The 121,896-nt window shown below is 38.9% G+C and overlaps 5 protein-coding genes across 12 annotated transcripts; 2 read left to right on the top strand and 3 right to left on the bottom strand.

Moving 5' to 3' along the window:
- The first annotated feature begins 306 nt into the window (after positions 1 to 306).
- Positions 307 to 14,664, top strand: LOC116313678. The gene is made up of 7 exons (XM_039612858.1): positions 307 to 536; positions 825 to 896; positions 1,918 to 2,002; positions 5,453 to 5,533; positions 12,966 to 13,065; positions 13,174 to 13,303; positions 13,973 to 14,664. Exons 1-7 carry the CDS (start codon positions 339 to 341, stop codon positions 14,144 to 14,146), a joined length of 840 nt encoding a protein of 279 aa, XP_039468792.1. The 5' UTR covers positions 307 to 338; the 3' UTR covers positions 14,147 to 14,664.
- Positions 14,351 to 20,228, bottom strand: mrto4 (MRT4 homolog, ribosome maturation factor). The gene is made up of 8 exons (XM_031731384.2): positions 20,073 to 20,228; positions 19,759 to 19,817; positions 19,539 to 19,642; positions 16,897 to 16,978; positions 16,741 to 16,808; positions 16,506 to 16,657; positions 14,923 to 14,999; positions 14,351 to 14,841 (listed from the first exon to the last, which is right to left on the bottom strand). The coding sequence occupies exons 1-8, from the start codon at positions 20,098 to 20,100 to the stop codon at positions 14,692 to 14,694; spliced, it is 720 nt and encodes a 239-aa protein (XP_031587244.1). The 5' UTR covers positions 20,101 to 20,228; the 3' UTR covers positions 14,351 to 14,691.
- Positions 20,229 to 25,040: 4,812 nt separating this feature from the next.
- On the top strand, positions 25,041 to 54,685 carry iffo2b (intermediate filament family orphan 2b). The gene is made up of 8 exons (XM_031731385.2): positions 25,041 to 26,349; positions 45,787 to 45,847; positions 47,219 to 47,314; positions 48,234 to 48,404; positions 49,285 to 49,433; positions 49,883 to 50,054; positions 50,196 to 50,294; positions 51,389 to 54,685. Exons 1-8 carry the CDS (start codon positions 25,847 to 25,849, stop codon positions 51,620 to 51,622), a joined length of 1,485 nt encoding a protein of 494 aa, XP_031587245.1. The 5' UTR covers positions 25,041 to 25,846; the 3' UTR covers positions 51,623 to 54,685.
- A 936-nt stretch (positions 54,686 to 55,621) lies between these two features.
- On the bottom strand, positions 55,622 to 65,191 carry LOC116313636 (telomeric repeat binding factor 2, interacting protein). Of its 4 annotated transcripts, none has more exons than XM_031731390.2 (10): positions 65,110 to 65,191; positions 61,496 to 61,733; positions 61,108 to 61,253; positions 60,694 to 60,926; positions 58,623 to 58,697; positions 58,469 to 58,534; positions 57,931 to 58,396; positions 57,749 to 57,849; positions 56,504 to 56,947; positions 55,622 to 56,368 (listed from the first exon to the last, which is right to left on the bottom strand). In XM_031731390.2, the coding sequence occupies exons 2-10, from the start codon at positions 61,723 to 61,725 to the stop codon at positions 56,147 to 56,149; spliced, it is 1,983 nt and encodes a 660-aa protein (XP_031587250.1). In that variant the 5' UTR covers positions 61,726 to 61,733; positions 65,110 to 65,191; the 3' UTR covers positions 55,622 to 56,146. The 4 variants fall into 4 exon arrangements, with proteins under 4 accessions (XP_031587250.1, XP_031587251.1, XP_031587247.1 ...); XM_031731391.2 differs by having other exon boundaries at positions 57,931 to 58,360; XM_031731387.2 differs by having other exon boundaries at positions 57,931 to 58,534.
- Positions 65,192 to 77,661: 12,470 nt separating this feature from the next.
- pparg (peroxisome proliferator-activated receptor gamma) lies at positions 77,662 to 117,873 on the bottom strand. Of its 5 annotated transcripts, none has more exons than XM_031731392.2 (9): positions 117,081 to 117,197; positions 97,347 to 97,643; positions 96,911 to 97,077; positions 93,978 to 94,116; positions 87,658 to 87,857; positions 84,544 to 84,673; positions 83,675 to 83,868; positions 83,169 to 83,412; positions 77,662 to 80,500 (listed from the first exon to the last, which is right to left on the bottom strand). In XM_031731392.2, exons 1-9 carry the CDS (start codon positions 117,130 to 117,132, stop codon positions 80,253 to 80,255), a joined length of 1,671 nt encoding a protein of 556 aa, XP_031587252.1. In that variant the 5' UTR covers positions 117,133 to 117,197; the 3' UTR covers positions 77,662 to 80,252. The 5 variants fall into 5 exon arrangements, with proteins under 5 accessions (XP_031587252.1, XP_039467711.1, XP_031587253.1 ...); XM_039611777.1 differs by lacking the exon at positions 117,081 to 117,197 and adding an exon at positions 117,781 to 117,873 and having other exon boundaries at positions 80,253 to 80,500; XM_031731393.2 differs by lacking the exon at positions 117,081 to 117,197 and adding an exon at positions 117,635 to 117,830 and having other exon boundaries at positions 80,253 to 80,500.
- Positions 117,874 to 121,896: the final 4,023 nt, after the last annotated feature.

The following is a 121,896-nucleotide window of genomic DNA, read 5'->3' as shown; positions in this document are numbered from 1 at the left end:
TTGTCCTATTTGACTGAACGGACATGTCTCATGAAACTCTTTGTGTGTGTGTGTGTGTCTGTGTGTAATTTCAGAATGGCTTCATCAAAACCCTATCATAATACCGGTGAGCCGTACAGGAGGCTGCCATCCCTAACTGTGAAAGTAATGTGTCTTAAAGAAACCTCAAAAGTAAGTGATTGGCATTTCTCTGATAGACATGCAAGGCCCAAAGCTGTCCATAATAATACACCCTCGCAGCAGTATGTGACAGGACCAATCTGTTTAGATTTGTCATATTTCAAAGCTTGGCCTCCCAAATTAAAGCGGGTAAAACGTACACAATTAGAAAATTCGGAATGAGCAAATTTGGAAGCACAAGATCATTGCTTTCCAGTAAGGACACAGCAATCTATGTCAGCGCGCCCATCCAGGTCAGTCAGCAGCTGGAGGATGAGGCAAGGGTACTTCTGGGACCACCCATCACCTTGATCTCACTGACCAACATCGACCAATCCCAGATGATTTACGTGACAGTGAAGGGATGGGTCACAGCTGTGAGTTTCCCCACATTTATTTACTACTAACACATTTAGATGTAGCTTAAGGTTTTAAATGTTTCATTTTTACTGTCCCAAGTTAAAGCCAATACACCTAGCAATAGGTTTTTTTTTCAGGCACTTGCAAAACAAAAATCAAATAACTGAAAATCAGAGAATGACAAAAGAAAGAGGATGGTTCATTTGGGATTTACAGCATGGAGAGCCAAATCTTAACCATGTACGAGTTAAAGTACGATACAGTTATCTATTTTTACAATAAATGTCCTTCTCTGTCACATTTAGATGGAACCCTTGAAAAAAATTGAAAAGGGACGGGGGCCAGCAGTCCCTTTGCAGATTATAAATCTCAAAGAGGTAAGGAATATATCTATAACTATATATATCTATATTTATCTAGCAACTCTTCCGTTTTTACTCAAAGGGGGCGGAGCTAAGTTCAAAGACATCAAGGACATCACAGACTTAAAAGGATTTAAGTTAAGACCGAGGTCTTATATACCCCTCTGTTACAATGGATTTTTGAAAGCCAGTTTTAACAAAGAGAGAACAAATTATCAGCAAACAAATACACTAATCTTTTTACAATGGGCAGTAAAACATCTAAGGATAATCCAGAAAATGTCAGGGGTGACGCTAGCTCCGAGAAAAAATGCCAAGACGCCCCTGGCACTAGCACGAAAACAGAGGCCCCAAAGAAAACAGTGCCAGCTCCTGAATGTGACGCTAGCTCCAGGAAAAAACGCCAGGACACTCCTGGCACTAGCACAAAATTAGACACCCCAGAGAAAATAGGCTTATGTCACATCGCAATACATAACGTGGGTAATTTAAGAATGTGTGTCACTAATGTTGATAAAAGTAATAGTAGGAAAACTGAAGTTAACATTCTGAACTCTCATTTGCTACCTAGTAGCAAATATCAATAGCCTTAAATCGTATGAAAAAGTTTGTAGAAAACAAATTGTAGACTTTAAATTGGCTAGTTTTAAAATTGTAATGGCTCTTTTTAATTGATGAAGTTACTTTTCAGAACCCATTCACCAGTTGCGGCAGATTGCTGTCCCATCACTGAGCCTGGTTCTGCTGGAAGTTTCTTCCTCTTAAAAGGGAGTTTTTCTTCCCCACTGTTGCCTAGTGCTTGCTCAGAGGGGTTTGTCTGTTTGGGTTTTCTTTTTAATAACTGAAAAAAAGTTAACATCAATTAAAGAGTTTAAATTTTACACTCTTCTTTCTGTTTGTTTTTTCATTGTCTGTAAGTTGAATAAATACACGTGTTATTTCTTATTTAATTCAAACTGTGGGTAGAAAATGCAGAGAGAATGCTGTGCTGTCATGTGACCACAACATAAAGATATACTGTACTGGCATTACAAAGGTTGGAACCTTTCAGAGCCTATCAGAGCACTGGGAACAGGAAATTGCTTACCACTGCAGGAAGTCACGCCTACTCACCTCACCAGGTAAAGATCTTGGGTGGTCTTTAACACCACATTTATGTATTGTTGTGATACAGTTAAAACAAGCAATTTAAGTTGTTTGAAGAAAGCATGGGTACATTAAGACAATAGTTATCACTCTTGCATAGTGTGTTTTGTGTAACACAGTGCATGATAACAGGTTTCTGTTTTTTCATAATAATTAGTTGTTTTATAGTAAAAAAAAAAAGAAAAAAAAAGAAGGACCTTTTGAGTTCCATCATCATTATGCAAATTCTCATGAATTGGTAGCTCAGTAGGTACAAGTTGGGGCACCAGACCTTGTTTAAATAACGTATACGCTAATTTTCAGCAAAGATAAAACAAGACAATAAAATATTTAAATGTTTAGATTATTTTGACTATCCGAATAACCACACAGTGTTGTATGTTGAACTTTAGTGAGAATGTTTTTTTTTAAGCATTTAAAATTTTTAAATGGCAGCACATAATCACACCTGTGGTCCTCAGGGTACAAAAATGTCCCCACTTCATTTGAGTGTTTTGTAAAGTATAAATTGTCAATCACATCAGTGTTACACTTTAGTTTTACTTAAGACCAACACATTACAACAAAATTTACCCTACATTTTACAATTTAGGGGCACCAGACCTTGTTTAAATAACGTATACGCTATTTTTCAGCTAAAATAAAACAAGACAATAAAATATTTAAATGTTTAGATTATTTTGACTATCCGAATAACCACAGAGTGTTGTATGTTGAACTTTAGTGAGAATGGTTTTTTTTTGAAGCATTTAAAATTTTTAAATGGCAGCACATAATCACACCTGTGGTCCTCAGGGTACAAAAATGTCCCCACTTCATTTGAGTGTTTTGTAAAGTATAAATTGTCAATCACATCAGTGTTACACTTTAGTTTTACTTAAGACCACCACATTACAACAAAATTTACCCTACATTTTACAATTTAGGGGCACCAGACCTTGTTTAAATAACATATACGCTAATTTTCAGCAAAAATAACACAAGACAATAAAATATTTAAATGTTTAGATTATTTTGACTATCCGAATAACCACAGAGTGTTGTATGTTGAACTTTAGTGAGAATGTTTTTTTTGAAGCATTTAAAATTTTTAAATGGCAGCACATAATCACACCTGTGGTCCTCAGGGTACAAAAATGTCCCCACTTCATTTGAGTGTTTTGTAAAGTATAAATTGTCAATCACATCAGTGTTACACTTTAGTTTTACTTAAGACAACCACATTACAGCAAAATGTACCCTACATTTTATAATTTAGGGGCACCAGACCTTGTTTAAATAACGTATACGCTAATTTTCAGCTAAAATAAAACAAGACAATAAAATATTTAAATGTTTAGATTATTTTGACTATCTGAATAACCACAGAGTGTTGTATGTTGGACTTTATTTAGAATGTTTTTTGAAGCATTTAAAATTTTTTAAATGGCAGCACATAATCACACCTGTGGTCCTCAGGGTACAAAAATGTCCCCACTTCATTCGAGTGTTTTTTAAAGTATAAAGTATAAATCGTCAATCAATTCAGTGTTAGACCTTAGTTTTACTTAAGACCAACATATTACCACAAATTATACCTTTCATTTTGCAATTTAGGGCCACCAGGCCTTGTTTAAATAAAGTATACTCTATTTTTGAGCTAAAATAAAACAAGACAATAAAATATTTAAATGTTTAGATTATTTTGACTATCTGAATAACCACAGAGTGTTGTACGTTGAACTTTAGTGAGAATATACGGTGGCCACTAGAGACGTACAAACTCCAAACCATGTAAAAACTCCGAAGCACGTACAAACTCCAAAACACGCACAAATTCCAAAACACGTACAAATTCCAAAGCATGTGAAAGCTCCAGAACATGTACAAACTCCAAAACACAACGGAAGTGCTCCAGGATCCTAGTGGCTACACAAGCTAGGAAGTACCAACGACTGGATTTGGTGTGTGGTAGTATGAGTATATGTTGTATATGTTTGTGCTTCGGAGTTTGTACGTGCTACGGAGTTTGTACTGCTTTGTCTCTAAGGGCCACCGTAAATATACTTTTATTTATTCACTCCACATAAAATGTAATAAATAAATTATAAAATACGAAAACCAACTATTTACATTTCAACTTTGAACTATTTAAATTTTCAGCTTTTTCCTTTTAAACAAATTTAAAGTGAAACAACACAAAACACTGCAAACAACAACACAATAAAATATAAATTAAAATATGCAAAACAAAAAGAAGATGCACATTCTCTGTTATATAGGCCTGGGATGATTTTTTGGGAGAGTGTTTTCCTGCTTGGAATTGCATACATTGGATTAACTGCATGAATAAACTTTCTGAATCCTTTATCATCCCCACCTGAAAATAGTTGTGGATGATTACTGTACCTTTCTAATGTGACGATGTTGTCTCTTGCTGTTGTCCTTGGCTCTCTTTCTCTCTCTACTTTATCTCTAGGGGCCACTGTATATATTTATATATAAACATATATAAATAAAACCACGTTAATTTTTTACATTAGTTATTCCTTTTGTGCATAATTTTATATTGTTGTTCATAATAAATTTATTAAAGCAACAAAACAACCTGAAGAGCCAGTTGGGAGTCGAAAGAGCCAGCTCTTTTTAGTGAGGCAAGTCGAAAGAGCCGGTTCACTAAAAAGATCCGGAATTCCCATCCCTAATCCCAAGCTCTCCCTCCTATCACACCCAAACCTTGCGGGCTGCGTGTCAGGAGACTGTAAGGTAATTGACCGGGATGGCCCGATCACATTGACGGTCGTCTGACTCCTTCTTGACCCGCGGGTGTGCGGACAACAAGGCCGTTTTCCGTAATCTCATGGTAATTTTCTTTGTTGTAAAAGTAGCTCTAAAAAATGAAGAAAATCTCTTTCCCTCACTTAACCTCAGTCTAAGAGGGGGCTGCACAAAACCAAAATACCTCATTAGGGGTGAAATTGTTTTAATAAAATTATTTGCGACGCTAAATAGGACCGAATTCTGAATATGTGCGCGGTGCTTTTTTTTACTCAGGGTTATATTATTTTACACGTACAAGGAGTTGAGTCGGTGGCGTGTGTTTAAGATAATCTTAAAGGTTCAAATCTCGTGCGATGACAAAGTTCATTTTATTGTGTCTGTAACAAGGTTATTATAAGAAAGTAAAATAAATTTAAATCCACTATTGTAAAAAAGAAAGAAATAGCCCTTAGTCTTTACCCCAAAAAATGGTTACATTTGTTGGTGAAAATGGTTATCAAGATCTCTACTCACCATCTTTGTCATAATATAGATACTAATAATAGAGACTGAAACATTTAAACTCTGTACTAAACAGAATTCAAACTATGAGTTCAACTCTCGTCTGTACAAAAACAGGTGGGTGAAAACTAACTGCTGCGATCATGCTGTCTCTCTCTATACAGCCGAATGCGCTCTGATCTTCCCTGACTCATCAGCGTTATCTGCTGTGTTACCCCTGAACTTTCCTCAACCATGTGCCCCAGGTACGAGCCCCTCCCTCTCTGGACAAACATACATTTTTTTTTCCCCACTGGATGCATCTAGATCAAATTCGTCATGCTTCTCACTTCCGGCGCACTCCCGGACGCAATTCATCATGCATTTGAATTTGATTAGTCACACACCTGGGGGGTGTCATAATTCATGAGCTGTGTCCCAAAACATCAGCTGCATCCTTCGGAGGACCCGGCCTTCGCGGTCTATGTGGGCCGGGTCCTTCGAAGACCGAGAAGGCCGGAAGTGCGAGGCTGTGAAATGGGACGGTCTAGCCTTCAGATCTGCGTCACCGCTGTCTCGGTGGAGTTTAATAAACTCGGCCGTCTGCTTCTTGCTATCTAAAATATAACAGGACACTGGCGTAAATTCTCGACCGTCTCACACTTCTGTTTAATCAGTTTTCTGTTTGACGTTTATTCAGCTGTGTGAAAATCCTGGAAGAACCCACCTGATGGATTAATAAAGTTTTATTTAATCTAATAATCTAATAACTTTGATCTCAGCCAACCCGATTTACTCCGGAACAAATAAAACACCGAAAAAAGGCAAACAATTACATTTTTAAGTTATCCGAGTGACTTATATATCATGTTTAACCTGAGTAGCGAAAGAGCGGGGGTCTGAAAACGATGAAGCCGGAAGTCCGCTGCTCTCGCCAGCTCGAGTGACCATTGAACGGCTTGCTATTGAGCGGGTGGGTAACAGACGTCTCCGAAAACGTCGGCGCACTTTTGCAAATATGCGATGTCTTGATAAACCAAGCAGATATTTGAAATTTACACAGCTACTTTCTCGCCTGAAAATATGTTAAAAGTTTATTTTGTGACCCAGAAAGATTAATAAGACTAATTTTAAAACTTAGTAGCGGCTGCCATTGTTGGCAGCTGAAATTTGGCTGGGCTGCGCTATGGTCGTGTCCAAATTCATGGGCTGCATCCTCCTGAGGACCCGGCCTTCGCGGTCTACGTGGGCCGGGTCCTCAGGAGGTCGGGTAGGCCGGAAGTAAACAGCTGTGAAATTGGACGGTCTAGCCTTCTCGATCTACTCCCGCCCTTAATTCAGAGTATTTCCAGTCGTCAGTGCCACAGCGCGAAAAGCGAAAATGGACCCCGAAATATTGCTCCGTTTCTTATGTACATTTTTAATTATCGACGAGCTAAAAAAAACTGTGTCGCCATCGTCATCGCCGGCATGTTTTGTACTCCAGGCTCATCAGAGAAAATCATATCCAGGTAAAACTATTAATCTAGACGCATTTACTTAGCTAGTTTTATGGATAATTTCAGTGACTGAATGACGGCAGTCATTCAAAATATATGAACAAAATCTCTTAGAAAATGTTCTTCTCTAAGTTTAAATTTATTTTCAATTATTCATATGATCCTGTTACTTATTTGTGTACATAAAATTGCAGTAAAATTTTCAGAAAGCTGAAAACAGGGTTATTTATGAGTTCACAAAAAAGCTTAGCTACACAGATGAAATGTATAAAATGTTATTTCTCAGTGTTAGTCTATTTTACTCAAGCTTAGCAATCAGAATAATGCTTTGATGTCATAAAATAAATGAAGTCATACCTTTCTATTAAAACTGTTTATGCTGTTCTCCACCTTTTCCTTAACCAGACAAGGCCATTGTACTGCAGGATTAACCAAAGTGTACCAGTCCTGGACCGTTTTTTTAGCCAGGAGGATCCAAGCCCTGATTTTCGGCTAAGCAGGGAGTCTCTGGCAGTGTTGCTAAATCTCCTGAACCAGGATCGGCGGCATGGATGGGGTGCCACAATTGAGATCCTGGTGTTTCTTTTCTGGTTGGCAAGTGGAGCATCCTACAGGGTGGTCTCAAGAGTGTTTGGGATGCCTCGTTCTACTGTCCACTACATCGTCCACCGAGTCACAAAAGAGGTGTTGGCCATTCGCTACCAGGTCATCCACCTCCCAACAACCCCAGAGGACCTAGAAGTAGTGTCCCGTGGGTTTGCAGGGCTGGCACGCCACAGAGCCTTTATGAAAGCGGTGGGTGCAATCGACGGCTGCCACATACGCATCAAGTGTCCAAGTGGCCCTGATGGTCAGTGCTATAGGAACAGAAAACTGTTTCCATCCATCATCTTGCAGGCTGTTTGTGACCATCGGGGCCACTTCATCGACACATACGTGGGCTGGCCTGGGTCGGTGCATGATTCCAGGGTGCTCCGCCACAGCCCACTGTACAGTCAGTCAGTCTACCCTCCTCCAGGGCATTTCATCCTCGCAGATGGAGGGTGCCCATGCCTCCAGCGTCCACTCCCCCTCATCACACCCTACAAGAGGCCAGTCCAAGGTGTGGGAGCCCAATGTTTCAACAGCCATCATTCCAGGGCACGCTCCATAATAGAGCGTGCTTTTGGGATGATGAAGAACAGGTTCAGGGCCATCTTCCTGCAAGCGCTGGAGGTGCACCACACCTTTGTACCTCATGTAAGTGACCACCCAATTTCAAATTAATTGTATATAATTGTGTGTGTGTGTGTGTGTGTGTGTATATATATATATATATATATATATATATATATATATGTATGTGTGTGTGTGTGTGTGTGTATATATATGTGAAAGAATAATGTGTGTATGTATATCACTACAAGTAATAACAGCATGTGCCGTCCTCCACAACATTTGCCTCAGTGCTGGCGACATTGTGGCTCCTGAGGATGAACCTGAGGGAGATGGAGCAGAGGATGATGAGGGGGAGGCTGGATTGGAGGCAGTCAGTGGTGCTCTGTGGCGGGACCAGCTGTCTGCCGAGGTGTCTGCCCTGGAGGAGGTACCACCAGACCATGACTACTGTTAACAGGCAAGTAAACATTTATCTAAGCATCTTTTTTAATACCACTTTTTCAAACTGTTGTCTGCTACAGAGTCACGAGTATTATACTAGTAGTGAATCCACTTTCTCTGGTTTGCATATTTCTGAAAAACCTCTTAGTGGTGTGGCAGCCGTCGATTGAGTCAGCCCTGCAAACCCGTGGATGGACAATGCAGTGGACAAGGGGAGGAAGCATCCTAAAACTCTCTTTGCAGACCACCCTGTGCGATTCTCCACTTTCCGACCAGAAAAGACAAACCACGGGTCACAGTCGCAGCACCCCATCCATGTCTGATCTACCTTCGGCAAATCCAGCAACACTGCCAGAGATTTTCTGTGTGTGTGATCTTTCAAAGTATATTAAAAAAAACGGTCCAGGAACAGGTCACTTTGGTTAATCCTGTGTGAAAAATTTTAAATATTTGTATATATTTTTTCCTTCTCTGACTAAAATTCATGTTTTAGAAATATTCTTGTTTTATTGTTATTTACCTTTAAATATCAATTTAAAACTCTTCAAAGTTTGATTATGTTCATACATGTTAAAAACATCTGTAAATAAAATGAGTTCAGTGAAATTTGTTTTCATCAATTTATTCATAATGAAAAACTTTTAAAATAACACAGAAAAAAGTAAGAAATGTATTCAAAAAAAGAATATCTGAAGGCACAACCAATTTGGGAACTAATTTTCATTAATCAAAAACTTTTAGAATGACATAACAAATAGAACAAAGTAAGAACATTATTTGAATATATTTTTAACTTATTTAGGAACTAATCTTTCCAATATAGAAAAAAGTCTGTCCATCCTGTCCCTGCTCTCCTGTTCTCTCCTCTCCTCAGCCTCCCTTTGGTACTGCATGTCCTCTTTGATGAGCTCAAGGAGCTCATCCCCCCATCCCTTCTCCTCTTCCTTCCCGTTGTTGCTGGCTGACCTCCTTCCTCATCTGTCTCCTCTTCCCTCTCGCTTTGGTCACCCACTGCTGTACTTGGCCCTGGAGTGTCCTCAGGGAGAGAGGAAATAAGGACAGGGGGCCTAATGGAAGGCCTCTGTCCCATCACCTCATCCATGAGGCCAAACCAGGGCCAAGTAGCAGCAGTGGGCTTCCCACTGACTCCCTCTCCTGACCCTGGACACTTGCAATCCTAAAGGCAGAGGAAATCAGAAATGACAGACAAATATAAACAATACAACGTTTAGTAAATGTACATTTATTAAATTTCATTCTTAAAAAATATCTTCTTGACAACACACATACTTTGTATCTTTTCTTTAAGTTGTCCCACTTCTTTTTGGCCTGCAAGGGGGTGACTTTCCCTTGCAGGCCCATCTTCTCGAGAATAGTCCTGATTGCACACAAAAAAATAAGAGAGAAAACCATAACAACTATGATAATCCCTAAATCCAAAAGTTTTCACAGCAGAACACGAGCAATATCGTCTGGACATCACAGGTTCTGTACAGAATGAGGGTTATTGAAACCGTACTCAGATTAATATGATGTGTAAATTGATTTATTCGTGTACCTCCATCCCACAGTCGCTGAATTTTTTACCCCGGTGAAGAGGTGATCGTTTTCTCCTCTAGTTTTAATGAAGTCTGCCGTTTGCTCTTTGGTCCCTATAAACATATCACAAAGAAGTTGATTGGGAAAAATGTAAGCGGCAATGAAAAACCGCGGGACCCACCATACAAGCTAGTTTACGGACACTTTTTATAAAGATCGTTTAAATAAATATTACAAGTCTATGCAAATTCACAACCCTAACAACATAACCGCTATAAAAATTTAACTTTTGTACCACCAGATTTTCATATACTTACATTTAAAAGTGTATTCATCTCCCGGTTGATCTTTTTGTGCCGCCGTCGTTACGTGAATGAAGTTCTGTGCAATGAATTCTGGGCCGGCTAGCTATTGAGTTGGTGGGGTAACAGACGTCTCCGAAAACGTCGAAGCACTTTTGCAAATATGCGATATCTTGATAAACCGAGCAGATATTTGAAGTTTACACACCCACATTCTCGCCTGAAAATATGTTAAAAGTTTATTTTGTGACCCAGAAAAATTAATAAGAGTAATTTTAAAACTTAGTAGCGGCTGCCATTGCCGGAAACTAGAGTTTGGCTGGGCCGCGCTATGAATTCTGGGATATGGTGGGCCACGAAGGACACACCCGACCCATCCTTCAAATTCGGGGAAAAGGAGGACGCATTTGTTGGCTGCATTCGGAGGAGTTTACGAATTTGGACAGCCTTTGGCGCGTCGCTGTGACGTAATCGGTCTACAAATGCGGCCTCCGGAGGATGCAGCCAAGGTTTTGGGACACAGCTATGGGCTGGATCCTCCGAATGCAGCCGACAAATGCGTCCTCCTTTTCCCCGAATTCGAAGGATGGGTCAGGTGTATGCTTCATCGCCCACCATATCCCAGAATTCATAGCGCGGCCCAGCCAATTCCAGTTTCCAACAATGGCGGCCGCTACTCAGTTTTAATATTATTGTTTTTACTCTTTCTGGGTCACAAAATAAACTTTTAACATATTTTCAGGCAAGAATGTAGCTGTGTAAACTTCAAATATCTGCTCAGTTTATCAAGACATCAGATATTTGCAAAAGCGCTCCAACGTTTTCAGAGACGTCTGTTACCCACCAGCTCGGTAGCTAGCCGGGAGCCCGAGGTTCACTAGAGCCGCCGAGAACGGCAAACTCCCGGCACATCATTTTCAGATCACCGCGGTCTTTTGCTACTCAGGTTAAACGTGATTTAAAAGTCACTTGGATAACTTAAAAATTTTATTGTTTGGCTTTTTTCAGTGTTTTATTTGTTTGTGAGTAAGTCGGTTTGGCTGAGATTAAAGTTGTTAGATTAGATTAGATAAAATAACTTTATTAATCCCTCGGGTGGGTTCCCCCGGGGTTTTCACACAGCTGAATAAACGTCAAACAGAAAACTGATTAAAGAGAAGCGTGAGATGGTCGAGAATTTACACCAGTGTCCTGTTATATTTTAGATAGCAAGGAGAAGACGGCTGAGTTTATTAAACTCCACCAAGACAGCGGTGACGCAAATCTGAAGGCTAGACCGTCCAATTTCACAGCCGTTTACTTCCAGCCTACCCGACCTTCTGGGGACCTGGCCCACGTAGACCGCGAAGGACAGGTCCTCAGGAGGATGCAGCCTATGAATTTGGACACCCCTCTGGATTTGATTAGTCACGCTTCTCACTTCCGGAGTACTTCCGGAAAGGTCAAAAGGTCAAGTCAAAGGTCATCAATCAAACTCGGGCCCTTTCTCAATTCTTGAAGTTAAATTAAGAGGGACGGCTGTAAAAACTAAGGACCTTTGACATCATGACGTACGCTGGTGTTCCAATTGTACAAATTGCGAGTCCGTACTTGCCGAGAACGCACGGCAGTATGGACTTGCCGAGAACGCAAGCTACATTCTTAGCTACATGTTAGCTAACAACCCGAACTAGCAGATTCAACTTGTAATTGGCTAAAAATAACTTAGCCTACCGGTGAGAGGGACGTTGCTAGCTGGCAGTTTTTTCAAACGATGTTGAAATTTCGACATTCCAACACTTCAAATGCTTCAGGAGCTGTCCGCTCAGCGCAGCATCAGCACCACGTAAATACATGGATACATCCGTAGACTCGAGACAGAATTCACAATGTGTTTTCAGGACTTTCAGGTGTATGGACCAATGTTTTCTTTTCTGATCAAGCCAGAAAGCTTTAATGAGCAGCTGGATTTGTCTCGCATTAACTGGCTGAGTTAATGCCAGTTAATGTGACATCGAAATGCAGCCGATTGAACTGAAAAGCTCGACTCCGTGGGGGTCAAAGTTTGCAGAACTACGAACGCAGCTGGAATCCATAGCTGTGCGTGTTCATGGAGCTTGCATTTTCACCTGCTGGACATCACTACCTGACAAGTTTAACTGTCTTCAGAACATTGCAGAGGCATTATTGACAGTATTTGGCTCTACATATCTGTGTGAGCAGATTTTCTCTCACATGAAGAGTGTCCTCAGGTAGCCGTCTGAATGCTGGACACTCTGACACCTGTGTCTCTGAGTGGGAGACCAGAGATCACATTAACATGTGTATCACTGTATCAACAAACATGCCATATTGGACCAGTTTATTTTTCTTATCATTGTTGTGAGGAGACCATAAATAACATTTGCATTTTATGTTGTACAGTTCATTTGGTGTTATGGATAAAAAGTGGGGGGGGGGTTTTTGTTTAAAAATAGCTGATAACTATTCGCTGATAGCTGCCAACATCTGCAAACAAATATAATTCTATAAAGTTGTTATATATAGTGTGTAACTGTTCATATAGAGCGTTATTAAATTTATTGCTAATGCAATCATATGGCACATTGACTTCTGAGGAAATTTTAGATGGCACTCATCATCAGAAAGGTTGCCAACCCCTGCTTTAGTTAGTATTTTTTGCCTTGTTAACATTACCTGTGAGCTAAAATGTGTCCTGGGTGAGTTACAGCATTAAGTACATACTGTACTGAGTTCTGACATTAGTCCTCCTCTGCCAGGTGGCCTTCTGACAGGGAAGTATCACTATGAAGATAAAGATGGCTCCCAGCCTGCAGGACGATTCTTTGGCAACAGCTGGGCTGGAGCATACAGAGACAGGTGAAGATCAGCTGACTGCTATTGAAATATTTACCAACAAATTGTTTTATGTTGTTGAATGAGATTTTTGTTAACCATAACCTTGATTGTGCTCCTGTTCTGTGGAAGATACTGGAAGAAAAGTCATTTCCAGGCCACAGAGGTGGTTCTGCAGGCTTTGGAAACAGCGTACGGATCAGAGAAACCCTCGCTGACTTCTGCTGCTATGCGCTGGATGTATCATCACTCTCAGCTTAAGATACCCACATGGACAGGTGCAGTGACAAAAAATGTTATGCTCATGGTAATCTATGTATTTACCAGGTAAAGATTAGCCCTATGGTTAAAGTAAAAAACGGAACATTTGAAATTGCTAGTATTGGAAACCTGAAAATTAAGAACTTTGAGTTACCACTGAAACACTGCTTTGTGGTGTACCAGTAAGCCTGAAATGAAGTCTCTTATTTTCTGAAAACTATCCCAAGAGTCAGTAGTTACACAGCCTTTGAGGTTTTTCACTGAAAGATTTTAACTAGTTTTTAAATTACTGTAATTATGTTTTAGTGCAGTGGAAATGCCCCTACTGGAGGTAGAACAAAACACGAGTGTTTTTCATATTGTCTGCAGGTTTGTAATATTTGAAATGGATTCTTTTAGAAAGAAAATACCACAAAATACCAAGTTAATATGAGATGCTGCATGTAAACTACATATTCTCTACTGACCAAGATTTTGTTCCTATTTTTATTTTTAAATTGTAACAAATCCTCCACATATAAAAATCTTAATTAACAGACTCCAGCTGTGCAATTCCTGTTTTGCGTGTTTATATTAAATTGTCAGCTACAGCTGCTCATAACCTTACTACGAGCTATAATCTCAAACCCCTTGCCATAGCAGTGTCGTTTTCTCCAACTCGTGGGTCCAGGGTGATCTTGGAGATGGAGTCATTATTGGCATGTTGAGCATGGAGCAGCTTCAGCAAAATATGGCTGCTGCGGAAGAGGGTCCTCTGGATCAGAGAGTGGTCGATGCCTTCAAAGAAGTCTGGAATCTCGTAGCCCACGAGTGTCCAAACTACTTCAGATTAGGACCTTCTTGATTTAATTTTACAGAAAAATGTTTTTCAAAATTACACTTAATTAGGCTTTTTGAATTCTCCCCTGAAATGTACATTTTCTATCCTTTGAATAGATCAGTACACTTTTTGCATTTTTAATCAAAGAGCACTTCATTGTCATGTCTATATTAAAAAAAAAAACATTAACACGCTTTCATGGAAAAATAACTTTCTGAAGACTCTGGATTAAATTTGTCACATCAACAAAATGTGTATATTATTCATGAGTGTTGGTTTAACATGAACAGTGAAAGGAAAGGGAATTCTACACAATATCAGTCCCTTATTGTGCTGAGGGAACTTGGCAGAACAATGACATCCCAAACGATTTAATCCTTTGAATACAGTCCACATTGTCCAAAACTAAAATTCAAGATGAAGGACAGAAGTTCATGTTTTGTAGGTATAAAAAGACCAGAAAGACTACAGAGTGCAACACTGGCTGTCAGGATGAAAGCTAAATTAAATGTCCGCCTGCTTTTGAAAGCAGGATTTTTTTTTTTAAATTCTCCTGCCTTGCAGAAGTTTCATTCTGCATCATCTTCATCATCATTATCATCTTCCTCATCTTGCATAGACTCTTCCTCGCCAGCGAAGTTCTCAAACTCGCCTGTTTCTGAGTTCCACATACATTTGATCTGCACCTTGAATTCTGCCATCTCAATACCAAAGAGTTTCTGTGGACAAAAAACAACCCTCAGTCAACTGAAATACATTTAGTGTGTGACAGTCAACATCAAGTAAAATGAAGAACTCACCAGAATACGAGCCTGCTCTGGAGTGAGCGTGTCCCCCTCTTTACAAACTTCATAGTCCTTCAGCAGTGTTACCACTCCTGTAGCACAAGATAAAAGAAGTTGGTTTTATATTTAAAGCAGTGAATTCACACATTTCATGAACACACTAATACCGACTCGGACCTGATTTGAAGCAGCTTACATGCTTACATAGACTGTATATACTGTCTAGACTGTAGCTATAATACATCTCCCAGTTATAGTGAAGCCTCAACCTGCTGTTGTCATCTTTCAGCATTGAAATAAGATGTGAGGGGTGGAACTAACAAACAAATGACTGACACAGCACGCTCACGCAATGGCCACTTGTCAGTCACAGGTTTGGTCTGCCCTATTCTGTTTCATTGTCCTTTTTCACCATACATGCATCTTATTTACAAGCTGAACATCATTTGACAGAGGCTATAAACTCACCTATACTACGGAAAAACGACTTGGGGCTTATTAAGCCAACTTTCAGTTTTTACATTACAAAGGTTGTTCATGTCTTACTACGGTAGATCGCCATGGTAACATCAGCCCTAACCTGCTTTGTAGCAGATCATGTTTAAGATAAGAGATCAACACACAAAACCAGTGACCAATCAGTACTCTAGAATATAGCACAGATGCAAATATCAAGTCTGTCCTTCCATGAAGGTCCAAAAAAATTCCTAGGAGCAACTTTATTCATCCATTTTTTCTCTCCTGCTTTCTACTAACAGTTTTATACAGGCAAGTAATTTGACATTTTCTACAATTATTAATACAGCAATATCCTAAACCTTGAACTTGTTGACTTCAGAAAAATGAGTCCACTTACTAGTTTGAAGTACGATTTTATTTGTTTTATGCATGCATACAGCCTGTTTCAAACCACTGGGGTTGCAGCTAAACCACTGGGGAAAACTACTTCCACTTAGGCAACACTTTAATTTAACTGTAATTACAGTCAGAGCTTGCCATGTTTAATGACAGGGCAGTTGTACTGATAGGTCTTTGCCACTTTTCCCCTCCTGGGAAAATAAATAGACCCTATTTAGCACTTTTACAATCTTGCTAACCACACCACCTAACGCACAGATATATTCCTACAGTGCTTTTGAACCTTTTTTGATCTAACATATTTTATTTTTCATTTGTAAAGTATGCCAGTCTGCTGTCACAATACCCGTCCATGTTTGTAAGTGATCATATGCTGCAAACATTGCCTTTTTTGGGGACTGATTGGGGAAACTCTGGGCTAACTTTACTGAGCTGATAATCACCTTTGTGTGACTTCCCATCAGTAAAAGCTCTGTAGTACAGGGAAGGATTTACTTGGACTTCTGTACAGTCTTTTTTTTAAACCAGATGCCACATGCTGATCATTATAAAGAATGTCAGTTTAAGCCACTTCCACATTGGTTACACTTTTCAGTCCTGGAAGCTACAACGATTTTTTATATACAGATTGTGATTTGTCAAGTCACAGACCTCCATTGCTTCAATACCAATTTTAAAAAGTTAAAATCCATTGAGTCACGGTGTTGTAGTGGGTGACAAGAACAGTCCTTTAATCTCACCTTTCTTTAGAGCAGTGGGAAGCCCTAATTGCCTCAGTTGGGGTTCCATTGAGTGAGTAAACTGTTCAAGGGGTCCTTCATCCAGAGTCACATCCATCTGAGCCTGGTTTCCTGCGCGAGCATAATCCACCTCTTTGAAATGACTGAAATATCTGTGGGTAAAGAACATCGCTTAGTGATTCAATGAAGACATTGGAGGATCACTGCAACAAAGATGAATTTAGCATAGCCTTACTCTTGTACTTCCTCCTTTGTTTTATTTGTGAATAGTACACCCACTTCTCCACGCAGATGCTTGCCGACCTGAACATTATCAAAATGAATAAACATATTCAGTGACGGCAGTAAACCACAGCAGTAACTTTTCAAGTTTGTCTGAGATCTTGCTTACCTTGTGCAAATTATCTTTGTATTCATCTGTATCTCTTTTCCCCAAAGCAACAATCATGACTTTATTTTTGCCGAAGAAGAATCTGTGGAACAGAGATGAGATCATTTACACTGTTGAATAAATATAGGCTCTTTCCAAATACGTGTTTAACATTCTTACGAACTTTGGTGGTTCACATCAACATGCTGCAAGATAGAATTCAAGTGTATCCCATATAAATACAAACATGAATCATAATGATGCTGACTTCTTAAAAATGATTGATATTTAAGCTGATTACTGACCAATAACAATCAATAGACAAGATGTTTAACTATGAGATAATATGGTTACTTTTCTTCTAGAAAAAAATCCACACCTATTGTACCCATTCAGTAATATTCCTTATCCTATAGTCAACGTAGAGCTGGGCGATATAAGATTTTTTCATATCACGATATGTTTTTTTCATTTCAGGCGATAACGATATATATCACGATATAAGCCAAATAACTACATTTATAAGATTTAAATGTGCCGTTGCTCACAAGTAAAATGTGAAATAATTAGCAGCTTGTTTTAATTTAAATATTTATTTCCCATAATAAGTTCAACAGGGCAGATGTACTTAAGGAACATGAGACTTCAGTTTCAGATAAATAAAGGCAAATATTGCAAACTACAAAAACTGCAGCCGCTAAAGCGTTTAAGTTTCAAAATAAAACAAACAAAACAGACTACTAAATTGTCAATTCCACTTAGAAACAAAATTTTAATTCTAAAAATAAATCTTAGGTCGTTTTACAGAAGAACAGACAAAATTGACTAACTTTTGTCAATATCAAATAAACAGAACTAAAAGGAAATTCTCAATCTCTCCTTGTTGTATAGCTTAGCTTTTCAAACAGTTTTAACAGTTACTTTAGTCTGACAAAAGCCGAATGACGAATTAGCGCTTTCAGTCAGAGATTGAGCATGCACCGCTTTATTGTCTTTCCAGACTTGCTTTCGGCACAATTTACAGTGCGCGCTACTCTGTTTTTTGTCAGACTTGAAATAGCCGAAATATCTTCACACTACGGAACTTCTATGGCCCTTCCGTTCGACAATCTCTCCGGCATTGGAACCATCATCGTTTTTTTCTTCGGTAACCTTCGGTCACGCTCTCGGTTGATTTTTCTCTAGTCGGCACACTCACTTCCTTCATTACCTGGGCAGCCCGGCTAGCTGCTTCCCAAACAAATACACATGTGCGCCTTGACACTTGTGCTGCACATAACAAGTCATGTGACGTGACGCTGTGGCTGTGATTGGTTCGGCTCTGCGCTACTTAATTTGGATTGGCTGTTCTTTTTTTTCTTTTTTTTTTTTTAAGAGGACAAGAGAGATGAGGCCTAACGCAATAGTTTAATTTTTCTATCGAGAAAAAGTTATTTCGCAATACATATCGTTATATCGCCCAGCTCTAAGTCAACGTGTATATTAATTGTACTATTTTACCAAAAACTTTAATTTCCATACTTAAAAAGGAGTTATAAGCAAGAAACCATCCAAAATAGTATCTTTTCTACACACAAAAGACCAACATATAGAAAATTTCTAAACTCTGTTTCATGCCTTTAATTCAATTTCTCCTCCTCTTCTCTTTATGTAATTTTACCTCCACTTGACTGTAACTGCAGACGTGCATCCTACTTACTGGCTCTGTTAAAATAATCAAGCCAACTAACAGGCAACTTAAGATGAGGGAAAAAAATGTAGTTAGAGACTGTAACTGATGCCTCATACTATACCACAGTGGAAAACCGACACCTAAAGAAGAACACATGCAATCTGGAGGAAATTAACCTACATAATCTGAATTTTTTAGCGCTTCTATGAACTTGCCATATACCTGCTCGCACTACTGCACTCAAATAAAATGAAGACAGGGGAAAACATAAAGCGAAATTTTACAAATTTCATGGTAAATGGACTCCTTTTTGAGCATTCAAAGTGCTTTATACAACACATATCATTCAAATAAACGTTCATACATGCACTGTTTTCTATCTCTAAGTGTTTTCTATCTAATGTTCACACATTGTTTGTCATATTTTTCATGCCAAATGCTTTCAGTTGCTCATCGGTCTACATATTAGACAGTCTACTTCAGCGCCCAGACTCTTCTACTTAGAAGTCATGCTGTTGTAATAGATGCATTAGCATTTTCTTGCTGAAACATGGATGGATGGGATTATATCTTTCTCTAAAACCTGTATATACCTTTTAGTACTTTCCAAATGTGTAGACACTGATCCAGGTTTTTACCCAAGTTCTGATAACAAGTTCTTTAGTCTGGAATATGTTGCTGTTATCAAATGCAAAATAAGCTAGATTTTTACCTTTTTTCAGTTCAAAAATTTGATACGTTTTCTAAGTTCTATTGTGGATATGGGTTTAGGTGATTTACAGATGTCTTCTATATTTTACACAGCATCCCAACATTTTACGAATTGGTGTTGTCCATGTAATTATTTCTTTCTCGAAGGGCTCCAACAAGACTAGAGGTGGCAATGTCACCGAGAGAACCAAGTGCAACCCAATTCTTAATACGCACTCACACGTACCTTAGTGCAGTACTAGGACTGAGCCTTGAAATCAGAACCCTAAGATGTCATTACCTGCTGTGTTTCCACGCTGTCCGGATGTCTTTCAGCTTGTTATTCCTCATATTAGCCACCGAGAATATGAACAGGTTTCTGTAGGTGTCCACACATTCCCGCAACTAAAGAAAAAAAGATTAGGTTTAGGTACTTCAGGTGTTTTGGAACAGACCTAGCCTAGCTGAACTTAACATGTCAACGTTACAAAGATGGTGACTGCAGCACTGAAAACACTCACCTCCTGAATTAACTTCTGTTTTGACTCCAGCCCCTTCTTGGCTGTTTTCGTTAAAGAAACTGAAGGGAAAAAATGCGAAAACTCACGATGAACAAATGTCAGCCTGCAGTTTGCGTATACACGTGTATGTATCAATGAGCAGCCAGGAGTACAACCATGCTGAGGCAGTTAAGCTAACGCTAGCTTTAGTTAGCCTCTCTTTTGGTAGCTTTCACTAGTCAAAAAGAAGTTTTACAAATACAAGATCACTTAAAACACTTCACCGACGCCCATATGCTTTTACACTTGAAAAAAATGTACTATACTTTACTCACTCTTCTTATCCCTCTTTGATTTCGGCATGATTCCTCCTCACGATGCCACAGCAGCAGACGCACACGTGAAGTAGAAGGACCCCAAGTGTTTCTGTTTGGGATGGCTGACTATGTACTGCCTGACATAAAAACAAAAAAGCGTTATATATGTATTAATAACTACGGTGGCCCCTAGAGACAAAGCACGTACAAACTCCAAAGCACATGCAAACTCCAAAACACTTGCAAACTCCAAAACACTTGCAAAATCCAAAACACTTGCAAAATCCAAAACACTTGCAAACTCCAAAACACTTGCAAACTCCAAAACACTTGCAAAATCCAAAACACTTGCAAACTCCAAAACACTTGCAAACTCCAAAACACTTGCAAAATCCAAAACACTTGCAAACTCCAAAACACTTGCAAAATCCAAAACACTTGCAAACTCCAAAACACTTGCAAACTCCAAAACACTTGCAAAATCCAAAACACATGCAAACTCCAAATCACAACGGAAGTGCTCCAGGACGCTAGGGGCAGTGTTGAGCTCAATTTGCAAAATAAACGGCAAGTTTGTCTGTATGGGACGGTCTAGTCTCCGTCGCGCTTCCCAGGTTGCCTAGCAACCATGATACTAACCGCTGGAAACGTGTCATACAACTTTGTTTGACAGAAATGAAGGAGAACATATTTTGTTCATTTGTTTGTTTGTTTCTACAAGAGCTTTGTGTGATTTGATAAGTATCTGAGGCTGAGACCACAGGACTGTAAAACATGATTTTTGGGCTTCATTTCTGTAATGAACAGTCATTTAAGATTAGTTAGTAAATAACAATTAGCTAATGTTGTTCATGAGACTAAAGTAATATCACTTTGGTAATGTAAATATAATATGGCCAATATTATAGTTATTATATTAATCATTATTAGCTATTACAGCAGTGAACATGAACTCTGTGTCAAATACTGAGCCTCAGTACAGATTCAAGTTGCAGTTATCTATATGTCTTATCACCTTAAATCTTCACTCAAAGAGAAGTATCTTTGACAGTGCATATATAGGTGTATCATATATAAGAGACAAATGTTGTTCCTTCAGTATGTTGGCATTGCTAAATTTGGCTCATTGCTTACATATATTTATAAAAAGAAAATGTACAAACTGTGATAACTGTTTCTGATAAAATGAAGAGTAGACTGATATATTAAATATTCCTTTATTGGGTGAGAAAATCAGACCATGTCATAACTGCTTTAAGTCATACAGAATAGATATCAGAGCCTTAAACAGGCTGACTTCTGCTAAATGGGTCAAACTGGGCAGAAAGTACACAAACACATAACATCCTTATAGAATATGATGTAACACTATAGATCAACTTACCTCAGAATATATAAAGCATATAAACAATTACAGCAATATGATGCAACAAACACAGCAGTGCTACTAATCCAAAATACTCAAAGCTTCATAGAACTGAAACAAACATGTATTTTTAGCTCCATTCTGCTGCTGATACATACTTTAGGTTTCTGAATATTAAACTTGTTGCTGCCTTTCATAGTGTGTAACTTGAAGGCCCTGAGTACTTTCTCCCACACTGAAAACACTGGGATGATAACATTATTTGAACATTACCTAATAAGACTGATTCAGGACAGACAATTAGTTATGTTAAACTTTCCTAGCAGTCCTTCACAAACAGGGAACAGTCTGTCTATTCTCTCCATCTGTCAGCTGCTGCTGGCTCTTCCTCCTCCTCTTCCTCACACACTGCTGAGTTTGTCCTGGTGGATCATCAGGGTGCAAAGCCTCACAGATGATGTGCAGCAGTGGGTCCCTCAGTCTGTCCTCACTCTGGACACTTGCAGTTGTCACACATGGAAATCAAATGTGTGATAAGCTGCAGGATTCAAACACAAGTGTAACTTATAAATACATGTTCATACTTTTATTCCACAATCAGAGAGAAAGAAACAGAGAGAGAGTGCAGGACAGACAGACAGGTGACAGTCTCAGGTGTACACACTGCTACAAAACAGCACAAGAGAAGGAGGATTTAGTGTTTGTGTTATTACGAGTGCTAAACAAGAAGAGTTCCCAGATGGTCCAGTGGACACATGTGTGACTCCTGTGATTAAAGCATCTTTCTTTCAGCTTAACGAGTGAACCGTCAGCTCGTTCAAACACACGTTAAAGTCCGTTTGGCTCGACACCACCGAACAGAGGCAGCAATATAACATAGCTAACATTAACAGTGCAGTGAATCCTGCTTGTGCCGTCATATTCAGGACTGCAAACCGAGCAGCATCACTGACTTTCAGCTTGTTGTGTTTGTGGATATATGACTGACTTTAATTATCCATAAAATCATCACATTCTCTGTAAGATTAAAGTCAACTATTGAACGGCATATATTTTGAAGTAAAGGCTTTAAAACCAAGTTAGTACAAACATCGCTAATGTCACTTAACTTTGCTGACATGTGGCCAACAGTAATGTTTTAATGTTCTTCATTATAAAAACATTTGCGCATAAATAAGTGACATAATATTCAGTACTTACTTCTGAAAGTTTACTGTTTGGCGGCTCCGCTTCCGCCGTTTTTTTCGGCAAAATTATCCACACCACGGCCGCGCTATGAAATCTGGGATATGTTGGGCCATGAAGGCTACACCGACCCATCCTTAAAATTCAGGGAAATTAAGGACGCATTTGAGGGCCGCATTTCGAGCAGCCTTTGAATTGGGACAGCCTTCGTCGTGTCGCTGTGACATAATCGTCCTTAAAATGTGGCCTTTAAGGCTGCAGACCCTGAATTGGGATAGAGCCCAAATCCGGTCATTGGTACTTCTTGGCTTGTGTAGTTACTAGGTAACAAAAGCTCAACACTGCCCCTAGCGTCCTGGAGCACTTCCGTTGTGTTTTGGAATTTGCAAGTGTTTTGGAGTTTGCATGTGTTTTGGAGTTTGCAAGTGTTTTGGATTTTGCAAGTGTTTTGGAGTTTGCATGTGTTTTGGAGTTTGCAAGTGTTTTGGATTTTGCAAGTGTTTTGGAGTTTGCAAGTGTTTTGGAGTTTGCAAGTGTTTTGGAGTTTGCATGTGTTTTGGAGTTTGCAAGTGTTTTGGATTTTGCAAGTGTTTTGGAGTTTGCATGTGTTTTGGAGTTTGCATGTGCTTTGGAGTTTGTACGTGCTTTGTCTCTAGGGGCCACCGTAAATAACAAATAAATGTTTGAATTCTATAATTTTTGTCACCTTAGTAATTGTGATTTGCCGCTATATAAATAACACTGAATCGAACTGAATTACACATTAAGACTAAATGATACGGGCAGCACGGTATATAAATAACACTGAATCGAACTGAATTACACATTAAGACTAAATGATACGGGCAGCACGGTGGCTAGCCCTGTTGCTTTACAGCAAGAAGGTCCTGAGTTCAATTCCACCATCAGGCTGGGGTCTTTCTGTGTGTTTGCATGTTCTTCCCGTGTTTGCCTGGGTTGTCTCTTGCATCAAACTAGGCACTCTAGTGATAGTGCTTGATAACATATTATACATGCAGTGATTGTTTATTTATAATTTTTCTTTTTATTTATTTAATTATTTTATTTCATTTAAATATTTTTTTCTGTTCTCTTGTGATCATCATCATTATTATTTCATTCATTTTAGCCACTTATTATTACGTTTTTATTTATTTATTTATGTATTTTTACATTTAATTCAGTTTTATTTATACAGCGCCAAATCACAACAGCTGTTGCCTCAAGTCCCCCCCCCACGCATAGTGAGTGAAAAAGGTGGCTGAAGAAGAAAATTCAGTGCATCATCTGAATCCCCAGCAGCTTATGCCTATTGCAGCAACTTCATCATCTATTTTGTTATGTGCTATTGAATAACATTTGGAATAAATAAAGTATATCATGGAATACATTAATTAAATTAATTGCTAAAGATCTAACACCAGTGTTCATAGCAGTTTATAAAGCACGACATTCTTCTACTCTAGAAATACATGAAATTTGGCAGCACACTTATTTAAGATATGTTACTTTAAATGGCTTACATTGTAGCAAAAATAATAAGCCAATAGAAGGAAAATTAATGAGGAACTTGGTCTGTTTGCATCACTTATTTCTGAACTAAAATATCTTTGGACTTGGATGAAGATACCAAGTTAATTCTAAGATAATAAGGACAATGGACGGATTAACCCGCTAGGGGGCGCATGAGCAAAACAACTTCATTAATGTAGTAGCCGAATGTGACAAATGTATGAAATGCTCAAAGGTGCATACTTGCTTGAGCCACTTGCTCTTATAACTGTGTCTGTAAGTCTTTGTTTTATTTGCAAAAGATTTCCACTTGTTCAAGTCTGGGCCTTTATGAGTTGTTTGGGCACGAGGGGCATTTTGTCAGCTTCGGAAATGATAATCATAGATTTATCCACTGTGATATCACCCTTTCACATAATGACCCTGATAATCCTACAGACTATAGGTGTATACTGCATAACGTAATAATAAAGAGGTAACATCAAAAAGGCATAAGACATGTTAAGACAAGACAAAACCTTATTGATTCCTCTGGGAGGGAAGAAAGGAAATCAAAACGAAAGCATATATATGTATATGTATATATAAATATATATCAGTAAACGATAAACGTAAAAAAAAAAAATAGTGTTCGAATTATTCCTTCATAACGACATAATAGCCCTCTCTTATTTCTCTTCTTTGCACCGATGCTGTAAATGCAGGTCCTGTGTGTGTGTTTTTATACAATGTTATACAATTATTATTATAATACAATATTTTGGAAATACTGTATACTGCAGGCCTATGGAATTCGGAAAAAAACAACCAATCAGACTGTGACTAGACTAAAACTCAAACATATCACATACAGAGTAATACAGTAATACAGTACAGACAGAAACTGCCACATTGTGTGTCCCTACAAAAATATACATGTTTATTATTGTGGTAAAGGTTTCATATTGATACTTGTTTACATAAAAGAAACGATTCATTATTCTAATAACCGCACAAAACGTCAGGCCTGACTTTAACGCGGATAAGAAAAGAAATTAAGTTATAGTCCACTTTATCCTATTAATTAGACTTAAGCCTTCCTCAGCCCGTCTATCCCTCTCGTCAGTGTGCGTGTGAGAGAGAGCTAGGGGTAGGGAGGTGGGAGGGGCTCCTAGAGGTGATAGTGCCTAGTTTAGCACTTTGCAACATGATCCGCGGAGAGGCCGGGCTTTGCGGCGCTGCATCCTGCCACACCGCGCCACATGGAGACCGGATAGAGCCGCGGTAAACTGGGCATGATAAAGAAAGAAGGTGGAACATTTTCCTCCTCTGTCGGCTGGCTATATGAACTCGCACAGCATCAGCAGCTCCTGACAAAGCAAAGGCAGACGGAGACATGAGGGTGACGGGAAGTGCTGCTGCTGCTGCTGGAGCTTCTTGCGGTCTGCGTCAAACCTCTCGGTCCTTCAGAAGATGATGCTCACTGTGCCTCTTAAGGGACTTTACTGGTTCGTTGTGTGAACCCACACCACGGTGGTTAACATATTTGTTAATATCTCGGGTTTAAACGTCCAGCAGCAGCAGCGGGGATAGTGATGGTCAACCCTTCTCCAGTTGCTCAATCACTGTCTGCATCTGCATTATAAAGAGAAACTCACCCCGAGGGAGTGAGGGATTTTCAAGGAATATGCAGCGATAAAGAAACCACAAGTGTTGCTGTTTTATTTAGACAAGACAGAGTCATAGGTGGATGAACGGAGTTTTGTTATTTACCAACATGAGCTCGCTGTTTTTCTCCGATACTCCGCTCGGTCCGGTCTGCAACGTTCCCACCGGGTCGGGCGCGGTGACCAGCGCCCTGCGAAACGACCTGGGCTCCAACATCCACGTGCTGAAAACCCTCAACCTGCGTTTCCGCTGCTTCCTCGCCAAAGTGCACGAGTTGGAGAGGAGAAACAAACTGCTGGAAAGCCAGCTGCAGCAAGCTCTGCAGAGACCGCAGTACCGCCACCTTTACACCCGTGAAGTCGCCGTGCAGACGGACGGTCCCGAGTCGAGACTGCCGGGCACCATCTGGAGTTTCACCCACGTCAGGAGGCAAGGGGAGCGATTTGAGACCCTGCAAGGGCCCGGGGTGACATGGACGCATCCGGACGGAGTTGGTGTCCAAATAGACACAATTACCCCAGAACTGAGGGCTTTGTATAACGTGCTGGCCAAAGTCAAACGGGAGAGGGACGAGTATAGGAAAAAGTGAGTAAAGTAAACACTAGTAATGTGAAAGTTGTGTGCGGGTATTTTATATGCTCAAATAATCTCAAGCTAGGATACGTCCAGTTGTAGCTTGCAGGGGAGTAGCAAGAAATTTAAGGCCTTGAGTGAATGGTGAAGCCCCCACCACCAAAATGTATTTCTTGATAAAAAGCTGCTAATAGGGAAGCTGTCCCCTTAAGCTCTTTCCTTTGCATTCACATAGATGCACAGACACAAAGATACTGAAAGGTTTAAAAGAAATGTCATATCATAACGGACAGACACACAATACCTGCAATTATTCCCTATTATACTCTAGATTGTAATCAGTTACACAAAAGGTCTGACTCATTCAATGAGTCAAGTTGATAGCGGTTTATAAAGGGGAAACATGTTTTCCTTTACAGTAAATCTGGGAATATAATTGCTATTGAATACACTTTTCATGTGTTAAATAGTTCACTTTTTAGCTAAAACTGTTTCTCAGTATTTGGTAAGTTAGGCAGGAACTCAGCCAGTTTTCAAGTAGTCTTTAAAGTAAGTTTTTTTCCACATAACAAACCACACGTTTGTCTCTTTACAAACTAATATATTTACTTTGGATTGAAGTTACCCGAACACGAGGACTGATCTGTCTGTCATGGGGGAAAAAAAGTTTATTAAGAGACATGATTGGTAATTTTGGCTCATGTTGTCACTTCTAACTTATTAGTGTGGCTTTTCTTCACCCGTGTGGACGTGGTTAGACAATATATCCAGATGCTCATCTGACAGGTATAGAGGAGAGTGATGACAGCTATCACAGTGACAGAGTGTCACTTGAGCTAGTACATCCCATGGAGTATTCAGAGCCGAGTGGCTGTTTGGCACTTTAGTTAACCAAACACGTTTTTCCATGAATTTAACTGATCCAGTTTTTTCCCATTTCTCCGGAAATTCCTTTGCACGGCTCAGTTTTCAGCAATTGTTCTCTTTTTAGTCATACTAATTGTGTCCGCCTGTGGACTCACTGTAGCGTCCCCAGCTGACTGTGAGTGTGTGACTGCTGGCTGTCTTGGCCGGCTACTGGAGGGGGGTGTGGGGATTGCCAAGCAACCGCCTGCTTCTGTTTGGCGTCATGATTCAAGCAGAGAGGCATTTTTACAGGCCTCTGTCTGGTCGGTGAGGTCGTCTATGACGAACGCTTACTTCCGTGTGAGCGCACTGACTCAGTGACACAGAATGTGTGTGTTCTCCCACTCCTCTGGGAAACTGGATATCCTGTCCAGTCATCCCTGTAACACCAGCATATCCTTTTTTGTGCATTTCTGCTGTGGAAGATAAAGTGCAGTGACTGGGAGAGTGGCCAGATTTAAAATTCCTGCGGCTGAAATCCAAGATCTGGATCTTTTTTTGGCAAAAATGACTTTACATGTTTGCTTTTAAAATGTATATTATATCACGTGTTGTGGAATTTCTTTTACACCTGAATAAGTGACAAACAAAGTGCATTCCAAGCATGTTTTTATGGGCCAATAATCATTGTTATCGATTTGCCTGCCTCTCTCTTTCCCTCCTTGCTCTGAGCTTGATAATTGCATCATCGCTGAGTTCACTGCCCTGCTTTACTTTCTGTCTCCCAGTCTAAATCCTCTTTACTACAGTCACGTTTCAGCATTCAATCCCTGAGCCCCATCCTGCCATGCCTTTTCTGTTCTGTGTTCTTTGTGTTCAGCCATTCCTTCACTCCACCCTTCTGCAGGCCCTCCACGCCTTCGGGCCTCTCTGTGTCGTACAGACTGCTTTGTAAGGCGTCTTCATTCCCCATGGAGGCCACCACAGTGCTCTCCCACATTCAGGGTGATTTATTAAAGTTTTAGCAGTGTGGACACGCATAAAGAGATGGATAGGCAGTTGTCTTGTTTCTGATTTGGCCGCTTGCATTGCAACATGGTTACCATGAGCTGTTCAGATGTTTACTTCTGACATTTTACAGTGAAGCTCTTTCTGATCAAGAGGTAAAACAATGCACTCTGAACTAATTTCGTGAGATGTTATGTTGCAGAGTCGGCTTGAATACATGAAAGGGAGATTAATGGTGAACACCAGATTAACAAAAATAGAAAAAACACACTGGTCAGATTTCCAAGAAACATCAAAATGAAACTTAAGTAACAAATTTTTAACAATCTGTCTAATCTTTGAACTTAAATTTCACCTTAAATTTGAACTTAAGTAATTATAAATTTAAAAAAAACATTCACATGTTAACAGCTACAATATAAACATTCATAAACCTGCTTGCAGACATTGTACACTCTGTTGTGCTATAGACTACACTCAGTAAATAATGTTTTAAAAAGTCCTTTTGCAACATCTGTTATGTATGTGAGCTAATGGAAACCATTAAAGCATCTAAGACACAGAAAAACAATGTTTTTCTCAAAGAAAATATGTGAAATACTGCAAAAGAGGTAGAGATAACCACTTTGTTTGGTACATCTTTTCATCTCCTTCTAAATGCAAATAGCTAATCAGCCATTCACAGAGTAACAACTCAATGAATTTGGGCTTGTAGACATGGTCAAGATGACCTGCTGCACTTCAAACCAAGCGTCAGAATGGGGAAGAAAGGTGATTTAAGTGAGTTTGAATGTGATCTGGTTGTTGGTGCCAAACGAGCTGGTCTGAGTATTTCAGAAACTGCTCATCTACTACTATATAGCAGTGAGCGGCTCAGGGTGAAAGCTCTTGTTAATGTCAGAGGAGAATGACCAGATCACTTCTAGCTGATAGGAGAGCAACAGTAACTCAAGTAACCACTCATTATAAACAAAGTATGCAGAAGCACATTTCTGAATGCACAAGAACCTATTTAGCAGCAGAAGACCAAACAGGGTGGCACTGCTGTCAGCTAAGAACAGGAAACTGAGGCTACGTTTCGCATGGACTCACCAAAATTTGACAATAGAAGACTGGAAAAACATTGCCTGGTCTGATGAGTTACGATTTCAGAGGTAGGGTCAGAATTTGATGTAAACAACCTAAAAACAAGGATCCATCCTGCCTTCCATCAGTGGTTTAGGCTTGTGGTGGTCATACAGTGTGGTTGATATTCTATGGTACCCTTAGCACCAAGTGAGTATTGTTTTTTTGTATCATTGTATCATCTGCTGATGGATGCTTCCAGTAGAATAATGCGTCATGTCACAAAGCTCAGATCATCTCAAACTGGCATCTTTAACATGACAAAAAGTTCAATGTGCTCAAATCATCAGACATCAGTCCAGTAGAGCACCTTTGGGATGTGCAGCTGACAAATCTGCAGCGACTGTGTGATACTAACATGTCAATATGGACCAGAATCTCTGAGGGATGTTTCTAGCAACCGTTTGAGTCTATGTCATGAAGAATTAAGTCAGCTCTGAAGACAAAAGCGTTTCAACTCACTTCTAGCTGGGTATACCTAAGGTGGTTGATGAGTGTATAGTTAATGTGCAGTTCAACAATCAAAAGTGTGAGTTCATTAAGAAAGATCTGCTGCAGGTGCAGACTGAGACAGAGAAGAAGAAATCGAGTTGTTGTGCGATGCAATATCACAAATAAAATGTTCAAAATTCATTGTTCCAAAAATCTTAACTGGCCTCAATCCTGTATCCAAATCAGTTGCTCTCCATTGTTCAAAATCCTATTTGTATAGAGAACAGCATGTTCTTTCAAAGCTAATCTGTATTTGTGCATCTGGAAAAGCTCTTAACTTGATGTGGATTTTATCCAAAGTCTTACCTAACCTATCAGATTCTTTTTTTTATTCATTGCTGTCATGTGAAAAAGTCTCCCTGCTCAAACACACACACAGTCCCACTGTCTGTCTCCCACACACTAGCATACTGTACCTATTGTCAAAGAATAAGCGCTACAAATCAGACATCCAACTTAAATGAATATCCACGTAATGCCACAGTGTCGGGACTTACATTCCTGTCACAGCCGTGCAAAGGAAGATGGGTAAGCTCATTGCCAGCAAACCCAGTTCACACTGTTTTTATTCCTCCTTCTTCATTATACTTTTATGACTTGGGGGTGTCAGTGTGACTCTCCCAGTAATTGCCGTCATTATGTGATAATGTTTGAAAGGCCATGAGAAGCGTTGCTGACGCCGATGAGCACACGCTAAGAACAGATAGTGTTTCCAGTTCACTGTGACAGTTGTCTTGTCTTCACAGGCAGTGGCAATTTGCTTAAAGTTTTGCATTTTATATTTTTTGCACAGAGATACCGCAGATGGCTTTAGCCATTATGCAGATTGCCACACAGGAGGACAGACAGGGAGTGAAAGACGGCAGTTATTCTTGGAAATAACGTGCTGATACATTTTCAAATAGGTGCATAAAAATATAAGATAAAAGAGAAGTACATAAGTGATACTGTAGACGGCATGAATTTATGTTAAGTAGAGCTCATGGATACAAATTCTGAGAGCTGTATAATTTGCATTATTATAACCAACTTTTCCAGTGCAGTTCCCACTGCAGCGTTAAAGGACATGTCAGTGAGAGGCTGAGCTCCAGTTGAGATACGAGATCGGCGGTTCCCAGTCGTTGCGGTGGCCACTCCTAATTGGTTGTTTATTTCATCAGTGATCTGAGGCAAACAACTGTCCTGCTGGATCACAGTGTGGAGACAGAGTGAAGCAGAACAGTCACTGGGCCTCCAGGGCATGTTCTTCCGGCATGAATAATTCACATGTAGCTGAATTTAGCCGTGCGTGGATCAATGCAATGAGAATTCAGTAAAGACACTTTTCCCGAGCCTTTGATCTCGGTTCCTGTGCGTCAGAGAGGTGAACATCGAAGCTGAGCCTCTCCTTTAAAAATCAGTAAACTGCTTTAACAAATTACAGGGAGAGGTAAACTGCAATTCCAAAGTCAGAGCCTGCATTGCGTTTCAAATATCATATTTCCTGATGAAGAGCAAAGCGCTGTGCTGATGAGCTCCTGAGCCTTTGTGTGTGTCTGTGGTGCTGACCTGCCCTGCTTATAATCCAGGCCGTCTATTCAGGAGAGGGATTTTCTCTAAGCCGTCACCTAGCACCAAGGCTTCAACATCCAGCCAGCCCTGCGCCACATCCTGGCATGCAGCCGCTGCACTGAACTGGGGCCTCTCAAACTAGAAGGCATCCTGCTGCTGAGATACAGAGCAAGAGAAAGAAGGATCAGTTCACTCAGGCTACTGAGCTCCAGAGTAGAGTCTGTACTGTTTGTCTATGCTCCCTCTTAGTTCACAACATTTTTTTTTTAAACCTTTCGAGGCAAATTGCTGACTTTAGAATCATAGGTCGTATCCATTCTGTTGGGTCTAAAACCTTTACAAACCTGGATTATACTTAGTGGAAATATTTAAAGGAAATGAGCTGCTGATACTGCTTATTACTCTGTGCTGTACACCTCAATTCTTATCAAAAAATACATTAATGATCAATGATTCCCAAAATGACGGATAAGTTGGGAAGGAAGAGAAGAAGGACCTTTATCTCAACACCACAGAGAGTCTGTGACGGCAGCAGACTCACAGACGAATGCAGCTTGTGATGAGGTATTTTAGGTATGAGATTGTTTGGCTGTAAAAGATTATGAGCCAGAAAGGTCAAGTAGCCACTACACAGGAGTACCAAAGGTTTATCAGTCTGAACACCCTGAGGATGCCTTACTTTCTACTGTGTGAGTAATGTTTTTTAATCAAAGCACCGGCCTATTTGATAAAATCATTAATAATTTTGGATTTTGGACTGCAATAAGTAATTTGCTACATGTAACTTGTTACATCTGACAGGTTTGTGTAGATACATAATATTGCTATGTAGTTTAAATCAGTGTTTGTGGTTTAATCATGAGATTTGTTCACAATAATTGACTGAAACTGTCACTTACTGTGTAAATGCTATAGCAGTCGCGTTGCAAAAAAGGAAACATAGTATATAGTGTTTCCCCATCTCCCTTCACAAGCCTTTCTTCTCTCATTGTCTGGAGCTGCTGCTGTGCTATGCAGCTGTGGTTGATTATTCATGGGTATCGATACAGCTGAGAGCAGTGGCGCATTGCCATATTTAAAAGTGCAGGAATGCACCTGTCGTTGGTATATAGACTGAACTGACTGTGCAGAAGGGTTTTTTTTTTTGTGGGTTGTTTTGGAAAATAACTGGAAAGCCTTGCGACAATTGCAGGGAAAGCAGGAGACAGATTAAGTTATTAATCAACAGACCTAATCTTTATATAGACCTAATAATGTGCCTTTGGCTTTCGGTTCAGATCTGCTCAGTTTGTAATGCTTTTGCACCTAAAGCTTCTAATATGCTGGCACAGCATGCTGACTTAATAACGTCTGTATTTCTAAAGCTTGTTATTCCAGAGGAAATGCTGGTTTACCAGGCACTCCAAAAACATATAACTCACGTCTTTGGGCACTATATATAACGTACATGTGCGCGTCAGAGCATGACAGCGGTGTTAAATATGTAGTGTGAGACAAAGTGCTTTGACCTTCTGTAGCAACATTTTCATTATAGCTGTTGCATCAGCAAAAGCTGGTCAAGTTAAAGAAAGTAAACATAAACTGAAAATACTAAAGGCAAATGTTTGTTTAAACTAGTGATTTTAACACCATTTTTTAGTCATGAGCTGTTGAAAAAACACTCAGAAAATCAGTTTCAGCTGATAATATTGTCCAACTTTTTATTCAAGCATTCATTTGTTGTTGATTTCTCTGTTGCTAAGACCATCAAGGCTTATTAAAAATATAAATCAGAGCTGTGTTTTGGCATTGCAGCTTTCTTCACTGGAGACAGAGCGTTTATTTTTTATTTATTTATTTATTTTTTTAATTAAAGCTCATATTAACAGTTATTTTCATGTCTCCCCAACTTGCCTCACATGAGTTGGAGGAATGAGGCTGAAGTTGTAGCTCTGGCAGTAGATATTTCAGTAGTACAGTGCAATACTTAATAAGCAAGTTACCCCTGACTTTAATTTAGCATCAGCTCTCATATGAAAGTCAGCTGGCTCTTATATTTGGCACTGAAATCTCATTCTCTCCTTGTTATGTAAATGTTTCATTGATATAATTTCCCCATTATAATTGGAGGAGATAAGGTACTCTGTCTGTCACCCTAACTTTGCAAAGATTGAGGAACCCTTTGTGGTGCATTTCTATAGATTTTGAGCAGGGTTGGTTAGTAACGAATTAACCATAGTCAGGACTGCATATTCAGATTACAACAAAATAACTGAAATCTACTTGGCAAACATTTGAAATGTGTAAAAATGGAAAGAAAATGAATGAAAACAATAGCTACATGGAGTAAAAGTTACAGTCTCAAGGATTACTTACTTACTTTTCAAACAATTTTAAAATTTCAAATATAAAAATTGAATTTATGAAACTTGAAAACACACACTCACTCAGAGAACCTTTAATGAACTGTTTAAAAAAAAAAAAAAAGTTTTTATTGTAAAGCTCTTTGGTTTTTAATGCTCAATATAAATAAATTTTATATCCTTACTTTTTTATTGCAATGTAAGTTGACTAATCCAACCTCAAAACCAGTGCAAAATCCACTTTATTTTGAATGAGATGTAGAAATCTAAATTTTGCTGTCAGCTTCAACATATTTAATTTTTAAGTAATCCAAAAAAGTTTAGATTATATTACATTTTTTAATCAACGTATTAAACAGCGTATTATAAAACCATTGCTGTAATTTGCTTCTGGGGACTGACCACTTGTAAAGACACACTGAATACGTTATTCTTGCTTTGGCTCCCCACAGCTAACAGACTCTTTGTGTCTCTGTTTACTTATTTTCAATTCCTGGTTTTTGTTCTTTGTTTCTTTTGTTGGACTTTCTATTGAAGTAGCAGTGGGTATTCCTTTCTCAGGTTATTTTGGTACACAAGTACATTATGCTATTGCTATTTTAATCTAGGTCATACAGCCTTTGATTTATTTTGTTCTCTTTTTTTCTGATTGTGTTTCATTTTTACCCTTCAGCCGTCAAAGGCTGATGGAGTATAGTCAGGGGTGCACATAAGTGATCCGCAGGTGCATATTCGCTGTCAAAATAAAAGACACGCACCAGATAAGAAGTTGCAACGCGCATTTGCGTATATATAAAAGGCATTGTTTTTGTCCGCTAGAGTCGGATTTTCACGGCATATTCTGCACCACATCTCTGTGCGTTCATCAGTTGTTTGAAGCCAGCTCACCTCCTGCAACCACTTTTCCGAGAATACGCACTTCTTTTGGTTCGGACTCCTTCTGACGTTTCTTTGGAGGTGGAGGAACACCAAAGTAATTGCTTGAAGGAGCTTGCTTCGACATCTTTAAGAGTTCTAAACAAATATCTGTCCTCCAGAAAATCTTATGTACGCAAACGCGTGTTGCAACTTCTTATCTGGTGCGCGTCTTTTATTTTGACAGCGAATGTGCACCTGCGGACCACTTATGTGCACCCCTGAGTATAGTCATCACCCCACTGTGCGGGCGAGCGGCGTGGACACCTAAGTTTGTGAATGCGATAGCTCAAGAAAAAAAGCAACGTAGGAGCTTTAAATTGATACCATAGGTATATTTACAAAAAAATCTCAGACAAATTCGAATCTCATTGATCTCAACCTCAAGGTCAGAGGTCAGAGGCCAAGTGTTCTTCTTTTATTTCTTATGTCTTTGTGTTTCTTTGTGGAAACACTTTGAATAAGTCATGCTGCTTTATGTCATTCAGAAGTTGTGATTATATTTCTCACATCAGTGCAGCAACCCAAATAAAACGGCAGCCAGTTTGCAGGCATAGAAAAATGAAGAAAATCAGCAAATTACCTTTAACCTCCTAAGACCCGAACTCTTCCACGGCATGCATTTTTAATTTCTCTTTGATATTTGGGCATATTGGGGCCCAATGAATGTAAAAACGAAGAATTACCAGATTATTTTTTTTTACTTTATTTTTGTTTTTATAAAAAATCAGAGCCACATATGAGGATATTCTTTTAAAATTTTAATAGAACAGTAGCAGTAATGTCCTCGTAAGTGGCTATCAGGCCCTTGTAGAACAAAATTGAGTATTTTGGTCTAAATAACCCAACATGTCATGTCCACATATGTGGACGCCAGGTCCTAGGAGGTTAAACATTGAAGTGTGTTTCTAATAAAATACCAGGGCGGCTGTAATTCAGGAGGTAGAGTGGGTACATGCAGTACATGGGGTCCATAGAGCACATGTTGAGATGTTAAACTCTAACATAGGTGCTACATGCTATCAGTGTTGTATGCTTTTAAAGTTCTTTTAATGAAAGTGGTGTATCATTTACATCCATTATAAACTGCATCAGTGCATTATGAAACTTTGTCATGAACTGTAGGCCGTTAGATTCAGATTGTTGTAATTGATTTAATTGAAATATGACAGTGATCGTGAAACAGGTGTATGTACACAGATGTACAATACGATGTTTGACTTGTAGTAATGTCTCATAGTTCTGTTATGTGTCACATAATTTCACTGTACACACCCTGGCCAGTGAGGACTTGTGCCAGAAGTGAATATCTTGATCTTCTTTTTTTCTTTGATGGGATGTCACTCCCTGTGTACTCCACCCAAACATGGCCCAGACTTGCAAGCTGTTGATTGTGCTCTTATGCACTTGCAGTGATTCTAACAAATCCACATTATTTGCACAGCAGAATCCCCCCCCCCCCCTCCCCCAAATTATAAAACTGTTAGGACATGGATTTAATGAGATGTTTTTACAAGTTAAGTCTTTACAGTTCTTGTGCAACGAAACATCTTTGTGTATGTTAAGTCAATAGACAGGAGCCCAGAGCTATTATGAGCACTATAATAGGGCAAGAATAAATCAGTGGGAACATAACAACTTAACAGTAGAGTAGTGTTCTTTGTAGGATGTGGGGTGGGGTCAGTTTGCAGTGTGGATTATGGAGACTGCAGGGTAAACTGATTTTCTGTCACAATGCTTTGTCACTCCCTCTCCTGCATACAGCACAAATATGATACGCAGGCAGATGAATCCTTGTATTCTTTCCTCTTTGAGTTCCGAGAAGAAAAACATTAATGCGGCCAATGAATTGCATAAGAACAATTAAGAAAAAAATAATTGACTTCACTGTAAAAATTTCCCTTTCAGGTTCATGTCAGTAATTATGAAACTGTTACTCACGGAAACTCTTCGGTCTTTCTGCCAGTTTCATTAAAGACATTTAACTGCCAACTATTGTAAGCATAAACAAACTATTACGTTTGGGTGTTTTCACAGTGGCAACACCTTCGCAAGTCCATGCAGTTCATAAAATCACTGCCTTCATAAACACCTCGCTTTTACAGCAGTTATTCATTTTTTCAGGGTGAACTTGGGTCAAAGAGTTGGAATCTGCTGGCAATTACCTGTGAACGCCCACTATATTGGTTGTTCTCCTGTAATATGCCTCAGGCCAAGGAAAAGGGGCCCTTGACTGGCTTTGAGAGTTAAGCAATTAGATAATACATGTGCTTAGTGCAAACAAGTCAAGTTCACACCTAGGAAAAGCCAGTGCAGCAAGGCTTGGGTGCAGGTCAGACATGTTACAACACTTGCTCCCAATTATCTTTCAGTCCATTAATGTGAAGGGAGGACAAGTGGAGTTGCACCAAGCCTTCTATTCAAATAGATGCTTTGATCAGTGGAAATTACTTTAAGTATCCAAGAAAAACAAAACCCAGGAACATGAGCTGTGCCCAAGCTATATGGTGCCCTGTTGTGGTGCAACAAGTTCATCTTGAAAAAGCTGGTCCACCGAGTAAAGACATGCAGCAGCTATATGAGCCGTGAAATTGCTCTGACGTAAACAAAGCTTATAGAAGCTTTAACCATGCTTGCTTGTGACAATGCTCGTTGCTTTTGTAGGAATTTAAACTAAGACTCAGATGTCTGGTTTTAGACGCAACATCCATCAAACTCGCTAATTATATTTTCCAGTACCTAACCTCTAATCCTAAATGTTATTTGTTTTCCCAATCCTTTTCCAGAGAAGCACTACATCTCTGGACTAGTCTCGGTGTAATTAAAAAATGCTTTATTAAACGTCTGCAAGTACAGAACTGCAGCGTGTTAATGCCTAAACATATTTCAGTATCACTTAATTAAATAGTGGATGAAATGTTACGTGTGTTATGTGTGAATTTCTTTACCAGTTAACGTAAATTAATGTTAAAGTGTTGCTGTAGTGATATTTCAATATAGTGTAAATATACTGTGACCAAAAAAAGTACTAAAATTGGAATTGAAATTTTTTTTATAAAAAAATGTCAACGCATTCAAGATAATAAAATAAAATAAGAGAAGATAAAAAGACAATTGTTGAAATGTTAGATGCCACATGCACTGTGGTTACCAGATGACAGACGTGTGTGCGTAGACACCATGTGATGATGTGTAATTGTGCAAAGTAAATAACTGGATTGGATTTCCCCATCCAAGCACATGTGTCTATTAGATAATGCTATGATAATCTTAGCTAATAAACTAATAATAATAAATATATAAGAATTTGGTGAAGGGCTGCAATGACTCATCGAGTATTTCAAATAATTTGATTATAAAAAGTTCTCAATACAAATACTTTGATTCGATGTTTCGTTTAATGCACGCGATTTATAGAACAATGTAAACGCGAACGTTTCACCTACATTTGCGACTAAAAACAGACCTGCAATAAAAAAAAGTATGTGTGAATAAAATCTGCAGTAAGTCTCCAGAAGTTGCATTAAAATATGCAACTGAACTGTTAGCTTAGTGTCATACTAAACTGGTTAAATCATACAGACTGCTGAAGGCTGACTCCAGCTGTCCTGTTTTCCATGGAGGTGATACCAGCACCAAACAGGGGTGAATCTAAAGGGGGCCATCGGGTGTACTAGACCATATTAACTTCAAGGCTCTTGTAACATTTTTTAGATTGAAAGTGAAATAATATAAAATATTGCATTAATTAAACTGCATAAATGTTTAAAAATATAGAAATAAAAGCTTTTTTTTACAAGCCAATAAAATGTACATGGGCCATTAAACTCTGAGCCACTGACCTGAGGGTTGTTAGGTGGAACCAGTGTTGGGGAGTAACGGAATACATGTACCGCCGTTACGTATTCAGAATACAAAATATGAGTAACTGTATTCCGTTACAGTTACCGTTTAAAAAGGTGGTATTCAGAATACAGTTACTTTGTTGAAATAAATGGATTACACGGCGGTACTTCCCTGTTTCATATTGTCGCGGGTCAGGATTATTTGGGTTAGTTTGACAGCTACGTTCTGTTGTTACAGGCGGCAGCGTTACGGTTGCCATGGTTACAGGGTGACGCGCTCTCTCTCTGCGTGTTTCCTGGGTGAGAGAGCGCTTTTTGTTGTTGTTGTTGTGCTAAGCTAAGCTAAAGGCAGAATGCTACAGGCATAGCTCTAAAGCATGTAGCCTGATGGGCAGTGTAGTCCGTGCTGCAGGGAGAATGGACTACCATACCCGTTATGTGTCTGTGAGCGAGGGAGGGAGAGAAAGGAAAAGTCCGAGCTGTCACGGAGCAAAAACGGGAGCTGGAAGCATGCAAATATAATAATAACCACTGCAGCCAAGAAGAGTGCCTGACGAGCCCATTTGTAAGTAAGCTATTAAGACTCAACTGTACACTGTGTTCGTGTTTTCCTCCGGAAAAAATAAGTTCCGTTGGAGCAGCCTTTCAACGCCTCTCTCTGTCTCTGGCAAGCAAAGTTGACCCAGACAACAAAGTAAAGCTAGTTTTCGGCTACCAGCCTGACACGGAACCCACCGTATTAGCCAGAGGTCCCTTTACTACGTTTCGGAGCCGCGGACCTTTAGTAACAGTAATAAATCACAGCAATAGGACATTCACGTAGTTGTAAACAGCACGATAATATATTAAGTAATCCAAAGTATTCAGAATACGTTACTCTCATTGAGTAACGTAACGGAATACGTTACAGAATACATTTTGGGGCATGTATTCAGTATTCTGTAGTGGAATACATTTTAAAAGTAACCTTCCCAACACTGGGTGGAACACTGAATTATTATTAATATTAATTATTAACATCTAGACCATCATATCATCTGTTTTCAGCAGCACAAATACGTGCCTCCTGTTTATGTCAGAAAGCCTTTCAAGAAGACAGAGTAAAGGTACATTTATGCCTTAGTCTAGATTTCATATATGTCTTATTTTAGATTTTTAGATTTTGAAAGACCGGTGTTTTTGTTCTCTTTTGAATATTTATTATTGCTTATTAACAAGACAAAAGTATTTCTTATCCCATTACACGAATAATCAATGGAATAATTGATAGATTACTTGATTACTAAAATAATCAGTAGCTGCAGCCCTAATTTGGTGTGATCATTCAGACCTCTCACTCTCTCCAAGGTACATTTAAGACCAATTTGGCATAAAGGTTGTTTCTATTTATTTTTTAGGTGGATTTCGGCTTTATCATTGTCTTTTGTCTGTTTTTGTATTCCCAGACAGACTGGAAGATATTTAACTTAAAATAGACAACTGTACTAAAAGAAAATGGAGTGTTAAAATTATCATTGCCAGATGATTAACATAATTTGAAGTTGAATAAACTCAGAGAAATGTGCTTATCTCAGTGAGAGCTACTATATGTCCAAAAACTTCGAAGTGCTCAGAAAATTTGCGTAAGAATCATCTAAATCATCTAAACCAAGCAGAAGAAACCCACTTCTCCCACACCCCTGCTCAAGGAACATGACAAACACCCCAAGACAGATCTCCAAACGGAAGGAAGCACCTTTCAATCCAGCAATCCCACACCAAAACCCATGGGACCAAAAATATCTCCTACCAGTGTCCCTGCATCAGACCCTACATGATCAGACACCACAAGACACCATCTGATGTCTTTTGGATTCATGAGGGGTACCTACCCAAATCATTTGAATAGTTCATCCATTCATCCATGTGCTTTTGTAACTGATTATTATTAAATATGTGTTGTAGGATTTTATTTGCCAGTTAGTTTTTAATAAACCAGCGTTTACATTTGGTACATAGATTTGTGGTCCTCAGGATTTTAAAAATGTTATCTGTTGGTTCAGCTATTTTAATAACTGTAACATAATGGCAGTCCTCTCAGGCTCAGCTTATAGCTTGCATTGAGTTCTAATTAAAAATGTTAGCATGGAAACACTGTATGTTATACCTGCTCAGCATGCTAGAGTCAGTATTGTTAGCATCATCGTCAGGTTAGCAGGCATTGTTATTCAGCACAGAGCACTACTTAAGACAACATCATGGATGTAGAGTCTTCGTCCTCTGTCAGGGATTTTACAGTGATTCAGTTTAACCATGATAAATTAAATAGTCCCCGCAAGGACAACAAGTGTAAATCAAGAAGTTTTACTTTTTTTTTAAAATCTTACCTTATAAAAAGTATAAACATATTCAACAGGAGGAGAAGATACTCCATCAAAACATGTAATTAAAAAAAAATAGAGAAAACAACAAAACCCCTCTTATGAAAAAAAGATTCTGAGAAATCAAAAGAACTGAAACATGCTGTGTTTCCTGTAAAATATAAGCATGTTCATCTGTGGTCACTTAGCAACACTGGTGCCTCCTGCTGGTTTCTGTGCCCTGTCTGGGTTAGGAGGGCTATATTTATGACACATAAAACAGAAAAATCACCAGTCAGTGAGCAACAAGCCTCTCTGTGCACAGCTTACATGACTGTAGAAGACAAATAAGCGTGTGTGTGTGGTTGTGTTATTGACATGCACTGAGGTCAGAGAGGAAGGTGGTTAATTGGAACTGAGAAATGAAACGAGCCTCAACCTTGCGGTGGTGTCTTGTCATCAGAGACAGTGGGCCTCTGAGCTGCTTTACGTGCTGGCCCTGATCCATTTCATGCAACTGCTTCCTTTGCACCCCACATATGTCTCTCAGTGGAGTCTGGGGAAGCTATAGATTACAGAGCATCACCAAGCTTAGTTAATGATCCCAGAGACAGAGTAACGAAGATCACATTGTTCTCTCTATTTTGCATAACTGCGCTATAGTCATGTCTTCCCAGGAAGCTGATCCTGTCAGGGCAATTTTTTGGGGGGGAATAATGTAGAGACACTAGCCTGCTGATTCTGTGTTAATGAAAACGGCGAATGCTTGTGTCATCTAGAAGACATCGCATAGACACCTCTAGCTGTCCACCGGAGGAATCACAAGTACTCAGGACGTTTAGACATGATTTATCAAAGCTGTCAGCGGCCTCATTTCATACAAGCAGCTCAGCTAAATGGCTAAGTGTTTGTCCTGCACGTTGTCCCATGTATTGATCCCTCACTCTGTTATCATGCAGGGCTTCCTGCTTTTCTCTCTCCGCTCGTGTGAGAATTTATTGTCACTGTGCCATTAAAATCTCTTAATAGAGTTTCACCTACGGTTCCCCTTTGCAGAGTTATTTGAGAAAACAAACACTGATTTGTGCCCTTATACATTTAAACTTTATTAATAAAGAAGGAATGTAATTTAGTTTTCACAATTCAATTACTTAATTGTTTTAGATAATATTGTGCTAAACATACAGGAATTCAGTCGGACCAACATATCTTTTTGTAAATCACTTAATGCAAATTTCAGAGTTGTAGAAATTTTAAAGTGTTTTAGCTGCCCAGTAATTATTTATTTTGAATTAAGACCTGTAAATCACGAGTTTTTGGCAAACATTTCTATGTGTTGCATCTTTGAGAAACACATTTTTACTAATTTCGAAGTCTCCCTCTTATATATACCAGTTTACAAGTGATATAAGGACCTAATATAGAAGAAAAATTATGGAACAAAAGCGCAAGCCGCTTTTGACTCCAGAAAAAATATTTTGAATAGTAGGATTTTAATCTGCTCTAATATGTAGGATTGGTGCTTGAGCCTGTAATTTGTTGCCTGGTTTCTTAAAGCTTCCACACACAAACACTTTCCAGTATATCACATACTTGAAACAGGGTGTTGGCTGACCTAAAACTATTTGCAATGAACGACGGAGGCTTTGTGGTATGATATGCAACCACACCTCAAAGTTTTCCCTATGCTGTCTTTGGTGTTTACTGCATATTCCATGCTTTTTTTAATAGTTACCGCCTGTTGCATAAGAGTTTAGGACCTTTCTGATGAACATTTAATCATTAAGATAATAATCTGGATAGTCACCTCCAATTATTTTCACTCTGACAGTTTCACCAGTAAATCACTATGAGTGGCATAAAACTATCACCTTGAGCACTATCGTTACAAAGAATCAGGTGCGGATCAAGACTTGGATGGGTGCATGCTCCGTGTCCTCGGGCGCTGTAGTGGGAAAACACTGAGGCAATTTGCGTGCAAATGTAACTCCCAGACACACCACACAAGGCAGGGAGGGTTATTTGGCAAGCTCTGCGGGAATGCTGTTGTTCAACAGACAAACGTATGAGATATGTCTGTTTGATGTGATACACTTCAGGTTTCTCTTTCAGTACCACACTGCAGTATTCTCTTAAATCACTGATTTACATGAATCACGAAGAATCAAGTAGCTTTTTAAAAATGTTCTACTCCAGTGCAAAAAGCATGCAGTGCTGATTTATGTTACTCTATGTTATTAGATTAGATAGAATGAAATCTTCCATCCATCCATTCATTCTCTTCTACTGATCCTTTGCAGGGTTGCGGGGGAGCTGGAGGCTATCCCAGCTACCACAGGACGAGAGGCAGGACAGGTCACCAGTCTGTCACAGGGCTAACATATAGAGACAAACAACCATTCGCACTCAGATTCACACCCACATTCACCCCTATAGGCATTCACCCCACTACATGTCTTTGGACTGAATGAAATCTTACTTAACATAATTAAACTCTTGACACTGATACCAAAGCACCAGTGTAGAGTGCTTTTAATGGCTAAGTGAAACTTGCATGCAGAAAATATTTTCTACATTCACAATATAAATACAGTTATATATTTGATTTGATTTGATTTGATATACCTTTATTAGTCCCACAAGGGGAAATTTCATGTTAAAGCTGCCGACCTATTGCACGCAATGGCGGCGCCATCTTACCCTCCCTCCGACCATACATACATTACACAAAAACATCACATGGGGAAGACAGGTCAGAGAGGTATACATGGAAAAGCACAACATGAGGAAAGATAAGGAGAAAAAATGTGTATGCCCAAAGACTGCGCCTAAAATCAGAATAATACTGGCATATCTCAGATGTCAGAATATGACAGAAATGAAATCTCTTTGATATACTGCTAAAATCCAAGCTGACTTTCTCAGCAGAATAAACACATCTGTAACAGCACACCTTTTAATTTATTAGGCGGTGATTCAGAGGCTGTGTCTGGCAGTAAACAGATGTGCATGAGCTGACACAGGCTCTAACCCTCCTGCTGTCTTTGTCCTTGTAAGGAGACTCCCGGTGTTCATCTTGATTAAGTCATGCCAAAGGAACATGAAAAGCAGAGCCACGGCTATGGCAGACAGGTCAGATGAAGTAACTTTGCTGGAATGTCAGCTTTGTTTGGGTTAGCCATTTTTATCTAGAAGCTTACAATGATGGTGTCTGAGGTCGGTGAGGTGTACTTTTATGGACTGGTGATTTGTAATGGCTCCAAATAATGTGGAAGCAGTTGCTGCTTTAGTAACTCCATTAACTTTGATAGGTGATATATAGCTTTGAAAAATGTATTCCCTTTATTTACTCCTATAAATCAAGGGAATCCTATATTCCCATGATTTTACCAACAGTCTGAATGAAAAGGTTCTAGTGTGCATTCAGGAAGTGACAACACAAGTAAGACAGCACGTAATGCAGGTGCTGTTGTGTCTGCAGAGGATGTGATGCAGTTGTGAACCTCAGTGACCTTAGCCAGAGTTCTGCTGCAGACGGGCAGAGTGTTGTGGACACAGTAAACACCACTGCCAGCATTTTTTAGAAGAACAAGGCTTCAATCACGAAGCATGCTGGCACGCCCTGCCAGGGAATACTTCTCTGTAATTAGACAGTGTACATTCACTGGATCCTGAATGGAAACAAGGCTGATTTTGTTGGAGAAGTGAATCTCTAGTGACGCGTGTTCTGACTTTTGGCTGTGGTGTGCTTCTCCATTGTGAAGGCTATAGATGATCTAACCCACAATGAAGCAGTGTTCATCCCATGTCAGCTTTCTCTCTTACAGTAAACATGTATGGTTAGGCATGTGCTACTTACACCGCTCTTCCCGCTCACCGCTCTTATTCGGACTCTTGCACAACCTCAAACAGAAGTCCCATCCTGTTTTTTTCCTCCTCTGTGGCCCACAGTGTCTCATACTGTGCAGCTACTTCATATTCCTGAATGAGTGTCTTGTTCATTCTGAGTGTCTTTTGGGAAGCATCTGTGACTCAGCATATCTGCTGTCTCTCATCCTGGGGCACAAGAAGAGTGGGTATTAGTAGCACGCTGAACTGACCAATGCAGTAAGCCTGAGCCTCCTGTGCTTTATGTGCAATAGCTTCATACTGCAAATTGAGCAGGCTCCTAATTTTGTTTATACAGAGCTGCCATGGTGCTGAAGAGTGATAGGACGAGAGAGACCGAGGAAGGGAGGAAAGACCTGCATTGCTAATCATAGCTTTCAGCTAACAGGAGGGTCTGGTGGTTTATTTTTAGCAGCACTGGTGGTGTGACTCTATAGATGGCAATGTCAGTTGGTGTGATGGTGGAGCCACCATTTGTAGGTTTATTGGCACTGAATGCTGCAAAGTCATTAATAGCAGACAGGTGGAAAATAATTTGACCATGAGGTTGTTATTGAGCGAAATGTTCTTTTATGTCTGCTAAATGTCAGCAAGTTAGTAGTTTTTTCTCCTAAGCACAAGTGTGACTTATCGGTCTAGATTGTTTGGTGTGGTGTAGTGAATTCAGCCCAGCTTATCTTTAATAAATTAAAAAAAAAAAAAGATTAAGTTGAAAAACAAATTTCTGACTTCACAAACTTGGGACTGAGTTGGGACAGGACTGAAGCATGGTGGCATGAAGGAAAACTCCAGTCATGTTTCAAAGACTATTCACAAGCAGTGTTTGTAGAAGGACGGGACTCAGTTCTTCTTTATTGTCTTCATTGAAGCAGCGTGGTTGTAAAGACACTGTTTAAAGAAGAAGGAGACAAAAGATCGAAAAATGGGGTGGTGGGATGGTGTGTGGGTTGTGGGTGTGGGTGTGGCCCCAGTCTGTCAAGGACGTTTTGTAATCAGAGATGGGAGTATTAGCTCCACAAAAGTACCATTACACTGTCTGCTGGGCCCCTGGGGACAGGCCCGACGGTAACTGACCCACCTCTGTGCTCTGTGTTGCAGATGGGAGGAGGAGCTGTCCAAACGAGAGCAGCTGGAGTCAACGGTGACAACCCTGCAGCAGGTTGGGAAACACTAAGAACACACAAACAATAACATATATTCTGCTAACATACTTATGCACAGCTATTTGAGGGCTTGGTAAGGACAATTTAGTACATGCAGATGAGGAATATATAAAATAATCTGGAAAAAAGCATGTGCATGCATGCATTTCCAAAATGCTATACAACACATCCATAAACATACAGTGTTATGCTGTGTGGGCTCAGCAGAGCTGGACTAGAAGCAGCTATAACCAGGAGGATGCTTGATTGGTTGTCAGATTAGAAAAACCTTATTACAAACCCATCAAGAAGAGCCTGCTGGCCTTGTTATAGATACGAACGTCAAATATCACCAACACTCCACCATTATGTTTCTGCTCAGAGGAGTTGAAAGGAATACATGTAGAGGTAAAATCAATTTAAAGTGTCACGCCTCGAGGCTCTATAGAGACTGCAACACACACAGTCCCAGCTACTGTTAGTGTCTCATCCAGCTGGGATCCATTGCTTTTTTCGGCTTTTGCGCAAATCGATCAGGGACAGCATTCGTGTATGTCTTAGATTCTGGGTCAGCAAAATCCCAGATAGAGAGGTGGAGTGGTATCCCCCTAGGGGCTTTAACCTTTTAGAGCACACAGGCTGATGTCGCTGTATGCATAAGAGGTGGGGATTTCTGCAAAGACAGTAAATTCTGTGCAAAAGCACCATTTGTGTTCAGGGCCCAGAGCCAGAGGGCTGTATGCTACACAGAAACAAAAGCTGGTACTCCTCTGTTGGTGAATTAAACTAAGGGAGGCTTAAGTTTAAACCTTTCAGTTCTACTTGCTAAATAGTCATCTTTGTGGGTTTGTGAGATTTTAAGAAAATACTATATGGGTAGTGAACGCAATGTTCAAAAACAGGTATAACTACCAGTGCAGAGTTTAAATGGATGGGTTGACGTTTTGGAAAATACTGTTATTTATTTTCTTGATGAGAGATAGATGAAAAATAAAAATTATCCTACTCCCACACCGTGTGCTTCTTGTGCTCTACCTGAAAATATACAGTGAGGATGAGACTGGGAAATAGTAGTCCAGCACATAAAGGCCCGAATAAAATAACAACTTTGTGGTGCTTGTAGGTACAGTAGATTCATGTTTTCTTTTTGAGACAGTAAGCTGGCTGTAGGGTTGTATTTTAAAAAAAGACAGGAGAATGGTGTCAGTCTCTTTATCTGAGTAAATAAGGTTCTTAAATTGTTAGTTAGTTTATCTAGTTTCCTGTCCTTATACACTGTGGTCAATATCCTAAAATGCAAATAGCTTCAAGTGAAAGCAGATGTTTGGTTTGATCATGCAAATATAAACCTCCTGGTCTTGCTTTCTTCACTGTGACATCATTTTCAGAGCGCCCAGGAGGCAGCAGAGGTCCAGGATGATCTTAATGAGAAGGTGGACAGACTGAAGGCTGAACTTGTGGTCTTCAAGAGTCTCATGAGCGATGTAAGTGTTTGTTTAGCACCAGGGTGAAGCCATTATCAGTTTTCCTTTCACTGTGTTGGCTCCCAAACTTAAATAAATCATGTTAGTGTTCAAGAGTTTACAACATTGACACTTACTTCCCTGCAGCATACAGGTATAAAATTTATATATATATATAATATATAAAATACCATAAATCATCCAAGACAATATTCCTGAAATAGCTCAGAAAGCAGCTGTAGATCCAGAGCACTTCCTGTTCTGTGCAGCACTGTATTGTTCCCTGGCAAGTCTGCTCAGACTGATATACAGTTCACTTGTGATAAACTGCAGCGGGGGCACATCACAGCTCACGATTGCTTGGGGATAAATATATGCACATGCTGTTTTTGTTTTGGAAAATGCTGTTGTTTAGCCTGCTTCTGTTTACTTTGCCATTCATGGATTTTCAATTCTTTGTCTCTTTTTGTGTGCTTTACATTACGCCCTGTTATTTGCATTAAGAGAAGGGTAAGTGATGCAGAAGTAGAGGATGTTTTAGGAGGCATAGATTAGTTAAAACCCTGCAGTGGTTAGACAGTCTGTATTTGTGCCTCTGGATATAATTGCTCGGAAAAAAAATATCCATATTTCCATGCTCCATATCTGCCTCTGCATACTTATCAGACCAGAATTTGCATTTTTTTTATTAGATAATAAATAGGCCAAAGTATAGTTTTTGAACTGCACATAGATGAATGCACTAACATTATTTTGCAAGTGTTTGTTCAGATGAATAATTAAATAAATATGATGCAGAATTTGAACATTCAGATAAAAATTACAGCGTTATGTTGGTGTGGGTAGAGTCGGCATGGAAATGTGGGATGCAATTTAACACCAGCTGATAATCAAGACGGTATGAACGTCATCTAAAGAGCCGCTCTCTGTCCTCATACAGCAAATGTCTGACCTGGACTCCAAGATTCAGGAGAAAGCCAGGAGGGTGGACATGGACATCTGCAGGCGGATTGACATCACGGCCAAACTGTGCGATGTGGCTCAGCAACGCAACTCAGAGGACATGTCAAAAATGTTCAACGTTAGTCCTGCAAGGTCGCTTCCTGAGAAGGCAAGTGTCCATCTGCCCCGGATCCATTTGCTCTCTCACAGTTTCTTAGATGAGCTGATAGTAAATGCAGGAAGAACCTAAATTGTATTTTGAAGGAGAAATTCGGCACTAATGAGATGAAATCTGCCAGGCGCTCGCTGTGCGGTGACTTTGTTCCTTTCATTCTCAGCTGATCATGCACTGAATGACACCCCCCGGCCTAAATGGGCATCGGTCCATAGCTGCATGTTCGCAAATACGCTCTCATGCAAACACGTAAATATAGACATGGAGAAGACTTATGTCCAGAATGCACGCACACACACAGAGACACACATAAACAAAAGATGAAATGCTGACCTGCCAACTTTTCTCTGCACACAAGGTTATCACATTGCGCCGACATTGCTGGCTGAAGCCCAAGAATAAATCCTCCGTGAACCAAGCTGGTGACTTCTCATGTGCCACATGTTATATACGATCCTACCTTTAATGAAATTTGTGAATTTACAATTTTTATATGCCAATAAATATTGATCTGAAGATGAGTTTATGAAGCTTAGTGTCAGCGTATAACATTTATGCATGTTTGTACAATGCATGCAAACAAGAGATACATGCACATGTGCAGAAAAACACGGTCTGTTCTGTTGTTTTTTTTTATAAAAGATCAATTTCTACGTTATTTTATTAGCTGTATATTAACTTTAAGTATACATGTCTTGCACTGCGTCTTTCTGGCTTCTGATGAGTGCAGGGTTATCACTGAAAATGAGCTAAAACATTAGGCCTTTTGCTCAATATTTGACAGACTTCTGCGTGCTCTAAATTCCCAAAAATATGCTTAATCATGAGATGTATTAGGTTCTCCGTAGATGCAAATGGTCTTTGTGCTTTTCAGGGTGCCATGGCCTGCAGCAAGAGAAAAGAGCGCAAAGCTGTGTCTGATGAGGAGAATTCAGAGATGGATGCAGAGCCAAGTACTTCAGAGGAGGAGGTCCCCGGGTCGCTCAACATCACGGATGAAATGAAACGCATGCTTAACCAGCTGTAAGCGACACTTTTCATGAATACACATGCACCAAAATAAAGCTGGTGTTTTGTTTTGAATCAAATTAAATGAGCTCTGCGCCTTCAGCATGCCAGAATAGTTTCCGGCATGTTCCTCCATCTCCCTCTGGTGTTCACAGTGTTGCAGCTAACAGTCAGTGTGCTTATTCAGCAGAAAACAACAGATATAAATATATGGACATTTATTTACCACCAACACTTAGAATATTATAAGAAACATTACAGTTTCTGGCTCTTTCCTTCACTACTTTTGTTTTCCTCCTACTTCCCTTTTTGTCTACCCTAAGAGCACTTCTTTTGTTTCCTATGAGCTTTGCTGAATCTGTTGGCTTTTATACTTGCTTTCCTCCATCTTTGTCTTTCTTTTCCTTTCCATTCTCTGACCTTGTCCTACACAGACATTGCTCAGATAACTCCTTTGTTGCCAGGCGTGAGACGTTCGAAATCGACGACGACTGCGACAGTCTGACGTGGGAGGAAAACGAGGAGACTCTCTTGCTGTGGGAAGACTTCACGAACTACAACATGCCGTACACCCTCGCCGCGCCGACGAGCACAACCACCTGCCCCTGTGAGGGCACCAGCGAAGCTCCGGATCCAGTGAGTCCTGTGTGCATTAAGATAATTTGACAGCATGGGGTTTTTAAAGTCATGCAATTCACAGTATAGATCATTGCTGTGGCTGCGTGTAAGACATTTACTCATGCATGATGAATGAGGTTTCTGTCTGTGCTCTCTAAGGACTCCCAGGATGGAAGCCTTGGCAGCCTCATTGATGAAACAGAGTCACTATTTAAGACCAGAGAGCAGGAGTACCAGGAGACCATCGGCCAGATCGAGGTAGGCAGACCTACCAGCGAGCACACAAGACATGCTCATTCAACCACTAAAACGTATTTTTCACTTCAGGAATGCAAGTAAAAAAATTTAATTTGGCATCTTAATCAAAAAATAATAATGAGTTTTATTTTTCTTATGCTTTTTTTCTAAAAGAATAAATTGGAAAATTCAAGGATAAAAAATAATAATAATTTAGCATTAAAATGGCATTTCGTTTCAACAACTTGTACATACTAACCATTAACCATTAATAGATTAACCATTACAGAAACATTAAAATATATTTTATTAATAAGCAATACTGTTAATTTAGGGCAGCTGTTGCATGAACCTTACACTGGGTGGTGATCTAATAAATTTGTATCCCAGAAAGAGACAGCATGACTCAAAGGAGCCTTATTTTGTACGTTAGACCAAATGGTAGCAGGCAACAATCAAGAGAGATACAAAATAACTCAAATGTGGCTCTTAAATTACCTTTAAATGAGATACTGAAAGGTTACAAATACATAAAAATGTCTAAAATGTGATAAAGAACTGCAACACATCACATCTGCACAATCCTTATTCCGAGAATGAATCAGCCCAGTTCTGATTCATTCTCGGAATAAGGCTGATTCATGCCTTATCAGGCATAAATATCATGCCTGATAAGTAAAGTGCAAAGATTTCTTTGGCTTTGATTTATTTAGCTACCAGACAATTATAAATGTGTGCTCTTGCATGTTATGACTGATTGAGACAAAAGGAGGTGAAGACATATAAACTTGGTGAAAAATGTTTGCTTAGTTTTTGATTTGATTAATTTTGTTATTTCAAGTCATTCTTCTTTGGAATTGGACCTGCCTTAAAGTGAACTGCAATAGCTGTTTCTTATTGCCTCATCAACAGTAGAAAATGTGACATTTTTAATTGTATTTCCAGAGAGTTCAGCTTTGTTTTTACAGTCGTTAGCAAGGTTTAGCATCTTAACATGCTAATCCAAGGTGACGATTCAAAAGTTTAATACCCACCTATAAACATTTAGTTTGGCCTCGTCCTTACTCTCTTCCTTCTTTCTTCTCTATGTTGAATCTTGTTTTTTATGCTTTCAGATGGAACTGGCCACAGCAAAGAGTGACATGAACAGACATCTGCATGAGTACATGGAGATGTGCAGCATGAAGAGAGGCCTTGACGTTCAGATGGAGACCTGTCGACGGATGATTAAAGGCGGAAGGAACTCTCCCTCTTTCAGCTCTGTGGCCAGCAGCGACTCAGGGAACACGGACGAGATCCAGGATGAGATTTCGGACAAGGACGCAGAAGCTGAAGTCGCCGTTAGTTGATGACTGCATTGCTGGGCTTTGCCCCATCTCCACTTGTCTCCCCGCCCCTGGTTATCACAGGATTTAAAGGCCCGGCTAGAGAGGCGGACCAATCTAAATCCGGGCCCTTTTGACCTACAAATTAAAGTTCTCTCGGTCGTCCTCACTGGTGCAGACCCAGAACTGGTGCTTTTATACTATTTCTGTTGTTTAGAAAGTGGTGGTGGGGGAGCGTCTTTGCTTGGCAAAGAGATAAAGAGTGCGTAAAGAAACCATGCTGTGCTCTCTTCCTCACTGCTGCCTCGCTGGATCCTCGTCCAGAGCTTTAAATCATTTTTGGGATAAGAAGAAGAAATATTTTAAATGGGCCGAGAAGTTTTTTTCTACCCTATTACGATCCTTTATTTCTAAAGGAATTGAAAACAGTACATATTGTGCTCCTTGTTTAGTCGAGAACGAATACGTTATTCACCAAAAATATATCCACCTTTTACATTTTTGAATATTTATTTTAGATTCCAAAATGTTGGGTGTCCTTAATTTGAACATTTTATATTATTATTTGAGCCCAGCTGGGCTATTTGCAATCCAAATTAAACTGGGGATTTGGGGAATTTAAGTGTCTTCTGCTGGGGAGACAAAAAGAGGTGGAGACAAATTGTGTTGGGTTTTCTGGTGGTTTCTGGGGGAACTCTGCAGGGTTTGCCAAAGCTGACAGAGGAAAGGAGCACAGCCTTTTGATGCATCAGTGCACTACTCAAGTTCTATGCAATTTAGCTGGCCTTATTTTTTGGACTGGCTTTCACCCTTCCTTGTTTTTCTTAAGACCACTAGCCTTTTAAATAAAGCAGGTGTTTTCTATATATCAGTTAAGAACTTGTGTTTATGTATAAAAATAATCTTAGTATCAGACGTTTGTTGTTGTTTATTTTTTTCCTCAACATCAGTAGCAAAACAAACTGGAACAGTGTCTTGTAACACCTTCATTCATGGCAATAAGCACTGTAAGCATTTGTTAGATGTTATGCTGCTGAAGCTGTCCGTGACTTGCACTGATTCAGATTTACTTCGTTTAGGAGATGGTGTTTTTGTCCTGTGCACTTTGTGCACATCAAGGCGGGTCATTTAAAATTGGATTACGTCCAGTAGTTCTGTTAAAAGTTACTGAGTAAAATGAATCATCAGTGTAATCAAAGCCAAACAAGTAAAAACCAAAGGTCATGTCATAAAAACGGTTCGCTTTCACATACGTCTAACACGTATACATTCAGTTTATTCATGTGCTTTAGTAGGAAGACGTTTTTGTTGGTATGTGTGATTTCAGTTATACTCCTGATTGTAGACTATTTCATACTGTCCTGTAGTCAGGTTGCACATCCTGCTTTTTCTCTCTTGTATTGAGGCTAGAAACATCAGACCTTGTGTAGAGGGCTGTAGGCATGTGATCGTAAACCCCAGAGGCCTTTTCTGTTTTATTTTGTAATTGTCTTTCTGCAACAGATTGAGATGTCTCGCACTCACAAGCTGACTGACGCATGGGGACAGAAGTGATCTTTTTATCACCTCTTTGTATCATAGTATATGTACGGTTTGCTAGATCAAAGATCAAGTGCTACTTCTATTTTGAAGTTTTAAAGAAGCAGAATGTTAAAATACTGGCCTTTTGTTGTTTTAGCATGCTTGTGGGGGTAAAAGGAGCTATGGGTCTTTTTTAAATAACATTATATTTTGAATTTTAAAAAGCTGCAATGCAGACAGTGCGCTATGTTTTTAATCAAGACAGTGTCTCTCCCAATATGAAAATGTATTCGTGGCAGAAAAAAAGTGTATTTTTCACTGTTTTTAATCGTTCTGGGTTAACTGCAAAAGGTGTAAACTGTGTTATGTTGCCATATTCAGCTGTTTTTAAACTTGTTCCATATGTTTTCGGTCATTTATTTACCACAACACAACACCCATTACTAAAAACCAATTGACTATATCAGACAAGAGTGGGGAGCATCCTTACTCACAGAGAAAACATCATACTCTTATTGCTGATAAATAAAACCAGCCTGATAAGCATCAAAGAGCCATTGTTTTACTGGGACTGTACTGTGTAGCGACGCCACAGAGCAACATTTTGACATGCAGGAAGAGCAAGTCCATAACAACAAACGGCAGTGTTTCACCCCACTGTCGCCGTCACACTAACCAGCCAACCAAAGCGAGCGTGTACAGTAACATGACAAAGACATATATCAAGCTCTGAGTCCTACTAACTCGGGAAAGTTGCGCAGCCTTAGTGTTTGTACCACAGATCAGTGTCAGTTTTCCACAGTTTGGAAAAATGTATTGGTTTTTTTTTTTCCATAGTCGGCCGTTCTTGCAAACCATTATCATCACCTTCCCGTCACTTTGAAGCAGGTTGTAGTTCAATCGGTTGAAAATGCTGTAGCAACTCTCTTTGTTGAATGTAGCTTAAGCAAAAACAAAAAACATGTAGCTGTTATTAAAAAAAACAACCCAGGGATACATGGTGTGCTGTTTGCTTATTGGAGACCTTGTTATGTTTTGCTGTACTTAACAGGTTTTTAAGCTGACCGACTCACAGTATGTGGCCTAGATGTATGCAAATTAGGTCCTGGTGGATGTGAATGTTTCATACTAATAAAGGGGTTTTATATGAGCGGTTTTTATCTGAGGGATTATGTGGTTAATTGTCCTGTCAAGTTTTACATTACATACCTGTGTTTGCTGTTAATATCATTATTAACCTGATAGACATGGCAGAGTGATAAAGAGCAGCCGTACTAAGGTAGAATCTGCAGAGCTGTTACTGGTCTTTGTGTTTCATTTGCTTCAAAGGTTGCATCCTGTCGTTCCAATTTTAAGTAGCTGATTTTATTTACTTCAGTTTGTTTCATCGTTTGGATTTGTACATTTTCTTTATTATTATCATTATTATTATTATTGTTATTATTTGCTTAAACTATTGAAACAATGTATTCATGTGGGTGGAGGGCTGATTCATTTTCAAAATGATGAATGTACTCAGTTGATATTGGGATGAAATGGAATAAAAGGGTGTATTGGATAAAAATAGAGGCTGTTTTGAGTTTTTGAAAATATGTATATATGTTTATTGATTGATTGGGTTTCTTGTTTTTTTTAAGTAGACTAGAATGCACTGCTTAAGGCAAGTTAATAGACAGTAATTTTGAAGTTGCTTTTGTGTTGCAGTCTGTTGGTGTACTAGAATATTTTGGAAAGACTGCTTTTTAAAATGAAATCTATGCCACCAAAAATAGTTTTTGAACACACTGATTCATCATAAGAAGATTTCCAAAAAGTATGCTACTACTGATTGAAGCATCTTTTAATGAAAGTGTAGAGGATCTTTTGGCAGTTTAACATGTAACATGGACTAAAAATCATAATCATAATCAAGCAGATAAATTTTAAGAAAAACTTACATAATTAAGGTGTCCTTTCACACAAGGAGTCCTATTAGGGTTATTTTGTCACACACTTAAAGGACACTTCGTTAAGTACATCTTGCTCGTACTGCATTGGGCCTCATTTTGCCTTCAGATCTACCTAAATTCATAAAGTTGCTGCAGACTTGTCAGCTGGACAATCAACCTGTCAACTTTAAGTAGTCTAACCATTCTTTTTCGCACCATTCTTTATGAAATCCAGAAACTTTGTGTAGATGATCAGTTTCTCAAGTACTCACAGAAGCCTGTCTAAAACCAACAACTGTGTCACAGTGGCCTACAAGTGTATACTGTTAGAATGGTGGGTGCTTATTTTAAACATGGGCAAAGTTATAAATAATGAGGTCAAAATATGTTTAAAAAAAGGCTGCTCTGAACTCTGTTTCAGTTTTTTTCTATTCTTGGAGTTGGAGTCAGAGACATCCTTATGATATACTGTGATCTCTGGTAACACAGCTCTGGTTGTGACAACTGAAGCCTCACGCAGTGGCTGTTCAAATGTTGCATTTGGAGTAAAAGAATAAAAACATGGAGCTGCAAATGAGCAAAACAGGTCATCATGAAATTACTTTATTCAAACTAGTCACAGAGAACATCATATCACCAATACTCAACCAGATTAAACTGCAGTTCTTTAATTCTGAGCAATATGATCTGCAGATAAAGTTTAAAACAAACAAACAAACCATATATTTAAAAATGGCACTTGTGTGTTCTTGTGTGATGTTTAAATATTTATTATACAGTTTAATGGAAGTAAACATAGTAAAAGTAACATTAAAAACACAAAAGATGTGTTTTTAATAAACTCATCTTATTTAAACATATTTTCTTTCTAAAAATGCTTCAAAATTGTGTTTTTAAAGAGAAATAAAAGTCATGGCACGTCTTTTATGCAATTTTTGAATAAAAGTTTAGATTTAGCCGAGTAGGAGCTGTTGCGGGTGACAACTGAGAAACAGAAGTGAGAATTTAAACTCAATCGGTATCAACTAACCAGTTCATTCTTTGCACAGTGTAAGTGCAAATAGTAATAGATGACATTATGTCTTATATCTGTCTTATTTCATCCCTCCACCTCGAGAAACACGATTCTCTTGGCCACGTTCTCCTCGCCGTATTTCTCCTGCAGCCGTTGGATGCCGTTAGGCTCAGCCGAGAGCAAAAGTCTGTCGTCACAGCGATTCCAAAATGGTCCAGAAATGGAGGTGGGATTCAAGAGCAGGTCTTTTGCAGCAGAAACGTCTCCGCTGGTCTTAAGTAAAGCTTTGGTCACACTAATTAAGTCCTGCAAGAAAAACAGCAAAGGTTAAAAATGACTTAACACAGAGGAAGCTGCAAGTTCCACAGTTAACCCCTTTATATCTGAATAAGCAAAATAAAGGCTGAAAGAATATAATGGAGAAGAAAAACAACACCTCACCTTATCTGTCTGGTTCATGAGGTCTCTGATTCGCAGCTTGTCCTCCTCTAACAGGTCCTGAGTCAGAGAAAATGCAGCGTCTTTGTTCACTGTTGGCTGTGGTTCTGAAGGAGCTGCTGGACGCTCACCGATGACAGACTGAGGGTCGTCTTCCTGAGATTCACTGTCGAATATGAACAGGTGGGCCTTGGAGGTTGTACCCACAGCCTCAGACACTACAGGCTCAGCAGCTGGAGGCAGGCAGCTTTTCTCGGCTGCACAGTTGTTACTAGTGGCCTGGGCCTGTTCCACATTACTCAGAGGGGTCTCAGTGGGTCCAGGTTTAGTGCAGGACTGTTTGGAACCAGGATCCAGAGTTGTGTCTGCAGGCGGAGGATGAAGGGAGGTCGATGTAGCTGCTGTTTGTGCAGGGTTTTGGAGATCTGGAGCTTCGAGATCATCAGACTATGAGATACAAATGTAACTGTGTTAAAGAACATATATAACACAGAATTATTATAAAACACTGAAAAACAATGATGAAATACTTGAATTAAATCATGTACAAAGGCGAGCTACATGTAAAGCAAGAAACAACAGAGTGTAACAGATGTTGGGAGTGCAGTTTAATGAAAACAGGAACTTTCATGTGTGTAAAAGAAGCAGCAGACGCTTTGGGGGTCAATAACCAGCAAAGAATCTAGAAATTCTCTTCTATGGCTTCATGCTTTATATCAAAACTATCTGTGGTTCTCTGACATTCCACTATTTACAGAAAAGTATTTTACTACAATTACAATCTGTTAAAATTTTCAAATGGAATGCTTCTATTGTCACAACTCCTATTCAATTTCAATTCAATTTGATTAAGTAATAGTAAAGACCCTACAATAATATATAGGATCAGAGGGTACAATCAGAGGATCCCTATTTTCAAGCATTTTGACAACTGTGGGAAGGAAAAACTCCCTTTTTACAGCAAGAAAACTCTGGCAGAACAAGGCTCAAGGAGGAACAGCCATCTGCTGCGACCGATTGGTGATGAGTGGAGGGAGACAGGACAAAAGACCTGCTGTTTGTTAAAAAAAAATGAACAAAGCTAGAAAAAACATTAATATTGAATGTTACATTTTTAGGTCGCAGGTCCATAAAGCCCAACAGGAGACACCAGCACTCCCAATCAAACTGGGAATCAAGAGTGGGAACTGTTGCATGCTGAGACACTGAGTGGTGATTTTACAAAGTGTATCAAAACCAGCATCCTACCTCACTGTCATCTTCAAACTCCTTCGTTGCCAATTCGAGAATCCCCAACTTTCTCTTCTCTTTCTTCTTTTCTCCTTTCTGAGGCACTGGATCGGTTTCATCTGAAAACCACAAAAAGTATAAGAAGTGTAAAAAGAAGGGTTGTAAAAAGAATGAAAACGACTCTTTGTGTCATGACATACCTGCTTGTATTGTTTTAGATATGGCTGCGGGTGTACTCTGCTCCTCGTCACTCTCAACGTCTGCTCTCAGAGTTTTTCCTCTGGCTTTCTTGGGAAGTGGCTGGTCTGTGGTCGTATCTTTTTGAAGAGCAGACTTAGTTTTTTTCAGGGGCTGGGGAGATGATGTGGTTTGCACTGCTTGGGTTGATGATGACCTGAGTTTTTTGCCGTACGGTTCAAGCTCAAGCTGCCTGCGAGTCCTTCGACGCGACGGTTGTTCCAGCACCGGGGAGGCCTTCTGCTTCTCTTTTGGCTTTTCTGATGAGGAACATTTGGGCGTGGGCTCAGGCTGAGCTGGTGTGGAGTCATCCCCTGACAAACTTTGTTTTTGTGGGGAGAGAGGCTGAGGTTCACCTCTTTCTGCGTCTGTGGTCAGCAGCTGGGTCTCTGCCTGTAGGTCCGCACATGGCGGCACAGTTTGAAAAGACTGAGACACTTCAGCTTCTAGAGTTTCTGATTGTTTGCTTTCAGTTTGTTGTTTATCTGTTTTCTGACTCACATGCTGCTCTTCCTCTTGGTCTACATTTTCTGGTGTGCTTCCTGTTTGTACTAACTGGACATCGATCTGTGGAGACACCTATTTTAGGTTATGTCTTTACAGCAACTATAACCTCATACAGCACCCTTACAGCATACAAGCAGTGAGTTCCCACCTGTGTTAGGTCTGTTTCTGAAACATCTTCTTCACATGAAGATTTCTGAACATCTGTCTCTTGATGCTCTTCCACCTAGAGGCAGACAGAGGAAATGAAAAGCTTTAGCATTAAAGTCTATTAAAAACGTGACTGCCAGCAGCCTGAAAATATGTCAAAGCTGAATTTGGTTAGTCTGATTTTATTTAACCCACTGCTGCCACCCAGTGGCAACTCTTCGCCTTACACCTGGTAAAAAATGTTCCAGATTTTAATTAAAGCTTTAAGACGTTTAGGAGGTAGCTTGTGACATATTTTACTACATGTGAGAGATTTTTTTTTTCCTTTTTCTTCTTCTTCTTCTTTTTTTTTTTTTTACAATAAGGGGGTTTAAGTAAAATCAACAACAGGATTCTAATGTAAACGCAGGTAAGACGGTTTAAGCATGCTGCTGTTTGGTGGAAACCAGGAGTAGACACACTGTAAAGTTCACAAATGGGATGTGCTCGAGGACTAGAATTTGCATTTTATGTTAATCGAAGTGGATAAAAAACAATCAATAATATCTCATATAGAACAATAAATATAACAATATAGTACAGCGGTCCCCAACCCCCTGGCCACAGACTGGTCATTTGGTACCGGGCCGTTACAGTTTAGGCTTGTGTGTGAAATTTATGGTTTTCAGGGTTTTTATCATTATTCTTTATTGTTTTTATCGTTAACTCGGTTTCCCTGGGTCTTTTCCTGTGTGTTATGAATAAATCTTCTTTTTTTGGTACCAGTTTTATTTTGTTGTATTTATCTGCGAGACCTTAAAGGCTGGTCTGTGAAAATTTTGTTGGACATAAACCGGTCTGTAGCGCAAAACAGGTTGGGGACTGATACAGTATATACTATAATATACAATATTCAAACCACAAACATGCTACAGAAGAATTCCCTCATTTTGGAACGAGCTGCTCAATTTGTCGGGGCTGACCTTTCTCCTGTTCACAGATACCCAGCTCAGTCTCACCTTTACTCATATTCATGTTTCTGACTGCATCCACGTGGTGCTGTGTAAGACTAAACAATCATCCAAAGGATTAAAAATTCTGAATTTCATTATCTGGTACATCTCGTCCTACTATACAGTCGTAATGTAGATTCTAATATCATTTTGCCTTTCAGTTTTGTAATGTTAGTGGATGCTGTTGTCACTGCTGTGATGTAAATATGTTGGTATTTTGGATAAAAATAACAAACTTTGTTCAAACGGAACAATACTGGTTAAAAACGGTTTACTTACTTTTACTTAGCATCTCTGCGCATGTTCTTTTGCTAATAAAGCTACTTTCTGCTGCGTCCTCATTCACAAGGATCGCCACAGTTGGTAGCTCTGCATGTTTTCACTGGCTGCCTTTCCTGATACAACTCCAAAGGGATTTGTGTCTCCTCCCAGGATCAAACTGGGACTCTTTCATATGTAAGGTTTTTAAATCTCTAAATGGTCTAATATTTGTCTGATTTGTTGAAGCCCCATGTCCCCGTTCGTTCGCTTCAGTCAGCTGAGCAGCTGTTGCTTTCAGTCCCCAAGTCACGGCTGAAAATTAGAGGAGACCGAGTGTTCTTTATTGCGGCTCTGACGCTTTGGAATAATCTTCCTCTCCATCAGTGCCAGTTTTTAAGTCCTTTTTATTCCCTGGCTTTTAACTCTGTGGGCAACTGACATTTTTATTAATTTTATTGCTATGTTTGGTTTTTCCTATTGTATTACTATATTTATATTTGTATTGTACAGCACTTTGGTCTACCAGGTGTGTTTTTAAAGTGCTATATAAATAAACGATGATGATGATGATTAGGCAAATGTGTAAGCCATACAGTACGGAGCCACTTTGTCTTTCTGTCACTCTGTCTCTGTCACTTTTACTAAATGCTGTTTTAATTTTATGATGTCGTGGAAATACTCTGTGTATTTAAAGTCAAACTTTACTTTGAAAATTCTAAGTAAAAAAACAAAGCAATAGTGGAAACAGACTAACATATGACCAAAAAACACAACTAAAAATAACAAAATTGTAACGACAACATCCAGATAGTTAATCACCTCTGTCTTTTCTTCTGCTGTCTTACTGCCTTCTGGCTTTTCCGCCTCCACAGCGGCTGTCTGTTTCTTAGCCAGTTGTGCTTTGTAGCGGTGTTTCATCGACTGCCAGGTGTGACCGGTCACATGCTGTTTCTCCATCTCTTGCCAAAGCCGGTTTCCCCCAGTCCCTGTCTTGTGCTTGCTGACATAATTTAAAATGGCAGCATCTTCTTCAGGAGTGTAGGCACTTCTGCCTAGTTATAAAAGAATGTAGAGATAATGTAGAAAACAGAAGCAGATATAACTATTCACCAGATTTGCACACATTTCTAATTATAACTTCAAACAATTCAAGTAATAAAAAATATAATCTGTAAAGTGCAGACGTGTTAGAACACAATCCTTCAGACATGGAAAGTGTGGGTTTAGTCATACCTCCTGTGACTTGAGGCGAGCTGTTTTTGCTGTTGCTGAGTCTAGCAGAATGTCTTTGGACCTTTTCAGGATTTAGCCTGTAGTCCTCTAAATTCAACTGTTCATTCTTCTCAGCACAGTCATAAATATACTGGGTGGACACGTACCTGAAAAGTAAACAAGGGATATGTAATAAGACTTCCAGGTATGCTCCAGTGCTGCTGTTGTGTGTGTGGGATTCATAAGATATGAATCAGAAATGGGTTGAATAAATTTATCACCACCAAACTAAACTGAAGAAGCGTTTTCTTTTTTATCTTCTTCTTATTGACTGAAACCCCCCCCCCCCAAATTTCTTTAAATGTAAACCCCTGCCGATATTAACATGAATTCTCAGTTCAGCACGTACCAGTGCGCAGTGGATTCAGGAATGACACTTCTGTCCTCAGGATCAGTCAGCAGTATTGCTCCTGGTTGCTGGACGTTGCACAACATTCCTCCTCCAGCCGAGATGAGCGGCTGGAGTTTGCGTTTGATGGGACCAGGTCGCAGGAAGAAATTCATCGGCTCACCCTCCACAGTCATGAAGAGAACTGGAGAGAAGGCAGGCCGGGCCACAACTTCTCTTTTGGATGGCATCTCACCTGCTGGAAGAGATTCAATAACAGCCAGCACTATAAGTGTGCTACATGGATGTGATGACTGTGAAATTCTGGACCAACAGCAACTTACATTTTCTGTATATTTTAGTTTTAGGGTTTTTTTCTGTTGCTGTCGTTATTAATTCCCTCTTTTGCCAGGAGAAAAAAAAATCTGATTATTATAAAATGATTTGTTAACTTGTCAAGTCTTTCATGTCTTTATCACACATAACAAATAGAGTTCATGGCCAAAGCTAAATATCTTATTTAAAATCAGTCAATGAGGCCCATATTGGCAGTATATTGATGCATCACTATTCTGTTAACAATGACAAAATCTGTGATCATTTTTTTTTGTCTTTATATAAACAGTCAACTAGGCAACCTTTGTTGTCAACACATATAAATCATCTGCATAATGAATGTCAAAATGTTAAAAAATGTTTTATTCTTACAGCAGTGACTCAGTTTCAGGACTGTCTCATGCAATCATGTCTTTTATTAGATACCCCCCCAAAAAACAAAAGACTAGTTAAGTGTGTTTTACAAAGAGAGGAGCTTGACACTGCACGTTCAAATTAAGTGTTAAGCTCAGACATCGTGGGGTCACACTGGACTTAATTTAAAAGTCAAGCCGAAAAGTTAATATCAATCGTTAAATTAAATTTCTAAAGTCTTACATTAATTGGGCCATTTGTGGCTCTTATTGCAACCAAGATGTTTCTATTTATTTAATTCTATTCTATTTATTTATTTGTATTTAATTTTTTTAGCTTCAATTAAAAAAATAACTAAGCTTGTTTTATATACAAAGGTTTTGTGTGTACAGTATTTGCCCACTTTCTCTTTCGTTATTAAAAGGCTACCCACCATAGCCTTTTGAGGTGGTGGTAATTAAATCACTACTAAAAGCCTCTTTTCGATCCAGCTATCTTAGCTCATTATATGCCGATTTCTAACCTTCCTCCAATTTCAAAAATTCTTGAAAGACTAGTTGTCATAACATTGGGAGATTATCTGAAGATCAACTGTTTATTTGAAGGGTTTCAGTCAAGATTCAGAAAATCTTAATGGTACAGAAACGGCACTAGTGAAGGTTGTGAATGATCTTCTTATGGCTTATGACAGTGGATTCATCTCTGTGCTTGTTCTGGTAGACCTCAGTGCAGCATTCGACACTGCTAATCACAATATTTTACTACAAAATGTGGAATGAAAAAACTGTTCAGTAAAACTGTTACTGAATGATGCTGAAAAGATAGTTCATACATGTGGGGCGACCGTGGTTCAGGGGTTCGATCCCCTACTCTGTCTGGCTTGGTCGTTGTGTCCTTGGGCAAGACACTTCACCTACTGCCTACTGGTGTTGGCCAGAGGGGCCGATGGCGCGATATGGCAGCCTCGCTTCTGTCAGTCTGCCCCAGGGCAGCTGTGGCTACAACTGTAGCTTGCCTCCACCAGTGAGTGAATGTGAGAATGAATGGATAGTGGAATTGTAAAGCGCTTTGAGGGTCTCGAAAAGCGCTATACAAATGCAATCCATTATTATTATTATTATTATTATATCTATCTGATAGATGGACAGTTAGTGAGGACCATTACTGTTTACATTATACAGGCGTCCCTTAGGTAACATTATTAGAAAAGACTTTCTTACATGACTACTTACATTTATTTTAATGCATTATTGTAATGCAGATGATACCCTGCTTTAATTATTCATGAAAACACATTATACAAATCTACTAGAAAAAAGTACAGGCATGTCTTAAAGACACCTAGGCCTGGTTTCAATTCAGATCACTACAACAGCTGCAGATAACCTCTAATTTCCTGCTTCTAAATTCAGACGAATCTGAGCTTTATTGCAGTCGTCCCTAATAATCTTAGGAACATGGTGACCAACCAGATACTTACTCTGGGTTGCACTATTTTAGCCTCCAGTAACACCGAGAGGAACCTGGGCATCATTTTTGATTAGGATATGTCCTTTAATGGACGCAGTAAACAAATATGTAGGACTGCTTTTTTTCATCTGTGCATTAGCTCTAAAATTAGAAACATCCTGTCACTGAGTGATGCTGAAAAGATAGTTCATACATTTATTACTTCTTGCCTGGTCTATTGTAATTCATTATTATCTGGTTGATCTAAAAGGTTTACTTATGGTTCCTAGAGATGGACAAACTGTAAGCAAAATTAATACTGAAATAGCCCTTAGCAGGGCGTGCTCTGAATTTGCCTACGTGGGTGTGTCCTGCCGTCTCTCCAGCCTTTGATGCCACCTTTCTGTACAGCAGATTCTACTCAGTAATTAGGCTAGAGTACTTAAAGTCAGACTTGTACACTTATATGTGTATTTACTACACTTCAGATCAGTAGAGTGGTATGGTGTGTTTTTGCATCATTTAACCATTCTAACTTACTCTGTTTGGACCAACTTTCAGGTTTCGTTATGGTCATCCTTTTAGGAAGGTGACAGCAGCTTGTCCATGTCACCTTTCAGTTTAATTATTGACATAAAACGATTTTGTTGCCTCTTTGTTTCCTTTTTTGTGACTTACCCCAAATCCCCTGCACATTTAGGCGCGCGTAACGCTAACTATAATAAAGGAGTGGTGTACCCATTATAATTTAAGGCACATCTCCAACAGTAGATGATGGCAAATCAGATCTATATACGTTCATTTTAAGACTTCACACTACATTACTTTTATTTATCTATTGTCTGTTATGAGTTGTATACTTGTATATTTTATGTAATCTGCCTACGGATTTAAAGAGAAACTGTTGCTTATATTTGTATTTATAATGTATTTATTGTATTTATTTGTATAATTTCCAACATCCATTTTTCGTGCTGAATTTTCTTTTTAAGTTATTTAAAGGTTTACGGTGTTCAAGCTTGGTTGAAGCAACTTTAAAATGATTATTTTGTGAGATGGTTGTTTTATTGATGTAAGTGGGTTCTTGGTATAGTAAATATACAACAACATCTATTTTTGTCAAAGGTTCTCTGTTGTCTGAGAACCTTCACAGACAACATCTATTTTTGTGTTTATGTTTGTATTTTTTGTTGTAGTTTTCAATATAAAACGGTCACTCAAATTCACTGTGAGGTCGTTGTGGCTGATTGTCTTATAAGGGAATATTATATAAAAGAAAATCAACCGGAAACTATGCAAAGCTGGACAGATTCATCCAGTGTAAAAATATGAGGGACAGAAGACGCTACGTGCACCGCTGAGACACGTTTTTCAGGCTCATATGAACAGCAGGCAAGAGGTCTGTAACATCGCTAGCCCGTCAAATGGCAAACTATAAAAAGAGCAGTCGCCTAAATAAATGTCATCTTAGATTAGAAATAATATTTTAAACTTACCGTGCACTTTGCCTTCTTCCTAGCTAGTCTTTCCCGCCCCAGAAAAACAACAAAGCTCACTTCCGGGTCTTTTTCTTCCTCGTTGAATTGTTAGAGGTTAGAGGCTCCATATCGCCCCCACTGGTCGCATCCATATTATGCGAAAAAGGAAAAAGTACGTAAAGAAGTAAGAAGTAAAAGTAAGTAAAGATCCTGTGAAAATCCTCATTTATAAGTAAGGAAAGGAAAATATACACGTTATTGTGAAATAATACTTAAAATATCATAATGATACTGAAAATTATACTCATATAATTATAGCAGCTAAAGTAGAAGGTCAAGAATAAAAAGTAAACAACAACAATAATAATAGCTTTATTTGTACAACACTTTTCAAAACACGTAGTTACAAAGCCAGACTTAACCACATTAAAGCTAAGTATACACCTTACACCATACAGACTAATAATCAACCCCAGGATCACACATTCATTCCAGCACTTCCATACAGGCAAATACATGTAAACTATGGTTTAAAGTGAGACAGTGGGAACTTGATGATATTGTCTGAAAAGCCAGATGCAGTCATATGGTCTCAGTAGCTTTACAGTCCATGTAGTGCTTCATATGTTTATAACAGAATTTTGATTCTGAATTTCACTGGAAGACAGTGAAGGGAAGCAAGAATAGGTGTGATTTGTGAATTTCTATTTGTATCATGCTGCTGCATTCTGGAGATGGGCTATGGAGGGTTGAGAGATCTAGGTGAAAAGTGAGTAAAAAGGTGAGAGAAAATGAAGATGTACACACAAATTTCTAGATGATTTAATGAAAGTAAAGGTTTGATATTTTGCATTTGAAATAGATGAAGGAAACAAAACTGGATGAGCTTAGAGATGTGAGATTAGCACATATAGTGAAAAACACAATGTGTTTCTTAGATCAACTGTACTAACCAACCAAGATTTTCATCACAAAGCAGTTGGTAACACTGAAATGAAGTGGAGTAAATATTCAATTTATCACTCTGAAATATATTGGTAAAAATAATGTATAAATGTATAAATCATGAATTGAATTTTGCACAAAAGCATTTAATATATATTTAACTGCATTTTTTGAGTAAATGTGTGGACTTAACATATGAAAAAGAAAAATCTGCCATTAGCTTTTCAGTAGAACTGCCATGGCCTTGAGTTACTATCATATAAAATAGAAAGTTTTCACAAAAAGTGCAGCCCATGATTCAGCAGCTGGTACAACCACCTTTAGCAGCAATAACTTGACTAATAATTTTCTGTTTCACTTTATCTGGCTCTCACATTATTGTGGAAGAATTCTGGCCCACGCTTCAGTAAACTGTTTGCAAAGTATATCAAACCGGCTGAGGTCTGGACTTTAGCTGACCTATTGCAACACATTGATCATTTTCGTTTTCAGCTGTTTTGTTGCAGATTCACTGCTGTGCTTGAGATCACTGTTTTATTGTGTGACCCAGTTTTATCCAAGCTTCATCTGTTGGACAGATGGCCTCACATTTAACTCTAGAATACTTTCGGTGTTGTGGCTGCAAAACAAGCCCAAATCTTCACCACTCCACCACTGTGCCTCACAGCTGGTTTGAGGTGTTTGTGCTGATATGCTGTTTTAGGTTTTCTCAAAAATGTGGTGTTGTGCATTATGGTTAAAAAATCGCCACTTTGGTCTCATTCGTCACCTAGGTTGCAAGGTTGGTTGTTTTACCATTTTAATATCCACACGGTTATATAACTAACTAACTAACTAACTAACTAACTAACTAACTAACTAACTAACTAACTAACTAACTAACTAACTAAATACAAATATGAAAATATGAGGTTTACATTTGTTTTATGTTTGTTTATTTTTCCAAACTTAAGCTCAACAATGAGCAAAAGTTAAAAACTGAATCATCCTTTCAGTTTGTGAAAATATTTAGTCAAACCAGGGTTGGGACCACAGAGAGCTAAACTGATGATGATCATATGTTTACAGCAGAGAAATTTCATCACTGTAAAACTCATGAACCCTGTCAGCTGAGTGGGAGATACCATTTTTGACCAGTCAATTGACCCCCTTGAGGTAGCTCTTGACAAGTAAGATATAAATCTCCTGCACCGGTTTCACCACCTTATTCCGAAACTGCACAAAGCAATAAAATTATTAAACAAAACTGACGTATAAAAAACTCATCTCAGTGGTATTGTGGGAACACAAGTAACGCTTGTTTTCTGTTAAAGCTAAAGCTGTGTCATGTTTGATTTCAGGCACGAGGTTTTTTTGCTGTGTAGTCTGGAAAAGTTCACCACAAGTTGAACCACAGAAGTTTTCCACATCCTTCAATTTTCGCAAGTCATGCAACTTAATAAACTTCCCATATTGCCTCACAGATATATATATATATATTTATGTACAATACTGGTCAAAAGTTTTAGAAGTATTTAGTAAAGTTTAGAACTATTTTTCAACAGTTTTTCCAGTTTTTTATCGAAAATTATGCCGTCTAATGTCTCATTGCACTCTGAAATGAAAGCATAGTACAAATAAGCAATTAACTTAAAAAAGAAATCATGGACTCAATTTATAGACCAAAATATATTCTAAACTTTTGACTCATCTAAGTAGCCACCTTTGGCAGATGTAATAGCCGAAGAGCTTCTTTCTACAGTAGAAATCAAATATTCTTCAGAAAGTTCTTCCCATATCTGTTGCAGAAGGTCTCATAAATGTGCAGCACGTGTAGGTTGCTTTGCTTTCACTCTTTTGTCCAGTTCATCCTAAACCAGCTCGATGGCGTTTAAGTTTAAGTGCTGGCCACTCCATGTTTTCAAGCTTCCCATCTTGTTTTGTTTCCTGAGATGGTTATGACAAAGCTTGGACTCATGTTTTGGGTCATTATCTTGCCACGGGATGAACCCCTGACTACTAGACGCATACCAGAGGGTATTGCATGGCGCTGAAGAATGCTGTTTGGTTCAGGGTGCCTCTCACTCTCTATAAGTCACCGACCCTGGATCCAGCAAACCAGTTTGACAGTTGATGCCATACACTGTCCCTTCGCCTACTTGATGGTGTACAAAGATCCTGTGTGATGAACCGAAGATTTCATATTTTGATTCATTGGTCCATAATATCTTCTTCCAGTCTTCAGTTGGATGGCAGTGTTTCATGACGTCTTAGCAATGGCCTTTTTGCTGCAACTCCTGTCCAACCTACAGCTTTAAGTCTTCTGTTCACAGTTGAAACTGAGACTTGCTTACTACAACCACTATTAAGCTGTGCTTGAAGCTGTTGTCCTGTGAGCTGCCTATCACGCAAGGTGTTAACTCTCAGAAACTTGCCCTTTGATTCATTTGTGGCTTTTGGGTCTGCCAGACCTCTTCCTGTCAGAGTTTGCCCCAGTTTTTGAGTGCCCTTTGATGGTAAAGGAAACTGTACACACTGACATCTTGACTTTCTTTGCAATTTCTCTGTAGGAAAGAACTACATTTTTAAGTGTTATGACGGTCTGTCTCTCTTCCATTGTTAATTGCTTTTTTCTCACCATATTTGTAGCAGTACAATACTGTTTAACTGATGCTTACTGGGGTATGGTACCACAGTATGTTCCAACGCTGCCTTTATACAGACAGAGGAGGTTGTAAGTAATCCAGAAAAGTTGGAACACCTATAGGAATTAGTAGCACCAGCTTTCAAGGCTTGATCAACCTCCATTGCTGCAGAATAGCTTTAAATTGTTAACCCATTTTGTGTTCCCTAAAAAAGGCCTTTTTGTATAGTTGTGAAATGTACATTATTTTTCAGTTTTGGGTAACCATATGTTTTGTTGTTTTTTTTTGTTTGTTTTTTTTACCTCTGGCAGTTAACCCCTTACCTTTGTACCATTTCAAGCTAATCATTGGACTTGAATGACTTGAATTCCAATAAATACCTGGAAAAACTGGGGTGTTCTAAAACTTTTGACCAGTATTGTTGGCCATAGTAACTAATGTCTTTAAAGTTAACCCAATAACCCTTTTCTTACATTTTTTTCTTAGATTTCTAAACGAACATCAAGAACAAATGATTCAAACTGAGTGAATTTACATAGAAATATTTGGGGGCATCTATTACTCGGGGTAAAAATGAATCATTTGTTTATATAAGAGTTCTGTGAATTATGATGTTACTCCCTTACTTTGTACTAATTTTATGTGACTGTGGTATGTGTCCTGCGCTAATCCAAATGTGTAAGAAGGGCCAAAACCTAATCAGCGTGTCCTTGAAATGTTTCATCAGACTCATTATTATGTTAGCCTTTGTGAAAAAAAACATTCAGCTTTAATTCCGCTTCTTTTTCCCCCTTCACTTAAGCCAGGGGCCATGGGAAGGAATTGGGCTTGCCTGTTTACTGTAGCACCTCGCTGACCTTGCCTCCCTCACAGTCCTGACGACTACATTATTGTTACTGGCCACTATTGTTCCTCCCCCCCTCTTCAGCTCAAACAGCTGAAACAATACAACAGCCTCTGAGATTTCTGCAACTCCTCCAGGTTCAATGTATGTTTGCAGGAATCTGTAATCATTAGAGCGATGTGAAGGTGTTCACCCCTTCCAGCTGAATGTGCTCTTTCTCTGACCTGAACTGCTGTCCTGAAGTAATCAACTCATTCCTGAGTCATTGTCATAAACTGAAAGGTTGGTTTGCTGTGTTAACATCAGAGAAATTTTTCCTTCAGAATCAGCAGCTGTAGAGAGGACGTGTGGCCAGTTCACCACAGCGTGACAGTCTGGTTTGGTTTAGCACTTCATGAGGAAAATTACCCTGTTATAGCAGTCAACAGAGGGCGATAACGCACTACGTTTATGGAACACCAGGGTTCTCAGTCATAAAAAAATTTCAATTATTTCCAGCAGTCAGGAACACTTGTTTAGGGAATAATTGTTTGGAAACATGTTTTTTTGAACAGAATAAACCTTCATCAGCACAATGCACCTTTTATTAATCACTATTTATGCTGCTTTAACTTCTTCTAGGATTGTGTAGGTGTCTCAAAATGAAGACAGGTTGAGATTTGAGTGTCTGTATTGTTCTGCCTTTTCATTGGGAGGTTGAGATTCTACTTGTGGATATACAGCTTGTGCAAAAAACGAAAAATGGACTTGGTCACTCTGAACCTCTGGAAAAACTTAGCTTTATTAAAGCCACATTGAGAAACTACTGGAAATAACCACATAACCACAGAAAGCTACAAATGGGGGAAATCTTAAACTCTGGCCTTTCTGACAGCACATCTAATCTTCCACCTGGAATCCTTGATTTGGAAAAGATGCACCATCAACTACAGAAGGATAACTCATATCACTGACTGGCTCTCTCTAAAGAAATTGTATCCATTCTTCTCAGATTTTAACCTTGGAAAGCACACGATACTAGTATACTAGTACACTACACGAGTAAAAGATATTGTGAGAAGAAGGATTTTTAAAAACTCTGACATGAAAGACAGAAACGCATCAAACTGTGCACAGACTACAAGGCGGCTGCCAGTAAGAGCCGAATTTACAAGAAAACCGCACGATACTTTGATGATAGGTCTGGGGGAGAAGGAGGAGGGGGTGGGTTTAAAAAGAGACAGAACACACAATAAACAAAGTGAAAGATTGGACTCCATTATTAACAGTATATGGTTTTTTATTTTCTTTAAAAATTAATTGGAGCAATGTGATCATTACTTAAATTCTTTGGGCCGCAATAACCCTGTAGTGACATGCTGATATTCAGAGGGTAAAATCTGTATATAGTACTCATTAAATTCAGCTTTGTTTGTCCACTTGTACCATAAAAACTTTTAACTAGAGCATCATCTTAATTATTTTGTTGCAAACAGAGGAAATTAACACATTAGCATCTGAATGGAAAAAAAAAGATAATTCCTGAAGACAGTCAATGCTAGTAGCTGGGGAAGAGCCTTAACACATGATATCTCACTGGTTAAAAAAAACAAAAACAATAAAACAGTGTACAGTAGGTGGGAGGGTTTTGTCCCCCGTTTCCTGTCCTTAAGCCAGTGGTTCTCAAACTGTGGGGTTGGCCATGCTGAGAGGGGGGATTACCAAGAGGAAAAATATGGAGTGAAAATAAACTGAATGAAGATTCTTTTTTTAGTCCACAACAATAAAAGACAATAGCTGGTGCTGTTGTTATTGATAAAGTCATGTAAAATATATTATCATAAAGGTTGTGTGTGTGTGTGTGTGTGTCTGAACTTTTTTTCGAGAGCTTACTTGCCTGAAAAAGATTGACCCACCATCACTGTAACCTAAGGCCTTAAATCTATCATAAATATCTTTCTAATAATATTTAAAAATGTGTTATTTGTTTAAACATGTGCTTGTCCGCATGGCAAACTGAAGAAATTCTGAGACATTAATACGAGTCCTTTCACTTGAGGAACTCGGGAATGACAGGTATGTTCATTATCTGTACCCTTGTCAGAGTCACATGAGAGCTTAAATCAGGTTGCACTGCAATAATTTTACGTTAGCAAATGGTGCTGAACGGTGAGTGAATCACTTGGAAAAAATCTACCTGAAAAAGATAAAGTCAGGTGAATGATGTGATGAAAGCTTTGGCAATTAAAATACAAATCACACCGTTTGAAAAAATGCTGGCGGGCGACAGCATGCAGCAACATTTAGACTCACAAGACCGTTTCCACATTATTTTTAATTGTGAATTTCCATCATACCATTTCCATGCTGGGGTGTATCACATGAGTGTGATGTAACATGGCACCACTTTAGTCATTTAGGAAACATTATATAGTTTCATCTCCGGGAGCTGTAAAAACTGATGTGCTACAGAAAGTCACAAACGCACAAACACAATAAGATTAAAGTGCTTTCAAGAAGATGTGAACCTGAACAAATCACGTATAACTTGCGGTAACTGACAAAGCAAACATCACAGTTTATTAGGGCATTACCACATCAGTTTTTGTTATAAAATACAGGTCTGCTCTGTCTTTCGAGCTTTCTAGTTTTGTAATCAAACAAAGTCATCCATCCATCCGTTAAGTTTAATGGATGCTCTGATAATAAAGTATAAAAGCTTCCTTGTGCACTGTGCTTTTGTTTAAATTGCTTGACATCAGTTCATATGACTGAAAGATGACCCCAGAATCCCTTTCTTGCGTTTCTGAAAAATGGATTGAGTTATAAGTGTTAAACAAGAAAATTGATGATGAAATATTGGCATAAAGCAAATGCAGGGAACTATATTAGCCTGTGTTTTATTGCATTTTTACAATGGCTGTAATTGTTTTACAATAGAAACAGGAACTGTCTCTCCATAAAAGGCTCTAATCCATAATTTCTTCAACTGAATGATTAAAATGTTTGCCTCACATGAACACGAAGGTCCTTAATTCCTTTGGTGTTTTCTGTGTAAACAACAGACTTAATAAAACACAGTCTTGAGAGCTCTATTTGCCTTACAGTGGCAGGTGTATCACTTCAGTAACAGGGCTTGTTCAGGGGATACACACATGTCAGGTATCCCACACGGGTGGGAGTAGAATTCCTTTCTGATGCTAAAACAAAAGAGAATAAAGAAAAATGAAGCTGCCGTTTCTTAAGGAGCTCAAACGAAAACAAAACTTCCCCGTGTAAATCACGAATGCTATCTTTGGACTTGGCTCTGTGTGGACAGAGAAGGGCAGAAATATACTTTCTGAAAATTATTTGGCCGATCAGCTCGGGAATCTTGGCAGGATTCAGTCAGCAGAGACCGGACTGCAACAAAGTGAGGATATGCTGACTCGACATAAAGAACAGATTTAATTACCATCATCATCAGCCATCCGAGAGGACCATCCGGCCCCAAGCCAGAAACCCCCACAATCATCTGCCAATTCAAAGGCTTATTTTTAGGGGCCAAACGTCCCCTTTATTCAGCTATTTTCTCACGTCCTCCAGGCTTTGCTCTCAGCACTTGTGCCTGGCTTTCCCCTTTTACAACTCACAGGCATTCAGCCTGATCAGAGCTTGTAGTTGTCATGAGAAAAAGGAAGGAAATATTTGGATAACCTACTTAAAAATGTACAAATACTCTGTATAAGTGCCTTATGTGTATAAGGTTATTAGAGATTAGGCTGCGGAGAAAGACGTTTTCGGCTTTTCTGTATAAAACTCGGTGGTTTGAGATGAAAAAATACTTAATGTTCATATTTTTCATGGTATTATCTATGTGAAGTAACTACTAACTAATAGTTAATAATTAAACTAATACAATTATAATGTGGTGTCAAACTAAATTACTCAAATTCAGGTCAAGTGCCTCAACTCTGCACTTGAGTTGTTGAGTAATTGGACTCTGTTCGATTGTCTGAATTCCCACACCCATAATGCAACACTGTCACTCTGAGGCAAGCGAAAACCTATTTGACCCTCACACCCTCATATTTCTAAATGTAATAGTTTTCCATGATTCCATGATTTGACATGATAAGAAGCTGAAGCAAGTTTAATGTCATGTTTTTAAGAAGGAAGATCATTTCATCATTTAAAACCATTATAAACTTATGTTTGTGGTGTAACTAATGGTTTAAAGTGACTACAGTGAATACTGTTTTGTACTGTAATTTGTATCAATTACATAGTACATATATTTCAGTACTTCACAGCTTTATTGAGCTTTAACTTTTCAGGTAATTGCACTGGTTTCTTGGACTTAAAGAAACCAACACTCTCTCCAGTTTCATTCTTGTTGCTACAATTGTATCATTCAGTAAGAGTAAGCAGCTGTTTTAGCAAAAAACTTCTTACCAAAGTGACATAAATCTTTTCCTTTAGTGCACATATGATTCAGCTTTGGTGTCTTTTCAGAATCACATCACATTTTCAGCTTGAGAACCAAACAATCAATTGCTGGTTTATTTCTTGACACATTGTTTGAGTCGATGGTTTACATTTGACATTACATTTTCTTTCTTAGGCAGAAATGCATGCATCTTTCTCAGTGGATAATCTATATTGAACCCACTGAACTGACCCAATGGCCAGAAAGAGAGCTTAAGTTGGACTTAAAGTCTCCCGCTGAAGAAAATACAAGGATAATACTGATATAAAAGAGAACTTTTTTTTTTCTAGCTACCTAAGTATTTTTAAACCATTGGTAAAACATACATAGATATAGGTTGAGGTCAAAAGTTTACATACAGTCATTATGGGCATGAATGTCATGGTAATTTAGGCTTTAATCATTTCTTTGAACTTCTTTTTCCCAGGGTTGAATGATTGTACAACACACATCTTCAATTACTTTTAAAAAACAAGTATTTAGTGCACAAGTTTGAATTTATTTTAGATTTTCTCTAATCCACGCAGGCTCAGCTATATAGATACAGCCACAATAATGTTTCATTAAATGTCCCTTTACAAGTTGCACCTTGGCCAGACAATACTACTACTACTAATAATAATAGTAATTATTCTGGCTGGATATGTGACCACTCTCCTTGGCAGCATTGGTAGAGTTAATTTAAATTAGTTAGTTTCCTGGCATGGACCCAGGTGTAGTCATAAATATTTTAATAAAGTTGAGGTGGAGCTTTAAGAAGGCCATTCCAGAAAATACCTCTGGAGGGTCTAGAAAGAGAGAGCATACTTTTCCCATACAAAGAAAGGTATATTCTTTTCGTTGCTCCCTGTTAATTCCAGAAATAAATTTAAAATCCTTCTCCTCACACACAAGGTCTTGGATAATCTCAAAGACCTTATAGAACGGTATCTCCTCAATAGAGCACTTTGAATTTAGGAGACTGGCACTCTCTCTGCTTCTAAAATTAGCCTTAAAACTTTCCTTTATGATAAAGCTTATTGTTAGCGCTGGACCAGGTGACCCTGAATCCTCCCTTTGTTATGCTGCAATAGGTCTAGGTTGCTGGGGGCTTCCCATGATGCACTGTGTTTTGTCTTCACCACAGTTTTTAACTGTCTGTGTCTTTCATCACCATTTTGCATTTAATCATTAGTTATTCAATCAGCTCTGGCTCTCTTCTGCAATGTGTTTTTTGTCTTGTCTTCCTCCCCTCACCCTCAGTTGCTCACAGCAGATGGCCGCCCCTCCCTGAGCCTGATTCTACCAGAGGTTCCTTCCTACTGTCACTGTGTTTACTCATAGTGGGTCATCTGATTGTTGAGGTTTTGTTGGTGTTTTGTATTATTGTAGGGTCTTTACTTTACAATATAAATTTGGCACCATATAAATAAAATCAATTACACTGAACTGAAGCTTAATGTTAGCCTACTTTATCTATTTCAAAACCAAAACCAGTTTTTATGTGTGTTTGGGATCATTGTCTTTAGTTATTGATTTGCTATGAAGCTGAAGAATTTGGAGGTAGTCTCCCTTCTTTATTATTTCATCCACTTGCAATGTACCAGTATTACTGGCAGCAAAACAGCCCCCAATCATGATACTACCACTTCCATGCTTAACAGCTGGTACAGTGTTCTTAGATTTGAAAATCTCACTTTTGCTCACTTCACCTCTTGTGGCCAAAAAGCTCAATCTTTATTTAATCTGTGCATAAACCTTTTCTCCAGAAGCCATTTTGCTTTTTCAGCTGCAAATTTCAGACGAGCTTGAAGGTGTTGATTTGGAGCCAAGGCATCTTTCGAGGCCGACACCACGGGAATGTAAAACTTGCTTCACTGTTGACAGAGACACCGGTGTTTCAGCAATTTCCTGTTCATGGCAGGTTTGAGCCTTGGTGGCTACTGGTTTGTTCTTCAACATCCTGACCAATTTCCTCTAATTTGAGAGGGACAGTTTAGGTCTTCTTCAAGACCTGTGCAAAGTCGTGACACATCGAAATAACTTGTACTTGTGTACAATAGTTTGAATTGATTATCTTGGAATCTGCAGTTGTTCAGAAATGGCTCCAAGACACCTTCCCAACTTGTGTAAATCTGAAGTTCACTGGACTTTTTTTTTTATATTAATAAGTATAAGATAAGTATTAATCAGTCCATCAAGTTCTGTCAAACAAATCCTTTTTCTGCCAAAATAAAAATAATTTGTCTGTAGTCTGGCATGATCACTAATGAGAATTTAACAGGACCAGGCCTTGTCAAGTTAAAACACATTGTTGAGCTTTCAGCATCACATTAAAAGATTTAAGCAAGTGTATGCATATATTTGAGCCAAAATACATTCAAACTTGTGCACTCAATTCTTATTTTTGTAAGGTCAAAGGTCAAAGATCCATGTTGTACCACCAAAAAGAACAGTTCAGAGAAATTATTAAAAGCCACAAGTTACCATGGCTTTCATGCACATGATGAGTGTATGTAAACTTCTGACCACAACTGTATATTTTATAGTTTAAGGGTGTGACACATTAATAATTTAGGGTTATTTCCTGCCCACAATAACAAGACTGAGCTTGAGGGTAATCAGAAAGAGAAAGAGCAGAGGCCACTGGTTTCCAGGAAACAGCTCATCAGCTGGATTATAAAGTTCCTATATACAAAAATAATACACGTATAACTATTTATTACAGTACAAATAGCCCATTTCGGTGTATATGTAGGCATGTTAAGGAAGTAAGAAAGAAGAAAAAACATGGTTTTATTTTTCATAAAGAGGAGGGGTGTAGATAATGATCATAAGTATGTCTGATTCAGTGACAAAAGCAGCTGTTTACTAAGGTTTAACTGTTAAAGGCCAATAAATAAAGACGGAAGTTCATTAATTACCTAAGAAAAAAATACCATATTTTTACAGGGAGACAGATAGCATTTTTATGTCTCAATTTAACTTTTCAATAGCATATGTTGTTTATTTTACCTGTTTAGTTTAAGGACTTCTGATATATTAACCAATGTTAACAGTGTTAACTTTGTAGGAACTGACCCCAAGAGTGCTTTTTTGTCACCGAGATTAACCCCTTGCATCTTCTGTAAGTGAGACATGTGATCACACACTCTGTGAGCTGTTGTTTGGCAAAGAGCCAGCCAGTCAGAGAGCTTTGTGAAGTTGCGCCAGGCATCGAGTTGACCTGATGTCTGAGTGGGTTAATAATTGATGTCCTGAGTTTGACCTTGTTGTCGCACGCGATCCCATCTCAATCCTATTTTTCTAAGAATTTGTATAAGTCCCCCCCCCCTTCCACACACACACCTCTTTTTTTGTTTTGTTATTGTCTGTCAAAAAAAGAGACAAAATGTAATGCCACCTAAAAAAAAAGCAAAGAAAAAAAAAACAGAACCAAAAAACCCAGAACTCTAAAAAAGTAAAACCACTTCCCTGCTTGCTGTTCATATTTGTATCCACAGACTTTGGTCTTCCGGCACAGTGCAACATAGTTCATGTGTTGCAATCTTTCCAACAGGGCGTGTGTGTGTTTGGTAATAGACACCGAGGAGCAGCTGATGTAATGACTGTAAAACAGATTTCCAAGAGTCTGAATGACTGGAATGCCTTTAGGAAATATAGTATTTAAAAATGGTTTTTGATGAAACATGTGTGAGCAAGCTTCCACGACTTTTAAAGAAGAGACAGGCTTCAAGTAAAAAGTTAAAAAATATTTTATTTACAACTTCTTTATTCTGTTTTCCCCACAAACATATCAGTCCACTCTTTTTGTCTGCACAGCCCCCTCCTGAAAACAACACCTGATGGATCAGATATAGTAGATTTGGTCCACACATACAAAATAATTTCATAGCAAAAATTATAACTCAAACCAGTATTTTAGAATTTGAAATACAACCAAGGCTAAAAAGTCAATTGTATCTGACAATTAAAAAAAAAAAAAGTCAATACATACCATACATGTAATATGTATAATATATATAATGTTTTTAAAATGACATTAACTTCACAAAAACAAAACAAAAAAACAGCTAAAGATAAACTCTTGAAGGCACAATATGGCACATACACTTTTATTTTTCAGCAAACAGCTAACATCATCATGGCAATGTGCCTTTGGTCGGCTCAACAGTTTCTCACAGTTTCTGCAGGCGTCTAAAATATGTTAAAGGCAATAATCTGATTTCTGTTTTTGGATAAAGCTGATTAAAAAGAGATAGCACCTTCACCCTGATGCCAAAACAGAAAAGGACTGTCTGAGCATTGCTTTAGCGTGTGTGTAAGCATTCATGTATTTGTGCGTGTCCACAGAGGTATTGAAGCACGTACACACTGCTGCTGGTGCTGCTTATGATGGCTGTAATTGACCGTGTAGATAAGCTGCACATGAACAACACATACTGTATTGTGTGAGACATGGTGTCATATATTCACAGTGATACATTTCTCCTTGAGGCACTTGAAGCTGGCTGTGTTGAACATTCACAATTTTACCCTCGAGCTCGCCAATAAGAAAATCCCCTCTCTTTCAGTTTGTCCCAGACGCTACTTTTGGTGCAATAGGTGGTAGTTTCATATTTAAGTTGGCACCCTGCTCAGCAGAGGGTTCAGGCTCAGCAGAGGCTAAAATGACTGTGCACCACAAGTTATTCACATGCAGACTGTCTAGACAAGATCTAATACTCAGATTCTGCATTTCTTTCCCTGAATTCTGTTTTCCTCTTCTTCCTCATCTCTTTCTCAATTTCAGTTAGTCAGTCTGTCTGGCTACATGACTTTATTACCAAAACACACGCACACACACAGCACAAAGTGCTTAATCTCAACTCATGATTTTAAAAGCAATCTCTTTTCATTTTTTTTTTCACTTTTATGGTATTGTGCAAAAGTCTTCAGTCACTCTCATTTCTCCATATTTTACTTTGAAGGAGCCAGAGTTTCCTGTAATTTGGTCAAGTGGTCTTGAGCAATTGTTCTCCAGGCTTTCTGAATGTCTTTAGTTTAAGTTTTTCTGTAGACACTGACTGCTTTGTAACTCATTTGTAGTCCAGTCGTTGTACCTGATTCTTTTTGTTTTGTTTGTTCAACGCTGACTATTGAGGATAAAAAAAACAACAAACTCCAAGGATAAACAATTGTCTACTTTACAGACAACTTAGCAAGCAACCAACGAAATGTGTCTTTAGTAACTTTATTACTTGGGTGCAAAAGCTCATAATTTATTTAGCTGAATGTACAAAAATGCTAAAGGTAAGTTTGACAGTTTGACAGGCATAAAATAAAATTCAGCACCAAGGTGATTCCCAAAGTGCTGTTAGCTGAAAGCTTGGCATATCTCAGCAAAGTGTGCAGTATGTCTTTAAAAAATCTGAGGAAACAGAACAAGTTGAGGACAAAGTAAGAAGTGTCAGGCCTAAAAAACAGCAGATGAATAGTATCTGAAATGTATGTTAAGAAATAGGAAAAGACCAGCAAAGACCTGAGAGATGCATCTGGACCTTCAGCTGATCCATCTACTGTTCAGTGAAGCCTCATCAGAAAAGGCCATCAGTGAAAAAACCTTTCTTAAGGAAGGGGAACAAGGAGAAAGTTACACAAAAACCGGACTGAAATCAGAGGAACCAGTCTAATGGAGCGATGAATCCAAATTTAAACTTTTTGGTTCAAATCATTGTCAGTCTGCAGAAGATCAAGAGAAAGGCAAAACAGCGAGTGTTTAAAGCCACCTGTAAAACACAGCAGAGGCTCTGTCATGGTTTGGGGCAGCATTTCAGCCAACGGTGTTGGAGATCTTGTCAAAACTGAATTATGAGTGCAGAGAATTATGGTCAGATTTTGATCTACCATACAAAGGCATCTGGAAAGTGTTTGATTGGCAATGGCTTAACTTTACAGCATGACAATGATCCCAAACACACTGCCAATGCAGTAAAAGCATACCTGGATAGAAAAACACACAATTGAACATCTCCCCCAGAGCCCTGATCTTAACATCACTGTAGCAGTGTGGGATCATGTTGACAGAGAATGGAACAAAAGGCAGCCAACATCCAAAGAAGAGCTTTGAATGTCCTTCAAGAAGCCTGGAGAGCTATTCCTGAGAACTACTTAAAGTACACACTCTGTTTTTGCTTTATATAATGTATTCCCATGTGTGTTTGCAGACGTTGCAATAAAACTGATGAACCTACTTCTTAAATCAAGGGTGACTCAAGACTTTTGCACAGCACGGTATTTTTCTTCACCCCTTTCTGTACTTGTCCTCTTCTCCTGTTGAATTCTAATACAAGTCCTTCATGATCTCCTGCAGCAACGGGTGCAAACACATGTCTATCTCTGTCTTTTTAAGCAGCTGGATGAGATGGACGTGATCGGTGACTATCTGACGCAGGTCTGTCATCTTCTGGAGCAGCTTGGCAAACAGCTGCAGAGAGTCTGGATGGTTTAGCTTCAGCTGCAACTCCAGTGAATGAAGCACCGTCTCCTGAAGCTGCTCGATGGGTTTCACATTCAGCAGGCCTGGGCGGTCTGGACACATTACAGAGATAAGGAGGATAAATGAGAGGCTGACCACAATATATCCAAAGTCCATTAAAACAGGTAGGTGAAAATTTAAATTGGCATAAGAAGAGAAATAAAACCGATAGACATGAAAGAAAGGAAAATGACCTAAAGTTTAAAACTTATGTTGGATGGAGAGGTGCAAATAACTAAACATTATCCACATTCACTGGCAGAAAACATCTCAGTTTAGGTTAAGAATGCTTATCTCGATTTCAAGAGATAATATTTCTCATTTAGGTTAATATTTAATTAAAATGTTTAATTTTAATCATCATGCTATCCAAGGTCAGGTTTTTATCAAGCAGCACTATAATAATGACCAATACTAGACTAAGCAGTTAGGATCTGTTGACATAAGAGGGTGAGGCACAAGTGTTCACAAGCTGGTCTGATTTGTTAACATTTTAGATTTTAAACCCTTAGGTCCCTGCTTGCTTTACTGTGATATTACTAGAACAAAAATGTTTGTTAAAAGATGTCAAAGTTGTATAAAAACAACTCGACTGAGTGATTGCTAGTTGCTCATGTGGTTGCCAGTGAAACCTCACCTTTTTTTTTTCTTTTCTTCAAGATACAGTGAGTCAAAATGTTGTCACCAACATGCAACTTGCTGTTTGTAAATCTGCCTATACATGATGCAGTTGCTGTTTACTGCAGTTCTGCTAGACTCCCTTCCCAAAAACATCCAATACATCTATGAGTGGGCCGAGGCTGGCCGGAGATAGTGTGTTAAATACAGAGAGCGTATAACTTGGATTTACTTGGAGCAGTTAACTATGTTACTTTATATACACATGGATGTAAATTAAAGTCACATTGTCTGGCAGAAGCACAGCGATAACATGAAATAACCTTGGAATGATTTTTTTTTAAAAATGCGAATAATTAAAATAAAAAAGTATTTTTGTTTCATTTCTGCCAAATATTGAGCTGAGAATGGGGTCGCCAGTGTTGTATTTGTTTAATATATATCGGTAAGGAAACAGGAAGCGGTTAGCTTAGCTCTGTACAGAAACAGAAAGGCGTAAAAATGAGATTGCACAAGTGGTTTTATTGGTAGGTGATCATGGTATTCTTATTGTGCTAAGCAGCTGACACAGTAGTGCATTAGTAGATGCTACATAGAACTTTGCAGACCCACGTATGCATGTTGTAGCTACCAACAAGGGGGCAATGTCACGCATATGTGGTGCACGCTTGTTTAGGCTAGTTTATGTTTTTGCTGTTGCTGGTTCTTTAGCTTAGTCCATGTTGTGGAAAAGTTTTCGTGGATTTTTTTTAAATCCAACTTAAGGTCACAAGTGGACAGAGATGGGTAGAGTCTATCCCAGCTGTCTATGGTCATGGGCCGTGGTACGACCTGGAAAGTTCACCATACAACTATTACTTGTGCCAATCAGGCACTCTGACATGAACATCTACGACCAGTTTGGACTCACCAGTTAACCTAGCATGCATGCTTTTGGGCTATGGGAGGAAACTTGTACAGGGAAAACTCCACATAGAGAGGCCCAGGCTTACAAAGAGGTTCAAATGACTACCTTCTTCCCGTGAGGCAACAGTGCTAACCACTGCGCTGCACCACCCAATGTGACCAAGATTTGCAGTGAAGTCAAACCATGTGTTAAAAACACTGAACTGTCCACTGCAGCTACTCTCGATGCTGGTTGATCTTTGATGGTTTTTCTGCATGTGTTAAAGACAATTTTTCTACATACACTTAACGTATTGCTACATGCTGTTGGGCTTTTTTTTTTACGGGGGGTTGCACACATGCAATAGCTTCCACTGATTACATTTTCACAATCCCTCTCACTGTGTAGCCAGCCATGATTCCCTCAATAAGGAACACTGCCAGAACAGCTATTTCTCCCTGCTTCCAGCTGTTACGCAAAGCAAGGTTAAGCTGTGTGCAGCATCAATTTAATAGACAGATATTAACCGATAATGGTGTCAGTCCTGTTAACTCAAAGTCTAAACTCAGACTACAGACGTTTTAAAATCCATGCCAATTTTGAAATTGTTTCATCGTGCACATACAGAAAACTTCTACAATTATTAGAAATATTAGGGCAGAGGGAGCAATGTGAGTGATCTCATGTGGTTGCACTCCTAGACTAAAATGGAGACTGTGGTGCAATCGCTTGCTGTAATGTTAGCAATAGCTTGCACTGAGAAAAAAATCAGGCGGCTAATAAAATCTAGATGATAAAGTACTTGGGGAGATGTGGCCAGCAAGGGTTGTTTATTCTTGAGGTGAGATTTTAACTGTCAATAAAATCTGTCGACACCATTACCCGCCCCCAGACTAATCTTATGTATGCAATCGTGCTCTTGCCATATATGGAAAAACGGTTCATTCAACACATCAATGCAGCAGATGACATGTTAATCATTTCTGTATCCCTGCAGTCTTTCTTTTATGAGTATATCAGCACCAATAAAGTGCTGATATACTCATAATCAATTTTTAACTCTAAATGTCCAACAGTGGACACAATGAATCTGTGAGAGTTTTGGGAGGTTTAAGAGTAGTGCTCTAAACCATTCACATATCCAGATTCCTCCTCCGAAGGTCAGGAGAGGTGAACTGGGGACAGATAGTAAAACAAACAATAATAAAAACACTCACCCCCACTGAGAATGATAACAGCCAGAAATAGGGCCATGTCGCTGTCGTCCAGCTCCAGCGTGTTAAACTTGACGGAGAACTCAAACTTTGGTTCCATCATTTGACAGAAAGGTTTCCTGAGACTCTTGAGGAACTCGCGCGTCATAAAAATCTGTCCATAGGAGATGAGGGTCCCATCTTTGTTCATCAGAGGCGACATCATGATGATCAAAACCTCAATCACACCGTACTTCAGCAAAGTAACCTGAAAATAAAGAACACAATGACTGTATCAAAATCTGGCAAGATCTTTAGTAGAAATGATAGTTGGGTCGTAACTTCATTTTCATTCAAAATCTAGAACTGCAAGCAGCAATGAGCTTCGCTAACCATTATGTTGACTTAGTTATGTTGATCATTTTCTGAACTGAAATTGTCCAAAACTGCTTATTTTAAAGTTGTTTCAGAACAGAAAAGAGCTTCCACAACAATCAGGACTGAATGGATGAACCACTGATGAATCTCACCTGATCATTTAGGTCCAAATCGACAAATCCAGGGATACTTTTGGCAAACTCTGTCACTTCTCTCACTGCTTCTGCTGAACGAGACTGACAGCTCTGGAAGAAACGCAGCTCCACAGCGTCTGCTTCTCCATGTCCACCGAAGCCCGTCATTCTCATAACCTCACTTTCTGACATTGGGTGCGTTTCCGTGTAGCCTGATGCCAGGTGAGAGAAGGTACTTAATTTAGTTGGAGGAGTACAAGAAAAACAGAGAAGCTAACTATATAACAAGCTAAAAATCACTTAACAAAGAGTTAACAGATAATTGCTGAATTTTGTGTCTTTCTAGATCTCTCGATCATCATTCATCTCCATTTTTCTGCAAGACTTTTAGAAAATAACAATACAATTATTGACTGATGAAGAGAATATGACAGAAGATACAGAGGTACAATTGAGAATAGGTAACATAATTTATCAGCACCAGTAAAACTGGACTTGAAAAATTTAAAAACAGCACTTTTTTCCCCCCAGAAAAACCAATGCAATGAATTTGGGTTAATATGTGTGCTTTGATAATTATCTGGTTTATGTGGAAACCAAAAAAAAAAACATAGACAAAACTGGGTGAAACTGGTAAATGAAGAAGTTTAAATAGTTGTGATTTTCATTTTAAGGAGCTTGTCTGAGTTTCAGCCTTTGTTTTGTATATGTTGAATTGCTATTACTATTAATTCCAATGTAAAGGTTTTTTTTTAATGTGGAATAACAGGAACATTGCTGTAGCTAATTGCATTCCTAATACTAAACAGAACAATAACAGACAAACAATATGTTTTGCACATTGCAACAAAAGGTGTTGTTTAACAGAGTAATTTGATACTACCCACCTCCGTGTACGGGTGGAAGAGTGGAGGTCTGGTGCTGCTGCTGCTGGTGGTGCTCTGGGACTGGTATCTGCTTACAATTAATGAACTGTTCGCCTTCCATTAGAGACTTCATGTCGTGGATGACAAAAGGCTACAGGTAGAGTGCAAGGAAAATTTTGGGAGCATGCAGAAGAAAAGGAAAAAAGAAAAGAAAAAGAGAAAAAATTAAGTCGATTAGAGGTCTTCTGACGACATTTAGTCTCATCTGTATGATGAGCCAAATAAAGAAGGTCTCAGCTGCAGGCCGACACAGAAAAAAAACATCATTTCCAGGTATCTGAGCTACCTTACTCTTACTTTAGTAAAACACTGACACGCACTGGCCTGAAACATGAATGCTGCTATTCACACACATAAATCTTCATTGTAGTGGGAATAGAGGGAATTAAAGCAGGCAATTCTCTAGAAGTTGTGAAATGAACAACCCATTTCCTGCATGAGTGAATGAAACTGAGTGGGGGGAGTGAAATGTCTTTATGTGCTCACTGTGCAGGAATCTGTTTGTTAGTTTTGTCTTTACACAGCAATTGTATGTATGTTGTTCAGTGCAAGCACAACGAGCGCCTCCATTTTCTTATAAGTGCCAGCTTTCATACAATTTCTTTCAACACACTCAGGATTGCTGCTACAAACATCACTGTATCTGTAGAGGTTAAACAAATATAGTCTATATAAAGATACCTTTAGTCTATTTGTGCGACTGTAATGCTACGTTTTAGCATTTGCCACTAGCAACATTATTAAATGTACAAAAAGAAAAAAACACTATACTGTGTAGCTTAGTTGGAAACTAAATTTATCTAGTGTGAACAATATGTATAACAAAGAAATCAAACCTCCATTTTATCTGAATCACTCATACAACAAGGTAAAATAATAGGTATCTTGCACAGAGACAATGTAGCTCCGTTTCCAAAATAATGGAGCTAAACAATGATGGTTTTCCAAGGTTAAAAAAAAAATCTCTTCTTTTATCTCAGATGGTGTGTCTGGAGTTCCGGTGCAGTTAAACACTGATTACACATCAACTCATATCAAGGTTCTGCTTGTTAAAAAATGTAAATATTCTACGAAAGTTAAAATCATTGACTCCCAATTTGTTTCAGGAGGATTGCTTTGGTTTAGTAAATAACCAAGAAGTCCCTCAAACAAAGAGACGATTCAGTGCTATTTGGCTGCAATCACCACGATGAACAGTCATAACAAGCAGACGAAAGAGATGCGGTGCAACCTTGAGCTGAGAGTTATCTGAGAACACGTGTAAAACACCCAAAACTAAGAAGCTCCTTCTACATTTTAAGAATATAATACGCTCAAAGTTTCTAATCCACCTTTTTTATTATGTGAGGGAAAAAGTCACTGAAGATGAAGTGATCAGGTTTCACAGAAAAGCCTACATAAACGTACACATTCACAAATACTGTAAATATCTTCACGCTGAGAGTTTTTAAGCATGTTTTTCATATTTTTGATGATTAGCCGTCATTTGTCTGAAAACAGACCAATGAATTTTTGACCTCCAGTGACTCATCTCACATCTTGTGACACGATTCTGTGTTTTTATCGGTTAAAAAAACTGTCCAGTGTGCACCATGGAAGTATTAGTCAAACAGCATCAGTACCAAGAAAAAGAAGAAGGAACAATAGTTACTGGTACAAGCACAGAGCATATGCGCTTTTTACTTTGCTCCGCTCCACTCCTTAAAGCCCAGGAAAACCAGTATGATGACATGGCTATGCATCAGTGTCAACTTAAAATGACATTAGATTCTTGCAGATATGTTGGTCTCTGCCGATTGGTTGGAGAGACTAAAATCAAATCCCCAACTGAAACTACTTGCAGTTGGAACAATGTGAGAATGATAATGGAAACACAGCGTAACAGGCTGACAGTACTATCTGATATCAAGCCAACGCCATCATCTCCATATCACATATGTATGTCTGGTTGAAAAAATGCAGTTGCCACACTGAATGTAATACTACTACTACTACTATATGAATAATACACAACAAGCAACTTCACATATAAGAATAGTGGCATCACAAGGAGAAAAAAAAGGAGAAAACTGTTAAATTAAAAGCAAAAATAAAATAAAGTATTGTGGATCAATGCAAAGTGGATAAAAATATTCGCTTGAGATATATTGTATGTTCTGCTTGAAAGCTATTTGATTAGGTCTCTTTGGAAAACTCTAAACGCTAAATAGTTTCTTCGATTCAGCTTTTGTTGAAGCATGTTTTGAGCAGGACTGTTGAAGCCATGGCTGTAAAAAAAAGGACCGCTAAAAGCAACACCACCCTGTTCTGTAGTTTGACCATTGTAACCTGAGATATTTTCTAACAGCCAAGACATGTTGAAACCAGTCCATCCACTTTTTGAGTTAACACAGCAGTAAGAGCCTAAAAAAGCTTCATCTGAGTCAAAACTGAGCGTGCTCACAGGAATTTATGCTGACAAATGTTAAAAAACATGCTGAGTAAAAGGTTTAAAATACTTAAGAGTTTAAATCATATTATTGGTTTAGTATTAATAACAATTCTAACTAAATTTAATTCTTGTATAAGTGAAGGTAAAGAGTAATAGGGCAGTAAGGCCTTGTCTATGTCCTACTTCTAAATTTTGGTAAAATGCTGCATGAAGTTATGGATTTTTCCCCCTGGCCTCTTCACTATGATCTTGACTCTGTTTAATGTCATCCTTGCTTGTGATAGTTTCCAGAATGGGAGATATAAAAAAAAAATATATAGGTCAAATTTGTGCTGTACATGTCGCAAACAGGAAAGAGAAACTGGTTCAGTAGCTCTCATCAGCAAGATGAGAACGTTCAGTATATGTAGAGTAGATGACATGGCTGATATATCCCTGGAATGCAAAGACAAGTGAAACCACATGCACACCTGCAAATATCTTATCAGTTCAAATGTTGGTCTAATATTAAGAAGCAGTGCTCAAATACAGCTTTTTTCTGATCTATTTTCTGTCCTGTGAATGCCAATGTTGAGCGCTATCTGTCTGCCGATTTTGTACACATCCGAATCAAAGCAAATGAGAATTTAGAGAGTGCTGCTTACCACGTTGTCTCCGGTCTTCCCAGAGAGGATGGCCCTGGCCTTGGCCTTGGTGAGAGGGAAGTATTTCAGATAGGCCTCGTACAAATGCCGGGCCAGAGCCCTCAGATCTGCTGCCTCCGGGTGCATGTGCTCCATGTCAGATGAGAACTCGGCTAGCAGTTTTTCCTTCTCCGCCTGAGGCATTCGGCCAAAACGAATAGCTGGGAAGGGAAACAGAAGAACACTCTGGTGAACCATGAAAAACAGACATAATCACATGTGCACAGCAAATACGCAAAACCTGAAGCATAGAGTCAATTTACCGGAGTCACGAGACCTCGAAAGTCCCAGTTTGAATTAATACCATTTTGACTGACATTTCGACCTCAAACCACGTGTTACCACGTGCTTAACTTTTACAAAACATAAGTTAGGCTCCTTTAGGATGAAAACTTTAATAATTAATTCAAAGAACATGGGGAACCCTAAAAAATCTTTCTAAACTACATTTTTCCTTTAGTAAACTAGCTTTAACAGAAGTAAAACACACTTTTTACTTGTGTATCAGACTGTAACATCTAGTACAATATGCTCATTCATGTGTAGCTATGTAGACATGAATAAATCCCAGCTTTTTCCTGCTCAAACAGGTCATTTTTGGAAGTGACTACATGTGATGGATTAGCATACACAAAAATAAATCTGTCTTGACCATGTCATGTGATTGAAATCCATTTCCTGTTATTTCAGACCAGTTGATAAACAATATTCTACTTAAGCAAATGAAAAATAAAAAAAATGACTTTATTAAAAGCTGGTTATTTTGTATACTTATATTGAAGTCACTGTAGTACAATACCTGCTTAAGTAAAGGATTTAAATACCTTTTCCATCACCCCATTTACTTTCTGTTAGATTGTTTAATTTCTTTATCACATCTTTAATATTTGATCAATGAGCAATGAATCCAATTGAACAGCTAATGTCAACAGAATTACCCATCTAGAGCAAACACAGGAGATTTTACGGCATACTGAAGCACTAAAAACCCCAATGAACACAGCATGAAATGAATATGTGGGACATTTCGTGTGAGACAGGGGACGTGTTTCGTTTACCTGATGTACAACAATGCTAATGTTAGGTAACTACTCTTTAAACCGTTGCGATGTCACAATATTTCAAGCTTGGATTTTAAGTAATGGAAAACTTGTTGTTGCTCTAATAACTCAAAGATTTCTGAATGTTAAACAGTCACATGAGTCATATGACTCATGGCTTCTTTAGTGAAAGGGAAAATCCAGTGGCATCAAAAGATGACAAATGATTCTGCTGTGATTTTCGAGGTGTGTCTTATGAGGCAATTACAACATTTTGTCGACTCTGATATTGTGTACGGACTGATGTTTTCACAGTTCACCGAAAATCTCTCACATAAACCCAACAAAGGCTAATTATCTTTATAAAAGCTGAGTTGTTTGTTGAATAGCCAGCCTTTTAGGTATTTATTTTAGGATTCAGCTGAGTTTGATAAATGTATTCTCTTGTAAATGAGGTATGAGTCTCAATGGGACTACCCATATAAATACTGACCTGAAATGTAACAGCTTTCATTGCATTAATGTAATTTTCACACAATGTAAAATGGTTTACCTTCTGTAATGGCTATTACCTGATAAAAGTATGTGTATTTTATGGCCCTTAACTAAATATATTATAAATATTTCATTTGATCAAATAATAACTATATAAAATGTATCTTCTATTAAGAGAGTTGCATAACACTTTTCAAATTTTATAGTCAGCCTTGATTTTATGCTGTGACAAAATTAAATTTGCGAATGAGAAAAAAGATTTTACAAGCTGACAATTTCTCTGAATACTACGTGTCAGTTTTAGACTTTGTAACTTTGTAAAGCAGTAAGGTCTGATGTCTGTCAATAAATGTAAAATGCAACTCATGTTTTGTAGAATTAGCAACAAAAAAAACCAACATATAAAAAAAAGAAAAAAGCGCAAGATGCGACTTGTGAACCTCCGCAGAAATAACTGGTCCACTGGCAGATGAAAGTAGGAGGTAACGCCATATCTATCTACCAGCATTCAAGTGAATGCTTCCCTTGCCCTGCTGTGTGTACATGAAAGCAGCATTGTGGTTGTAACATGGCTGATGTGGATGTCATTTTTTTTCTTCTAAGAAATCTGACACCAAGGTGTGAACCATTCTTTTTCTGTCAGTGGAAGTCATTAATTATTCCTGATTTCCATTTCATTCCCAGCTCTGAATTTACTGCAGTGTGTACGTGATTATGTAATGCTGACTGCACACCCTAAGCAAATGCATACAAACTAAAGTGGCCCTACCACTTACTGGGCACCGCGCCTACGGCAGTGACACAGCAAGCTGGAGAAATCAGTTCAACGTAAGTCAATCATTGATAAAACAAAAACCCACACAACTCCGGCTATACCTATTACACCAGAGTGATATCAGAAAAGGTGGAGGTAGAGAGAAAGACGCAGAGATAAGCAACAGCAGGGTAGAAAAAAACATATTTCTATTGATAGCAGATGCTCATAATGTTGTTGAGTTCTAAGATTAAAGTGTGACAACAAGTCCAGGAGACTTTTACAATGATGATTGACAAAACCTTTCGTGCTAACCGGCACCAGCTATAAGTTCATTACTTAGATAAAGGAGACATGGATAAAAAAAAGCTTGAATTAAGAACCTTTTGGTCATGAAACTGTGAGACTGTAATGTATAATTCATCTGGCACCAAACTCTTAGAGATAAGATCACACCTGCGTTAATGTGATGTTGTTTCCAATAAACTACAGTTACAAGCTGCCAAGTAGGAAAAACTTGTTCCCTCAGCCTCTGAAGCAGACAGATACCACGCATCTATGCCAGTGTTTTCAGTGATGAATTGAATTTCTGAACCGTTGTCAATTTTGTGCAGCATCTTCCTCCGGGTCTTGCTGTAACGCTCTGACTGGGGGTGGTTTGTACACCTAGTAGGTGATAAACCTGCTGTAGAAGTTTGGAAATAAAATCTGTCCCCACCTCTCTAGCTATGCCTACCTAGATAAAAACCACAGCAGATAATGTCTTTGGCTTTTACTCATCTCAGGGGCAAAGCTTTAAGACAGTGGGTAGCACAGTTACAAATGACTAACATGTAAGAGTTACCAGACTAATATATATGAGTTACCAGGTGAGCTTCTTTCAAGGGGAATGACTTAAATCTGTTCCCGTTCTTACAATCGGTGTATTTATGATGGGCAATGGCTGAACTGGGGAACTTATTTGGTGGAGGTAAGCTGCTATGTCTGACAGATTGGACAAACCCCAAGATGGCCTCTGCCCAAGGTACCAAATAATCAAGCTATGGCCTCAGTCTTGGTAAAATATGGCATTTCTCACTATTTAGGTTGCATCTGCCCACATATCCAGTCTATGGTCAGGATTGCCTCCTGCTCTAGCCCACTGGGTAAGTAAGCTGTGGCACCTCCATCATCATCTACCACTTCATTAAAATCATTCTTTTTTTCCACCTTTTAATATTCACCTCAGTCTTCAGAGTCAAGACTCCTGACACCAAAGAGGCATCAGGCTGTAATAAAATACATCCATCAACTTTTTAATATTTACTATTAGAGCAGAACTAACAAAACCACTGAATGCAACTGGTTTCCTTTTATACTTTAACTTCCTCAGGTGAGTGTCTGGAATGGCTTAAGTCTGTAACAAACCCAAATGAAGAACTATCTATAAAGCAGTTTGTTTACATATGATTTAAGTGACTACACATGTTAGAAATGCCTTGACTAAACTCCCCCGGTATGTTACTTTGGTCTGTCCCAGGGCCTCTTAAGCAGGTGCTTACTTACATCCTGTTAAAGAAAAGCTGAGTACTGCTAACATATACATATATATATATATACATATATTAAGATTAAGGTTTTCTTTTCAACACAGGTAGATGGCCAGCTCCCTTGTGTTCATTCACCTTTCAGTCCAACTGCCCCTTAAAAAAACTGCCACTTAAAAAATGCTGAAGTGATTCCAGTATCAATCATTCAGAAGCCAGTTTAAATATAGGTTAAGGTATTGAGCCCCTGCTGTCCATTACAGTGTCATACTGTTTTTGACATGCTGCAATTACAAGCTGTCAAGTAGGGAAAAAAAAGACTTCCTCTGAATCCAGCACACCGATACCATGCAAGCATGCCAGTGTTTTCAGTGGTTTGTCTAATTAAGTCTTAGGTACAGTCCCCATTAATTTACCTGAGAAGCAGAGTTATTCGGAGCTCTTCAAAGATCACCTTGTTTGCTCTGAAAGGGGGAATTCTGCTTGTTTCTAGAGCAATACGGCCAAATACAAAAAGCTTAAGTTTCAGCAAGTGCAAGGCCAATGACAGGGCAGCAACAACATCAGTGTTTGATAAAAAGTTGTATAATTTACCATCATGCCTTTGTTATTTCCTGTTCTGTCAACTTCTTGCCCACTTGACCACAGAGTTCAGCGTAGCCACACTTCCACTAATGTATGAGAGAATTTCCTGTCGCTGTCATTGCTTTTTAAAAAAACAAACAAACCAGTGGTTGTGCAGCAGGCAAACCTACTTCATCAGAGTATTCAAATCTGTGTTTGCAATCGACAGGAAAGCTATTACTTTGGTGGTGTTACAGCCACCAAAATACTAGCTAATGCATGCTCACTATTTATTACAAATTTCATGACCTCACACACTTTTTTCAGTGCAGATGGGGAAGCGTTCTTTGTGGGAAGCAGGGCTTTCTGACTTGTCATGATTTGCAGAGTTATTTTAATTTTCAGACCTCACCGAGGTATGGCGAGCATGCTATAAGTGCGACGAGAAGGGAAAGACCTATAATGTGTCCAACCCTAACAGGTGCAACAAATATAACAGGAGAATCAGGAAGACATCAATCAAACATAACCAGAGTATACTTATTTACTCACGGGGTTCATAATGAAACGCTGCTGAGGAGGTGGAGTCAGGTGTGCTTGTTGATGCGCCTGACTGGACAACAAAAGCTAACAAAACAAAACTATTCTATAGTCTCGTAGCGACGGATGAAAGAAGAGATTTTTTTCTTTTGAAGTAGACAGTTTCTCTGCATATTGTACTTCTGTGGAGTAGTTTGCAAATGGTGAGGTCATCTAACAGCTGTTTACTTGTATCTCAGTAAAAAGCTCCACGTACAAATGTCTGGTACATGAGAGGCAAACATATGCGTGTTTTCATTGATTTATTTTTTCTTAAGGGATCATATTAGTGATGTAATCATGTGTTTATTGTATGTAAATGTTCCTCTGGACTTAGAGAACATTATTTAACTGCTCCACAGACTGTTGGACATTAGCAGTGTAAAAAGATCTTCGTGTCCCCAGTTAAGAATGCACCATGATTATAATTATGTTGTGGAATCGTTTGAAGGAGGCAAATTGACTGATTATGATGTCAACCCTCTATAACTGCACGTACAACAAAAAAGACCCACTCACGTGGCTGATGTACAAACTTAATTTACACAACCAGCAAAAGCTTGTGCGAATAAAACCGAAGCTGGCACACATTTTCACACATTCAAACAGCAGCAAAGCTGACAGAATTGCTATAACACATTTTTGATGATATGCAGTGAAAACAGTCAGGCTGTGAGTAGCATGCCTCTGATAGGTGTGCTACTCACACCTATCATATCTGTCACTATCAGGCCTTTGTTGAATAAAGCACAAAGGCAGGTCAAAATTTAGAACTTTTGATAGGCGTTATAGTTAGCTATACACCAGAATCTCATCTTTGAATTTCTACTGTGATATGAATCAGTTGGGCGGTGGCGGGTACACACTGCGCGCATGATGGGAACTAAAACATGAACCAAGATTTGCAACACAGGCCAAAGACCAGAGATGAAAGAATTGGCAACATCTAAGACAGTGATATAGATTTGTGCACACATTACTATGACACCTCAAAGGCTAAATTGGAAGCAGTGTGGTCAACACGCATCTGCGGTTCTCAAAGGGCACAAGTACTTAGTCCGAGAAGAAGCGCTTCCTGGACCTCACTTTCAAAGAAGAATCGGTCTTTTTACCTACATCTGCTTATTTATAGACATATAAATAGGGGGTTTCATTCCTCTCTGAGGGATGAAAAAGAAAAATGAATACACAGAAGCTTCAACTTTTCTTGCTGTAAACTTTTTTTTTAGTTCATATTTGAGTTTAATAAAAAATGCGACCCACGCGTGCTCCGACTGTGTGCAGACTGTCATGAAAACGTGTGTATGAATGCCACCGGCTTACCGTTGTGTGACATCCCGACGTTGAGGCACTTCTGGAAGCGACAGTATTGGCATTTGTTACGCGACTTCTTGTGAATTCGACAGTGAAGATCACAGTGATCGTACACCAGCTTTAACCTGATAGTGCGTCTGAAGAAACCCTGTGAAACAGAGGGATACGATTAGTACACATGTAGTGACTTCAGTTCTTATGGTGGCTCTGCCTACTCTGGCAACATTTTTCAAATAAGCCCTATTCTAATGGATATTTGATCCCTTCATCAAAAAGGATTGAGGGGCATAAAAAAGTTTTAACATTTCATTTAATAATTCAAATTCTGAATCAAGTTAATTGCTGGAAAACTAGCTCGACGCAGTTTCTACTGACTGACAAATACTGATAAGACACCTGGCTCTTTCTAATCTGTGTGGAAGCCAATCATTGGGCCAACAAGTCTATTGAAAAGTTAACTGTGCAAATTTACACATTATGTCTTCAACCTTAGGACCAAAGAAGCTTATCTTACCTATTAATGTGTAGCCATGGTCAAACTTATAGTATACATTCCTACACCCTGAGCAGTGTATAAGGAAAAAAAAAATCCTATGGGCTGCAAATTTTTGAAAGGCGAATTTTCAGTGAGAATAAAAACTGACATCAGGACTTTATGCGAAGGCTTTTCAAATAAGCATCTACATTCCTACGATCCACAGATGTTTCTTTTTTAATCATAGGTTATTTAAAGAAGAAGGAAGTTAAAAGGGGTCAAGACTCCACCTCAATAAAGAATGTTTTCTGTTTTAAAACAATTAAGTGTTTGCCTGCTTGGCTGACCCCCCTCTTCTTGTGAGTCTCCCCTGAGACATCAGCAGAACAATAACTACTCTACCTCACCTTCATTCAGCCCCTGACGGTACAGAGTGACAGCTTACGGCGGCAGAAAAACAGAAACCCTTGTTCCGCAACAGTGTCAAAGAGCTTCTGTTTTAACACTGTGGTGGAGTTCAAGGTGACTGTCAGTGGTCGTGTTCTTTTTGATTGTTTTTACAATGCAAGCTGCAGCTAAAAAAACATAACTGTCAGCATTATGTGGTTCAGTACGAGTCCAAATTTTACAAGAAAAACTGATCATTTGAATAAATCATGTGTAGCTCGCGGCTCTGTTCATTCTTCTAGGGAGTTAAGGCTTAAGCCAACCAAAAACAAATCCATGGTTACGATCCACTGGAAGGACGTTTGTGAGACAGGCAAACAAAGTGAATCCTCGAGTTAGTGAAAACTCTTTTTTTTGAAAAAAGGCCCCCTTCTTTGATCAGCCCTTTCTCTTACACAGTATTTCATACTGAATGAATATGGCATGACTGTTTTCCTGTTGCAGGAAAAACACATTCACCCTTTGAGTTTAGTCATTTGGATTACCAATCCATCAATAACCGTCATGAAACAGATATGCGGGTCTGTAAGTTTACTTTCACGGTCTGTATTCACATGAAGCTGTTCATTCCATAGAAGCTTCGTAGCTTCAACTTGACGAGTGATGAGGGCACCAAGGCCACTGAGTGGTATCAGTGGCCTTGTAACAGTAAGCACTGTACAGGTGTGTAAGAATAGACATGAACATGTCTACAGAAAATAGACTCTGCTACCCGTGGAGGCAAAACCTCACTAAGACTAAATTTGGCTTGGTAGCTTGTGTTTACTACATGTGATGTCAGCCTAAAACGAAGTTAATCGTAAAGGAACAAGTCACTATTAAAACGATCATTTATGCTATTAAAACAGCATAAATGAGCCGTTTTATAATTACGCTCTTTAACGTAGATAAAAACGGCATATGTTAAATCTGTATTTCCTAACATTATGAAAACTACAAAATATTTCAGCTGGACTTTTCCTAGTAAATAAGCAGTATTTATAGTAGGCCTGTTGTATTGCACTAAGTTGAATCATACTAGTCAGTAACAAGCTGCTGCATTTCAGTTTCTTTTTTCTGTGAAAGCGCCAGAGTGAAGGTTTCTTTTCAAATTAGTTTGATTTCAGACGTGCAAACGCTTCTTGGATCTAAACCAAAAGATGCACAGGCAGGCCTGCTGCCGATTCTGAAAAATCCATCTCATATGGGTTTGGAGAAAAATGTTCATGTTTCTGTAATGTGTCAATATTTCAAAGAAAATGGAAATATTTCTGAAACTTCACCCACACTCTATTAGTTATTTATACTCTATACAGACAGACAAACAGACAGAGAGTTTAAATGGGTGGCTGTCTGAAGAAGCACACGCCTATCTTGAGCCCTCGCTGAGTGGAAAATGTATGGGGCTTGTGGTTAGAGTGGCAGACATCAAAAAGTTGAAAAAAAAAGCACATTTCTCTCCATGCATTATAGAATTATTTATTCCACCAACAAGTTTCACTGACGGGTGACACACAGTGACAGAAAAAGAGTGGCAGAGAGAGAAAAGAGCTGCAGTAGAAATTGTTACACCCATTACCATTTCCTGACACGACTTGAAAGTAGTATGACTGCTGATTTATAATCATCTGAGCATTACTTTTTAAGAAAAAGACTTAACACACTCTCTACTGATATGAATCACGATTTAACACATGAATCATTTCTGTGATGATTGAAAACCATTTAAAAAAATCCTTTCTAAAACTGAGCAAAGACGGAGCCCTGCTTAAAATGTATCGACTGATCCACAAATTGACCTAAACATGAATCGTGTCAACCGCTGTGTGCAGTTTAGTAAAATTATAACCAATGACAAACCTCAGTGAGGATTGTTTTTATTTGTTTTTGTTGTAAGAATAAGTTGAATATTTTGAGGTTGTAAACCGGTACATGGACATAACAAAAAAAAGGAATCGAATGAAGAGATTATGAAACGATCTGAAATGTTTCTACGCCCATCGTTATTTTCGTCTTCCCTTGTGAGATCGTTCGGCCTTACCTTGCAGCCCTCACAGGCGTGGACGCCATAGTGAAACCCTGACGCTTTGTCCCCACACACGCGGCACTCGATGTTTAGCGCTGCCGCCGACGTATCGTCTGGGAGCTTAGATAACACGGGACTATCTGAGTACTGTGGAGGTGACTCGGGCTCCAGCTTGATGGAATCTGATCAAGAAACACCATCACGCAGAAAGGAAGACAGACAGAAAGCACAAAAAGTTCACCTCTTACATCCATTTAAAAGTTCAGCACTCGGTTGCTTAAACCATGCTTCTATAAATCTGCATCCTGTCACCCATAACTGGCTTTAATAGTTACACTGATGCATGCAACACATCTCTTAATCTCAGTCTACATCTCAGTCAGCTCACCGCTTGCTTTGTTACACTTTAAGTATTTTTCAAGTTTATATCATTTGTCTCTGATGCGCTTACTGAACATGTCTGGTTGTGTCCTGTAGCTGTGCATGTTTGTGTAGTCCATGTTGGTCAGGTGTTCTTCACTCTGCGGTGGACTTAGGTCATAGGCCACGCCAGCGGAAGGGATGGAGGATACAAGCGGGGGAGACAGGGAGGAAGGGATGGAGGAGGAGGAAATGGAGGCGTAGTCAAACGTGGACAAATGTTTCATTTCGAGCGAGTGGGAGCTGTCCTCCAGCTCTGGCAGATCTGCTGTGTTCAGACTGAAGCCAACAGGCCAGGCCAGGAGCTGCTGGGTGTCCACCATGTCTACTGTAAGAGAGAGAAAAGGCAAGTATGCGAGTTAATTCAAAAATCAGCTGCCAGCTAAATTTAACTTAACATAATTAGAAAAACAATAACCACTAAGAATAAAAGAAAGCAGAAAACTTGGTGCGAAAGATGCAAGGATAGGACGATGTATATGTAAATAAAAACACATGTCCACATGCACATCCACATGTACAGTTGTTAATAATTAAAAAGGACTTCTCAGAAAAATTCTAAACATTCGGCCGTGCGCACACACTCCACTAAAAAACACTACAAGGAGTACCCATCGTGCTTTACTTCATTCCTGCAGTGTCTCTGTTATCTAGTAAACAGGGAGCGCTGATTGTGTCACAGGCAGTACAAAATGAACTCTGGCATTGAGGAACGTCTCTTCTGCTCAAAACACTGCCTTCCTCTGCTGCTGTTTGGGTGGCTCGCTGTGTGATTGCCCAACCACAGGACATAGAAAGCAGGCCAAGGATGCAGGCCTTTAGCTTCTGCAGCTCCTCGTGTCTTAAGGACTGGGTTGGTGGTAAAAACTGAACAGTATCTTTTTCAACTTCTAGGAATTTTACTTTTTATTTGCTGAAGATTTAATCTTGTGCAACTTTTTTAAAGGAAACGGTTGGTGTTTACCACTATTTCTCTAATTGATAACTAATCCATTGGAATGTTTTGTCTGCCTCTGCATACTTTCAGACTGCACGAACTTGCCTGCAGCTCTCACCTATAATCATTTGTTTTTTTCTGAAAATGGAAATCTTCAGAAAAAGGTCACAGAATGAAATTATTCTTTTAAAAGGAGCAACAAAACCAAAAAAATCCTTCAAAAAGGTGCACTTATTGTTTTGTCTTTGTTGCACTTGCCAAAGTACGGCAGCCAGGACAATGATTTGGCATTTTGATGTGTTTCTCGTCATTGCTAACAGTTACATGGAAAAATAAGCTTTGGCTACAATGACAAATGGTTATGATCCACTTCTTTGTTGGTTCTTAATCTTTTTTCATGGGATTTGTCAACACCGAGAAAACATTTTCCGAAGCAATATGTGCAATCTCTTGATTTCTACTGAACAGCACCCTCTGGGTATTCAGCTTGTTGTTAGTATAAATAAATTAAAGTTCTTGTGTCATTTCACCTTCTAATGCAGATGGTCAAACATTGGAAGGAAAAAAAACAGCCCAGATGATCAAAGTCCGCTAGACGGAGGTTACTGCAGTCCACATGAAAGCAAACCACATACGAGCCTGTATAAGCCTGGCTACCTTTGCACAAGGCCCTGATGTAATGTACAAGTTGTAGAATATGTTGTTTTTAGGATGTAGGCTATTTAAATAGCCTTCCCAGACAGTGGCTCTATAAAATGAGTCACTCATATTGCTTGAAGTTTGTCCCCCTGGCAATTATTAAACCTGTAAAAAAAATCATCATTGTATATCAAAATATGTAGAACATTACTTTCTCAGAATGGCGTAGCTGTAAATCTAAACCTTTGCCACCGATTTAATGACATGCAAATTCATCCCTGGCTCTGCGCTGCAGCAGTCTTATCTACTCACTGCAAAACAATGTCAGACTGCTCAACACCAACCGGTGCAGGTCAAAATACTGCCATAAAGCATCTTTTAGGATGAAATTGTTTCTGAAGAACAATTAGCATCCACTCTAAATCGCAGTATGAACAGTAATGTATTAGAAAAGCAGTATTCTTGGAAAAAACTACACTTTTGCAGACCGTTGCAAACAGGTTTATGTTACATGTTTGTTTTTTTTGGTGGGGTATGTTACGCTCGAAACTGCGGTTTCTTGAATTTGTGTTTTTTGAAGTTTTCATTGGTAAAGTTCCAAGTAAGCTCACAAATAAAGACAGGAACTCATTCTCTGAAAACCACACCCGCTAAAGGGGAAACCAGTTGGCACCGCAATAAGCAACCGAGGGCCACATTTCTATGCTCGCATCGTGGAAACGTTCAGCTAGCTAAGGACAGTACATTTCACTTGAGTGCATTTACGCAATGCTTTTCTAGTCCTAGAGACCACTCGAGGCTCTTTGTCCTGTTGTAGAATTAAATATATTTACTTGAAATTTTTTTTTTTTTTAATCAAAATCAGACATTAAAGGTTGTTTGGCAGAGGTTTATTTTAAGATCTGGTGGCAGTTACGAAAGATTGTTTGGCCGGTTCTCTAGTTCAGATCATCAACCTTCACTCTCTATTGATTATATACCAACTGCCCACAGTGGGGTTTTTTGTTTTTGGCCCTTTCAGTTTAAATAAAGGTCAAAATTTCAGCACAAATGTCTTTCGAGTTTAGAAAACATCAACAGCTTTAAGGACTACTCTGCAGAAACTTGCAGGATCTTGAATGGACTCGTGATTTTTGTTCAGGGTCGTCACAAGAGCGTATGAACTGGATGGCTCAAGTCACTTAGTCACTTTGCTATTGCCTATAAATACGTCAATAAATAAATAACTTGTACTCACACAGATTACGCCCAGAGGTTGTAAACTAAAAAGCACAGCGATACCCATTTAAAAAAGACCATTATTAAACCTAAACTAGCCCACCTTTACAGGTACCACAACAAATTTAGTGATAAACAAGCTACTTTAAACTACACCTTCACAGAGAAATGTAGCCACATTTAAAAAACAAGTACAAAAATATCAAAAATGTAATAGACTACAGAGGCAAACCGGGAGAATGACCGGATAGATTTTTTTTTCTAGACGCAAAAGTGGGTACTAAACTCACCAAAGGTTAAAATGACTGTGAGTGCCGAATATTTTTACCACATTTTCATTTCGTTTGTAATTTTCGAGTGGGGTCACGCTTTAAAACTATTTTCCCAAGCTGATGAGTGATCTGTTTCAAGTTTTAGAGAAATTAGGAGTACTTCCTAAAGTCTGACCTGCACATGCCCTGCTGTTCTGTGTCCTCCTCGGTCGTGTTAACCAGAAGGTTATCTGGTTGTCTATCAGCACAATTCAGCATAACACCGACGCTGCTCTGGCTCGATGGTAAAATATGCAACTGTACAGCAAAACTAAGCGAGTTTATGAAAAAAACAAGGAACAACATGGACGGTGCAGAAATGCTTTAACCAATAAATGGCATCATAGCAACTATCACCAACTTCTGTATGCAGTCTGTGAGCACCATTACTACACACTTGTACACACTGGGGGCAGATTGTAAGAGACAGACCCCAAATGTATACTGGCAGATTTAAATCAGTTATGTACCGCACTTTTTATGTTATTCATTTCTAATTTTACTTTTATGGTAGAAATAAGTATATCTGAATATTTAGCTGCTATTTTCAACTGACACACCTTCAGTACAGTAGTGGGTATCTGTTTTCTTCATGTTGTTGTGTCAAATTAACTTACGTGCTAATGCTCATTGGATTAAAGTAACACTTGACTTAATGCACAGTGGGATCCATTTGATATTTTTCCTAACAGTCTAACAGTCTGTTAGATTTCTTTATTTTTGCTAGTTTATGATGGGAAGAGAAAGGCCGATCTCTAAACATCAGCAATGAAAACTGGATATATTTCCTGTGCTCGTAACAGGACTGTGCTGAAATTCTGACCTTGATTTAAACTGAAGAGACAGTGAAAAAACACAGAGGACAGCGGGCAATTTATAAATAATCAATAGAGAAAAAAGTTCAGTGACCTTCCAAACAACCTTTCGCAATCACCACCAAATCTCAAAATAAACCTCCCTCCGCTCCTCAACCTTTACTGCCTGATTTGGAAAAAAATAAGTGTAACAAAAGAATACAACAAATTATGCAACAGGACAAAGCCAAAATAGCAATACTCAGGTGGCACAGTAGCACCAGCTATAAAAATGGCTTGAAATGGCTCCAAATTACTTGGCACAACATCCCTGTGGAACAAACATCCTCCTCATCCTCCTCAACTGCATATTGTTTCCTCTCTACTTGTTTGGAATGTGGTGGCGAAAATCAATAGGGGGTCCACTTAAAATTCACATCAACTGTGACATTGTTTCACAGCGAGTGAGAGAAGGCATGTGCGTGTCCACATGCTGTAACTTCCACTGCCCTGGAAGCTGGTGACTATTAATAAACAGAGAAACCTGGATATTTTTCCATATGCTGGCCAGGTGCCAGCTGATCTAAAGCTAAAATAGCACCGGAGCAACTTGCGCTCTCGTTGGCATGAAGACATCAGGACACAGAAAATTAGCAGGAGCGCGAGTTCTGACAAAAGGCAAGAGAGATAAAGCAGGAAGGGTGAAAGAGAGCAAGTTCCCAGACCACCAAAAGAAATCAAGCTGGACCCCTGAGACTTTGAAAAAACTCTTATCTTAGGAAATTCATGCTCAGTGCTCACCACCACATGGGAAGGAAAAAAAAGGGAAGGAGGCTGCAGAGTGGCAGTTAAACCAAGGTGCTTAAATCATGTTGCAATCAAAGGTAAAAAGTATTTTTCCTATAGCTCCTCTTCTGGGAAACGCTACAGTGCAAAAGCAACCAAATTAACCTGATTTTATCAGACTGGTTTGTGGGAAAGCAGCCTGTCAGACTTTATAAAAAGTGAGGGATGACTAGTAAGGGACACGCAGTATGTTTCAAAAGGTGTGTACATGTGAGCACGTGTGACAGTTGTTTCCTGCCAGTTCTCAAATTTCGACATGTCAGGACTTGATTTCCACGTAAGAGTACAGTGTGTAGGAGTACTTTCTATTGGCTATTGCCTCACTCGCGACCTAATAACAAAGGCCCAACGGCAATCTGGCAGGCAGGTCTGGCAGGCTGCTGTACCTGAACAAGCCAGACAGTGTGTGTGGGCGCAAACACACAGCGAAGCACATCAGCATTTTCTGCGAAATGAGCTCATACAAACAGGGACAAGAAGTGTCCAATTACTTAAGAGGAGAGAGAAGTTATTATTACATGAAACAGCAAGACCAAAGTGTTAACTTTAAGAGCGAGTGTCGTGTTGTTTTTTTGCAGCCTGGATGCAGCAACTTTGGAAAAAAGAGGGAAAAACAGGGGGTCAGACTCAGAGATGTGAAATCTTTTCTTCAGGGACCGAGTTGCAAAACAAATGTGACGCTTTTTAATGTTCATATTTCTTCACAGCGCCAATAATTTGGTCCAAAAGAAACTGAAATGCAAGGGATCAGATTACTTCACAGAAAGCGTTTAAAGTCCTGTCTGTAGCTTTGAACGCTGTTTTGAAAATCAAGGGAACAAGCCTCTTACTTACCTTTTAAAGCACTACTAGGAAAGCGTAACAAAAGCACTAAAAGCTGCAAAACGTGCAGAAGAAGAAAAAAACCTTACAGTCAGGAAAAATCCAGCATCATAATTCTTCTTTTTGAGTGTTTAACCGCACTCCAGCAAGAGTGCTGTTAAACGTAAGTCAGGCAAGGGTAAAGAGGAGTTAAGAAAATGAGAGACGTTAACACAGAAATCAGCCTCGTATACTTAGTAAAGGGAGAACCTGCCCTGCTACATTCAAGGCAGTAACACTCTTATCTTCTCTGTTTGAATAAAAACTATTCAACTTGTCTGAAGGCGAGGGCTGAACCACGCATATCAAACCAGGCAATCTCTCATTCAACACATGTGGCTGGAAATATACTCTGTTTCCACATGAAAGCTGAAAAAAAAGTTCTTGCAAAAAAAAAGCAACAGGTTTTTTTTTCATATATCACAACTAAGTGAAGAAAAATAGGTAAATATAGACGTGCACTACAAAGAAGAGCTGCATAGTTACTAAACAAAACTCAGTCTAACAGTTTTCTAGCCGTTGCTTTAATGAGATCCTGACGATAAAGTGACATGTTGCAGAGTATTTCCCCTGTAGAAGAGAGTGTTTTTTCCTCTTTTCTTTCTTTCTTTTTTTTGCACAGTAAGCTATTTATTTTACCAGCTTTTCTGTGTACATGAATGCGTTGAAGTGCGACAGAGAGAGAAAGAGAGAGAGTTAGTGCAGAGAGTTCTGTGACTTCCTGACCTCTTCATGTAAAACAGTATGTGGTTCGCTGTCAGTGACTAAAACCAAGATATGCCCGCCTGCACGTCTGCACAGTCCCCACAAATTCTTTGAAAAGATTAGTGTGCTTTATTTTTGCCTCGTTAGTCCTGCATAAGGAAGCTGTGGGACACTGGAAAAAGCATGCATTGTAAAAATATTGTGGTTTATTTGACTAAGCAACCAAATTTACAAAACGGGATGGTACGAGATGCACTTAAAAAAAAACAGCAAACTTTAAAAGGCCGAATGCAGTTCAAATGCAAAAAAAGGAGAAAAAAATACCCAGAAAGAAAAAAACCATCGTCATACGCATTAAAAAAAAAAAAAATTCTGGTGGTGTGAAGCCACAGTGGACAGAATTACCTGAAAAGGGCCTCCCCCCTCTGCACCTGAATGATCAAACAGGAGAGTGATGGAAAACCATGTGCACCTAAGGTGTCAGGCAGAGGTTTGGACTGCCCTGTCAGTAGAATCGAGAGTCTCCTCTTGTCTGAAAACCCACATACTTGGTTGGTACTGAATTTACTCACCAAAAATCTTCAAAGTTTGACACAGTGGGAGGTTAGAAACCACAAGTTTTGTCTGGTTGGCACAGCTCTGAGTAAAACAGCATCCAGACAACCTTTCTCTGATTTCAATTTGATTTTTGTCTCTCTCTCTTTTTTTGTGTCAACTTCAAAAGCTAGGAAAATTGAGCACTGATAACACTAAGTCAACCTGAGGTCAGATCAGGAGAGAAGCAAAATTAACATAAGCACGAATAAATCAAAGAAAATGCACCTCCCTCTTTAAAAGAAACAAAAACAAAACAAAACCGAGGCTGTTCTCTAATCCTAAAATGTCCTGCTAATCATAATTTTAATCTATTCTATTGAAAGGAGTCTTGCATTAACAGCAGAAACACACAAACATTTAAAAAGAAATCTAAATTAGGACTCTTACTAAACACAAAAAAAGAAAAAACTCTTTGAGCCAAAGGCTTTTGAGTTCAGTGATGCTACCAAATATCACCATAATCTTGCTTACACACCAACATATCCATAAAGTGATAAACGGTCTGTCAAGGCAAATCAAATAAAACTGGCTGACCTCTAGTATCTCACTGATCAGTGCTGATGTCTGCTCACAGATAACTGACTGGATGCCGCGATTAAATGTACGATTTAACTGCAGCTTCCTGATCATGATTGGTCTTTGTACTTGTTGGTTTATTCAGGCTATCCAAAGCAGCTAATGTTCGAACAAGATAATGAACCGACACACACGCGCGCGGGGTACAGCACGGTCCACTCACCCTGCTTCTCCTGTTTTGGTTCAGAGTCTTCAGTGTCCGCTAAATGACCAAGAAGTGACAGTGGCAGTGACAGGAGCAGAGACTAGTGTGAGTGAGCTTGTGTGTGTGTGTGTGTGTGTGGTCATGTTTTTCCTCAGGAAGTGATGACCAATAGAAAGGGAACTACACACACATTTTCTCCTTCTGACAGAGTCTGGGCTCAGCAGAAGTTCAGACAGCAAACTATCATGTGGTCTGTGTGTGTCTGCGTGTGTGGTTTTATTGTCAGTTTTATATGTGTCATTCATTTTTATATATTTTTATGCGCGCATGTCGCTGCTGTATTAAATACACAGTGCATATTTGTGTATGTGTGGCCATGTGCTTCAAGCTGTTTTCTTGTATACAGTTTTTCTTCTAGTTTCATGTGTCTAAGTGTGTGTGTATGTGTGTGTGTGTGTGTGTGTGTGAGGTGGTAGACATCAGATGCAGATGATTTCCTGTTGCTACACACTGACAGGCAAGCTCATCATGCCTCTTTGGTTGCACTTCTCTCCCTCCGCTCAGTCACTCAGTGTCGATGTGACCATGGTGACGCACTCACTCCTCATGCAATTTCTAACCCAAGAACATTAACATGAACATAATAGTTCCCTGATTTGATTTGATTTCTTACAAGAAAAGCACCGCTGTTTAACCTCATGAACCGGGGTCAGATGCTCACTATCTCTTTTGTTGTTGAGATTTAATCTGAACAGACTTCAACGACGTAGCAAACTCCTCAACACAACAGATGTGCTGTATAGTTCAGTCTCCGTATGCACAAATACATAGCACAGATAGATTATTCCAGCTCCTTACAGCACACTGTTTCTCTTGTGTGATTCCAAATTGGTTTACAGACAGCTTCTATTTGTTTTCAGTTTATCTGTTGTCTGTTTCAATTATATTTTAAAGAAAGAACTGAAATTTTCACCTCTCATTATGAGAAATTCTACCAAACTCACGTTCCAAAGCCAAGTAAAAGAGAAGTGGTTTCTTATTTCAGCTTCCATCTGCAATTGTACATCATGTGACTCCACAACAATGCACAAATTGCAACTAAACCTAGAAAAATTATCCCCAAAAAGGCATTTAGCATATCATCAAAAAAGAGACAAGTGATTGACATACTAAAAAAAATCCAGAGACAGACTCTCTGCTTGCATATTAACATCAAACAGTTATTGACAGACAGTCATTTTGGCCCCAAGGGTCAAGGCTGGAGAGGTAGGAGGAGAGATGAAGTGGTTTAGTTAGAAACTTTCACAGTTAGTGTGCACAGAGGAAACAACCGGTCCTTCCAACAATATAGTGAATGACCCAAATGTTTTCTAAGAACTAAAGTCTTCAGTTCTTATAAAGATTAAAAAACAAAATAAAGCAAAAATACTTTTAAAAAATGTAAAAAATTAAATGATTAGATGAAAGTGAATTTTACAAGCGCTGGGCCGACTGAAAATGCAGCATTTGTGCTTGTAAATATCATTTTTCATGTAAAATAACTTATTTTTTTCAGGCCATTCAAGTCTTAATCTAACAACTCATAGACTACAAGGTGGCAGCCCACACATTTGCAGATATACCACCGTCATTAACAATTCGAACGAGACAGAGAACTGTAGTTTTGACGGTACAAACCTCAGGTACAACTTGAAACTGTGTCGGAGAAACCTCAGGTGTGTGGGGGGAAATTGTCGAAAATGACTCACTGACCATATCATACAACTGTTTTTCCATTTATCAAGGCACTAAGTTTCATGTCTTTGTACATCATGGTATGCGTGTTTCTGTGTATATCATACGTGCCGATACTCATATAAGTTTGTTTAACCAACAGAGATTTCTTTGTATATATGAATTCAAACATTAGAAAATGCTGCTATTCATTGTGAATTTATTTTTAGACCTGTCTTTGTAGCCAAGTTGTTGAGATGTACTAGCTTAAAATAATGGCTACCATAGAGGAGAACATTTATACAGGCTCAGTTTTATGTGTATATTTTCTGATTCGGCTTGCATTATAGCAAATGCCACGACGCAACAATGGCACTGATTTGACCAAAAAAAAACTTCTTTACCTACACGTAAGCACACAATGTGGCACATTTGTCGGAACAACTGTCCCGACGGGGCACAATATGCAAATGAACTACTTCATATCTGCATATGCGAAAGCGAAAGTGGCATAATACTTAATTTCTGTGTTCATTCTGAGTGTTTACACTGAAAAATGCATAACTAATGCAAAATTGTTTTTATGTTCTTGCTGCCAGCTCTCAAACCATTTTGGAGCTGCATTATGTAACTAGCACAAATGTGGCATTAGCTCAGAGAGGGCGGGGTAGTACATGCTTGAACACTAGCTATAAACTATGAAGACTGCGAAAACCACACGAGAATGACTGGTCAATACGTGGATTAGTGTCATAGCTGGTTACGACATGAACCTAAATGATCAGTTTGGTATTTCAGAGGACGTGATTTTTGACTGAGATGGTCAAAAAAGAGCTGGAGCTCACAGACAGTTAGCTTAAGTTAGCATGAAAACAGGAAATTGAGAAGCAGCAAGAATGTCCGTGTCTAAAAATAAAAACACCTACCAGTACGGCTAAAGCTCACTAAACTAATGTGACACTAGTTGGACAAATGTAAAACAACAAAAAAGAGACAGTTTTACCAAAAATGTCAACTACTCTTTTAATTCTTAGCTCCAGACTGATAAGGTTAGGTGAAAAAATAATTTACTCCAATAGGATAATACAGTGGTCCCTCGTTAATTGCGGGAGTTACATTCTAAAAATAGACGAAATCCGCTAAGTATTCAGCTTTATTTTGTTTTTACAATTATTATAGATGTTTTAAGGCTGTAAAACCCCTCACTACACACTTTATACACTTTTCTCAGACAGGTATTAACATTTTTACACCTTTCTCTCTTGTTTAAACACTCTCAAAGTTCACACTTTCGTAGAAGAATAAGTCCAGTATAATAGAATGAAACCAACTTCAGAGTCACACTGCTAGCAATCGAAGATTTATGTAAATTTGACAAGCTGAACTTTCTGTACTGGACAGGAGACACGGGACAGAGAAGCTTGATTGACAATGGCCTACAGCCGATCAGGACGCAGAACACAATGTGCCATATTTTAAAAAAAGAAAAAAAGAAAAGCGTGCAAAATTGCACAAAAAAAAAATCTGGCAAACAGCGAGGCTGTAAAAGGTGAACTGTGATATAGCGCGGGACCACTGTACTAGTTTACCTCTTTCTTGCCATTTTTTGGCAGTTTGGTTTTTATGATAATATTTCTCACAACAGTCATACAACATCGCCCTGCCAACACCAGACGTATATGGTTAGGCTCATCGTATCCCTTCCACTGATCAGTCATCATATCAGCTATCCTTAAAATATCATTCTATTTATTATCCACTCAACAATCATAATGAGTAACCACATTTCGCTCGCCCTAGGTCCCAGTAAGAATGTAAAAAAAACCCAACACTAAATATTTTAGCTCATCTCACTCTATAACGTTGAAGAAGTCACTGTCATTCTGTCATTCTTCAAACTATGTTCTGCATTGCTTCGAATGACAGTCTAGGGAGGACAGTAAGCGGCTCCTGTAACATTGGACACTCTTGATCGTATTAAGTTAGTAGTTAGTTAAGTTATAAGTGAGACACGCAAGGACGCATACACAATATGCTTTTTTTGTTTGTTGCTTATATGTTGCAAGACAAATAAGAAATGGGAAAGGATGTACAAAGGGACCAGCAGACGTTTCGAAACCTTAGTCCTGGCTCACTGCTCTTTCTAGACATCGCCTTGATTGAAAAAAATTGTTGCAAAAGTTGTGCGATGTCTGCAGTGTTTCCTTGCCATGTGCTCAAGATCCTTCTAAAACATCTCCTGGATGCCCTTCTCGGATTTTCTTGCAAGGGTAAGTGTGCATGCAAGAACTGTTTTACATTTGACTTTTGACAGTTAGAGTACAACGAAACAAACAAAAAAAATTCTCGCTTTCTGAAAGAGCGAGAACTGTTTAAGTGAGAAGAGGGAAACCTAAACTCACCAACTCTTGCTCTGAAGACCATATTCTATCCTACTGATCTACTCAACCCATTAAATAAAGCACACTACTGAGTTATATTGCTGGCATCTGGAGGCAGAGAGATAAATGCATGCGTTCATCATACAACACATAAGACAGAATTTACATGTCAGAAATATATTTTTACATTTTTTAAGGGGGGTGGGCAATCTGGTAATACTAGTTTTTTTATGAGGAGGAAATGTTTTGGATTTCATAATCAAATAAGCTGTCAATCAGATCAGATTGTTGTATTTTAAAAAAACATTAAACAAAGGAACATTCATTTGCCTTCTTTATCACAATACATATCAAGCCACTGGTGGTGACACAGTGGTGCAGTGGTTAGCACCGACATGCCACAGCGAGAAGGTTCTTGGTTCTTGGTTCTAATCTCCTGGCTGGCTTAGGCCTTACTGTGTGAAGTTTGCATGTCCTCCCTGTAACTGCATGGATTTTCCCTCAAGATGAGTCCTCCAACAGACTAGCAACCTATCCAGAGTATACCCTCCCACTATTAGCCAGCACAGGCTCTGTAACACTAAGTTGGATGGATGACTGATACTGATATTATACTGTAAATGGACCCAAAATCAACATCTGTATGTATCTCCAGGATCAGCTTTCCTGAGATACAACATTTCTTCTGCTGTGTTTGCTGGTTAGTAGGCTATACATAAACACATGGGAAGAGCCAAACATAGAGCGATAGAGCACCTGCTTTTTTTTTTTAGCTGTAATGCTTTTTATATATGCATCTGCTTCTATACATGCTTCTGTTTTTAGAATCATGAGCTTTCACCATAATTTGAGGACATGAACTTTCACCCAGTTCCTTTAAATAGCTATGAGTTAATGGTTGATGAGTCCCTTGAGCCTCAAGATCTTCCTCAGTGGTTAAGGGGTAGGAGTGGTTGCATGCTGTCATGGTCACAAACACACAGATTTTTACACATCCACTTGCAAATGCTACCTGTGTGAGCAATGGTGTCACATGTACAAGACATGTATGTAAGGACATGTGTGCACAGCATAAACGGAGCACACTCCTTTTCTTTATGAGAAGAGAACAAAGTCAAACTTTACCTATCTTTGTTGCACAGTCCAGACACATGTGTTTCAGACATCTAGGACTAAAAACATGAAACAGGTTAAAAAAACAAACGGATGGAGCAAGAACAAGAACAATGAGGATAATATGAAAAACAAAGACAGTGAGATCACTGCTTTATGATGTGACACATGTGCCAATATGATGATTACGTACGTTAATCATCACTCTATATGCTTATGATCCCAGCTGTGAAAGTCTTGTGAGAATACGCACAAGCAATGATTTATTGCTAAACTCGTGTGTTGATAAACACAGGGAGTGAAAAGCAGGGTGATATGGTAAGAAAGGGGAGAGGTGCAATGTGGGAAGGGTCATGCCCTGTTCCTCGAAGCGGAGAGGAAAAGACGGGAGTGTGCTCCCGTCAGCTGCACTTAACTGGACAATAACAAAGCGACACATGACGTGAATCTCATTCAAAGAACGCACTGTAAATATGAGTGTCAGGAAAGGTGTATGCAGAAAGAAACATCACAAATTTTCTGTGGGGGGTAAAGGACGTATAAGAAGAAGGTCAGAGTTGGCTCAGGAAGTGTGTGCTCTCTACCACACGCTGGACTGGTGGCAAAGATAAATGCTTATCTTTTTATAAAATGTATATTCATGAACTGGAGTGTAAGACTGGATGAAACAGTGTCCAGTCGTTGGCATGCTGTTATGTTTTTGGCAGCTTTATGTTTTAATGCTACTTGAAAGCATTTCACCATAAACGCTAAGCAGCCAAACACATGTAAGTGCAAACTGGACATTTACATTCAAACATGGAATATCTGAAAATCACTGACATAAAGCTTTAGACTTGAATTAACTGTAAGAAAAAAAATAATGGTTGTTTATCCTTTTTTAGAAACATCTTAAACTATTAGTCAGATCTAAGTACAATAAAAATCTGGCAGTGATGCCGGGTGTACCCCTCCTCTTGCCCTGTGACAGCTGAGATAGACTCCAGTTTGACGAGAGCTTACCCAACACTAAAGACATTCACAGGGATTAATGACTAAATTGGTTGATAAGCATGACAAATAAATTCAGATGGAAACTTTTTCACCCCTTCTTGGAGAGGTGAAATATTTTTTCCATAAAGACGCAAGCTACTGGCAGTTGTTGTTCCTGTTTTGTTTTGTTTTTTAAGGTTATTTGGCATTTGGTTATGATTAGCCAATTTTAAATTGAGGGGGTGGATTGCAGAAATCAGCCATATCATTCAGAGAAGAATCCGAACTGGATATGGCATTAAGCAATGCCATATCCAGTAAACCCAAGAAGCACCCGATGCACATCAAGTATGAGTCAGTTTCAAGTTCCCAATAGAGACCAGATTTTGACCTGATGAGATGCTTTTTGCTCCCACATCTTTTTAAAAGGGAAATTAGGACAGAGGTTACCAGATATCCCTACAGTCTGTTGAATAATTTCTGTGTTAAAGTGCATTGGCAAGAAAATCCTTCTTGCATGTGTATGACAGTATATGTGTGTAACTGTGTGACTGGACGTGCGTGTTTTGTGTCTTTGGGACCGATTGTGTCAGACTCCCATGAGGCCTCAGAAGCTCCAGGTTCAGTTTGTTCCAGTTGTTTTCAAGTCATTAATTTAACGTTTTCTGTCTGACAGGATGCAGAGGTAAATCTGAGGATGGGTCCTTTCCCTGGACAGTTCCAGGTCATCAACTATAAGAAAGCTAAATTAGGAAGGAGAATCTGGATACGCTTCAGACACAGTATAATGCATTATTCTACTAAACTCAGTATCGTTTTGCTGTAATTTCTCCTATTAGGTTGTTTTAACATTTTCATAGTAATGTTCTTATCTAACGTTTTGGTAACGGTTTACAATGCAGTTGCTGACTAAGGCTCTAATTGCTGCAAAATTTCCATGTATTTTGCGTGAATTATTAGAATTAAGTATGAGAAATTACACAGTGGACCATATTATGAATCTGGATTGACTCGAAATAAGATCCCCCTCCAACCTCAGCCTCATGTTGCAGTTTTTTGTGTCTGACAATGAATATTTTTGGCTCAAGATGCAGGATTAGTGTCTCAACAATGCTGGCTAAATGCAATGTGAGTACTGACTGTTCTGGCTCAGTAGGTTAGAACATGGTGTTAGTAATGTCAAAGTTTCACTCGGATCATCAGCTAGTCAACAGATTGCCAGGTTAATGCCCACAACTTTGAATCTGGAACTAAATTTGAACCATAACGGAAAGAGCTCCTAATGTTACAGCACCAGCTTATTTTCTTCAATAATACCCTTTTTTGTTGGACTGGTAAAGGAGGATTCTGTCATGGTCCTGGGCCTTTGACACAGTTTTGGAGTTTGTTATCATCTTGTTTTTCATTCTCTGGGATTTAAGAGATTTTTGAGTTTTAGTTCTGTATTAGTTAGTCTTGAGTTTTGTATTCTCAAGTGCATCTGAGTTTGTTTTTTCTAGTTCTTGGATCTTGTTTTATTATGTTACTCCTCTTTCATGCCTACTCTGTTCCTGGTCTCATCTCTGTCTCTGTGTTCTATCTGGTTTCCCTGTCCTTTCATGTTAATTCACCTGTGGACGAGTTCCTGTGTCAGGTTCACGTGTCTCTGTCTAGGTCTCAGTTTGTGTTGTTTCCTGTTTTATTTTGATAGTCTCCTGACTGATGTAGAGTTTAGTTTTGCTTCCCCTGTCTCATCAGTCAGAATCTTTTCAGCTGTGTTCCCCCGTGTGTCCTCTCTGCTTTAGCTTCTCCCTGTGTATACCTTGTATGCGCCCCCCTCTGTTCTTTGTTGCATTCTCCCTCATGGTGTGTGAGTTTCCATAACCCTATCAGTCCATCCATTTATCCCCCAGGCTATAGAGTAATTTGGTTAGTTAGTTGTTTCTTTCCAGCTGTGATGCACTTTGGGTCCAGTCTCTGCCTGCCACACACCTGTCTCACATGACAGATTCCAGTATTTCTTTGTGTTTTTATATCACTATACTCAGTAAGGTTTCTCCCAGTATCACCTGTAACAATACAATTGTACCATTATAGAAAAGTCAGAAAGGATATCAATCGTGAACATCCAAGGCCATCCTCAATCATCCAGGCCAGGAAATCCCAAAAATCTGAATCAGCTTTTTGGGGTGAACATTCAAAGTATCATGCAGCCAACAGATTAGCTAAACAGGGTCAATAAAAATAAATAAATAAACAGATTAAATATGAACATACCATTAATAATGCATTACTCCATCCAAGTATGAACATAGACAATATTGAAGATGGCTATAGCTTTTGGGGTCTGAAAAGTGAAGCCAATGCGTACATGCCTTTAACTTGCACTCAACGATGGCCACCGGGGAGGGATACTTGTAATTGAAGCCTATGGGAAAACGACTTATAAACTTGACCTCTGGAAGCATTTAGCTTAGCGACTCAAGAACTCATTTCATTTAATATAAATATTAAATAAAAAATCATTAAAAACAAAATTGACCATGCTGTATTTCAGAAATGAGGAATATACGCGGAACGCTCATTGTCTAATGACTTGGGATCGACCGCCATTAGAGAAAAGGCATGCGGTTTCACAGTCAGAACCAGCTCTCATTGCATCCGGTTTCAAAATACCAAGATGGCAGCGGTGAAAATGCTTATCTCGAAGCCTCAAATAGGGACTTTAAAAATAAACAGGTGACGTCGCGGTAATTCCATCCAGTATGAGTTTGATCAAAGCTGAACCAGGAAGTTACTCCAAACTTTTGGAAGTTCGGGTAAAATTGTACTTGTGTATCTTTTCACCAAAATTACTTTTGTTAAAAGGCTCTACGATTATTGCAAAGCAATAGTTCACTTGTTCGCTACCTCTATGATGTATGTCAGATAACACCACTGTGTTCCAGACATATCGTCTCTTCGTTTTCAAGCATGTGAAAGTTGATAACAGATTAACATGCTTGAGCAGGGGTAAGTTTAACGCTCAATAAATCGTTTCTCATTATTCAGGATAAAATGCCTACATTTTTGCAGAGAACTCTAAATTAATAACAATCAGTAGATTAATCCGTGACAATACTAATAGTAAACAATAGTAAACAGATCTCTAATAAAATGAGGGCCTTTATTAGGGCTTTAATATGAGCCCCAGGAAAACGTGATTCCTCATGTTCACAGTCTAAAATTTAGGAGGCAATTTTAAGCGGGCATCAGAAGAGAAATACCTGAAAGGCATCATGTTTACACTTGGCAGCTAAAACATGTTCTCTTCCCACACAAACACAGATTTATTTAGGACAGCATGTAAAGAAATGAGAAACATGAGTCACTTCTCAGGGAGCAGGTGTTGTTGTGATTTAGGAATCATTGCGAGAGTGATAACAGGTGCTGTGGTTGCAAAAAAGTTTACCTTGCCAAAGGTTCTGTCGACTCAATTTGCATTGATTAAAAAACCCACATCTAACACATTCAGCATGCTAAACCTCAGACTCAATCTTCTGATTCAGTCTAAGAAATAGTGAAATGTTAAGCAGAGGGACGTTTTTACATTTCCCAAATGTACAGTTGATGTTGATCAGCTCCAAATATACAATAATGCAAAAATACGACCCTGCAAAAATGGGCTAAAAATCAAGTAAATCATAATGCTCATCAGTACAAATAAAATCAGTACAGAAATCAACGAAGACACAAATTTTACAGTAAAGAGGAGGGGACACTGGTTTAAAGAAAGGGAGATCCAGACATAAAAGTTTAACTAGTAAAGCAGAATTTTTCATTTGTAAATAACCTGCTTGTGTCCCATATTTCGGCGGTCAGTAGAATTCCGCAGCCAAAATGTTGCTTTAAACATACAGTAAATGGTGAAATGATTGGCCTTGAAGTTAATAATTACACCCAATTGAAAAAACAAATACATGACCTTAAGGCTAAACTGCGTCAAATACGCATGTCATCAGATAAAAGTAAATCAAACATGCGCTTTTGAAAAACACAGTAAGAATAAGTTAATCTGATATATAGTAAACAAACCAAAGTGTTGGTGGTGTAGAAACAAAAGTGGTTAATTATCTGTGGGCTGTATAGGAACGTGCCATTCACTTTTATATGGATTTTATGCAGACACAAATGCGCACACTGTCTTCCTTCCTTTCATGCAGTGATTATGCTTGGCTCTTAATGAAGTTTTGCAACATTTTAAAACCGCTCCATAGAGGAGCGGCGACTCTCTCATCATAGATTTTAAATTAACACAGATTTTCAAGAACTAAGGCAATTGTCTGTGCGGAGGTGTTTTTAAGAGGCTGAACTTTGTATCTGTGGCTTTGTGCAGAAGTATATCATCTACAAAAAGTCAAACAAGACTTTCAGCACGTGTGATGGACAACAAAAACATAGCATGGTATCTTGAGGCACTCCTTTCATTTATGGCAACTAAGCAAAGTCCAAATCTATCACAGTCATTCTCTCACACACACCAACACCCATATACACACACACACACACACACACACACACCTCACTTCTGCAGTTATATAACCCGACAGGCAATAAGGCACTGATTGATGATGTATCAACACACTCAATTGGGTAGTCAGATTTTAAGCAGCGTATGCAGAGATTAAAGGCTAATTTCACCAAAGATATGATATATTTCTCTAACTGATAAGAGTTCCTGGAGATTTTAGACACAAATATTTGAATCAGACACAGCGAAACAAAAGATTCAAAAAGTTAACAAAAAGTCTTTTTCAAACAGTATTACCAAACTTACATGAAATCACTTCAACAAAATGAAAAAACAAAACAATAACCTTTTTATAACTTCTCTTATTTCTCACCCACAATTTTATCAGAAGTTCTCTGATTTTAAAATAGCCGTATTACATCAAGGGTCACGTTGCATGGCCGTTTAATCTGTGAGATCATTCTGCTAAATGTCTAATAATTCACAGGATCTGTTACTTGAGATCACCCTTAAAAATGTACTACTACTATATTTAAATAAAATAACTCCCGTTTTGTCGACACTGTTTCTCTGACTTTCTGACTTAATTGTTAAAAATATATTGCTGCTGATTTTCCACTATCTTTATCTTTGCTGAATATTATGATAAAACATGACTGCTTCAGCTCATTTACTACCACTGACATGTACTTACTCACTTGGGGAGCTGTTTTTACATTTGCCTTCAATTGATTCCCAATTTTTGGTTTTGAGGGTCAACATACTGTGACAATAAGCCTGCTGTGATGTTAAATGTAACATATAATAGACTCAGAGGAAAGTAAACAGACCAAACACATGAAAAATGTCTGAAATGCCCTTGTGCATGTAAATAGCAAACTAAGTTTTGAACGAAAAGTTGTGATTTGAAGGATATAATGGATAAAATAGTGATTGTTGCTGTTATAAAATATCTCTGAATGTTCTTCCAGCAACCCCACAGTGTTATGAGACGACTGACATGAAGATCATACAAAGCGATGAGGAAAACAGGTGAACTTATTGTGACACTCTTACGCTTTACACGGGGCTCTTACAAGTTTTCTCACCGTGTGTCATTACTGAGTCTTAAAAGAATACCACCGAGACGTTTAACAGTTCACATCATCTATCACAGAGCCGCGCAGCAAGCCTCAAAGAGAAACGAGTGTTTAAGTCTGAGCTCCAGTCAACAATATTGCTGAGTCACCACCATTATTTTCCTGTCAATTCCAAGAACACAGAACTGCCTGAAGCGTGTGCGACATATCCACAAATTCCACGTATGACACAAAAGGTATAGACTTCAGAGAAGTACACATACACATATGTACTGTACAGGCCCTGTAAAAAGCCTCTTTTACTCAGATAAATGCTTATGAAATGCTTATTCTACAAAGTTTCTCAGCACGACATACACAGAAACAAACAAAGCATTCCTCGCACTCACCTGAGAAGCTGTGGTCAGTTTGATGGGTAAAATCTCTGCCTGGTGTTTGCATGTCAAGCTCACACTCACACTATGGCCCTCAGGCACACTATGGCTCAACACCTGACTTTGTGTCAGTTGTCAGTCCTGTGGCCGCCCCCCCGCCCCCTCCTCCCCCCGTCATTGCCACCCCCAATCTGTGTGCCACAGCCATCCTGTCACACTGTAGGCTACCTGTGCGTGTCCACCTTAACATGTAGACCGGGGACAATACGCACAAATAAAACCTGATTTAGACACAGCTGGATAAATCAACAAGTCTCCAGCTTGAATCTACTTGTTTAAACTACTTTTGAATCAAATCACCGCAAACATGTTTTCTTTTGTCTTTTTTGGTTAACGTGCACGAATATTTAATATCAGATGAGACTGCAACAGTGTAATATTAACCCAGTCTTCAATAATTTAAATACCCCCCACCCCCCTTTTTTACGGTGCTTTCCCGTATTTTCTCACCCAGCCTAACAACCGCAACACTCAGCGCAGCATACTGTGCCGACCGGAAGGTGACTGACCTGATCGGTGTGTTGAGGCGCAGAGGAGACAGCGCACACTCTCTGTTTCTGAAGCTGGATGGTTTGTCTTTTATTTTCGATGTTGTTAAATTTCTTTCAAAACTCGAAAAAAAACCCCAAACAAACAACGGAAAACCCAAACAAACCGTGGCGTCCGCACCGTGCGCACCGGAGCGCGGCGTCAAAGAGGTCCGGCGTGTTTGCTGTGCGGTTTTCTGCTCAAGCAGCAGCAGCAGCAGCTGTGGTCGTGTCAGCCTGCCTCTCTCTCGCTCTCTCTCCTCCCTCCTCTCAACACAACCGATCGGGATCGTGAGGACACAGGCAGAGGCATCAAATTACCCATTATAGTGGATTTTCTCAGTTGTTTGCCCCATATGGGAGAAACAGGTAATGTAAAATTCAGACCTAAAAGTGTTGTTTCTTAGGTGTTTAGCCATGTGGAACAAATAACTTAAAGGAATAGTTCCACCTCTTCAGCAAAGCACATATTCACTTAACTTGCAGGTAGTTAAGATAGTTTGACATAATTTTAACAGTAGTCAAGAGCTCAGTGGATTACCTTAGACCAAAGACTGCTAAAAGAAAAGAAAAAAAATCACCTTTTGGTATGGTTAAAAACTAATAAAATCCGCTTACCACTTGTGAAAAGCTCCTCTAACTAAGATGCACCAATAGTAAACTGCATTCGTATATCATTTACCTGCTATGTGTCACGCTATTTTTTTTTTTCCGGGAACTGTGTATGGAACAAGTGAGTCTCTTTAAAGTATTGTTCCCCTCCAAGAAGTAGTTCGGCTTTTAGGTACTGGTTTTGCAGATTAAGCAAGTAAGGTTACATTTTATGTGGTAAGTTTTTTTTTTTACATTTATTTTTATTTATTTATTTTTACTAAGATAACCAGTTGAACGTGGCAAGAAAAATTCAATTCAGTTTAATGTAATTTATATGTCGTGATTCACTAGCATAGTTATAAAAATAATCCATTACTCAATTATATATACTTAAACTTTGACAGGTTTCATTATGGAGAAAAAAAGGCGCACATTGAGACGTCATAGCTTGGATTAGTCTTGTTTGATATTATTGGATCACTAATACTGATGCATTCACGTGTAAGCACGGGTTTGTTGATGTAGTTTTTTAAAGGTGGGGCTCGTTTTATTTCCAGTACTGGTCGGTAGCTTAATCGAAAACAGTGCAACGTGTTTTCTAAGCTGACGTCTTGTGTACATCAAATCTGAAAGCTAATTTGTAACTACTCCATAAGTAGCAGCTGTACTAAACTGTTAACCAACTAATTTAACTTTCGATATTAAGTTCATTCCCCAATAATAGTCAATTGTTCCTTTAATATGCAGTCACTTGACAGTAAGTGGTTGCTTGTTTTGTTGCTGCCTGTCGGGCCCCCCCCCTCTTAGTCACTTAGTTTACCAGTGATGACTATCGGGCTGATTACAGTCATATTTCTGACATCACAGTCTTTGGTCTTAGAAGACTGGACTGAATTCACCTGCTGAAAGACAACAGGGTGATCATTTGACTGTGCAATTAAGTCATCTAGTTCACTAGGAAATCCTGCGAGTGTCGTTTAGCAGATAACATCCTGTCGACCCTCTCATGTGTTTACTGAAGCTGAAATTTTACTCTGCTGCATCACTTAGTTCATGAAACTCCATCCGGACAGTCAACTAGCCTGCTGAGACTCAGTGCAAAAACAGGTGCACAATGAATAGTAAATTTGCCTATGTGCTGCATCTTTTTAGACTTTGTTGTAGATTTAAGGATCTTTGACTAACCTCAACAAAAAGCTCTCTCTGTTTTTAACTGAAAACCAGACATGACAGAATCTAAGGGCTACTTTTAATTTTTTTACACTGCTGACTGAAAGCAGATGTGGTTCATGTTTTTTAATGCTCTTATCTTGAAATCACATTTTGTTATATCTGACTACATATCGGATGTTGAACTGCTGTAAATACCCTGCTTACCGCAGACTGAAGGAGCTATTCTTAAGATTACGAATGAAGCATCTCAGCACTCACGGTGCAGGTGGGTGTTCAGACTGAAATGTGCCATTGCATGAGTACTGCTCGCTAAACAAAATCCATGAACAAACACACATATTAGATTTTGTTTTAAACTTTTACCAGTGCTGAAATGTACAATAGCCCAACAAGTACAAAGAGGCCTGTAGAAAACACACACACAAAGGAATAAAGCTGCCTTCCCCCTTTTTTTGGTCATTTGACCAGAGTCTGACCTGTTGGGGCTGCTCGCTTTGAGGTGGCTGTCTATGACGTTGAAACAGCATGTGCACAACTACATGTCCTGGTTTGCATTCATGGTTTTTCAGGAAGTTATTTTAGCAAACTGTAATCTTTGGTTTGCAATAGAGACCGTCGTCGTGTCACTGTGATTGCAACAAATAAATATGAATCTATAGCATATGCTAGAATTCTTAGAAGGTCTTTCAATAAAAATGTAACAAGTCCAAAAATTGTAGTGGGATTTGTGTCAAAACCAAACTAAAGCAAACGTGTGAACAGATACCTGACGGTGTTACTTCTCAAACATCAAGGTAGAATTTGTGTGAGCAGACGTTTCAACCTGTTTTTGAAGCAATTCAACGCAACCGATGTTAAGCCCTGCCACTCACTGCTCAACACTGCAATCAATTCTAAAAAAAACCCAAAAAAAAAACAAAACAGTTTCAAAACGCAGGTAAATGCAGCTGTTAATTTTGCTACCCTGTGAGTGCAACAGTAAGCTTCAGTTTAGCTGCCTTTGATCTATTATAACTCAGTATGGTGGACTGAGACAGCTGCTACACTTTGGTTATTTACACACACACACACACACACACACACACACACACACACACACACACACACACACACACACACACATTCTCTCACTCTGTCTCACATGCATAACATCCTCCCCATGCAGAATTTCTTTCTTTTTTTGCAGAGATAAAAAAAAAATGACACCCCTGAGAGTTTGGCTGTTACAAACAAAGCAAAGCAATAATTTCTGATTGTTTATACAGTCGAATCCCAGCAGACTCGAGCTCTGGTATCTGAAAATGTTCATCATGAAAGTACTTGTGTATCTTAACAGGGCTCTCCTACGCTGTCATGATTATTATAAAGTGGAAAAGACTTGTCATTTTTCAGGCTTACGAGGGGTGCAAGCTGCTCAAAATCAATGTGGCTTTTAGTAGGGAATTGAAACCCTCACAGTTAACGTTACGGCAGAAGAAATCGGACAAACTGGCTTGATTTGTCCCTCCATGCTCTTATGTATGGGATGACAAATGAACTAAATCTTTAGATTATAACATTTAATCTCCCATCTCTCCCTCCAGCAGGTTGGGATGAGCACCAAGACAAACAGGATTTGGCTAGTATAGGCTTGCTTGGTGCGTTAGCCGCCCACATAAATGTCCCTTTGAGCAACGTGATGGAGACGTTCCCACAGATCTCTGTTGACTGGTTGCCCCATGGACCAAGAGCCAAAAGCAAAGTGTGTTTCCTCTGTCCTCACTGCACACACTGTATATAAAGTGTGTCTATTTGTACACGTGTGTGTCATGTTATAAGCGCTCCCAGACTTTGTTGAAGAACTGGTTCTTTTTTCTAATTTTAATAAATTGTTTAAACTTGACATTACCTTGAAACCCTTTGTGATGTAGATGAAGCATCTGATTATGTCAGATTTTTTATGCTGCATACAGTAAACACACTGTCTGCCTCTTTACACAACAGAGAGGAAAACAAAAGTTCCGTTTCACGCAAAAGTATTGTGGTTTATGTTAAAGGCTAAAGTGGCACATGTGAAAAGGGCCCTTCCGCCACTCGCCTTCTTAAAGCGTGACAAAAGCGTGACATTAAAGGCAGGATATGAAAGAAGAACAGGATGAGGAAAATATGACAAAGAACTTTTTTTTAAAGTGTCATTAATATGTGTTTTTACGCACGTCTGTATGTATAAGTAATATTTTTAGAGACATCTTTAGAGATGTGTAAGGTATTTTTATATGGAAGGTATTCTTTAATAGTGTAATAAAAATTATAAAATGCTGATCTTGAGAAATGACAAGTACACAACTGACAGCACTTCCACATATACACAGTGCCATCTGCTGGCTCACAAGAGAAAATTCAACCCAGTGCCTCTTAAATAAAACACCACAAGACATCATTAATTCACACCTCGCTCGCTTAAATTTATGTGATGCTACTGGCAAATGATCATTTTT

This window comes from Oreochromis aureus, linkage group 5, assembly GCF_013358895.1.
Source record: "Oreochromis aureus strain Israel breed Guangdong linkage group 5, ZZ_aureus, whole genome shotgun sequence".
Taxonomy (NCBI): Eukaryota; Metazoa; Chordata; class Actinopteri; order Cichliformes; family Cichlidae; genus Oreochromis; species Oreochromis aureus.
This window is presented reverse-complemented; position numbering and strand designations above follow the sequence as displayed.

Coding starts and splice junctions, on each gene's coding strand:
- LOC116313678 (XM_039612858.1), top strand. CDS start 339: ATGAGCAAATTTGGAAGCACAAGATCATTGCTTTCCAGTAAGGACACA. Junction 897..1,917: donor AGATTATAAATCTCAAAGAG/GTAAGGAATATA, acceptor GGCATTACAAAG/GTTGGAACCTTTCAGAGCCT. Junction 5,534..12,965: donor TCCTCAACCATGTGCCCCAG/GTACGAGCCCCT, acceptor CTCCTCTGCCAG/GTGGCCTTCTGACAGGGAAG.
- mrto4 (XM_031731384.2), bottom strand. CDS start 20,100: ATGCCGAAATCAAAGAGGGATAAGAAGA. Junction 16,979..19,538: donor ACAGCGTGGAAACACAGCAG/GTAATGACATCT, acceptor TCTGTTCCACAG/ATTCTTCTTCGGCAAAAATA. Junction 16,658..16,740: donor ACAAAGGAGGAAGTACAAGA/GTAAGGCTATGC, acceptor CTTTACCCACAG/ATATTTCAGTCATTTCAAAG.
- iffo2b (XM_031731385.2), top strand. CDS start 25,847: ATGAACGGAGTTTTGTTATTTACCAACATGAGCTCGCTGTTTTTCTCC. Junction 26,350..45,786: donor AGGGACGAGTATAGGAAAAA/GTGAGTAAAGTA, acceptor TCTGTGTTGCAG/ATGGGAGGAGGAGCTGTCCA. Junction 50,295..51,388: donor AGACCATCGGCCAGATCGAG/GTAGGCAGACCT, acceptor TTATGCTTTCAG/ATGGAACTGGCCACAGCAAA.
- LOC116313636 (XM_031731387.2), bottom strand. CDS start 61,725: ATGCCATCCAAAAGAGAAGTTGTGGCCCGGCCTGCCTTCTCTCCAGTT. Junction 61,254..61,495: donor CCTGAATCCACTGCGCACTG/GTACGTGCTGAA, acceptor TTTACTTTTCAG/GTACGTGTCCACCCAGTATA. Junction 58,535..58,622: donor CAGAAACAGACCTAACACAG/GTGGGAACTCAC, acceptor GTGTCTCCACAG/ATCGATGTCCAGTTAGTACA.
- pparg (XM_031731392.2), bottom strand. CDS start 117,132: ATGCAAACACCAGGCAGAGATTTTACCCATCAAACTGACCACAGCTTC. Junction 97,078..97,346: donor GACACAACCAGACATGTTCA/GTAAGCGCATCA, acceptor TTTCTTGATCAG/ATTCCATCAAGCTGGAGCCC. Junction 83,869..84,543: donor TCTTCCACCCGTACACGGAG/GTGGGTAGTATC, acceptor ACCTGGCATCAG/GCTACACGGAAACGCACCCA.